Here is a 117,975-nt window from a genome sequence, read left to right as displayed (position 1 = left end):
TTCATTGTCGTAGCCTACTTAGTTTCGAAAACACTATTTTTAATCATATGAAATATCAATGGTCAAAATAGGAATCAACATTAAGATTCTTCTGCTATAAAAAAATTTGAAAGTACCTACTGACTTATTTTTTAATTTAATTTATAATACAGGGTGAGTCAATACTATACTTACTTATGTTTATGCGTTTTTATTCATATCTCGGGTTCGACAAAAGCTATTAACATGCGGTTTGCGCCATTTTGTTACGAATTTAATCCAGTTCCATTATAATTTACAATAAATAGGTGTTTCCATTAAACATTTTGAAGAAAAACAAATTTTAATTTTTTCTATTCGAAAGTACCCTCTACCTATGACAATTAAAACTATATGCAATTGTTTTATAGTAGATGTAAATTAATTCATCCACACTCTTTCTAATGACACTAATTTCGTTAAAATCGGTTGATCCAAACCAAAGTTATAGGTATTTATCCACAAATACTTTCCCACTCTCCCACACCTTTTATTTTAAAAAATAAAAAAAAGTAATTGAACAATTTGGTGCAGAATCTAGGCCTCTTTCTAGTTTACTTATTTAACACTTGGTATAATTGGGCATATTTCACAAAAAACTGGTTTTCAAAGTTTTCTTCACAGGTTACGCCCCCTAGCGGTTAACCCAGAAACTTAAAAGGTATTTCCAGCGATTTCTCTTGGCCACTTTTACTAAGGATTTTTTTCTCCTAAAGTTATAACATGAATAGTTTCTGATATACAGCCGAGAGATCGGCTTATTGGACCACTCGGTACATGTTCTTCACTTTCAAGAAAATTTTAAAATAACCAAATTTTCAGTAAAAGGAAATAAACAAAAAATTTGTCACATTGGCAGTGAAGATGGGTTTGTTCCAGAAGCGCTGTGTGTGTTCAAAAAAGCGGGTGCAAAATCAAAAAAGTACCATGAAGAGATGTACGGGAAATATTTTGAAAACTGGTTCACCAGTATAACTGCCCCGATTAGAAGAAACCCCCGTCATCGTATTGGACAAAGCGCCTTATCATTCCAGAAACATGAACAAATCCAACTACTGCTTCTAGAAAGGCTGATATCCAAGCGTGGCTGAAATTAAAAAACGGGTGTGGCAGTCCAGTGGGACTGCCGGTGGAAGTTACACTTCTATACACGCATTCGCCGTGACAAATTTATTTGGGAGTCAATCTGCACAATCATTACATATGTAATGCTATAGGTAAGACATAGCAGAAAGAGAAACAGAATTAATAACAACTTACTAACAATTAATAAACAACTTTTGACCTGTAATAGTAAATGAAGGATTGAATCAATATTTTGATGAAAATGTATATTTTTATTTTCATATATATATGAAAGGAGTTGAATGCAAAAATTTTTTTACACATACTCTGCAGTAAAATTCATTGTTTATTTTGTTATTAATATAATAATGCAATACAAATTAAAATGCAATTTTCATAAGTATTTAAAAATGACAATAATATACATAAAAAAATACACTACAATACAGTGCAACATAATTCAATATAATAATACAATACAAATTAAAACGCAATATTCATAAGTATTTAAAAATGACAATAATATACATAACTTTTCTACTTACGCATATATGTTTAATTTACCATGTAATAATATTAATAAAAAATCCTCCCCGACTGGGAATCGAACCCCGGTCTCCCGCGTGACAGGCGGGGATTCTGACTACTATACTACCGAGGACATGACACAAACGTATTTCAAAATTGACAGTTCTGGATCATACAGTGATTTATTGAGATTATTATTTTGAAATACAAAAGACTAATATAATTATGAACATTTAATAAATAATACAAAACATATCACATAAATAATAATATTAATAAATATTTTATTATATAATAATATATGTATATATATATATATATATATATATATATATATATATATGTATATATATATATATATATATATATATATATATATTATATGTATATATATCTTTATATAATATATATAATATTAAATTATATATACAAAAGGAACATTTTTATATTCGAGAGAGGAAGAGAGAGAAAATATATCTTCTGTCTCTCTCTTACTCATTATCTTACATATGTAATGATTACACAGATTCACTCCCATACAAATTTCCAACGTGGAGCGCGAGTATAGAAGTATAACTTCAAAAGTAAGAACTAAAATACCAAATGGGAGAAAAACAACTTAAAATAATCTGCTATGCAGACGACGCAATACTTCTCTCAAAGTGAAGACGATTTACAACGTATGCTGCACCAATTTAATATAACTGTCAGAAAATGTATCATGTTAATTTCCCCACAAAAGACAAAATGCACAGCAAATTTACTAAGCTGTAAATTGGAGCTGGAAGGTCAGATAATAGAACAAATGATGGAGTAAAAATCTAGGCATCACATTATCTAGCTACGGAAAGCTCGAAACCGAAGGGGAAGATCAAGTGTATAAAGCAAAAAGAGCCGCAGTCTGCCCGAATGAAACAATATGGAGAAATAAAAATATCGGGAAAATAAAAATTATATATGAAAATAAAAATATACATTTTCATCAAAATATTGATTCAATCCTTCATTTACTATACTCCTATTACAGGTCAAAAGTTGTTTATTAATTATTAGTAAGTTGTTATTAATTCTGTTTCTCTTTCTGCTATGTCTTACCTATAGCATTACATATGTAATGATTGTGCAGGTTGACTCCCAAATAAATTTCTAACGGCGAATGCGTGTATAGAAGTGTAACTTCCACCGGCAGTCCCACTGGACTGCCACACCCGTTTTTTATTATTTCATCCATAATCAGGTTGAACAATAGAGAAACTCAGTGAATCTCCCTATTTTATCCCATTGCCAGCTTCAATAGGGTCGGTTAATTCTTCTTCCACTTTTACTTTTATTGTGTTGTTTTGGTAAATATTTTCGATCTTTTTTATTATTCCTAGAGGTATCTTTCTTGCGTACAATAAGTGGATAAAATCCTTTAATTTGACCCGGTCAAATGCCTTCTTAACGTCCACGAAACGTAGATATGCCGGTCTGTTGTATGATTTCTCTTGTACTTGCCTCATTATAAATATAGCGTAGGTGCATGATCTTTCCAACCTGAAACCTTGTTCTTCTGCTAGTGTTATAATTTCATTCAGTGTATTTGTTATCACTTCGGTTGTTTATTTTAGTGTTGTGTTTAATAAATTAATTCCTCTGTAATTTTCCGGGTCCGATTGGTTTCCCTTTTTGAAGAGAAGTATTAGGTGCTTGATCTCCATTCTTGAGGAATTCTATTCTATTCTAATATAATAGCTAACTTGTAACTAATAATAAAAGTATACTAACCTTCATCGACAAATACATCAAATCTGGAGTATTATGGATTGAATTTTTCAGACAAAAGTTTACTGGAGGCAATTTTACTACTCACCAATATACCAGTAAGAAAAAAGATATTGATGACGATTATTGAAAAAAAGTTTCTACGAAATTTATATTTTATTTTGCAAAATTTTACACTAACAAAATTGACTATGACACTTTTTTACAAAAATATTTTGTATTAATTGCATCAAAATATACACTATATCAACAAAAATAATTTATGCCGATAAATAATAGTTTATACTGATAAAATTCATATATATATATATATATATATATATATATATATATATATATATATATATATATATATATATATATATATATATATATATATATATATCGTCTATTTGCTTATTACAAACCAAATCTCGAAGGTGTTCGTCTTGGGGTAGCCCCAGCAGTAACAATTTCTTGGCCTTTGTTCATCGCCGCCACCTTCTTCTCCGCCGCTTCTTTTCGTGCTTTCATTTCTTCTTGTGCCACTTGCATCTGATTTTCCATTTCTAATAAGTGTTCTGCTGCTTGTTTTTTCTTGGCTCGCCCCGATTTTCCAGTCTCTTTTAGAGAAAAGAACATTGGACCAAGCTCAGCCAACCAGTGTCCATCAACCGCTGTCACGCACTGCATGTATTCTCGGGCAGTCATCACCAACTCGTGGTAAACTACATAGTCGGGAGTATTACCTAAACCGAATAATGCTGAGGTAGGATGTAAGTGACAGGGCATTCCTGTCCTGCAGTTAACGTATTCACCAATACCTGAAAAAAAAAAACCTTTACTTTAGTTCAGTTTCTTTTTCTTGTCGTTTTTATTTTTTTTAAGTTAATGAGTGACTGTAGATGACAATTGATTCAATCTTCCGTGAATGCGTGCATGCGACGGGCAAAATCACTAGTAATATATAAAAAGGAATATAAAACGTAACTTAAAAACATCACAAACAAGAACACAGATTAACAGAAAATGATTTATGGCAAAGTCACGGTAATCAGTTCAATGGATGTTCTGCAATGAAATGTTCTCCAATAGAAAATTGGAGAGACGATCTTTAGACACTACCGCCTAGTGTGTGCCACATAGGTAAGAAGTTATAGACTTAAGAGGAATACCTCTGATTTCATAATAATTTAATTTGTGGAGAAAAATGCCGTGTGAAACGCAGTCAAAAGCCTTCGAGAAGTCGCAAAGAGAAATTACTATGCGATTGCCGTGTTCAAGCCCCTCAATCACCTCGCTCACAACATATACCGCGTTGGTGGTAGAAGAGCACTTCTAAATCCATATTGTGAGTTGCTAAAATAATTATTGGACTCAAATAGGAATAAAATTGTTGTTTGATAACCTTTTCAATCACTTTCTCGAAAGTATAAATACTGCTTAGGGGTTTGTAATTGTCAGTTTTTGAGGAATCACCTTTTTATAGATAGGTAATACTTCAGTTGATAGAATTCAATTAATAAGATGAGTGAAAGATGTTTAAACTATTTGATCAGTTTCTTTTAAAATCCAGCTATTTATTAATTTCGTAAACGTTCCTACAATTGCAATTATTAAGAGACTTAATTATTTGAGAGATCTCTTCCACAAAGGGACGAAAAAAAGGACTTGCTCGGAAAAAGATAATTACTGTAACTGAAGATTACGATATTAATAGTGGGAAGGGATGTATATTGTAATAAAAATTGATTTATTTCGTCTGGAGGTAGATTAGGTTGTACCGAATTGGATATTGTACTGTTTCTTTCGAAATTTAATATATTCCAGCAGTCTCTTGGTTTATTACTGGAATTAGTAATAAAATCACAGTAAGCTATTGCTTTTAGCAATTTGTAATTGCCGAATATATTCAAATTTTTGTTCTTTATATACTTTGAACATATCGAGATCCATAGTAGCATATGCAATGTGTTTACTAAGGGAACTAGACTAGATCTGTAAGACTTTAATTCGTTATTCAACCATTACACGGGTGTTTTTTCAACAGTTTGTCGTACTTTTTTTGGTGGAAAATGCTTTAATATTACGTTGTTTGAGGTGTGGTTAGAAAAAACCAAACCCAACCACCTTCGTACTAGCTAGTGCACGTTTAGGCATCTGTAAACCAGAAGAAGTAATAAACCGTTGAAATTTTTGATTAGTGTCAACAATTTTACATGCTCAGAGCCAATACATATAAATTAAGCTCGATGGTCAGAAAAACAAGGTCCAAATAAGCCCACTCTGTAAATATTTTTAGAAAAAATTGTCATACTGTCGATGCAACTGCTGGACTGAGATGTGATTCTGGTATAATCGTTTATAGTTACTCTTAGACCAAGACCTAGACCAAGAGATATTAATAGATTTTAAATATCAAAAGAAGAGACAGATTCCATTGAAAATTTATATTGAAATCACCAAGTACGATCAGTTTGTCTGCTTTACTAAGCAAGGACCATGTCATCATCATCATCAACCTGTATGCGTCCACTGCTGGACATAGGTCTCCCCCAGCTTCTTGCCTTGGTCTCCACTCTAAAATACGTTTTGTCCATCGGTTGTCTGATAATCTGGCAACGTGTCCTGCCCAATTCAACAGACATCCAACATCTGGCGCTCCATAGCCATCTGAGTCACGCGAATCTTATTAACTACCTTTTTTGTGAGTGTTAATGTTTCCGCTCCATAAGTGAGTACAGGTAACACACATTGGTCAAAGATTTTCCTTTTGAGGCATATGGGTAGATCCGATTTAAATACATAGTTTAATTTACCAAACGCTGCCCAGGCTAATCCTATGCGACGTGGGAGCTGGTTATCTCTGCCCAACCGAACTTCTTGTCCCAGGTACTTATACGATGTAGTCCACACAATATCCCTTCCATCAACAGCAATATTTCGATTTAGCACCAGATTAGTCATTATTTGCGTCTTGTTCATATTAATCTTTAGTCCGACCTCCAAGGAAGCGTGATATAATTTTTTAAACATTATTATTTCATCATCCATACGATCGGCTATAAGGACGATGTCATCTGCAAATTTCAAATGACTGAGCTTCTCTCCATTTATGTTGATACCATGCTCGTTCAGATGTGCCTTCTTACAAGTATGTTCTAAAAGCGTCATGAATAGCTTTGGAGAGACTGTGTCTCCTTACCGTACTCCTCGCTGTATACAGAATTTACTTGTTTCTTGTTCAGATAGTCTTACGCTAGCTGTGGCATTTTGGTAGATATATTTGATTATGTTAGTGTAGCGATGGTCTATTCGGCATTCTGTCAATGCTTTTAACATTTTCTGACGGCTTATGGTATCGAACTTAGTCGACAAATATCAGTGCCAATGGTTTTTTGTATTCTGCAGACTTCTTTATCAGGTTGTATCCCGACCTAAATCCAGCCTGTTCTCTAGACTGATAGAAGTCTTATTTAGCATCCAGTCTTTTTTTGATATTTTTTGTGAAAAGTTTATATATGTGTGAAAGCAAACTGATAGAACGGTAGTTTTTTAATCTCTTATGTCTCCTTGCTTGTGTAATAAAGTAATGAAATTGAGAAAGAGTTTTTCCTTGGTAGATGCATTTGGTGAAAAGCTTGGCCAAAGTATGGATAATTTTATTTCCACCTAGTTTGATCGCTTCGATCACTATCTCTACCTCGTCATCGCCGGAAATTTGTTATTTTTCATTTCTATAAGGACCATGTAACATTCTCAAAATCAATCGAAAACAGGTCAATGTTACCCTTATCAGATCTGAACACAGTTAAAATATTGCTTGTTGTTGAAGGTACATAAATTGCACAAAACTCTTGCTCTACATTATATTTATTTAGATTAAGAAAAGAATACATAAGAATTGCAACTCCACCTTGTTTCTTTTTTACCCTACAAAAGAAATTAGCTAATGCAAAGCCGAAGATGTCAATTAATTTTAGGTTTTACTCAGTTTGTCAGTGCTCGGAAAAACATATGACGTCATAGAGATTTTGATCCGCAAGAAAAGCATTGATCATATATCGACTTTATTTGAAATACACTGTAAATTTACATGAAACCTGTCTACCGTGGCTTGTCAAATTAGTTTATTTTGATAAGAATTTGTAAAAGTTTCTAGGTTTTTTCTCTGACTTCTTTATGCACTGAAAATTTATTTTGAAGTTAAATCTCCTAACTGCAGCTTCTTTTGGACAAATATTAGGTCTGTAGACTTCAATTTTATCGAAAGAGAAAGATACCTTATATATAGAGTATGTCAGTTCTATGCCATTCAACGCAGTTAAAAGTAATATCGGCGTTAAAAGTATACTGCTGTGAGATAATTATAATGTATTCTAGCGGCGTGGATAAAGTTCCGGAGCGAGTGAAGCGCCTATATATAAATATAAATTAAATTGTAGAAGTTAGTCGAGCAAATAAATTTGTACGATTACGTAATTAAATCTTATAAATTAATTGTGTTTTTAGTTTTAGAAGACTGTAAATAAAATAAACATTACAGTGTTTAACAATATAACTTACCTTTTAATCTAGCAGCTTGGTGGAAATACGCTGAGCAGATACATTTCCTAACAACATCCCAATCAGATCCACAAGACCTCATCTCTAGCTTTTGCTGAATTACTATATCTTTTAACTGTTGTCTCACTTCTCTGACTTTTCGCATCGCTTTTACGTGAATGAAATGTTCATTGCACCAATGCGAGGAATAATTATTTTGCTTCCACTGATTGTAAACGTTGAGGAAAGTTAAGTGATCGCTTTCAGGTACTTGAAATTTTTCTCTAACACTATCTGCTTCTTCTTCTCTCCCTTTAGGACGGTAAAATATCGAAGGTACTGATAACATGGAAACTACAATAAGTATTTCGGCTGTACAACCCATTTGTGACGAAACAATTAACATCTGACATTGCGGGGGGTCCAGAGGAAATTCTGCCATTTGCCTCCCTAGAAATGAATAGAACGTTACTATTTTTGATATAAACTCAGGGTTTAGCTCATATTTATTTAAATTTAAAACAATTCTAATTTCTATTAGTTTGTGCAATCATTTGCTTTAGATTTTATGCTTTTTCCACAGTACTCTAAATTCTTCTTCGATACGATTAGATTCATTGTATTTTATTTTATTTTATAAAATATATAAAAATAAACTAATTTTACACTTAAATTGTAGTAGGTATATTCCCAACAAAAATAGTAACTTTTATTTTATTTTATTAATAAACAAGCACGGCACTGCGTTTACTGTTCCATGTAGTGCGTGGTCGCGCAATGTGTCGTTACAGTTTTTCGTGTCGGATTTATTTTTTACACACGCGCGATCCACCACTCTGTCGGTAGCCCGCAATAAGAAGGCTATGCTTCCAAAAACCCAAGTGACTACTTCACTAAAAGTAAAAAAAAATTTAAATAAAATTAACTAACCCATAAATCCAGAACACAGTTTGTTGCGAATAAAATAAGCTAACATCAAACGAAAATACAATTTGACTGTACTAATACCAGGTTCACCAATTATATTCCCTGAGGATCCGTTTCGAAAATCTACTACACTTCCGCGGTCCGGACACTCAGCACTAAACCATGCAGTGGCGTAACCGGGGGGGGGGTCGTTACCCAGAAACACTCCAGTAGTTGTAACTCCTCAGATTATCCTGGTTACGTAATTGAAACCAGGTAACTAGGCCACCTCATTTAGAGAGGGGTATGAAATAAACTCAAGAAAAAAGATGATTACAAAGCTATTATATTGTCTTTTCTCCCGTCTTTGTTTAATAAATTTTTGCGGCGTAATTTGTATCCGAAACTTCTAATATCCGGCAGAAGTTAACAAACAAGTTTTCCCTTGCATTGTAAGGGAAAATGAGATAATTGCAACGTTTTCTGTGTCCAAGAGGAAGCCCAAATGGAAATATGCAGCTTCATTATCAATAGTGGACAGAAATTGTTTTATGTTATCAAGTATTGCAAAGAATCTTAGAAGTACTAAACCTTTGCTCAGCCATCTTAAGTAGTTATGAAGAAGCAAATCGTCAAACTGAGCATTAGTGTCTTCTAGGAATGATTTGAATTGACGATACCTCAACGCTGCTAAATCGATGTTAAATGAAAATATCCAACATCAACCTCAGTAATCTTTAGTTTTATTAAATACAATAGAAATATTATAAAATTCCACAGAATGGTTACTATGTCAGAAATATGCAAATTGAAATAATGTTATTATGAAATACAAAAGAATTTCAAAATTTGACATACAAAAGAAATTCATTTTATTACGGTTCTATTACCTGAAAGTTTGGAAAAAACATTTTAGTTTTATTATAAACTGGTTTTATAGGTACGTCATAAATATGCAAATTAAAATAATTTTAGTGTTCGGTCAGCTTCCCTATTGTAGTTTGCTAAAAGATTATTTTTAGGTAGGTACTTCGTGTAATTTTGGAAATACGTTTAGTCGAAACATATTGTTTAGATTACGAGTATTTCTCTCTAGTTTTAGTACTGTGCATTTTAAAAATGTAAAGATATTTATATATTTAGATTTGATAATAATTTTACACTATGATTTTATTACTATATTTTGAATTTAACGGCGGTCCACAAAAAAAAAACAAGCTCACGGTCCAGATGCGAACCGCGTTCCATCATTTACATTTAGTGACCCTTGCTCTATACCACTTCCGTATGTACTCTTCTTCTTTGTCAACCATTTTCCATCCACTCCTGAATGTAGGTCTCTCCCAATTGCTTCCATCTTTCTCTATCTTGCGCCAATCTAATCCACTGTTTGCCTGCCACTGTTCTTATGTCATCTACCCATCTTTTTTGAGGTCTTCCCGTGCTTCTTGTTGTCGTCCTTGGTCTCCATTCTAGAATTTTCCGTGTCCACCTGTTGTCATTATATCGGGCTACGTGACCTACCCAGCGCCATTTCATTTTTGCAATTTCTTCCACAATATCCCTAATCTTCGTTCTACGTCTTATCTCGGTGTTTCTAATCTTGTCTCTTAGTGATATTCCAAGCATGATTCGTTCCATTGCTCTTTGCGTTGTTTCTAATTTTTTAGCAGATTTTTTGGTAAGGGCTACTGTCTCCAAGCCGTAAGTACAAACTGGTAGTATGCATGTGTTATACACCTTTTTCTTTAAGTTTACAGGAATGGAGGTGTTTTTCAAGATATATGCTAATTTGCCGAAAGCGCCCCATGCCAGTTGTGTTCTTCTTTTAATTTCAGCATCTTGATTTGGTTTTCCTAGTTTGATAACCTAGATATACATAATGTTCAACATTTTCTATGGTATGATTTTGTATTGTTATATTTGTCTGGTCTCGGCTCAGTATTTTTGTTTTGCTGTAGTTCATTTTTAAGCCTACCGCTCCTGAAACTGCATTTAATTGTTGTAACATATCATTTAGTTCTTGGATATTGTCGGCTATTAAAACTATGTCATCTGCGAATCGCAAGTGGTTTAAGTATGATCCGTCGACGTTGATACCCTTATTGTTCCATTCTAGTTTCTTAAAAATGTCTTCTAGAGCAAGGGTAAATAGTTTGGGAGAGATGGTGTCTCCTTGTCTTACTCCCCGTTGTAGTCTTATGGGATTAGTTTTTGTGCTTTCGTCCAGCTGTATCTGCATGGTGGCATTTTCATATATGTTTTTAATTATGTTAGTGTATGTACTCTAGTCTCTTTAAAAGAAAAGGCGACAGTTTTAAAACAGTTAGTATAAGACGGTCGAAGCGTAAATTTGTATTTTGCGCATGCATTAGTCATAGCCGTTTAGGTAATCCAATACCTACTTAATATTTTGTTCTATACTCCATTCGATTAGCTCGGGAATTTTTTGACAGATTCATTGTCGAAAACCTACAACACAACAATTCCTACTTCTCAGTATTAATAGCTCAAGTATTATACTATTGCAGACTTCTTTCGTTAAAAAAAGAAGAATTATTCTAAATAGTGGAAGTGTATACTAAACCCATCAAATTTTGGGTAGTATATATTTAAAAAATATATTTTAGTTGTTATAATTTAACATAACTATTTATTATGTGGTGCAGATAAATAAATATTGATTGTCAGTAATTCTTAAAGTTCTATTTTATTTACTATTTAGTTTGTTTACTATTAATATTGGCTATGAGTACGTGTGCTTGGTTGTATAGTAATTTCTAGCCACTTTTAGTCTATCAAAAAGTAACTAACTTCGCAAAAAAATAATTACTAAATTCACTAGACAGTTCGGACTGGGAATAGCGAACCGAGTATAAGAGAAATTTGAATTTGTTTATGTGTATAGTTTTTTCTCTATGAAATGCGTAAGTATGTATGCTGTATTTTGACAAACAATTGAATTGTAGACCTGTTGGATCTTTTAAGTATTAAATCTATTGAGACAATTAAAGAAGAGTGACATAACTGTAAAACCGATCTTTAAAATTATAATAAAATGACTTAACGTCCATTGTATATTACCTAATTTAGTCAAAACTCCAGTGTGATCAAGTGCTCCTAATATCCATAACTGATATAAAGAATTCAAAATATTGTCTTGTGGTGGTGGGTCCATAAAGTGAAACTGTAGGAGATCCTGAACGCCTAGAGATTTTAACAATAATACAGTATTGGCTAAGTTCGTCCGTTGAATTTCTGGAACTGTTGTAATTAACAGCTCGTCTTTATATTGCCTCTCTGTATATAACCGAAAGGCTTGTCCCGGTCCTGTACGGCCTGCTCTTCCCGAACGTTGGTTGGCGTTTGCCTGACTGATTGGATAAATCTAAAATAAATATATTATTAAATACAAATTGAGCCAATATATAATGTAAGTTATTTCAGGGTTGCCTTGTTTTCGTGAGTTGACTTCTCAAGTTTTCCCATTGGGCAAGACTTTTATATAGCGGATAAAGGAGGGAGTAACTGCAGTTAGTAGACTATAAATTAAAATAAAAACGATCTCAAAACGACTAAAATCTAGTGCAAACAAATATATAACAATTGTTTGAATGCGAATATTTTTTATTAAAAGCGTTATCAGAATGTTTTATTCTTAAATATGTTTTTAATTATGGAATGGGAATAATTTACTGATTGTTTCTTTATAAACAGGAGAACAACTCACATATATAAGGCAAAATAAAAAAAATAATCAACATAGTTGTCATTCAATAAGGGATTAATAAATGGACTCAAAATGTCTCATTTTATATTTTTAGTTTGCTTTTTGACTACAGCATTTTCGCCTGAATTAATACTTTCTACATACGATTTTTCACACTTAACATCTTTATATAAACGTACCTGTAAAGCATCCATACCAATACGAGGATTATACACCTTAAGTTTGCAATACCCAGAATCAATAACGAAAATAATTCCGTCAACGGTAAGAGACGTTTCTGCTATATTAGTGGCGACTACACACTTCCTATTTCCTTCTGCAGACTTTTGGAAAATTTTAGCCTGTAAATCAGATGGCAACTGAGAATAAATAGGTAAAATAGATAAATCCGGAGCATTGTCTATTTCTGCCAATCTTTCGGCAAGAACTTCACACGACACTTCGATATCCTCTTGACCTGGCATGAATATGAGAATATCTCCTGAGGGGGGTTGAAGGTGGATTTGTAAAGCTTGTTTCACAGCAGCGTCTACGTAGTCTTCTACAGGATTCTTGCTAAATAATGTTTCTACAGGAAAGGTACGACCTGTGAACACAAACGAACATTAAGGAATAAAGAAAAAATCCACTAAATTCGTTAATCTAAATTTTAACGTTAAATGCTTAATTCAATGATTATAATATTCTCCTTTAAGTGCCGTCTCTATCACAATGGAGGTTGGCGGATGTGGAGGGTTCGGTAAACTATCTGTGGTTAGCTATCATATAGATATTCCCGTGTTGTGCAATGCAATAATATAAGCTCTAATAAACGCTACATGTTTGTTATTTTTCTTTAAATAATTATTGTATTCCAATTTTTGATGATTTTATTCAAATATTAACTTTCTGTTTTGTTTTACGATTTTTTTTTCTAAAAATATTTGGCCCCAACTCTTCTATCAACTAAACATTCTGTCTAATCTCACTGTCTAATTTCACTTATTTCAGTTCTATTTTCCGTATTCCTCTCCGTTATATTCTACACCATAGCCATATATAAAGTGTATAAGATGTCTATGTTCTACTCCAAAGTACATACAAAATATTTGTCAGTTGGCAACTCTTGACTTCTGTCATGTAGAGACCGACCGATTAATCGGCTTCGGCATCGGCTTCGGCCACCTTCGGCCAATATTTAAACCTTCGGCCTAAATTCGGCTTCGGCCGAAACAAAGCCGAAGGTTTTGCCGAAGGTGGAATAATAAAATGCTCTGTCAGTATACTATACTACTATACTATAGAAATGAAATAATCTCTGAACAATATGCTTCGGCGAGTCTTTGATAATTTGAATAATATTTACACCCTATTTTATACCCTTAACTAAAACGTTTTACAAACTTTCAGGTCAGGTAGTAGGTAGGATATAAATTTTAACAATAGGCCAAGATGTCTCAAAGATCATCATTTGAATATTTCTCACGTAGTAAAATTCTGATAATAATAATTTTATTGTATTTGTTAAAACTCACGATTACTGGTGTTTTGACTAGATACCTAAATGGCAAAACATCGACCATTGACTATAAATGTTTCGACTTCAATGTTTTTTAATGTTATTTATTTTTATTATCGCTTCTATTACCAAATAATGTATAAGTGTTTGACTTTTTTATCTCATAATTTCATATTTTTGTTTACCACTTATCAAGTAATAAAAATATAATGCACATTATTTAAATTTTTAACATATAATAGGTATATTTTTAATCACCTTCGGCTTCGGCTTCGGCTTCGGCCGAAGGTATCCTACAGGCCGAACTTCGGCATCGGCTTCGGCTTCGGCCAAAAATATCACATTCGGTCGGTCTCTACTGTCATGTCAGTTTCGTTTCGGATATAGAAGTGAGAATACTTTTTTTAACATTTTTCATATATTTAAAGAGCAATTTCAGTCCCAAAATTCATTTATATTGTACCGCAGGAAACGAAGCCGAAAAAGCACTTAAAAAATTACTAGGCGCTATTTTTCAACAGGAATATCTGGGGGAAGTCAATAGAAAAGGCATAGCATCTTATTATTTATTAAAACTTAAGCAAAAAGCGACTTCTTTCATTCATTTCAATATTGTGAAAAAACTACACATTCTAGATGAAAATATTTACAAGACAATTTCTGGAAAATAGTTGCTATTTAAAATAAGATTTTCAAAATTAAAAAATGTTTATAAACAAAAAAGTTATAGCAAATTAAAACCGAAAGTAAGCAATTTTTTAAAATTGTTTATAATTATTAAAATAAACAATAAAAACATTTAAAACACATTTTACAACGTGCGTCTTTATGTAGTTACTATATTTGCGAATGATGTGCCCGATCGGTCGAGTAATTTTTAAATAATTCTATTAGTTTTAAGAGAAAAACGGTCATTTTAAAACGGCTGTAGTCTTTACAGGTGCTTTGTCAATACTTGAATGGTTTTTTTGATCTGATTTTCTTCATAAGATCTCAAATTTTCATGTTTTTATATTAAGTTTTAATTGTTGACTTACAAATAATTGATGCAGAATGAAGTGACTGATTTTTGGCCTTATAAACAATTTTATTATTTGCGTTGTTTTTACATTTACGAAAAAACAAAATAAACGATCTAAAAGATCAAAAAACACATCTTAAACACAGAAAAACTTTATACGTCCAATAAAACCGGAGATAATTGTATTTATTTTTATGTCACAACGCAATTATTTATAAATATTAAGAGCCGAAATTAGGACATTTTGTCAATGAAGTGGAAACTGGTTAAATTTCTTTAAGTTTCCTGGGGTATTGTTTAAATCTCTCTGTGGTACATGTTTGCAGTTGATAACATTTTATATATTTTTGGGAAATATCTGTGGTGAAATTTTGGGAAACATTCGTTGGACTTTCCGAGTTTGAATTTGTATCAGCCCAAGTATCTGATGAGGCTGGGATAGGCCGAAATGAATCATAACACTTTATTGATACCGATTCGAGCACGGGAAGTCCAACGAATTTGTCCTCCTAGGCCATACATTTGGCCATTTAAATCAACAAAGCGATAGCAGCTTTTGCTAGAAGATTTATTCTTTTACACATTTCGCATAGCCCAGAAGACAGAAAACGATATTATTATATCGTTTTCGTTCATGGCCGCCAAAGCAGGTGGCGCCTCTGCACGCTAACCACTGCTGTGGTGAAATTTTGGGAGACATTCGTTGGACTTTCCGAGTTTGAATTTGTATCAACCCAAGTGTCTGATGAGGCTGGGATAGGCCGAAATGAGTCATAACACTTTATTGATACCGATTCGAGTTCGAACACGGGAAGTTTAACGAATTTGTCCTCTTAGGCCATATATATATATATATATATATATATATATATATATATATATATATATATATATATATATGTATATATATATATGTATATATATATATGTATATATATATATGTATATATATATATATATATATATATATATATATATATATATATATATATATATGTATATATATATATGTATATATGTATATATGTATATATATATATATATATATATATATATATATATATATATATATATATATATATATATATAGTTTATCGACCACGTGACCTTCCCCTTGCTCATTTAGGTCACGTGGTCAAATCCGGCCCAATCCGGTCCCAAGAGATGCAGGGACTGCTTTGCGTCAGTTTTCTCTTTCGCACTGGGGGGACAACACGACGCTGTATTGCAACGCTCAGTCTATTTGTATTATATGTCTATGGTAGCTAGAATCTTTAATGTAATTTAACTAATTTTTTTAATAATAATTATATTCATTTAATCCTTGTGTCGATATCTTTAATTAATTTGAAATTATCATGTTTGAATTACTAATATATTGAAAACCATTTTTTTTTTAAATATTATTTTTTAATGGATTTATTAGAGGAACCAGCTGAAATAAAAAAAAAAAAACGAAAACTAGTCAATATTGTTAGTTACTCACCTGGTATCGTAAATGTTGGAACATTTCCAAAAAACATAGAAAATTTACTACTGTCCATTGTAGCCGAAGTAACAATTAATTTGAGATCATGGCGTCTGGCTACTATCTCCCTCAACAAACCAAAAAGTACGTCAGTACTCAATGATCGTTCGTGAGCTTCATCCATAATTATAGCACTGTAGTGGTCTAAATCTGATTCACGTAAACTTTCCCTTAAAAGTATACCGTCGGTCATGTATTTTATGACAGTCTTTTCAGAAGTGCAGTCTTCAAAACGAATGGCGTAGCCCACCTCGTCGCCTAAAACACAATTAAAATAATTCTCACTTATTATATTTGGTATTTGCAACATTTTTTCCAGATTGTAAATTGGTAATACATAAAAGGGTCAAACAAATATTGCATATGTTTAAATCTTAATTAAATATCTAATTAAAGATGGGATTTTGTGTTGCTGCTTATTATTCTGTCTAACGATGTGTATCGCCTCGGTCCCGTCAGCGCTTCGTACACACGCATTCCCACCACAAGTTCCTCTTTCATCTATGTGCGCTACAGAAGATGGAAGGCCTTCGACCGTATAAAAGAGCAGCCACCGCACGAGACAGAAGAATTCCGACGGAGTATTACACTGGCCCTAGGGTATTGACTGAAGGCCAACCGCTTCTGCTAGAGTATTGATCTGTGGCAGACCTATTATTTCCTGTATCCGAGTACTGATTGTTCACCGTCCGTTCCTCGCCGAGTGTTGATTGGCCCGTTCCATCTCTATTCCTTCAACCCATTCCTTCCCGTCTGTGTGTATATATATATATATATATATATATATATATATATATATATATATATATATATATATATATAAATATATATATATATATATATATATATATACATCCTACTATCATTTTCGCATCGATACATTATGCTTTTCCCATCAATTTAGCATCGTCTTGCAAAGTAGCATCTGTATATCGATGCTACTTTACAAGATCTCAATAACTGTTTTCCTGTACTTGTTACAAGAATTTTAACCATCTCATTGATTAGAGTTTTGATACCGTGTTGGTATTTTAAAATATCCGCTTTCTCTTTTTATCCCTTACTGAGTTATATAAGTTTATTCCAGAAAATGTTTGAGTCTAAAATGATGGTACAGTGAAAATATTATATATATTTAGTTCAGGGTTTTACCGTTTACTCGCTGCCATTATATACATGAAAATGTATATCCCACTTTTATTATCAATCATTTTAGCATCAGAAATTTGGCATCGCTGTTGAATATAATATTGCCCACAACGAAATAGTAAATTTAAGAATATATATATATTTTTTTCATCCACAAATCATTTTGGAATCATGTTTGGTTAAAAGGAACGGGTTATGATATATTGCAACTACCTATTGTATCTTCACTCCAATTCGTCCAGTCGCGACGTACAGCCCCTCAAATGATAGGATTTAACCAATAAAATACAATAAGACAGAAAAATAAAATAAAGCAGCATGTCAAAAAGGCCCTAATTATATATCTTCGTTTCTATAAGTCCAATCGTGACGTACAGTATCTCAAATGACAGGATTTAACCAATTGAAAACAATGAAATAAAAAAATGAAATACAGCAATATGTCCAAAGGGCCGTAGTCACGTATCTTCGGTCCTATTAGTCCAATCGTGACGTATAGTACCTCTAATGATAGGATTTAACATAAATAATACAATGGGATAGAAAAATCAAATGCAGAACAATGTCAAAAGGGCCTTAGTTGTGTATCTTTAGTTCTATTAGTCCAATCATGATGTGCAGTACCTCAAATGAAAGGATTTGACAAATAAAATACAATGAGGTATAAAAATTAAATGGAGTAGCATGTCAAAATGGCCTTAGTTATGTATCTTCGGTCCTATTAGTCCAATCGTGACGTACGATACCTCAAATGATAGCACTTAACCAATAGAATACAATGACATAGAAATCAAATACAGCATCACGTCAAAAGGGCCTTAGTTACGTATCTTCGTTTTTAGTGGCCCAATCGTGACGTACAGTACCTCAAATGATAGGATTTAACCAATCGATTACAATAACATAGAAAAATAAAATACATCAGCTTGTCAAAAGGGCCTTAGTTATGTATCTGCGGTCCTATTAGTCCAATCGTGACGTTTCGTACCTCAAATGATAGAATTTAACTAATAGAATACAATGAGATATAAAAATTAAATAGAGTAGCCTGGCAAAAGGGCCTTAGTTATGTATCTTTGATCCTATTAGTCCAATCGTGACGTACAGTATCTCAAATGACAGGATTTAACCAATTGAAAACAATGAAATAAAAAAATGAAATACAGCAATATGTCCAAAGGGCCGTAGTCACGTATCTTCGGTCCTATTAGTCCAATCGTGACGTATAGTACCTCTAATGATAGGATTTAACATAAATAATACAATGGGATAGAAAAATCAAATGCAGAACAATGTCAAAAGGGCCTTAGTTGTGTATCTTTAGTTCTATTAGTCCAATCATGATGTGCAGTACCTCAAATGAAAGGATTTGACAAATAAAATACAATGAGGTATAAAAATTAAATGGAGTAGCATGTCAAAATGGCCTTAGTTATGTATCTTCGGTCCTATTAGTCCAATCGTGACGTACGATACCTCAAATGATAGCACTTAACCAATAGAATACAATGACATAGAAATCAAATACAGCATCACGTCAAAAGGGCCTTAGTTACGTATCTTCGTTTTTAGTGGCCCAATCGTGACGTACAGTACCTCAAATGATAGGATTTAACCAATCGATTACAACAACATAGAAAAATAAAATACATCAGCTTGTCAAAAGGGCCTTAGTTATGTATCTGCGGTCCTATTAGTCCAATCGTGACGTTTCGTACCTCAAATGATAGAATTTAACTAATAGAATACAATGAGATATAAAAATTAAATAGAGTAGCCTGGCAAAAGGGCCTTAGTTATGTATCTTTGATCCTATTAGTCCAATCGTGACGTACAGTACCTCAAATGGTACAATTTAACCAATAGAATACTACGACGTAGAAATCAAATACATTAACACCAAAAGGACCTTAGGTATATATCTTTGCTCCTATATATGTTATGTCAAAAGAGCCTTAGTTGCGTATCTCCGGTCCTATAGGTCTAATCATGACATATCGAGCCTAAAATGATAGGATTTAACGGAGATAATACGATGGTGGAGAAAAATTAAACATGGCGGCATGTAATAACACCTTAAACTGGCAGCAATAAAACGAATTAACGCACAGAAGTGTGTGACATATTACGTGACAGGATTATTAGCGAATACCATACGATTACGTCATGCATATCTTTGCATACGTCCACTTTTAGTTAACTACTTAGTATGTATTCAGTACTTTGCTTTACGGTTGTTGAGGCATGGGCTCTTAAACAGAAGAATGTTAAAAATCTTGAAAGCTTTGAGATGTGGTGCTACCGCCGTATACTAAAAATAAGTTGGGTGAATAAAATTACAAATGAAGAGGTAATACGCAGAATAAATAACGATCCAAAAGTTATACTGAATATAAAAAAGAGAAAACTTGAATAGTTTGGCCACCTGATGAGAGGACAAAAGTACACATTCCTACAAAATATAATGCAAGGAAAAATCCAAGGACGCAGAAATCCAGGCCGTATAAGAATGTCCTGGATGAAAAATTTAAGAGAGTGGTTTGGCTGTACCACTAACGAATTATTCAAAACAGCAGTAAATAAAATTAGAATCGCCCTAATGATATCCAATCTCCGATAGGAGAGGCACTTAAAGAAGAAGATATGATAAACTCGAAAAATCTCCAACGTCCACTGTTAGACATATGCCTCCCGTTCAGTGCACACATTTACTGCTCCTTGACGCTGTGATGAGAGTGAGATAGGATTTAACAAATAGAATGACAGAAAACTAAACAAGACAGTGTGTCAAACGTGGAATGCGTCGCAGAACGTGAAATATTAGCGTAAAATATCAGTTGAATAATTCCTGCTGGTATTTAGTCTAAGCTTACTTCTTTTCCCCATTCAAGCTGTTTCATAGCTAATTCTACTTCCTCTTTATAGTGCTCTGTTCATCTGTTTTGGTAAAACATAAAACAGTTGTTTCAGATATCTTTATCGCGTTTCCTTTTTTTATCGATGAATATGCTGTCGTTTTCATCTTCTACTATTTCATATGGAGCTACACGATTAACAATTCCAAATCAAGAAAACACAAATAACACTCAGAATTATATTATACAACTAATAGTCGAAAAATGAAGAGCAAGAGATAGATAATCAGACAATTAAGATCAGCGCTACATGATGCACGCAATTCCACATTTGAACACTACATTAGTACATTGTCTAAAGAAAATCATTCACTATGGATAGCAACAAAAACACTTAAAGAGACCTGAACAATACAACCCACCAAATAAGAAAGATGACGTTAGTTGAGGAAGATCAGACCAGGAAAAAATGTCAACATTTTCAGAATACCAGATAATAATAATCAAGCAATAGAACACTGAAAACTTTAGTTTTTAACTGTACGCCCGTGAATGACTTATTATTTTTTAAATAACACTTAATATTGCACTTTTTTATTGTATTTTTTCATCTTTCAAGATAATTCTTATAGGAATATATTTATTTATAACATACGGTCTTATGGTCTTATTACGGCTTTAAGATTATACGACCTAAATGTATCTTGTACCGCACTGCTAATTGAGAATTATGTTTGTAATGCGATAAGAGGTCCGGATATACGAGACACCAGTGACTCATGCCGCACTGATAAAAATCCAACAGGAATCTGCATTTCTATAAAAAAAATTGATTAATTTGTTTTGTGTATTAATTTAGTTTAGTTTAGTCGAACAAGAGTTGCAGTAACAGATTTTTCTAAATATAGAATGTAAACCATATTTCCAATGCTTTGTGAAAGAGAACCAGTTTATAATATTCCGGACGACGTAATAACACCTTATTTTAGAATATTGGTCGTTGAATTGAAATCATTGTTCAAGAAACGAATTATTCATGTGCAGATGTTTTACTATAAAAACATGTAAAACCAAAATCTTGATTAAAGAAGTTGCAACCAGCTACTCACGATGAAACTTAACCCCATAATTGATTTTACAAGTGATAAAATGGGTCGGCAAAAGACCAGCTTTAATCCTTACAACATTTAAACATAATAGTTGTATCTTGGTTTAATCAAATGAAAAGAAAAATTATACACAAGTACTAAAACCACAAACTATTCTCGATTATAACTTGGTGAAAAAGAGTGTTGATTTTAGTGATCAAGTGGCTTCTTACCAAAGCCCAATACGCAAAATTCTGAAGTGGTACCGGAAAGTGGCAGTGGAATTAATATTTAATGCCGCATTTAATACCGTAGTAGTCTAATGCTAAGTTGCTAAATAATAGAAAACGTAAAAAAAGCGACAACCTATCCTTATGTTCAGACTGGAGTTCGCGAAAGCATTTGCAATTAAAGAAATGTTGTAACCCTCACGACCAGTTACACCCAAAAATACCATCTCAGGCAAAGCGATGTAGATAATACAAAGAGAAGAAAGTGTACAAGATGTTACAAACTTTTAAGAAGAAGCATGACTAGTAGAAAGTTAAAACATACTGTGAAGAATGTGATGCATATGATACTGCAATATGTCTAGTGTGCTTCATTGAAGCACATTAAAAAATAATTTTTCTTATACAGGAACTATTATTGAGTAAAAACGTATTGTGCCTCAAGTGGCCTATAGTATTGGAAGTCGTAAGTTGATAGTTTCTAGTAGAACGTTTTTATTGTTAATTACCTCCGTAAAAGTGAGTTATAGTATTTATAAAAAGATGATGTAAATAATATGCCTTCGACATCTAAAAAAGCTAGATGTGAACATAAACGTAGATTTACCACTGCTGAATTACAATCATTGTTAGAAGCATCTGTCGAGGACGATGTAGATTAAATGAATGATGGAAGTGACTCTGATTGACTCTGACGAAATATTTGCACAAAGTCGTTCAGAAAAATCGAGGATTGCGTTTTGGAAAGAGACAACACAAACAGAATTTAAGACTTTTCTCGGACTTATGTTCCATATGGGGACAATTAAGATGAACCGTCTGAATGAGTACTGGAAAAGTATGGGTAACTTCTATAATAGTGTTGACTTGACTAGATAATTGCTCATAGCCCATATTAAGAAATAAGTGAATAGACAATCCTCACTTGTCAAAGAAACTGAAAAAACGTGAAGTGGTCTAAAAACTAAAAAGTCCCCTATTCAAACTGTTTTTAATAAAAAATTTAATAATATGTTTAAGTTTTTTTAATATACCCTAAAACTAAAAGCGCAAAGAATCGATTGCAAGTTACAAAATACTTGTAGAGTCATACTGTTTAGACAAGTACGGTTGTTTAAATAATCGGTTTCTGTCATAAACAAATTGAATAAATTGTAAAATATTTTTTGATCTGCTTGATATTTAGCACACTTTAATAACTGATCAATTGCCATAATTTCAAGTAGCTATATTACCTGTCGTTAGGCAAAAAACAAAGTTATTAACATTTATAAATTACTACAAACATAATATCTTAAAGTTTACGGTTTTTTGAAATTATATCAATTATTTATGTATTTAAATTTGGTATTTCTCTACATAAAAAACTTTTTATGGTCTACAACTTTTATTTGAATTATTTTTCTTTAGAATGTATACAAAACGTTTTATAAGCAAAAAATTTTTTTTTGCCTTTTAAGATTGTTTAAAAAAACAAAGCAAAGTCAAGTGTACGTCTTTACGAATTTTTCGTCAGCTACCCCTCATACTATTTAGAATTTAAATTTCTGTATAAGATTTTTTTAAACTATTTAGCGAGGTTCCGTGAACTACTTTCTTATGGCATGGTCAAAGTCAAATATTATTTTTTTATGTGATTAAGCCACCCTTAATGGTCGTTATTGAGATGAAAATTACATTTTTAATTAACTAATATTTAACGTTTTGATTTCCACTATTAGTTTACAATAACTTTGTTTATTGTACAAATTATGTAAACATGTGTATACACATTTTGTACAAAAAAACGTTTTTTGAGAACGATTTCCGGAATGGAAATCAAAATTTCAAACATTAACAGGATCACAACCAATAATTAAGGCCTCAATACCATAAAACCATAATATTTATCTCAAACTATTCATCGATAGCTTCGACTAAACAGGTTGTAAATTAAAATTTATGTAAAAAATTCCCCTACACGATTCTCTGGGCAAAAATATCTAGGTTGAATAAATATAACATCTAAACGAAGAAAAAACCCGTTGAGACTGCAACTTGTGAGCAGGTAGTTACAATGTCGTTCTTTGAACTTGAACCCAAAGCGATCGATATTTAGGTATCTAAAATATTATTTTAAGGATTAATACCGGCAACATCTATTGGCTCTAAAATGATGCCAAATACAGTGATTTTACCGCTCGATGTTAAAACGTAGGTATGACGTAAAAAATTAAATATATAAAAAAAATCGGAATATTGGAAAACCGACAACAGTGCCAAGCCTACAAAGGTGCACTAAACGAACATACACAATTTATAAATAGAAAATGATAGCAATTCTTGGTGATGCTAAGTTACTGCAACGTGAAAAGAGTTTAAAAGGATAGCGGGATGTATATATATATATATATATATATATATATATATATATATATATATATATATATATATATATAAATATATATATATATATATATATATATATATATATATATATATATATATATATATATATATATATATATATATATATATATATATATCGGTTTCAAAACGTCTTGCGTCGTTGTCCGATGCCTAATTTCCACGAATTTCTATCATTCCATTGTTCTTCGGTCAAGTCTCGGGAGCTCATTGCCTTTGTTATTCCCTCCTTCCATGTTCTTTTTGGTCTTCCTCGTTTCTTACGATTTGGTGGTATCCATTTCATGGCGATTTTTGGTAGTCTTGTTTCTGGCATTCTTTGAACATGGCCATACCATATAAGTTGTTTCCTTTCTATGTCTGTTGCCAGTGATCCATCTACCCCCATCCGATTTCTTATTTCATCGTTTCTAATTCTGTCTGCTCTAGATATTCGAAGTGATCGTCTAAATACATCCATTTCTGTTGCTTCGAGTTTTCTTTTATTGCTTTCTGTTAGTCTCCATGTCTCTGTACCATAGGTTAAGCTGGTTTTTATGAGAGATTCATATATATTGTATTTTCGTCTTTTACCAATTTCTGAGCTCCAAAGAACTCCGTTAAGGCATCCAATTGTTCTACGGGCCTGGGTTATTCGTTTTCTAATTTCCCTATTGTCTGTGCCTGTGGTGTCGAAATCAATTCCTAGGTAGGTATATTCAGTGCAGAATGCAATTTCGGTTGTGTCCATCTGAATGTTGGATAGTTCTGCGCCTATTGGGAGATATTTTGTTTTTTGTGTATTGAGTTCTAAACCCCACTTCTTGTATTCTTCCTGTAGTTTTCTGGCCATATATGTCAGGTCTTCTTTATCGTTGGCTATAAGGACTTGATCGTCTGCAAACTGTAGGGTATATAGGCAAGTTTCTCCCAGGTCAATGCCAATTCCTCTGCACTTTCTTTTCCACTGATACAGTGCTTTCGCCACGTAGATTTTAAACAATGTGGGGGATATGCCACCGGGATATCCTGCCGGAGTCCCTTGTTTACAGGAAATTTTTTTGAAAGTCTATTTCCAATTTTTATTCCCGACGTTGATCCTTCATAAAGTTGTTTAAGGGCGTTAATTACTGTGTGGTTAATGTTTGTTTCCTGCAAAACTTTCCATAGCTTTTTAGCGGGTACAGTATCATAGGCCTTCTGAAGGTCTATAAACATAAGGTGGGTTTCTTGATTGGTACTTGATCTTTTTTCTATTATTTGTTTCAAAACAAACACATTATCGGTGCAGCTCCTTCCCGCTCTAAAGCCAGATTGTTCCTCTTCTTCTTGTTCCTTATATTCTTGTTCGATAATGTCTGGAAGTATCCTTCCATATAGGCGACTTAAGGTACTGGTTACTGATATACCTCGATAGTTTGAGCAGTCCAGTTTACTTCTCTTCTTATGTATAGATGATATGAAGGATACTTTCCACTCATGCGGGACTGGTGTACCGTTTAGATATTGGTTTATACACCAGGTTAATCGTTCAAACAGTTTGTTAGTACCGCATTTGATTAGTTCTGCTGAAATTCCCTCCGGACCTGCAGCTCGACCATTTTTTAGTAGTTGTATCGTTTTTATGACAGTCCTCTCATCGATGTATATCGTTTCTCCCTGTATGTGTATTTCAGTTGGAGACATTTCTCTATATTCCTCTCTGTTTTCTGTTAATAGATTTTTGTAATGTCGGATCCAGTGCTCTGTTGTTATTAATTGTATGTTTGTTTCTCTTTTTTCATTTGATTTAACTTTTGTCAGGAATTTCCACGTCTCTGAGCATTTTCTACCTCCCATATATGTGTCTATCTCTTTGCATTTTTTGTCCCACATTTCTCGTTTAGCTGTGTTTACTAGTTGTCGTGTTCTTTTTTTAATATCTTTGTATTCTTCTCTATCCAACTCCTGTTTTGTATTTAGCCATTTGTGGTATGCTTTTTTTTCCGAAGTACTAGTTCTTCAATTTCTTGATTCCACCAAAGTTTTTTACTAGCGGAATTAGTTTTTAGTCCAATGGCCTCCTCTGCTGCTTCTTTGATGCTACTCGTTATGTTTTCGTAAATTTGTTCTACTGACTGGTCTTCTATATTATGTAGCAACTTTTCGTCTAATCTGTGCTGGTATAGGTTTCTTGTGCTTTCGTTGATAAGGCTGCTTAAGTTATATCGTTTGCTCGTTATCACTTCTGTTTGTTGAGGTTCCTCATTAACGTTATTGTCCTTGTTAGATTTAAAAGGAAATACCATTTTTGTCCTAACTATATAGTGGTCGGAACCACACGTCGGTCCTATAAGTACTCTTACATCATTCACTTTTAAGGTAGTGCTTTGTTTGACTACTACATAGTCAATGATCGATTTTAGAATCCTTGTATGTTGTACCCATGTGTATTTGTGAATATCCTTGTGTTTATAGAAGCCGTTCATTATTCTCAGAGTATGACTCTGACACACTTGGATCAGCCTTTCTCCATTGTCATTCAGGTTTATTTCACCGTAGGGACCGATCACCTCACTGTTTATTCTTTGACCCACCCGGCTATTCAGATCTCCCAGTATTATCAGTTCTCGTGATTTTCCTATGTTGGTGATTATGTCGTTCAATTTTTCGAAAAACTCGTCCTTAGCAGCAATTGATTCGTCATCTGAGATGGCGTAGACTCCAAGAATTGTCACTGGCGTTTGATTTATGTTGATATTAACACGTATGATGTTTTCGTCGATTGTCTCGAAATCAGTTATTTTGTGTTTGAATTTTTTGTGTATCATTACAGAGACTCCTCTCTTTGCTCTTTGGTGTTTTGGGATGCCACTGAATATGTGTGTATAGTTATTTACAGTTTCTGTGCCAGTTCCTTTTTTCTTAGTCTCCGTCAAGACTACTATATCCATGTTGGCGTTTTTCAGTGTGTATTAACACACTGTAATTGCCCTTTAGATTTTATGTCATTGTATTTTATTTTTCGCAGATATTAAACAGTGGGTCATATCGCCGACGATGCCGTCGTCGCCAGGATTGACGATTTAATTTTTACTGTATTATTACCTAGGATCTAATTTTATTTTGTTATTTATTTATTTCGAATATATTTTTATTTAATTTAAACCTGTGTTTTACTGAGTCTGTTGTCTAAAACAGTTGACCGTCATATCTGTCATAAAGAAACTCAAAGATATAAACAGTTCCAATGAGTTTACTGTTAAACCATCACTAATAATACGTATTTTGAAATTCACACTATTTTGCGACTAGCCGTTTACTTTTACATCTATATCGATACCTTTTTGCCATAACATCGTAAGTCTCGTTTAGTAAATTTTACAGTACGGCAGTTTTTTCAATAAACGTGTTTAGAAATGTCCAATTGAAGTGAAAATTGGCATCCGGACGTATTATGATGAGTGTTTGAAGTAAAGTAATGATTTTTCTTCAAAATAGTTTCAGTTTTTTTGTAGTTGGACTTACGTTACTTTGGAAACATTAAAAATAATTTTGCTACTGTAGTTTTATACAAGTCCAACACTTACGATAATTTTGGTAAATTCAGAAATAATTTCACATTATGATTGTTATCGTAAGCTCAGCACTTACGATAAAAAGTATGTTTAGACACAGCCTCATAAAGTAACATAAATATATATAAAAAAATACCAAAAATCATTTATTTAAGGTAATTTATTTGTTAAACGTAAAAAGTACAATAGGCATTTAACTGAACAACAAATCGCTTTACTCATAAACTTACAAATAGTCATAATATCTAATGTTATTGCATGTGATATAATAAATGTGAATCATAGCTAGTCAGCAGAAATCTAATCTTGGGGCCCTTCATCGCTTTCGTCTTCCTCATCGGATTCTGCTAGCTTATCTGGCGTAGCTGACGTTTTCATTAGCCTATATTCTTTATTCTTTTGAAACCTGAGAGGAATTATATTGTCGTCGCAGAGATCAAGTCTTTTTTCTTTGCAACGGAAATAGACAATTTTTGAGACTAAAGCCGTTTTGGTTTTTTTTTTTCCTTTTAATTCCATCGTGAAATTGATGCAGTTCTGGCCATTATTTAAATATTGAACCTCTATAATAATATCTGGGTTACCTTTCTCAAATTTTACATTTTTATTTCACTGATTTTTATAGGTTTTCCGTTCTTACATTTGAATTTACTCGGTTTTAGTACATCATCAGATATTTTTTTTCCATTCTAAGAAGTCAATGAAATCAATTTTTATTGTTTCAAATGGTTTAGGTTTGGTACGAGAGTTGGATATCAATGTACACCATTCTGATGGAGCCCATACTACGCGTTATTTGATAAACCGCTCAATTGTTGCGGAACTGAGTCGACAGGCATATAAGTATGGCCTGGTAGTAAGTATCGCACACTGATTGATGTTATATTAACAGAATCCCTAAGAAAAGTCGGGATCATTAGATGCAATTTCTTGCAAATATTTGTAGATTATGGTAGATATTTCGTTACTGCCACGTCCTCCGTCACATTCTCCCCACAAATAACAAAACCCATTTTGGGTTCCACTTTCGTAAACTATAAGATTGTAATAAGCATACTTTCTGGTGTAGTACAAGAGCAAATTGTCTCCATGTGGTGTGTTTAACACCTTCTGTACGTCGAAATTAGCACATCAAAATTTTGAATCTAAGATAGTTTTTTTTTGATCAGCTAGAAATGAGTCTTTGCATTTTTCTTTGTTTTCCAAATGTTTTTCATACAATTGCTTTGTTTCTTCTGTTTCCTTAAAATCTTTGTCTTTTCTCACTTCACATACTTTGCACTTATCTTTTTTCGGCAAGTGAAATCCGATATTAAATTCTGCCTTAAAAATCTTTCAGAACATTTACAGGGAAACGATATCGTTCTTAGTTATGCCATTTTCTAACTGTTTCTTCTTAAAAAGTTCGTATAAGAATGATACATTACGAAATTCAGTGGGTAAGTGTCTTCTCGATGTTTTATTTCTGCAATAATGAGGTGGAACAGCGGGTAGCAACGTGATAAAATCTAAAACATTCTGCTTCTGCTCTTTCCCAGTCTTGTTATGTGGAACATGCTTATCTCTCGGATCTATTTTGGAAAATGAGGCTGACATAGAGTTTTCTTTCGTATATCTCAAAGTCATTTGTGAAATATCCGAGGTTTTCAATAAAAATTGTTGGCACACCTCGTGTTCCACATCATTCCACCTAATTATATACTTGTACGAACATTGTCTTCTGCTTCTTCCAGCCTCTTGTTTTCGACGTTTTATTATCTTTTATGCCTAAAGCAAAAGTAAAAACCATAAATAATTACCGAAAAAATTATTTTGTGGTACTTACGTTCTGATTCTGCTGCTATACACAGTGCACTAATAGATCGTAACGCACTTCGCTGCATCGTAAGTAGCAATTTTTGTACCACGTGACTTGCACCTTACGATGTTTTGGTGACCATGCGATGTTTTCACAACTACAAAATAGATTTGTTCACATTTTTATGTGACTTACGTTACTGCAAATTCGGTTTTTTCTCCAAGACTATGCTATTATACCTTACGATAATTTTGCTGGGAGGTGCCTGGCGGCTTGATAGATACGATTCTTCAATAAAACTGTTTTCCCTAATTTTGTCACTTACGATGTTATGGCAAAAAGGTATCGATATAGAAGTAATATTTGTTACTGCTGTGTTGAATACCATTTTAACTTTAATAACCCTGTCGAGGCCTGTTGGAGATTCAAAAGAACTGATATTTTTTGACATTTGGCCATTAAATATTTAATACGGTTATCAATTACAAAACCAATTACAAAATAATATCACTTCGAGAGCTTAATGTTTTGATACAATATTAATAAATATTAAACTCACCTAAATGAGTTCCCATTTCATCACTAACTCTCTTCGCGACAGACATAGCTGCCACTCTTCGCGGTTGCGTACACCCGATCATTCCATACTTGCTGTAGCCTTCTTCGTGTAAGTACTGAGTCAATTGTGTAGTCTTTCCACTACCAGTTTCACCGACTATTATCACAACTGAATTTTCTCGAATGATGTTAAGAAGTTCTTGTCTTACTGCAAAAGCAGGTAAATATCGTCTTTGCTCCAGTATAGTCTTCTTTCTGGCAAAATCACTGCTAGCGGCTCCTACAAAACAAAATGGTTTATAAAAGGAAAAAGACAGTTAAGATTTGATTTATGATTTGATGAACGTAAAAATAAATCTTTCCTGTCTTGAGAAGCAACTCTAACATGGCTTCGTATGGACGCAAATAGCGACATCTGATAATAAATCCGTAAACTAATTTTTCGAAGCCAAATTCAGATATTTACTTTAATCTGTGCCTTCTAAGAATTGCAGGGCAAAACAGACGTTGATAAATATGTTATTAGAGACATTGGGAATCTAAAATTGCATTCCACAACATATCTCCTCAACTAAGCAAAAATCCTTAGTGAATTGGTTTCTAGTACACATAAAGAGTATACCGGAATAAAAGGAAAAAGACAGTTAAGATTTGATTTCATGTATAGTGCGTCTGTATATCCGCTTATACGTATTTCACCCTAAAAGGGATCATCAAAACGGCTATTCACAGACGCTCTAAACGTGAATAGCCGTTCTGAATTTTCAACAGTAATTTATTTATGAGTTTATTTTATTGACTATTTTTTTCTGATTTATACAGGTAAGCATGTTAATATTAATAATTTGATTTTAGTAATGATTTGATATTATTTTATGACAAATTTGAGTCCTTTATAAATCTCTGCATGTATAAATATATTGCATAAATATTACCTGTATCTTTCATGTGCTCTGCAAACTTATGATCTGCCTTATAATCAGTACTATCATCATCCTTGTTATATTTCTTATCTTCTTCATCCTCTGTTTTTTTGATTCCCATAATATTACCAATTTTGGTTCCTCCTAACTCCCAATGTTTCTTTTGTGCTTTTCTTCTTTCTTTTTGTTCTCTGTAAACCCTAACAAGATGAGATCCTTTTCGCGCAACTAAGGCCATATCAGAAGTAGGATCTCTTACAGGAATGACTGGCTCTGGTTGTTTAGTGAATACTATCCTCCCATCAAGGAAAGGAGGTACTATGTTATGAACCAAGAGATGAACTCTATCAATTGATTCTTCATCGAAGTCTTCATTAAGGTCAACAGAATGAACAACTCCTAAAAAAGAAATAGATTATTCATAAATAGGTTTTTTATCTTTAAGGTACATATTACATTACAGAGAACACTCTTTTTTTTCCCAACACAGCCAACATCAAAAATTTCAACAATACAATTATGCAAAATTTGTTATTACGGGTGTAACGTAAAAAACATGTATATATAAATATAAAGTACTAATCTAAAATAATTTGGTACATCAAAATACAAAACATTCAATAATATATAACAGCCAAATACTGGTCACTTGGTACTAGGATACAAGGATCGCTTTAATTTGCTTTTTTAACCTTCGGCCGGGCGCGATGCAGTAATTTTCTGCGTAAACTCAATGTTTCCAGGTGAGGTGGCTCGTACACCAAGGCGATATCCAACATGCAACATTCAACATCCAACATACAATAAATATTTGTTTGTATAATATAAATATAAATATCTGTAAAACACAACATGAGATAATTTGAATTTGCCATAAACAATTGAAATCTAGCATAGCATGATCTTAACTGGTCGGACTGAGAACATTCTTGCCTTAACTGGCTATTTAATATTCAGAGTAATTATGATTCAGCATTTTTTTGAAAATCAATAATCAATTGCTGCTGTTCTTGCTGAGGTCAGGTGTGTATTCTGCATATGTGAAAGCGTGAGATGTCTTGTGCCACTCTTATTATATTGCGGAATTGTAGACTGCATACTATTGACATGACATTAAATCGTCTTCGTAATAATATCTTACCTAGACCATATATGCCTTAAATTTGTTGACCACATTTGCCACAAATTACTAGTTAGCCTAGTTCACATTTTGTATTTGTTATATGATTTTCAAAATAGTCCAACATTTATCTATTGTAAAACACATTGTATTACATATTTTTGAAACCAAAATGATGGATTGTAAAACATTGGGACAACTAACGCAACAGGAAGAATAAAAACTGATAAAGAAAGCGGTAACATAGAGCATTTTCTCTTCATCTGTTCAATTTAGGTTTAATACAAGTATATTCCTGTCTATTGTAAAACATTAGCCCACTTTCACAGTACCTCTCTGAATATCTTAACTCTATTGAGAACGAACTAAGAAATTTAAACCTTTTGTAGTGCAGTGGGATCCACTGGTCTGGTACTAATGTTTCAAATGACAGCTGGCAGTACATGCAGCAGCCAACCTGTTAAAGGAATAGAGATATTTTGGAATTTATTATATGATAAAATTGTGAAACTATTACATCAGTATCCATTGTATTTAATATCAACTACCCAATTTGAAAGTATCTTTCAATATAAACCATAAAAAATTATTTTTTTATACTCTGCACAAATAACGAGCTTCAAAAGAATGTTTATAGAATGTCTATAAAACAAGATAAGTGTGCATTTAACATTAAGTTTTTTTTGTAAACTTTAATTAGCTTTTCTTTTCTGACAAGAAGCAATTTTTATAAAAAATAAGGATTAATCCAGGAAATAACTTTACATTTTGTACTTATCAAATATAATAAACAAGTGATTACACTTTTTTTTATCAGTAATGAGAATGTGAAAGTTGTATGAACTATTATGAAAACATTTTTAGTTTGTTAACAATGGAATATTTTTTAAAACATACGAATAGCTCATTAGATTAACATGTAAATAATGTATTTATTTCCTATATAGAAAATGATATTTAGCAACAAACTTTAGGAAATTTAAGATTCTCTGAACAATAAGGAAAAAAATGTAGCAATTAATGTACCTAACAGTCCTTGTAAATTTTTGATGTCTACTATAAAGCTTGTAAGTTTAAGAATAATTGTAAGGAACATTATAATCTTACAAACACCTAGAAGCTATTTGTACTTTATGCATATAAATAATTAATATAATTTTCCATATTAGAATTAAAACTTTATACATAATAACGAAATGAAACAATAATCAGATATGGAAGACATAAGGTAGTAGCACCATATTAAAATATAATTCAACTTAAACTGTGACCAGAATTGAGTAAGGAAGTAAATTATTACTGTATAAAATAAAAAAAAACACATACCTGATGTTAGCATTCTATTCCTTTCCCAAAGTTCATTGTCCTTATTTATCTGTCTTTGTTGAGCTGACAATCTTTTCTTCTTTCTCTGTTCTAACTGTTCCTCCTTTTTCTTTGTATATTCATCACTTACATTAGCAAATGGATTATTCTCATCATCATATCCCTCATCCATATTATACCATTCACGATCCAACCTTTTCTGTTCTTCTTCCCAATTTTCCCTATCGACAGTGTTATCCCACTTTACTTTTTCTTTCTCATTTTCCCTAGGTGTTGCACCTGTTCTTTTTCTATCTTTGACCCAAGCATTATATCTGTGGGCAGGAGTAGGTCTAGGAGTTTCATTTTCAAGCTTAACAGCTTTTTCACCTCTGTAAGATTTAGATGATTTGTTACTTCTAGCAGACCACTCTTCACTTTTAGTTTTATGTAAGGAGGGAGTAGGGTAATCCCAATCAGACTTCCTTATGGGACCATAATCATCTTCATCCCAAGATGTTTTTGAGGTACTTTCCTTCAAATACAAATTTGGAGTCTTTGGTTCATCTTTAAATCGAGGAGACTTTCCCTTATCAGAATGTTCACTCCATTTCCCTCTTTCTGATTTTCCTTTATATTTATCTTCTTGTCTTGTTTTCTCATAATTATTTGAATCTTTTTTAGTTGTAGCATACACTCCTTTTGATAAGTTATGACTTATTCTTTCCCTTAGTCGTTCTCTAGCTTCTTTACTAATTCCCCCTGTATATGTTGGTGTTTCTTCTTGTGGTTCTCTAAACTTTCTTTTATTTCCACTTTTCTCAGACTTATGACTTTCTTCAATTTCATTTAATTCTGGTTCGTTGATATCAAAGGATATTTTATTTGCTGCTTCTCTTTCTCTTCTTTTTTGGGCTGCAAGTTTATCTAAACCAAAAAGAGATACTTGGGGTACCTTAAATACATGAGGTTTTTTCTTAACTATTAAACCACCTTTTGTTGAAGAACTACCTTCTAATCGATGTAAATTTTCTTCAGGATCCATAACATATTTTGCTAAAACCAGTTATAAGGATAATTACCTCCTCTTGATTATTTATTTATATTATTGACGACATTGAGGTTAATCTACCACAGACACAGCAGGACACAGAATAGAATAAGAAACAAACAACTTAGTTAGACAAGGAAAGAGAGAGAAACAATTGTTTTACATTTTCCCATATCACTGATCACCCAGAGATATAGTATTTTTCATATAAAATTGCATGCACGTCATTCAAGATTTACAACGTCAGAACCCCACAGCGTTGCCAAAACATCAGAATAGTTAGCAAGTGAGGAATTTTTAAAATGTCAACTATTTGTCAAACTATTATATAACAGTAAATACACATAGTTTTAAGATTACTGCAAAACACTAAAATACCTAAGAAAACATTTTAATACAAAATTATACATTCTAAATTATAAATTAACATTATAAATTTTAAACTTACCACTTTTAGAGCATTAATAGTAAAAATGTCCCGCCATTATTTCTTGTTCAAAATAATCTATCTAATACACACTTTACACTACATGATTTATCATGTGATTTGTCATATGATTTGATCATAAAGTAAAATTTACATGTTTACACTGTGTGATTTGTCATATGATTTTGTCATAAGCACTGTCATGCGGCTCGTCATAGCTTGTCACAGGAGAATAGGACGGTACCTATTCCGCATGATAAAATCATATGATTTTCGGTAATAATACGGGTAACACCAACATATTTAAATATCCCGCCTTATTCTTATGTCAATTCAGCGACATTCCCTTACCAAGAGACAACATTCTTTATTATTTATTTATTTTTTGTTTGTTGCATTGATATTGAACCTATTATCTAATGTGTGCTATTGTATCGTATTTTTCTTTTATTATTTATTTAGTTTATTTTATTCTTAGTTTAGTGTTTTATAGTCTTCTTAGTCATACTTTTAGTTTAGTTTCTTTATTAATTATTTTTAATTTGGTATAATATCAACACTAAATTTGATATACCCTGTCCACGATTTCTTCGTAAGGGCCACCTGCAAGCCCAAAGGCGTCTGATCTATTTCTTCTTACTGCTGTAATCTGTATGCAGTTGTTGCCGGCGTGTTATTATTAAAAGTTGGGAAGTCATTGCAATCAACGATTTATTTTCCATTATAATGGTTTAAAAATCTAATAGTTGATACCTATACTGTGTCTAATATCTCTATGACCATAAACAAAAAGAAAAATCAAGAAAATCTCACTCATTGTCACTCATATCATAAGTCATAACTTATCATGCAGTGTAAACACGATTTTTTAAAACATCATAGAAACGAGGAATCATAACAAATCTCATATGATATTGTCATATGATAAAATCATGTAATGTAAAGTCTACTTAAAGCTACGGTTTGTCAGAACAGTGCGCAGCGCACAACATATACGTACAGCAGATTTTCTACTGGACTTACGGCAGTTTTGGGTGAGTCGGTTTGTTAGCTTAATTCGCATAAATATTCTGTCGCTCTGAAAACAAGTTTAGAAATTAATTTCATATTTATTCTCTCAAAGGTTGTACGTTTAAAAAATGAATTCCTCGTAAACTTAACGCAATAATTTTATTACTCCAAGAAGAGGAGGAAGAAGAAAAGTTGATAACGTTAAATTTAAATAAAAGAAATAAAAATGTAAACGAAATTTTTTCATGTCTTAATACAGAAGGTGCTTTTAAATTAACAGTCGAAGAAAGATTGTTTCAAAACAAGGAAAAATTTCGAGAATATTGTTACGTAAAAATATGAGTCATAGTTTTAACCTGTAAACATGTTTTTATTCTAATATATTGTAGAGTTTACGAGAGGCTTCGATTTACCTGAGCGACCTTCCAGAACCGATGCGAGGGAAATCCAGTTTGCCTTTACCGTTTCGCCATCGAAGGTTTTAGATTTTTCGAGATAACGGCACTGGTATATAATAACGGAACTTTATTTGGAAGGGACAGTTAATTCTCAAGACCCGCGCTCGCGAATTTGTTACGTACGGATATAATAAATTATTGTCAGATAAGTTAATATAAATAAAGAAATAAATTAAATCCGTAAGTGTTATAAATATTGAACCTTTTAATAAATCCACAACAAATGGTGTCAGAGTGAGATCGAACATAAATTAGACTTATAATAATAATACAAGTGAATATTTGTAAATTGTGAAAATGACGACGATTTATGAGCTGACAGTGACTAATTTAAGAAGACATCTCGAAGACAGAGAATTAGCTTCTACCAGAAAAAAGGCTGAGTTAGTCCAACGACTAAAGAACGCTTTGCTAGAAGAAGGACTAGATCCAGAGACTTATATATTTGAAGATGCTGTTATCTCGTCGATTTCTAAATTAGAGAACAAAGTTTCTGACGATATTTCGAAAGTTTCTTCTGATGTAGCCAAAGTTTCTGGTGACATCGCATCATTAGAAAACAAAGTTTCTAACGAGATTTCTTCCCTGGAAAGCAAAGTTTCTGCTAACATCTCTTCAGAAATCTCTAAAGTCACTTCTGAGATGTCTGCCCTGGACGATAGAATATCTTCGTTAAAAAACCAAGTTGCTGCCGATAAGTTGGCCTTCGAAGAAAAGATTAAAGAGATGGAAAGGAAGATGGAAGAAACAGGGACAGCAGAGAGAGATAACAATCCGATTACAGTGGAGATAAAAGAAGACGACACGAAATTTAAGTTGGAGACACGGCCGAAATTTGAAGGAAGTGGAGGTTCTATTCATGTTAAAGTCCCAACTTTCGACGGAAAATCATCATGGAACAACTACATGAAACAGTTCGAATCAGCCGCAAGAGCAAATGGATGGTCTGAAAAAGAAAAGGCTGTGAACCTGACTATCGCTCTTCGAGGAGATGCCTTAGATGTGCTTCAGACCATAGCCGTAGAGGAGACCGATGATTTCGAACAACTGAAGAAGAGGTTAAATATGCGATATGGCCACGAATATTTGGAGCATGTATATCAGTCGCAGCTTAAAAATCGTAGACAGAAGAAAGATGAGGCTCTTCAAGAATATGAGGTAGATATTGCCAGATTAGTACGATATGCTTATCCAACAGCTCCCGAAGACATGATGGAAAAATTGGCCGTTCAAACGTTTATTGATGGTCTTCGTGATCATGAAATGCAGAGAACACTGCGATTAGCTCGTCACAAGACGCTGGTTGATGTCCTATCCGCCGTCCTCGAATACGAGTCAGCTACGCAGGCCTCTGGCGGGTACAGTAAAGTTAGGACTATAAAAGAGGAAGGAGATGAAGATAAACTTGACCAGCCCGTTAATATGATGAAAAGTATTACATGCAAGAAAACGAAGACCATAAAATCAAGAAACTCACCATCAGGAAAACCAGAACGAGTCGGCTTTAGGGGAGCAGCTTCGACCCGGAACTTTTCCAAAGACCCTCTTATACTAATAGCTTCTTTGAAATGTCGTGAAGATAGTGTATATGTAGATGGAGAAATAAATGGTAAAAGACATACGTTGTTGGTGGATACCGGAGCGACCAGAACCATTATACGCCCAACAGTTATAAACAGCCGCAAGAAACTATTACCAACGAGGTTGCGACTTCGGACCGCTACAGGTGAAAATGCCAACATTCATGGAGAAATCCAGGTACAATTGGGAATTGGAGCAGAAAAGTTTGTCCATACTGTTATAGTTGCTAACATCGAAGAGGATGTTATATTAGGAATGGACGTAATGAATATGCATGGATTCCAATTGGATTTTAAGAATAAGGTAATCAAAGTTGGCAACGAGGAAGTATTTCTCCATCCACATAATGACAACACTGTGCAAGCAGCCATTAAAGAAGATACAGTCGTGCCTGCGAGAAGTGAAACGATCATAGTAGCGCGGCTACAGGGAATTGTGGACGAAGGGAGACCTGTTATGATGGAGCCTTGGAACCACGACGATGAGGTTGGCCGTGGAATCATAATTGGAAAGGAATTGGTGACTTTGGCTAAGGAAATTCCTGTGAGGCTTATCAATGTCAATGACTACCCAGTGACCATAAAGAAAGAGACAAAAGTAGGAACTTGTGTACCTGTGACATCCATAATCCGTCAGGCGACAACATCTGATAATTCCAACGACAAATTCGACCAAATGGTTGCAGTTGCAGGACAGTCTCTAAATCAGATGGAGAAAACGAATTTAAGGGAATTTCTGCGGCAGTATCGTGATATTTTCGTACCGAAAGGAGGAAAGACGGGAAGAACTACCGTTGTTAAGCATAAAATTGATACTGGTAATGCTAAGCCAATTCGTCAAACAGCTCGACGATTACCACAGGCGAAGAGAGAGGAAGCTGAAACGATTGTTCAGGAAATGAAGAAAGACGGGGTGATAGAACCTTCTACGAGCCCATGGGTCTCTCCGGTGGTCCTGGTTAAGAAGAAAGACGGAACGACGAGGTTCTGTGTGGATTACCGTTTGCTGAACAACGTTACCAAGAAAGATAGTTATCCTCTGCCTCGGATCGATGACACATTGGACACATTGGCTGGAAGTAAATTGTTTTCTACTTTAGATTTGAAGTCTGGATACTGGCAGGTAGAAATGGACCCAGTCGATAAAGAAAAGACAGCCTTCACCACAGGATCTGGATTGTGGCAATTCAACGTTATGCCATTTGGACTTTGTAATGCTCCTGCGACATTTGAGAGGCTTATGGAAAATGTGTTGAGAGGGTTATCTTGGAAAACATGCCTGGTTTATTTAGATGACATAATCGTCTTGGGGGAGACATTCGAAGATCATTTGAGGAATTTAGAAAACGTTTTTAATCGACTTAAAGCTGCCCAATTGATGCTAAACCCCAAGAAGTGCCAGCTATTTCAAGGTAAAGTCAATTATCTGGGTCATATAGTCAGTAAAGAAGGAGTGGCCGTGGATAAGGGAAAAATCGATTCTATTAAGGAATGGCCAAAACCAACTGACAAACATCAAGTGAGAAGTTTTCTTGGACTATGTACTTACTACCGGAGGTTTATTAAGAAGTTTGCAGATATCGCTAAGCCATTAACGCGACTTACGGAGGAAGCAAGAGATTACCGCTGGGATACAGACTGCCAAAATGCCTTTGAGACCTTGAAAAAGCATTTAATAACAGCACCAATTTTAGGGTATTCACTGCCAGAAGGAGAGTTCATCTTAGATACAGATGCAAGTAATGTGGGAATTGGAGGAGTGCTGTCTCAGATTCAAGGAGGACAGGAACGAGTCCTCGGATATTTTAGTAAAGTTCTTTCAAAACCTGAGCGGAATTATTGCGTCACGAGAAGAGAACTTCTAGCAGTAGTTAAATCAGTAGAGCACTTCTATCAATACCTCTATGGCAGAAAGTTTCTAATCCGAACCGACCATGCCGCCCTTAAGTGGTTGATGCAGTTTAAGAATCCAGAGGGTCAGATAGCCAGGTGGATCGAACGACTCCAAGAATACGATTTTAAGATTGAGCACCGGGCCGGAGTTAGCCACATAAACGCTGATTCTCTTTCCAGAAGGCCATGCCCAGCAGAGTGTTCCCACTGCAACAAAACGGAATCCAAGGAAGCAGCAGTGCTAAGAACGACGATTGTCAACGACGACTGGACGCCTACTAAGATAAGGGAAGAACAAGAGAGAGATCCGGTCATACAGAAAATCCGAAAATGGAAAGAGGAAAGCCGTCGACCACCTTGGCAGGAAATATCAAACCTATGCTCAGTAGTTAAGACGTATTGGGCCCAGTGGGACTCATTTATCATCGAAGATGGTATTTTGGTGTAAGGAAAACCCTTCAGCGAATTCGGGAACGGTTTTATTGGATGAACAGTTCCGACGATGTAAAAGACTGGTGTAAGAAATGTACTATTTGTGCCACGAGTAACGGGCCTTACCGAAAAAGGAGAGCCCCTATGAGACAATATAATGTTGGAAGCCCGTTTGAAAGAATAGCTTTGGACATCGCTGGGCCATTTCCAGAAAGTGAAAATGGAGGCAAGTACATGCTGGTAGTAATGGATTACTTCACTAAGTGGGTCGAGATTTACGCACTTCCAGACCAGAAGGCCGCCACCGTTGCAGATAAGTTGATCCAAGAATATATCAGCCGATTTGGAGTGCCTTTGGAGATCCATAGTGACCAAGGCAGGAACTTCGAAAGCGATCTATTCCAAGGAATATGTGATAGACTAGGCATGAAGAAAACAAGAACTACCGCGTATCATCCGCAATCGGATGGTATGGTAGAACGAATGAATAGGACAGTTGGCAAGTATTTGACAAAGATGGTGTCCGATCATCAGCGAGACTGGGACCAATACCTTCCGTTCTTCACGATGGCCTACAGATCTGCTGTTAACGAATCAACAGGCCAGACACCAGCCAAAGTCCTATTCGGACGCGAAATGCGACTACCTTGTGATCTCGAGTTTGGATGTCGACCTGGAGAAGATGTAGCAGGTGAAGATTATGTGATCGAATTACGAAGAAGAATGGACGATGTACATGAATTGGTCCGTTCCCACCTTCAGATCGCTAGCGACCGAATGAAGAAACGGTACGATACACAAGCCGAAAAGGGTTGCTTTAAGAAGAACGACAAGGTCTGGCTCTATAACCCCAAGAAGCGAAAAGGTTGTTCTCCCAAATTGCAGCAGTTTTGGGAAGGCCCATACCTAATTATGGAGAAGATCAACAATGTCATCTACCGAATAAGCAAGATTCCGAGGAGAAAGCCGATGATAGTACACCATAACCGGCTGGCGTCTTTTGAAGGTGACCACGACGTAGATGAAGAAGTGGAGGTAAACCAAGTCCAAGACGTGTCTGACCTCACGTTTGAGGAATTCATGGGTGCCTATGGAGGTACCGGTAAAGCAAGACATGGTGTTACCACTGAAGAAAAGCAAGATCTACTCGCGCTCCCCGATGACTACTCGCTGGCCCTTACCATCCCGGCCAGTATCAAAGACGCACCAGGGTTGGCATCCGTCTTTCGAAGGAAGTTTGGTCGAGTTGCAGAACTTCAATGCCAGGTGCCAGCTCCCGGCAAAACCTTGAAACTCCAAGATGCATCACGTTACCTTTTCTACCTGGTAACAGTGACCAACCTACCTACCGAGATGTATGGGAAGCCTTACTTCAATTGAGAGAGCACGTACTAGAGTCCGACGTGCAAAAGTTAGCCATGTCAAAGTTGGAGTGCCGCCAATTAGATTGGAGGGTTATCCGAAATATGGTGGAGGAGATCTTTAAAGACACCGAAGTCCAGGTGTTAGTCTGTTGCAATCCGCATAGTTACTGGTGCGGAGAGAAAACCGTCCCTTGTCATTTTTATACAACTGGAAGTTGTAAAAGAGGGTCCAGTTGCCGATACCAGCATACCGTTCCAGTTCTAGCCCCGACAAGGTTCCAGGAGGAACCATCTTTTGAGAGGGGGGCAATGTTACGTAAAAATATGAGTCATAGTTTTAACCTGTAAACATGTTTTTATTCTAATATGTTGTAGAGTTTACGAGAGGCTTCGATTTACCTGAGCGACCTTCCAGAACCGATGCGAGGGAAATCCAGTTTGCCTTTACCGTTTCGCCATCGAAGGTTTTAGATTTTTCGAGATAACGGCACTGGTATATAATAACGGAACTTTATTTGGAAGGGACAGTTAATTCTCAAGACCCGCGCTCGCGAATTTGTTACGTACGGATATAATAAATTATTGTCAGATAAGTTAATATAAATAAAGAAATAAATTAAATCCGTAAGTGTTATAAATATTGAACCTTTTAATAAATCCACAACAATATTTTAGACTTTCCAGGGATTTGTACTAGATCCACTAGACTTTCATCTTCCTCAAAATACAATTATAATTTCGGTATAGATGTGTACGCTGTGAGCTCAGCTAAACGTTTGCATCTTGCGTCCAAATCAAATCGCAGTTGATTCCAGCGCACACCGTTGACGTACACGGCTATCGGTCTGCAGTGCGCGCAGCTCAGCAGAAATTAACAAACCGTTCACCATTTCTTTGATTTTGACGAACGTGCGGGCGTTGGACTGACTGTAAGTTATGCGTCGCTCACTGTTCTAACAAACCATAGCTTTATATGAAAGCTTATCAGCTTTCTACAGACTATTTAGTTGTTTTTTGCATAGCACAAACCACAATACACAACAATAATTAGTTTTTAAAGCTATTAATCTAAATTTAATATGTATTTATAAATACAATCTATTAATATATAATATATTTTAATATATTTTGATCAAATTGTGTAAGAAATCAAAACATAAACAAAATTCTTACTCTAAAAAAGCGGCAACCTTTTAAAACAATTTTGCCACACGCTGAACTGTCAAAAATTTTGAAGTATTCCTGTATCAGTTGCGTACAATTGTCTAATATATTTAATTCAAATTATTATTTTGTGGAATATTAGACTTAAAGAGTTATTTCATAAAATTTATATTATTAATAATAACAAATGTTTTTGGTTATTTAATCAATATAATTCTAAAATTCCCTATATATTGATGATTACATTTTTCTGATTATTATACCATGTTGACACCCATGTTTCGTATTATTAGCTGTGTTAGGAAAATTTGAACTCTAAGGTTGACGTTTAGGAAATTTTAAATAAAAGTGACGTCACTTTATATAAATTGTGACGTGCACGCATCATTATATGAAAAATACTATATACTATATATAGTATTTTATTTAAAGTGACGTCACTTATATTTAAAATTTCCAGAACGTCAACCTTAGAGTTCAAATTTTCATAACACAGCTAATAATACGTAACCCATACGGAATTGCTCTATCTTTCATAGGCGTCAACCTGGTATAATAATCAGAAAAATGTAATCATCATTATATTGAGAATTTTAGAATTATATTGATTAAATAACCAAAAACATTTGTTATTATAAATAATATAAAATTTATGAAATGACTTTGTGAGTTTAATAATCCACAAAATAATAATTTTAATTAAAAATATATTAGACAATTGTACACAACTGACATAGGAATACTTCAAATTTTTGACAGTTCAGCGTGTGGCAAAATTGTTTAAAGTGTTGCCGCTTTTTTAGAGTAAGAATTTTGTTTATGTTTTGATTTCTTACACAATTTGATCATAATATATTATATATTAATACATTGTATTTATAAATACATATAAAATTTAGATTAATAGCTTTAAAAACTAATTATTGTTGTGTATTGTGATTGTGCTATGCCAAAACAACTAAATAGTCTGTAGAAAGCTGATAAGCTTTCATATAAGATAGATTATTTTGAACAAGAAAGAATGGCGGGACGTTACTATTAATACTCTAAATAGAGGTAAGTTTAAAATTTAGAATATATAATTTTCCTCAGTTCTGAGGAAAAATCCCCAGATTCAGGTCTCATGAAGTCAAGTGTCAAACATATCAAACTGCTGGTCCCTTAGACAAGGAAAGAGAGGGGACAGGTAACGCTTATTTTATAAACCTTCGAAAAGTGAAGCCAGTTTCAATGAGACCGCATGTTTTGTCACTGTATTTTGCCCATTACTACCTCTCGCAGGGTTACCAGGTCTGCTGATTTTTCAGTAGATCTACTGATTTCAATTTACTGAAACACTATATCGCCGATACAAAAATAGCCGACCTTACAAACGATTTGTTGGTTTTATAATAAACTACAAACGATTTTATATCAATTAATCATAGTCATCATATTATACTGTCGACGAAGATAGCTTTCGATAAGTTGAAATATTCGTAAATTCAACAATGAGTAAAAAGTTACTACGGGTCACCGTCTGGTATTGCGAGAAACATCATATGCAACATCTATGATTTGTCGGTACAATGGGCGCTTTTATTTATTACATATTATTTGTTTTCCTATCACTTCGTAACAAACAGACTGCGTTCTAATAGTTGTCATCGTTTCTCTACGGGTGGTAACAACTAAAAACTGATTAATTTTTCTATCTCAACATATTCGGTATCACCACCCCTTTCATTTGCTATATCACATTCTAGGATTCGATTAGTTGTTTATTTTGTATTCAGTCATTGGCCTTCTTCAGGTAAATAAAGCAAATTTTTCTCATAGTGTCTATTATGATCCATACTGTTACGTGATATCTTGTATGTCACTATACTTTCATTATCGAAACGAAAGTAAGGTATAGTGCCATTTTGGTAGTCTCCTTGTTGGTTTTTTTCATCTGAGTATAATCCTTATCCCTTCCCCTTTCATTTAACGTATCAAAAGCTCCAATTAGACCAACAACAACGGCTCTGTGTATTGGACGTGATTGTTTTGTACAATTTCATACTAGTTAGATTATAATACAGGATATATTCAAGTATGTACCTATATTGTAAGGAAATAAAATATTTTCATTTTTGACTCCCGATCAGCCCATTGTACTCGTATGAGTACACCTACTTTTTGCTAAAAATTTAATTTTTTTATATCAAATAACAATGAATTGATACTATTTAACCCAGATCCGTGTACGCTCCGACCAAAAGCCACGACGATGAAGAAGTAGAAATATTTTATGATGAAATAAGAACAGCTATAGATACAAATAAAGCAAATTACGAACTATTAGGAGATTTTAATGCTAAATTGGGCAAAAAAGAGGAAGATTACGAACATTTAATTGGTAACTATGGCTACGGAAAAAGAAACGATAGAGGAGAAATGCTTCTCAATTTTATGAATGAACATAACATGTACTCAATGAACTCCTTTTTCAATAAAAAACCAAGCAGAAAATGGACATGGATGAGCCCCGATAAAAAGACAAAGAATGAAATAGATTATATCCTAACGAAGAATAGAAACCTAGTAGAAGACGTATCAGTATTAAATCAGTTTGACCTAGGAAGCGATCATAGACTAATAAGAACAAAACTAATAATTAACAAAAAACTAGAAAGAAAAAGAATACATGAAAAAAGATACAAATGGACATCTGAAGAAATCAAAAATAGTGAATTTAACAAAAAGATAGCGCATGCATTAAATCAAGTTAGCATGCAGCAGATAAACTCCAATGATATTGATGATTTAAATAACCTTATTACCGAAACAGTGAATAAAAGCCTTCTGCAACTGAAAAAACCAAAAACAACATACAATGAATTAGACAAAGAAATATTACAACAAATAAAAAGAAGGAAGATCTTAAATAAATCTAACAAAAGGGGAACCGACGAATATAGAGAACTTAATAGGCAGATTAGAAAAGGAATCAGACAACAAAAAAGAAAAGAAAACGAAAAATTAATAACAACAACTATTGAAAAAAATAAGAGTATGAAATGCCTCAGACCGACACTAGGACGACGTCAGATGATATCATTAATGGGAAAAGACGAAAATGAAATCACAACTAGAGAAAACATACTGACACGAATAGAAGAATTTTACACAGAACTTTACAGAACACATCAACAAGATGATGAGATGAGACCAGCACGGAAATTAATAAAAAATGTTGGATCAGAAATAATGCCAAAAGTAACAATTTCAGAGGTAACTACAGCATTGGAAAATATGAAGAGAAATAAAGCTGCAGGGGAAGATAATATTACCACAGATATGATATTAGAAGGAGGTAAGGAACTAATTGCAATTGTAACTAAGCTTGTGGACAGTTGTTTACATCAGGGCAAAGTCCCTAAGAGCTGGAACAACTCTAAAGTAATCTTATTACACAAGAAAGGTGATAGTCGAAAATTGGAAAACTACAGACCCATCAGCCTACTGTCACACCTGTTTAAAATACTCACCAAAGTCATAACTACTCGACTAACAAGGAAATTAGACGAATACCAACCATATGAACAGGCAGGTTTTAGAAAAGGCTATTCAACTTCCGATCACTTGTTAACCACAAAAATATTAATAGAAAAATGTAACGAATACAAGTTTCCAGTTTTCCTAGCATTTGTAGACTACGAAAAAGCTTTCGATACCATAGAACACACGGCCGTAATAAACGCAATGCAAAATTGTAGAATAGACAACAGATATATTAACTTAATAAAAGAAACTATGAACCAAGCTACAGCTACATACTACCTAAATGAAAACGAACACACGAACCTTGTACCATTAAACAGAGGAGTCAAACAGGGAGATACTTTATCACCCAAACTGTTCACCTTAGTTTTGGAGGATGTTTTTAAAAACCTAAATTGGAAATATAAGGGAATAAACATCAATGGCCGCTACCTCAGTAATCTACGATTTGCAGATGACATAATCCTGATAGCTACTGACCTACAAGAAATGCAAACCATGCTTTTAGAACTACATACCGAATCTTCTAAAATAGGGTTGAAAATGAATTTAAACAAAACATGCACTCCGAAGACACCGTGACAATAATAAACGATAAAGTTATAGAAAAAGTTGAAGAATATATATACTTAGGACAAAAAATAATACTAAATAGGGAAATTCAAACTGAAGAAATAAAAAGAAGAAGAAAGTTAGCTTGGGCAGCATTCGGTAAACTGAACTATATACTCAGAAATCAACAAATTCAATTACATCTTAGATCTAAAGTTTTTGATGCATGCATTATTCCGATATTAACTTATGCGGCACAAACATGGACAATCACAAAAAAGAATATGAATATACTTAGAGTCACTCAACACACGATGGAAAGAGCAATGCTAGGTATATCACTTAAGGACAAGAAAACAAACACATGGATAAGACAGAAAACCAAAGTCACCGATGTGGTGCAAAAATCATTAAAGTTGAAATGGGAATACGCTGGACATGTAGCTAGGAGCGATCTAAACAAATGGCACAGATCAATTTTAACCTGGAGACCATACCAACACAAAAGACCCAGAGGCAGACCTCCTATGAGATGGACAGATGATCTGAAAAGGACTGCCGGGAAAAATTGGCTACAAGTAGCGTACAATAAAAAACAATGGAAAGGAAGACTTGAAGAGGCTTATGTTCAGATGTGGACGTGAATGGCTAGACGACGAAGAAGAAGAAGAACCCAGATCCAACAAGGACATTCAAAAAATCTTGTATTATCGAAAAAAAAAAAAAAATGTGGGATCAAATGGGTTAATGACGTATAATATGTATTATTAAAATTAGTAGTAGTTTTGTGGATAGGTTTCGCTGGTGTTTTCATTACGGAAAGACAGACAGAATTATCAAGTTACAATATTGATGCCATTAAATGTAGGAGTAGGAATTTTAGGCATATTATTTTTTTCTAAATCAGAAATTTATCATCGAACTCAATTGGTTCCTGAATATCATCTATTCATTATTCTATATACTATATCATTATTCGTTTATTTTTTAAGAACACATCTACAAGTAAATAGTATTTGCTTACAAACTATTTCTAAATAAAAATACTACAATTACCTTAATCGTAGTACATATTTTTATTTAGAAATAGTTTGTTATTAAAAAATAGTAAATTATTAAAAAATACTATAACCAGTGTTATATAAAAACCGAATATAAAAGTAATCTTTGCTCCACAATCTTGGTACACAAATGCTCGCACGCGGGCCATCAGTACGCATAAACGAATACTTTTGATGTAAATACATGCGTTTGCTATCGTGTGTTGGGACGTACACATTTACCGAAGGCGTTTGGTCGAAAGGCTTCGGCCACATGCGTTCGCCAAATGTGTACGCGTCTTTATACTAACGCAAAAATCACCACAATTTAGGAGATTATTAGCACGCACTTAGTCATTCGACTGCATATTAGGGAGTTATGGGTCAAATATTTTATAAGTACGGAGCGAGAATTCGCACGCAAGTGTTGAAAGGTTCAGGAAAATTACATTTCCTTAATTCCCTATGTGATAGCTATTTTGCTGTAACAGTTATTTCGACCATACTCGGTCGTCAGAGCCTCGTCAGTTTTCTAATGAGAAAACAGATTATCTACATTAGAAAAAGTGGATATTTATTAAGTTATATGAGACGATAAAGTTCAATTACAACGTTAATATAATATAAAAATTTATAATAATAGCGTATGTCACAAATAAAGATATTACAATTTTTAGTGCCCAGTTTCCAGTCTATCTCCATACTAGACGAGGACAGACTTGCACCATAAGATTGAGTCACTTCTCGTTGAAACTTTGTTAAAACGCTGAAGCGGACTAGTACTATTTGACCAGCTTTAGTAAGCCACAACAAACAATTTTTACACTGGTAGGAGTTTTCTCAGTCACTCTCATCACCTCTTTTTGGCGAGAAAACAATTTAAAACAACAAAGATGGGGAAGTTTTCCCAGTGTGAATCATTACATGTCTTTTTAAATTACTTTGATGAGAAAAACCTTTAAAACAAATTTCACACTGGTAAGGCTTTTCTCCAGTGTGCACTCTCATATGTATTTTCAAATAACTTGGTTTACTAAACTGCTTAAAACAAATTTCACACTTGTAAAGGTTTTCTCTAGTATGAACTTTCGTATGTTTATCCAAAGAATTTTTATGAGCGAACTGCTTAAAACAAATTTCACACTTGTAAAGTTTTTCTTCAGTGTGAACTTTAGTATGTATATCCAAAGATTTTTTATGAGTGAACTGCTTAGAACAAGTATTACACTCGTAAGGTTTTTCTCCAGTATGCAATCTCAAATGTATTTTCATATTACTTTGCTGTGAAAACCGCTGAAAACAAATTTGGCACTTGTATGGCTTTTCTCCAGAATGCGTTCGCAAATGCTTTTTCAAATTTTGTGCATTACTTAACTGTTTTAAACAAGTATCACACTTGTAAGGTTTTTCGCCTGTGTGCACTCTCAAATGTGTTTTCAAATTTCTTGCTTTGGTAAACTGCTTAAAACAAATTTCACACTTGTAAGGTTTTTCTCCAGTGTGAACTCTCAAATGCCTTTTCAAACTTTCTGTTTCACTAAATTGCTTAAAACAAATTTCACACTTATAAGGTTTTTCTCCAGTGTGCACTCTCAAATGTCTATTCAAACTAACTGCTTGACTAAATTGCTTAAAACAAAAGTCACACTTATAAGGTTTTTCTCCAGTGTGCGTCATCAAATGTTTTTTTAAATTACTTAGCAGCGAAAACCGCTGAAAACAAATTTGGCATTTGTACGGCTGTTCTCCAGTGTGTGTTCGCAAATGATTTTTCAAAGTTCCTGTTTGAGTAAACTGCTTAAAACAAATGTGACACTTGTGAGGTCTTTCTCCAGTATGCGTTAGAAAATGCTTTTTCAACGTACTAGTTCCAGAAAATTGCTTCAAACAAATTTTACACTTATAAGGTTTTTCTCCAGTGTGCGCTAGCAAATGATCATTCAATGCTCGTGTGTGAAAAAACTGCTTACAACAAATGTGACACTTGTAGGGTCTGTCTTCAGTATGCGTTAGCAAATGATTTTTCAATGTCTCAGTTCTTGAAAATTGCTTAAAACAAATTGTGCACTTGTAAGGTTTTTCACCAGTGTGCGTTTTTATATGATCTTTCAAATGGTGTGCTACACTAAACTGCTTAGAACAAATTTCGCACTTGTAAGGTTTTTCTCCAGTGTGCAACCGCATATGTCGTTTCAAGCCAGATATTGTACTAAATTGCTTAAAACAAATTTCACACTTGTTCGATTTTTCTCCGGTGTGTGTAGTCAAATGATTTTTAATGTCTGTTGGACAGATCAGCTTGAAACAAATTTGACATTCTTCGGTCTGAACTTTGATATTTTTATTTAATGTTTTTCCCTCGCCGCATTCGCTCATATCGTAGTTTCCTTTTTGATATGAAGGTTTAGTTAATGTTTGCACAATTTGCATTTTGTACTCCTCTTGGAGGAAACCTAAAATATAAAATAACTATGTGAATATTTTACTGGAAGGAAAAAATAATACATAAAGAGTTTCACAAGCAAAGGGAAGAAAACAGTTTCTGGAACGCAGTTGTAAATTGATCTGCACTCTGACAATTTTTTGGGGAGGGTGATTCATTGCTACGAATTCTACTGATACTCCTCATTGAACTAATTTTAGAACTGTCAACTGTTAAGACATTCTACAATTCCAGCAGCTGCATATTTTTTTAGAATTTAATTATTTTATTAGAAAATAACTCTACCATTATATCTCTGAATGTGCCTTTGTCGTTCTGTGAATTTCGTAGTTATCCGATCTTGCGTACGTAAATTCCTACGATTAAAGCTTTTACCATAATCAATTTCTTAAATCAACACATATCATTTAAAAATATTCATGTTATCTAAAAACTGCTATTAACAAGGAAATTTTGTGCTGCGGCGGCGAAGATCGTATTACCATCGAATTCATACTGCATATTACATTTATGTTGATTATTGAAAATTAAATAATCTGGTAGTATTTAATATTTTAGTGGTAGTGGAAATTATACAGCCAGTAAATGATCAATCGGCAAAAATGATATTTTAAAACATGCGAACAGTTTTTGCAATCAGTGTTTAACTTACTAGTAACAGGATATATATATATATATATATATATATATATATATATATATATATATATATATATATATATATATATATGAAAATTACTAAGTTCTCGGGAAGAACTGCGTTGAGAATTTGTTACTCGACGTTTCGGCACCCATTTTTGAGCCATTATCAAGAGTGATACGGTTCCGTTCGAGTTCTGGGTCTCAATCTGCCTACTCCCCTCACTGGTGACGTACCAGTACCTTGTTCCGTATCAATACGAGAACCGTCAAACGGCACTGAGGTCTCAATCTGCCTACTCCTCAGTGTCGAGTGACAACCGGTCTTACCCTGTGTGGCAGCTTTTATATTCTATCAGTTTATATCAGAATATATATATATATATATATATATATATATATATATATATATATATATATATATATATATATATATATATATATGTATATATATATATATATATATATATATATATATATATATATATATATATATATGTATTAACTATAATAAAGCATTCGATAAAATATGACATAAACATTTAATGAATGTCCTGAAATCAAAGAAGATTGACTACAACGACCTCAGGATCATATCAAATTTATACTATAAACAGCGAGCAAAAGTACGTGTTAACGAACAGCTGTCAGAAGAAATTGAAATTAGATGTGGAGTAAGACAGGGATGCGTATTGTCGCCAATTCTTTTTCAATGCCTACTCCGAAGAGGTCCTGAAAAAAGCTCTTGAGGGTGAAACAGCTGGAATAAAGGTTAATGAAGTTCCCATTAACAACATTAGATATGCGGACGACACTGTGATCTTAGCCGAAAACATTGAAGATCTTCAGAGACTGGTGACCAGAATAGCAGAGTATGGAAAAGAGTATGGTCTAACAATGAATGTCAAGAAGACGAAATTTATGAGAATATCAAAAACTCAAATGAATAACGAGCATCTTCTAATAAACGAAACCAACGTCGAACAAGGACAAATATGCATACCTGGGAACAATGATTAACTCCACAAATGATTACAATCAGGAGATAAAAATAAGAATAGAAAAGGCTAGAGCAAATTTCAACAAAATGAGAAGAGTTCTATGTACCAGGGATTTAAAACTGGAACTAAGAGTTAGGTTGCGAGGTGCTATGTTTTTTCAACTTTATTTTATGGAATGGAATCTTGGACCTTGAATGCGACATCAATGAAAAAACTGGAATCATTTGAGCTGTGGGTGTACAGAAGAATTCTGAAAATATCATGGACAGAACACGTCACAAACAAAGAGGTTCTGGGAAGGATGAACAAAGAAATGGAAATTTTAAATTCGTATTACACGTGGAGAGAAATACACCTTGCTCCAACTGATTATGCAGGGAAAGATCCAAGGAAAGAGAAGCATAGGGAGGCATAGAATGTCATGGCTGCGCAACCTGAGAGAGTGGTACGGATGTACATCAAATGAACTTTTCAGAGCAGCCGTCTCAAAAGTCCGAATAACTATGATGATTGCCGACCTCCGCCGCGGAGATGGCACTTGAAGAAGAAGATATATATATATATATATATATATATATATATATATATATATATATATATACATATATATATATATATATATATATATATATATATACATATATATATATATATATATATATATATATATATATATATATATATATATATATATTCTATCAGTTTTTTGTATTATAAGAATGGATGTAACCATTGGTATAAGTACACAACATACATGTCACAGACCTCTCTCACAAGAGGAGTTTTTCTTATAATACAAAAAACTGATAGAATATATATATATATATATATATACATATATATATATATATATATATATATATATATATATACATATATATATATATATATATATATATATATATATATATATATATATATTCTATCAGTTTTTTGTATTATAAGAATGGATGTAACCATTGGTATAAGTACACAACATACATGTCACAGACCTCTCTCACAAGAGGAAAAATAAATTATCTGGAAGGTATATGCTTGGGGAAAAAGCACTACCTCCAACAGAAGCTGTCAGGAGCTGTTGCTAACAGATAACAAATGGTTTTTAACCTCCATCTACAAATCAGCGTGGACGAACGTCTATTAAGTTGGATGAATCCCAAAAAAATACCCTCCGCAGAACTGTAAGTACATTCATTTTTCTTTAAAAATAGGGCCCCAACTCTCAAATCTATATTAACTTAAATCTATGATACTTTCCTAAAACGAGCCTGAATTATTAAGAAAAACATAAGATCTTAACTTTCGACATATATAAAACGATGCCGGAATTCCATTTTAGCAGATAAGGAGGAAATAGGCAAATTTTGGCAAGATACAACAAATGCAAATGCACAGTAAGCCTTTGTTAAATGTTTGACGCTAGATGGAATAATGGAAAATGTTATTGAACCAGTAATAGTAAGGGTCGGTGCCAACGAGTCAGAAGACTCAATGGATTCCCAATATTCCGATGATTTATAAACCAAGCTATAAAAAAAAGTTTAATGTGGTAAATATAAATATTCTTATCGTTGTAATATACTTTTATCCAAAAAGGTTAAGAATGAATCTACTATATTTGTGCTAAATATGCTAGGTATGATACAACTGCTTATATTTGAACGAAGGATACTGAGAAGAATATTTGGTGGCATCTGTGAAAATCACTGTAAAGGACCACATATTACCCATTAAAATGTATGTAGAGCTATCAAAATGTGGACCGATATTACTTTGGATTTTCTTATTAGTAAATAGCATATATGATTTGCACCTCATACAATTAGTATATCATATCGCACTTATGAATCACCCTATTTAATTACTTGTCAGAGTATAGGCACCATATTGGTCATTTCACTATTTTTTTTAAAACAAGTTATGATATAAATAAATAAAATAAAAGTTCAACTTTGACACCCTTTATTTCGGTTATTATCAACTATCTTACTAAGGTAACTAAGCTTAAATCGACCTATTTTAATCTCGGGAATCTTACTACTTACTTTCTTCATTTGCTGGTTTTTCTTCAAATAGTGGAAATTTATGTTCATCTGGTTCAATTTCAGTTTTTACAGATAATTCTTTTAAATCTAAATAACCAAATGTATCCTGTGCACTTTCTGTCTTGGGTTCTTCCATAATTTCAATTTTAATGGTATCCAGAGGGCCATCAGCCAGATCATGATTTGGTGTTTCGATTTTACAAGATTTTTCACTAACTTGCGATATTTCCATACTGTTAAACTTGATTTTATATATCTTTTTCACTTTTATGTTTACACCAGAAACGATATACAATTAATTAATATTAATAATGTTAATTTTAATTGTAATTTGTAATTTTTATACTAAAACCAAAGAATATAGACGCTTAAAACCAAACTTCATGTGGTTAAGTGTCAAAACTGTCAGAGTATAAACAAAACAAGAAAGATCAGGGCCCAGTAGCGTTACGTTAAAAGAAAGTGGTAAGAAAGTCCTTTTTTACATGAACAAAGAAACATTATCTTTATTTTTAATATTAGTAATATTTATGAATATCATTCATTAATTATATTATATAATCATTAATACCATTTTTAATCAGATGAATATGGATGAATAGTAGAATTTCAAAGTTATTTTGTCAGCCTCAATGCAGGCAACTCCTTATTGTCGAAATGATTGAAATTTAACCTAAAACTCAAAACCAAAGAATATATTTATATTCTTTGCTAAAACCCTGCTAAAACACGATACACTCAACTAAAACATAGTACATGTACATCTGACATCTGCTGAACTAAAAAACCTAAAACTAACCTCAAACATAATTTCATAAATTTCGTAATAATTTTAATTTAAAAGTTCAGTAAATTAAATACAAAATGAATTTATTGTTAAAGCAAATAAAAAATATTCGACTAGATCTTAATTGTAACATAAAAAACTTTAGTGTATTTCCTGTCCTAAGATTAAAAGAAAGTAAGTTTTCAATGTTGAAAATGTTTGGATTTTTAATTATTTTTTTTAGTACAAGAAATTCAGAATGATAAAGAATTAATTATCTCTGCAAAACATGTACCTTCGGGAAGAGAACCTTATCTATTGAAAAATGATCACCCAACTGCATGCTCAGTTTGTGCCTCTGGTTTAGACATAAAGCATACAGATGTTTTAATTTTAAGTCAATTTGTAAGAACAGATGGATGCATGCTACCAAAAAGAATCACAGGATTATGTACAAGATCACAGAAACGCATTGCAACATTGGTAGCTATGGCTCAAAAATCAGGTAATCAATATCGGCCATAAATTAAAAAGTATTGTTGGTTCTGAATTTGTGTCACAAAGAGCCTAGCTTATTAACATTTTCTCAATTGTTTTTTCACTTTTTCCATTTATGTGATATTCCCACAAAATCTTGTAAATACATGGTTGGATTTTGTTTGTTAAAATATAACTTGATAAGGTAATTCTTTGACAATGCCATAAGTACCTAGAATAGGTCTTTTATTCTATGATCATGTAATAAATGTATCTCTGAAACAGGTAATAATCTTACTTAAGTCTAGATTTTTTTTGGAATGAAACACATATTTATAGCACACACAAAGGATCTTTCAGTTTGCAATGTGGAAAGGTCTATGAGACCAAACGACTCCTTTGAAATCTGCAATCATATATCTTACAAGCAGGCTTTGGGCCTCAGCTGAAATTTTGAGGATAAAAATATTCATTAGATAAATACAGCAACTGATTTAAACATTGTTCACAAACTATTAATTAATAAAAGTATTAAACTAAGTTTTAGTAATGGTTGTAACCTATTTGGCTCTAAGTTCATCAAGATTAGGTTCCAACAAGAAAAATGAATCACCTTGGAAATGTATGTATGTACAGAAGGAAGTATATGGACATTAAGTATTAGATAAAAAAATTTTGAAATTAAAAATTGTTAAAAATGAGATACGATCGGTAAATAATATTACTAGCTATAGCCAGATCCAGTTATTATGTGCTTAAATACCACATTGTCTTTTTATTTTAAACACCTTTTTTATCTTTCTGTACACCAAGCCAGGGCTTGAATGCACATCCACTTAACCATTCGACAGTGAAGTGAATTAGAGTCAGCCACCTGACCTGCTTGGCTATCTGACCATATGATACAAGTAAAGCATTGTCTAATATAATGAACTAACTGAACAATTGACTTAAGCAACTAACTACTAAATTGCAAAATTTTATGATTAAGTACTGTGAATTTTACAAATGTTCATTAATATAGAGTTATTGGTTTATAGTATGATTGCCTTTTGTTAATTTCTTTCTGTCTTTTAATTGTGAAATAAAGTATGTACTTGTTTTATGTATCATATAATAATTTTATTGTTGTTTTTTTCAGGATTAATGCCAAACTTAACACCAAGTTATAGCCATAAAGATCCCAAAAAAAGATACAGATGGAAAAGATATAATAAGTATTTTGATGAGAGTACCATTAAAATAAAATGAATGTTATGAATTAAGTTATTCATAAAACAAATAAATTTATATGTTAATGTTACTTTTATTATTGCACCTCAATAGTGAAAATTACAGTTAAAAAAATAAAAATTAAGGTGTATAAATAATACTCTACCACCTGTCCCCCACCACTGCTTTCCACTCTACTCTACTGCTACCACTACGCTACTTTAACTTCACTAATGAAACCAGTATTGAGGGAGTATTCTCTTTTTTTAATAAGGGTGTAAAACTCTAAAAAGATGTGTGTTGGATTCAGAGTAAAAGGATACGCCTGAATGCATTTCCCCTCTTGAAAGTCGTGCCCTCGGGTGCATCCATGATGCTCTGCCTACCAACTAAAACCACCGTCAGTTACACACGTGCGGTTAGTCTTGTTTACGCCACCCTAACATGTATGCGCGGCTTCCTTCTCATCTGTTTTTCCCTTAAGCCCTATTTGGTGATTTTCTTGACAGAAACAGACGGAACATCATAACTTGTTCAAGGGCTGTATTTGCCCTATTCATTTTGGGCCCATTCTCAAAGTGCCTCACTAGTATGACCAGGTCGTCTGTGTAAACAAATGGCTGTATTCCCTCTCCTAGGTTAATCTCCAATATGTCAATAAAGAGAACATTTTAGAGCAACGGACCTAGCACCGAGCCCTGTGGCACTCCCGCAAATGTCTTCATTATGTCATCTTTAGTTATATTAATGATCCTATCTGTAAAATAATCCCTCACCAAATTCTGCAGGTATGGGGCTATTTCCATTTCTTCTAATAGTCTTATGATTTTCCTCCAGCTCGCGTTGAATGCGTTCTTGATATCTAGGAAGAGTGCCACTATGCACCCACCATTGCATGCTTCTTTTTCCTTTGCTAACCTGTTTATTGCAGATCTGCCTTTTTTGAGCCCATACTGGCGTCCGACAGGCCTCTCTTTTCTTCTTCGAGCCTTAACTTTATGAGGATTTCGAATAGCTTGCCTAGTGTATTTAGCAAGCATATTGGCCTAAAAACACCCGGTTCTTCCATTTCTTTCCTTTCCTGCTTGCATTATCCCTTCCATTGTGAAGCCGTTTGTTGGTGCCTCCGTAATTATTATTTGGAAGGTTTCCTCCGCTATTTGCGGAAACGGTGCTTCCGCTTATTTCTCTGGTTAATTCTTTCTTTAAGGCTTTTAGTCTTTCAGCCTCCTCTTCTACTAGATTTTTTCTTTTTAATTCGTTATAATTTCTTCTTAAAACTTATGTGTTCAGAAGAAGTGTTGAGATAGTCTAGCCTAGAAAAATTCGTCTCGTTTAAGAATTTAACGTGTTTGTGTAAAAGTGAAGTAAGTGGTCTGAAACAGAAATTAATAAAGCAGTAGATTTTTACGTTGAATATGAATGGCTATGGAATATATATATCAAGCATTTAAAGAATAAGTACCTATTGCTGAATTAAAACAATAAGTTTATTTTGATTTTACGATTTCCACTTCTAAAATCCTTATCAAAATATAAAACATTTAAAAAAAGTTTTACTTTTTACATGTCTTTACATGCAGCTTATTAACAAAATAAAACTAGATCCATTAAAACAAACATTTAAACATATTTTTGAATTGTTTAGTCATACAGTTATAGATTAGTATTTACAAATCGAAAGCTTTTAAACGAAATTGATGAATGTATACTCCCGTTATTCACTATTATTCAGCTATTATTTTAATAGGGCCCTATTATAGGAATTTTTGTGTTGTATATTCCCAGCTTACATAATAAATATTATATTCTTTGATTATTATATTCCCGATATCCCGATAACGATTCTGTCAAAATTTTCTCAAGCTGAGTGAACCGACTATAGAAGACCGTTTTTCAATTTAGTGAGGTTAAAAGTATATCATCTCACCTCTCCCCCAACATGAATCAAAACAGTATTTTTGAATTTAGAAAATTATATAATAATTTTAGTAAAATTAAGAGAGGATATGCGAAACTAATTGATTTATACTTTGAAAAGCATCCTGAGTTGTCAAATATAAAACAATACATTCCAGAAAAATATTTATCCATTTCCTCCAAAGTAGCCAATGAACACCTTTACTTAATATGTGCTAATACTGCAAAGATTATTGCAGATAATGTTATTCCTTTTGTAAAAGAAGATCAAATTGTAGCTGAAAGTAATGTTGGCCTAGGTCTGATAACAACGGAGTTGTTAGAAAAGGGAGTTAAGAGAGTTAGGATGTATGAAACATGCCCTGAATTTAGGGTAGACCTGAAAGTAAGATTTCCTTAACATTTACTTCATTAATGCTTAAAATATAATTCCGTTTTGGATATTATAATAATGAATGCATTTATAAGTTATATGCAATATTCTACTAAGTATTATCATTTGTGTTAAAAAGTTATTTTGAGTGAACCCTATTTTTTTATTGAAGAAACATTACTTCTAAAAGCTAAAGTACTATTACATGAATCAGTGTCTGTGGATACATTTTTATATAATAAGATTTCATTTGTTTTTTAGAGTTTTGATTCTGCATTTCCTGGAAGAGTGGAGTTGTTTACTAAGAATTTATTTCATTTAGGAAGGTTTTCTTTTTTGGATAAGCAAGATGGTATCAATAGAGTGGATATTCTACTTAAAGGCGTACCAAAGAAAGCTTGGACAGATGGTAAATATTTTATTAAATGTTTTTGCTACAGAAAAAAATTTAAATTCAATTCATCTTATTGCATTACATTGCATCAGTTTCATAGCAAATACTGCATAGCTCTTATAAACTCTTCAGGTTTACTGTTTTTCCACAGTATTGATATATTACTTCAAACATTTTAATATTAAATATTCTAGCATTAAAAAACAATTTTAGAAGTATTAATAATAGTAGCTCACATATATTTGGCTAATGATTAAATATACAGTTAAGATCTCATTATGTGTTTTGTATAATTCTTTATTTTCTCCTTCAAGTCTGATACCTGTTTCTTAATAAATTTGTTAGTTATTTTGTATAAGTATTTCATCTCCTTTTTCATTTCTATAAATGTAAGCTACTAATCCTCTAAGCTTCTTACTATAAATTTTAAAAATGTTTTCTTTTGATGTTTTGTGCAGATTTTTTAATTTCCCTATCTTTGTCCCAATATTGTTTTACCTTTCATTATCATTTCCTTTGATTATAATATCAATTTTTATTTTTGGTCTTTATCATTTTTTTTTTCAAGTGGTTTGCCCATTGATATAATATAATAAGGATGGAACCTGTTGATAAAAACTTACAGCTAAATTAGTTAGTAACAACTGCTGATTTTGTTTCCAGAATGTCAGTGGTGAATGAAAAAAATTCTTTTGGCACATACATACAATAATTATTTATTTTCGTTGTTATTTACATCTGAATAAACAATATAATGATAAGTAACATTGTAAAATTAAAAAAATATTTTTATGACATGAAAACATATATATTTTATAGGCACATAGGTGCGTACGTATTAATTTACCAAAAAGAATACATTAAATTATTGCCATTGTAGCTAGTAGTGTGACATCAGTACCAACGTCTATCATCAGCTACATGTAAAAATATCAATAGGCTCAATCCTTAATATATTATAACAGTGGGTTTGTCTGTTATCCATGGTTTAGGTTGTTTATCTTATAACCAAATTTCTAAGCTTATTAACAGTTTGAAAACCAAATAATGTAAAAAGGACTATTAAAAACAAATCCAGATAATTTATTACATTAAATTTGTATGTTTTTAGATCCATCTATGACTGTGGTGGGAACAATGCCAAATTTAAATTTTTTGAAGTATTTAATTAAATCTATAGCCCTACAAACAGGTCCTTCAGTGCATGGAAGAATGCAAATATTTGGCATTATAAGAGAATTTGATTATAAAGTAAGTACTTAAGTAGCTTAAATTGATTTTCTAAATATTGATACAATTATTCTAAAATTTAATTTAAATCAGTTAAAAATGTCTAATATTTGTATTGTAAAGTTTATTAAAATTATTACGAACTATGTACCTAATTTTTGTACAGTAAAGGTTGTTGCTGCTTATAATATCTTTACTAAATTCTCTACAATGCTAATATCTCTCATCATTTTGGCTTTACAACGCTGCATGGGTCCTAGCCTCCTCAAGAATTTCTCTCCAGTCCTCCCTATCCATCGCCTTTCTCTGCCAAGCATGTATTCCCATATTTCTCATGTCTTCACTGATGTTATCAAAGAACCTTGTTCTGGGTATTACTCTTATTCTCTTTCCAATGGGTCTATCAAGGAGAGTTTTTTTTTTCAATTTTTATTTATAAGTAAGTAAGAGCTAATATCTCTCATTTACTTATAAATGAGTGTAGACTCTTAAAAGCACCTTGTTTAATATTGTAGTAAGTATTAAAAAAGATACTACTATTTTTTTTATAGAACTGTATTTTTAAATACAGTCCTTGCTGTGTTGAACTAGTTTCTCATTCATGTAATAGTATGTTAACCTTTTTTGGTTTGTTCATACCCATAAGTTCCCTTATTTTTTCTTATCGGGATTAAAATTATCATTTGTTATTACTAATTGCTCTAACTGTTCACACTTTTATGGTACTATTTTCCCTTCACCTTTATCTTATTTCAATGTGTACAGTGTGCTCTGCTTTTTTCCATGACTTACTTCTTTTACATTTCATGTCAATGCCATATTTTGGTTATCAGTTGATAAATATTTGTAGATCTTAACAGCAACTCCTCAGGACAATTTAAGAATTTACCAAGTCGCATCAATATTATATCAACTAATATTAGACGTTGAGAAATTGGAAACATTTTCTAGAAGAATATTTTTGCCTTGGGAAAGATGTCGTGGAAACAAAAAATTAAAGGTAAGTTAGTACTTTAGAGAACACAGCTTGCTTGCTTTGGGGGGCATATTATGTTTTGATATATATATATATATATATATATATATATATATATATATATATATATATATATATATATATCATCATCATCATCATCATCATCATCACTGGCTCGACAAAGTATCTCAGTTTCAGTCTTCCTCTTGTTCTTTTTCCTACTGGCATCTGTTTGAATATTTTGTTTGGTATTTCGCCTTCTTCCATTCTTTCTACATGTCCTATCCAACGCAGCCGTCCTATTTTGATGAATGTTATAATATCCGGATCCTGGTATATTTTGTATAGTTCAGAGTTGTATCGTCTTCGCCATATTCCGTTTTCTTTTGTGCCCTTGCAATGTGTCGCAAGATTTTTCTTTCGAACGTGGCTAACAACGTTTCCTCTCTTTTAGTAAGTGTCCAGGTTTCTGAGCCATATGTGAGTACCGGTCTTATTAGGGTTTTATATATTTGGCATTTTGTCTTTCTTGCGACGTTATCTGATCTTAGGTGTCTAATTAAGCCATGGTAACATTTATTTGCAATAAATATTCGCCTCTTCACTTCCTCCGTAACGTTATTATCAGACGTGACTAGGGATCCCAAGTATATAAAGTTTTTTACCTCCTCTATGTTGTATTCTCCTATTGTTATATTTTGTGGCTGCCTTATTTCTGCGTTTTTTCTTACCTGCATATATTTTGTTTTGGTCTGATTGATTTTAAGACCACTATTTTGTGCAGCTCGTTCTATTTGGTTGTATGCCTCTATCATTTCTCTTCTTGATCTTGCGATTATGTTAACATCATCTGCAAATGCTAGTATTTGCACGCTTTTATTAATGATTGTTCCTCGTGTATTGACTGTTGTGTCCCTCAGTATTTTCTCGAGCACGATGTTGAACAAGATAGAGCGTCTCCCTGGCGTAGTCCCTTTTTCACATCTATTGTTTCCGTTAATTCATTTTGTATCCGGATTCTACTTTCTACTTTTAGAGATTCTTTCATCAGTTCTATTAGTTGTGTTGGTATATTAAATTCTTTCATTGCTTTTATTAAGAATTCTCGGTTTATATTGTCATATGCGCTTTCAAAGTCTATGAAGAGATGATGGGTGTCGATGTTATATTCACTTGTTTTTTCGAGGATCTATCGAGGATATATATATATATATATATATATATATATATATATATATATATATATATATATATATATATATATATATATATAGGATATTAAATAACCATATAACAATTTATAATATATTTTAGAATGAAGATATGGTACTGGTAAGAATGAATTTTAAGAAAGATCTGCCTGTTCCAATGGATAAAATTTTATATTTGTTCTTTTTCTTAAAGCAATTTTATGGTACTGGAAATAACAGAGTAATACCGACTGTTGAGTAAGTTGTGACGATAATATATTTTATCGTCTAGAGTACGCCTATGTGTTAAACAAAACATGTTTTTGTTCTGTCTCGAATAGTATAAAAGTCGAAACTGAAAGACAGCTAACCATTCTCGACGCGTTGAGTTGAGAATATCTGACCTTGGGGACAGGTGCGTTGAACGTGTCCCAAATCCTTCCGAACCCAGTCGATCTGGCGCGTTGAGCGAGATTGACAATCCTTCCTCTGACTGCGTCAATCTGGTGCGTTGAACGATATTGGCGTATTCTTTCTATCTGGTGTGTTGAACTAGATAGACATCCTTATCCCTGTCGAAGTACTCGTACTGCGTTGAGGTACGAGTACGACTTCAATTCCTCTATCGCCGTATTTTGGTATCGTCACACCCATCTATCGAAATAAATAAACAGTACGTCTTTGTATTCGAATATTGTATTTAGTAGGTACTTTAGTAGGTACGGTTTGGGAACTCGAGAGGATCTATTCTCGCTCAACGTACTTACACAGAGAGCCCGGGACTTAAACGTGGAAATATAAGCATACTTAATAGACTATCGTAAAGCTTTTGACTGCGGAAACAGTGGAACCTAGTAGAAATACAACGGATGTAGATGAGAGTGACTTAAGAATGATTACGGAACTCTACTGGAATCAAAATCACCGGTGAAACAACAACGATAAAGTAGTTATTGCCAACAGTTTGAATTCCAACAACTGATAAACGAAATTTTAGATTGCAGCTAGCATTACGGCCTATATATGAACATAACTAGGACAAAATTAATGATTTTCTCGAAAATGCAAACACAAGTACCCTCCAAATACACAACAGTATCATTGAACAAGTGACATCCTTTAGATACCTGGGTGTTCTATTGAAAAGCAGTTCCAATCCGACGAAAGAAATTGTGTCAAGATTTGAAGTGACTAGAAAGATATAGAACTTCTTAATCAGACATGCCCTTAACCTAAACCTGAGGATCTGCTGTATTTCTACGGCTATGAAAACTGGACCATCAATATGTCGTTAGAGAAATGCATCGACGCTTTCGAAATGTGCCTTTCTAGAAGAATACCAGACATTTCCTGGATGAAAAAAATAGCGATATACTAACTAGCGAAAATAATATACTAGCGATAGCTGTAGCTTTGAATGAAGATGAAAGAAGGAAAAGGCGATGGGCAGTCCACCTAGAATGGGTAAAAAGGAAATCGGAGGGAGAGTTCGGCTATTTTTTTTCCCAATGAACTTCTGTTGTTGCTGTATAGGTATTTCGGATGAGCCATATCATAAATATCTGGGTACTTCCTCACACATTCAAATGTTCGTTATTCATTGTAGAATGTAAAACTATAATATACTATTATATAAACACACCGACAAGCCGGACTGGCCAAAAACAATTAAAATACAATAGTACAACGTAAATAGCACGTTGCGACCACTGACAAGTAGTTTATGTTAGGACGGAGTGGGGCGGGCACGGGACAGGTACGGGAAAGGAATCTTCACCCACATGGCGACTCCAGCCGGTAGACGGCGCCCGTCCTCGTTGCCTCCCTGTCCCGTTGTAGTATAAACTACCCAATGTCTTAAATATCACACTATTCTTCAAGGCGTCCCGGAGGACAGCCGTTTCGTACACGGCTCGTTCTAACATAAATCAGCCTTTATTACAAATGCCGAAGTTCTTAACAGAATTCAGAAGAACAAGGAGCTGATGCCAACGATCAAAAAGCGTAAGTTAATGTATATTGGACACCAACGCGAGGAGATAGATATGAAATACTTCTGTTAATCATTCGAGGCAAAATTCAGGGAGGAGATCAGTAGGTAGAAGACAGAATTCCTGGCTCAAAGATCTACGCCGATGGCTCGGCAAAACATCATCTGAAATCTACAGAGCCACTTTACTGTAAATTTACAAACAATTCTTATACAGAGCGCGTCTAATTCTTTCCGTCAATTATTTTCTGAACAATAAAATTGAACTAAGATATGTACTTGTTCATTGTTTTTATAATGTTCAACTATGAACAGTTGCCATTTTGAAACTGCGAAAAAGAAAAAAAAACTGTAGACGGTATAGTAGATTAGCGCGGAGCTTCATACTATGTATTCTGTATTTTTAAAATTCAAATATTTTTAAAATTGAATACTAACTATATCTGTTAATGCATTAACAAAGCATACGTTGTTTACTTCTGACAGACCTGTCAAATTCAGACGAAATATTAAATTAATAATAAAATAAGATGTTTAAAAATAATAATTATATTTATATGAAATTATTTTAAAATGCGAAGTGTCATAAAAATTTAAACAGATGATTCAATATTGTTATTAATTGGATGACATTTGTGACTTTTAATTTTTTACTTCATATTTAATGTTTGTATTTTACTTTACTTTTATTAGAATAAATATATGATGAGTAGAAATGCATTGATCGAGAGTAGTGAATCGATGTGAAGAACCGTTATTTTGTGACGCCTTCTCGTATCGCTAGTTCCGTGACGCTCGCCTCAGCATTTTCCATCCATCCAATGGCACTACAACCAAAGAAACTGAAAGAAAACTTAGATGTTTTGTGAGGAAAATCCTCAGAAGAATCTTTGGGCCTTATCACGACATTAATAGCAACCAATACCGAATGAGAACAAATGCTGAGGTCAAGCAGATGTATAGAGCGAGCGATATAGTTCAAGAAATTAAATCACAACGTCTTAGATGGGCTGGCCATGTCCATAGACTCCCTAATAACCGCCTTGCCAAATTAATATGGGAGGAAGCCCCAACAGGAAGAAGACCCTTAGGACGTCCACGAATGCGATGGAGAGACAATATATGGTCAGATCTAAGAACAATGGGGCTGCCCACTGACCTAACTATTATGGACGACCGTTCAAGATGGAAGCAAGTTGTGCAGTCAGCCAAAACCCACCCCGGTTTGTAGTGCTACGAGAAGAAGAAGAATGGCACTACAGCCCAAATCGGGCCTTGGCCCCCTTCAACAGGCTTCTCCAATCATTTCGATTTACCGCTGTTCTTTTCCATGAACGCGTTCCCAGGCAGTTCCTGGCATCCTCATCGACTTCGTCTTCCCATCTCTTTTTAGATCTTTCAACAGGTCGTTTTCCCTGTATTCTTGCATTTAGTAATTTTCTGGGGATTCTATTCTCATGCATGCGGACCACGTGTCCTGCCCACCGTAATCTCTGCAGTTTAGTGTTTTGTGCTAGAGTTGGTTCGCTATATTGCTCGTATATTTCTCTATTATACCTAATTCCCCAGTTGTTGTTTTCACTTATTGGGCTCAGTATCCTACGTAATATTTTTCTTTCAGCATTTTACTATACATAAAAAAGAAATATAACGCCAGTATAGAAGCTTCGCTTCAATAATGTATGATTTGCCATATGATCCCGTTTAAAATTATTTTATAAGAATGTAAAATAATTACATAACAATAATGTATCTAAAATAATGTAAAAATAATAAACAGGTACTTTAAATTTAGTAATTTAAATTTGATGGTTCAGAAAATAGTTGTTGGGAGATACCTTAGAAGTGAACTCTACATAAATTTCATAATTTGTACGTTTTAGAAAATGGGTTCCTAACAGTGGATTGAACGTTATACTTCCTAAATTGAAACATAATGAATATTATAAAGATATTAGTATTTTCACAAGATTTAGGGACTTAACTCCACTACAAATATTAGCAGTATTTAAGTAAGTAATATGATTTTGTTTTTTGTCTATCTCTAATTAGGCACGTAGTATCTGTATCAAATATGTCATAAACATTACATATATACAGCTCAACATGCCCTAGAGGGCCATGACTTGGAATTTTTCTACTGTTTTCCTCCATTTTCTTTTGCTCCTGAGTCCTTTGCCCACCTTCCATCTGTCATTCTCGCAAGATGGCTTAACCATCTAAGTCTCTTTGATTTGACGATCTGGCTAATTTCTGGTTTCCCATACAGCTCTCCGATCTCTGCATTTGTTCGTCTTCTCCAAATATCTTCAGTCTTTTACTCCTTCGAATATCTTTCATAAAACTCTCTGTTCCCAGATGTTCAGCATATTTTCTTGATTTTTGTTCATAACTCATGTTTCGCTTCCGTACAGGACCGTGGTTTGGATCACTGTTCGGCATAGTCTCAATTTTGCCTCTTTGGAGATGTTTTCTTTGCGCTAAGTAGTTTGTCACCTTTTTAAAGCAATACTATTTACTCTCATTGTTTGTGGTAGTCTTCAGATATGTGTCTTCATATGTGGCCTGCCCCATTTCCATATACTTTGTTTTTGCTCATTAATAATCAATCCATACAATCCCCAGCAGTTCCCCTTTAGTTCTTGCCATTAACACTTTATCGTCGGCAAAGGCCAGGATCTGGCTTCTGTTGTCATAAATCATACCTTTCGTTCGTATTACACTCTCTCTCATTATTCCTCCAGCAAGAAATTAAAGAGTATTGTGGACAGCGGATCTCCTGCTTTAGTCCCCTTCTTACTTCAAATTTTCCTGTTAGGCTTCCTTCTATCTTTACTCTATTGTATGTCTTCATTAAGGTCATTTTTACTAGTCTGATCATCACGGAATTCCAAGTACTCTTAGGGCATGGTACAGACCCCCTTTTATCACAGAATCGTAAGCTTGTTTGAAATCTATAAAGAGGAGGTTTAGCTTTAACTGTTGCTCGTAAGTACTGCTCTGAATCATTTTTAACACATATATTTGATCTATGGTGGATCTGCCCTGGTATTCAGGTCATACGTAAGAAGTACCTTTCCAGTCTACTTCTTATGACTCTGCCGAGTACTTTATATGTTATATTCAGAAAAGTAATACCCCTGTAGTTTTCGTACACTGCTTTATTTCCCTTCTTATGCATTATTCATTACAGCTGGGTGCCAGTTTGCCACATCGATTTTCGTGGCATCCTTTCATCCGTATGTCCCTACCTTGGTCTACTTCCTTCGGGTTTCGCTAATAGGGTACGTCTTACAGGATGGCTTTATTTGCTCTGGCCAGATGTCCTGCCCACTGAGAGGTTTCATTTATTGGGCTTAGTATTTTTCTCTCAAATATAGTCTATTTTCACCTGTATTAGTATTAACTAATTACACCTTTTGTTAGATTAAAGTGTGTTACTTAAAATTATAGTCAAGCTTAGTCTGTTACATTTCCGTGGTTTTTAATTATACAAACAAGTGCACATAACTTCAGAGGACAATGACATTAATGAAGTGACTCTCACTTCATTAATGTCAGTGTCCAGTTTTACGTTTTGAATCTTGATAAAGGCAAGGGTTTCCTGCCGAAACGTTGATTTCTATGGAAAATAAAATCTAGTTCCACATGTAATATAATTTATTGAACCTAAACCCAAGAAAAACTAATTTTATATTAAATATAGTACAGTTCAAGAAACTCAAAACTATTATATATATATATATATATATATATATATATATATATATATATATATATATATATATATATATAGATTTCCCCAATATTTAAGAGTTTACTATTTAACTAATCTGCAAAGATTAAATTTCTTTTCTATATATATATATATATATATATATATATATATATATATATATATATATATATATATATATAAAAAGGGGGGTTGAGGTTAATTGGGTATACAGCTGATCAAAAGCCAAGTGTACTCTGTTTAACAATTCATTATATTTCGCCAATTTTCATTGGCATCATCAGATGAGAGCTACAATTATTTAAAACATGGTAAAATACAATTTAATAATAGTTTGTTGTTTATATACTTACTTAATTGAGGTTAATGGCAGTGCGATTTATTTTAATACCATCAAGTAAAAATTTTTTTGTTGGAATAATGTTGATTGTAGTTGATGTTGATTACAAATTAAAATATAGGAAACAAATACAATTTAAATTAAAAATAAAACAGACACAACGTTTAGTTCGGTAAATGTCATTAAGGTTAAGTACTAGAATATCAAATATCGAATGTTATTCTAGTACTTAACCTTAATGACATTTACCGAACTAAACGTTGTGTCTGTTTTATTTTTAATTTACATTGTATTTGTTTCCTATATTTTAATTTGTAATCAACATCAACTACAATCAACATTATTCCAAAAAAAAAATTTTTACTTGATGGTATTAAAATAAATCGCACTGCCATTAACCTCAATTAAGTAAGTATATAAACAACAAACTATGATTAAATTGTATTTTACCATGTTTTAAATAATTGTAGCTCTCATCTGACGATGCCAATGAAAATTGGCGAAATATAATGAATTGTTAAACAGAGTACACTTGGCTTTTAATCAGCTGTATACCCAACTAACCTCAACCCCCCTTTTTCATCTACCAGTTCAGCTGTTATTTTAGAGGATATATATATATATATATATATATATATATATATATATATATATATATATATATATATATATTGGTTAAATATTGGTTAAAAATAGTTTACTATTTAACTTTTCTGCAAAGATTAAATTTCTTTTCTTTATATATATATATATATATATATATATATATATATATATATATATATATATATATATATATATATATATATATATATTAACAAATATGTTGTTTTTAGGGAAGTCATCAATATTCCTTCTTTTGAAGGTAGTCCTTTTACAGCAATGGTTGAGAACGAACTGATAAAGAGTGAAACTGTAGAGACTAGTTTAGCTGATGTTGCATTAGAGAAACAAATAGCTGGAGAGGTAGAGAAATTAAATCTGCAAGATGAATTTGATTGAACAAATTTTGGAAGAAAATTGATAAATGACGTTTCCAAACATGAAATGTTAGGTATAAAGGGACGTGTGACCAAAACAGAGTGATTCTGTATCAGACACAAATTTTGAGAATATTTTTAAATAAAAAGATAATTTTTATTTTTTTTTTCAATACACATGTATATTTCAGATTTCATTAAATATATATTTACATATATTAAAAGTTTGTTTAAATTGTATCGATATCTAAAGATGTTCTACGTGGTGGGTATGAACGAGGAAGTTCCTGCTCAGTTGCAAAATTTTATTTGGAAATATGACTGCATCAAGAAATAGTGTTATATTAGATTATTCATTGCTAATAAAATAAACAGTTCCCAGATATATAGATTCGGAAAAAAATTAAGGTAAGTACAGTATCTTGTGACAATGTGGAGCTTTCTGTACGTAGAGAGAGAAAGTATTCGACCAGAAGAGGAATGAATTTGCCCGAACATTAAAGCTTGATAATCAATCGCTAGATATTGAAATTTTTGCAATGTTGTCAATATGTGGATGATCACACTAATATTGGGTATTTTTAGTATGGTATCGGAAAGAAATGAGTTTCAAATAATTCACACAACGATTTAATGACTAAAAGGATAAGGGAATGATTTTGGGTTAGATATGATATACAGTGTGTCCCAAAAAATTTTAAACAAATGGCGAACAAGTTATTTCACTATTCTCTATCTCTTCTTATCACTATTCTTGATAAAAGGCTCTGCATCACGTGTAGATCCATAATCAGGACAAAAATTTTTGTATAGAAAAGAATGAAAAAACTAATGATAATTAAAATATAATATTTACCAATCATAGATAATTATGATGTTATTACAATACAATTAAGAGACTTTAATGATTCATTATTATATAGATGCCTTAGATGAAGAAAACTAATCCTTGTTAAATATATTTTTTTGGGAAAACCCTTTATCCGTTTAAATTAACAAACTTATGACTGATTCAAGGATTAAACGTAATTCCTATTGTTAAATGAGATTTATTGACATGGGATTAGAAAAAGGGTTGTCTAAATTTCATTGTTATCAAGGTTCCACATATTCTGCTCTTCTTTCATTACATGATCGATACATTTTATCCACAAATGTGAGGTCACATTGCTGACGGCACTATTAAGCAGACTTTTTAGAGCATTAAATTTGAAAGTAGCATTGTTCTTTGCTACTTTATTATTTGAGTCCACATAAGTTTTATCGGGTTTAATCACAATGGTATGGCGGCAATCGAACTACAATTACGTCTCTTTCTCACGCTTTTTCATCTACTACATATTCAATATATTTATCTTTATGTGTATCTAAGTTTAGTAACTCGATTTTTAAAATTGTTTCATTGAATTTAATATATTCTTTAGTAAGCCAATCCGCAATCTCGGCTTTTCTTCATTTAGTGGTTGGTAATTGTTCTACACGCCGGCAGTGATTATCCATAACAACATATCCGGTTCCATTTTTAACAGAATATCTGAAAACTATTTTTCATAATGATCTGCATATATTTCCTCATGGTAATCTCCAGTATTTTTAGATACAAATGCATTTAAACCTCCTTTAACAAATCCTGAGTCGCTACCAATATAGCTAATAATAGGGGAAACCGGGGGAATTCTGCGCACCTAAGGTAAAATACTTACAAAAAGTTTCCTATGTGCAAACAAACTTCCATAATTTAACTACTGAAACTTGTATCTATTGGGAACGTTATTCCCATAAAAAATAGGATTAAAGTTTAACGGATTTTGAAGAAAAAAATTTACTTTAAAAAACTGTCATTGCGCGGTATTCCCCCAAGTACGGGGTAATTCTGCGCAGAATTAAATAAATCTTTATTCGAAAAAAAAAATTATTGTAATAAAGCAAATATTGTAAACAAAACAGATTTCTTCTAATTAACTGCTGAGTCCCAACATTCTGAATGAGCCCAATTCGAACACATTGCACAACGGTACCAAATTTCTTTGTCTCGTCCGAATTCACCGCCCATCAAATACTCCTCATTTTCTAATGTTAGATCTACATAATCTGATTCATCATCATCACAAAGCTTACTCTCATCATAACTTTTAGACTCAGAATCATCAAAATGTAAGTTTTTAACTCCAGCTTTCTTGCGTACAGGTCGTTTTTTTGCTTTAGTAGCCAGTTTTCCTACGGTTCCTGTCGTTTTTTTGTTGGTTTCATTTTTTTTGGCCTCTTCAGTTTTTTTCTTAATATTTCTCTTTTCTTGTTTTATTTCTAATTTCGTTTTTAGTGGCGTGGAAGTGAAAATTTCTAAGTATTGTTTTGCACGTGATTTGGAACTTTTCTTTATAAATTTGGAAGGAAGAGGAGCTAGCTTTTCAATGGGTATACTAGACTGAGTTTTAATATTTCTTGACGTTCCAGGCTGGGGAGCAGCTTGCTGGTTTGATTTCAATTTGGCATTATAAGATGGAGCATAGTTTCATTACATCTCGATGGTCCCGGTTGGGGTTCGGTATTTCTCGGTGGAGTTCTCTGCAGTTTCGTCACATCTCGACTGATCAAGGGCCCTGTCATCATTGGTAACGTCGGTTTCTAAGTCCATTACAACGTGCATATCTGAAACTTCAGTGTGATCTATTAAGCTGAAATCATCTTCAGAGAATTTATTAGGATCTATGGGCCATATTACAGCAGCACGGAACCCGGATATTTTTTTGTCCATCGTGGCAACTCTCAGGTACGCTCTGTTAAAAATGGAAGCAAGTTCAAAATGTGTGATCATTTCATCAGTATGAGTTCTCAGATACAAGTCGCACTCACGATTGAAAGCATTCTTTAGGGGCCCAAAAAAAGTTAGGTCAAGAGGTTGAAGCCTGTGTGAGGTATGAGGGGGAAGTGAAACCATAACAATTTCGTGTGACCTGCAGTAAGTATAAATCTCCAAAGGAAAGTGACTCCCATGGTTATCCAATATGAGAAGCACTGGATGTTCTTTCGAGGTCTTTATATGCTGACAAAAATGTTTTATCCAGTCGAAAAATAGCTCTTCATTTATCCGACCATTTTTTGAATATCTGTAGTTTGCTCCAATTGGACCTCCTCTCATTAATTGTGGATTCACACGTATTCGAGGGAATGTGAACATAGGAGGGACAAACTGTCCTGAAACATTTATAGCGCATACTATGGTAACATTTTTCCCTCTTTCCCAAGATATTACGGATCCTACTTGCTTTTGACCTTTGGTGCCAAAATTTTTGATGGTTTCTGGACCGTAGAAATGCCCGTTTCATCTACATTAAAAATTCGACTCTCAGGAAATTTGAACTTTTCCATAACTGTGAGCAGATTGTTAAAAAATCGTTCACCCTCCATCTTCATTGAATGCAGAAATGCGGTTTTGACTGGTACCTTCGGGCTTTCTAACACTAATGTCTGGATGATGCTTTAAAAAAGAGTTCTAACCAATCTTCACCAGCGATCTATCTTTATCGAGTCGAAACGGTGTTTTATTTTATTCTCTTCAGCAAACTGGTATGCTAAACGCCTTACTTCTGATCCTGTGACTCCAAAAAACATATTCGCTAACTTTTTAACATGGTTGACTATGGTGGATTCCTGGTCATCATTAAAAATTGGTTTCCTGCCAAGTTTTATTTTTTTATGGCTATTGGACTTTAGTTTGTCACGTAGAGTGGATTCTGAAATATTGAATAATCGACCTACTTCTCGTATTTTTTGCTCAGATCGTATAGTAGTGATCGCAGCTTTTAGTTCATCTTCTGTACATTTTGATTTTTCAGTTTTCCGAACGTAAGCACGGCGCATTTTGGAATCTAAACTGCAATAAAAACACTATATCAGCAAAAATTCTTGCACGGGGTAATACCGCGCAGAACGAAATTACCCCGACACAGCTGCGCGGTATTCCCCCTAAGTGAGTAACCTAACTTAACTTATCACTGTTCGTTAATGACTAAATACAATGCATTATTTTTGTACGTGAAATTATCTATACCAATAAAGCAAAATAATCACTGTTTAGTTTTAATGAAAATTAATATCAAAAGCACTTACCGCTTGTTAAAGATTAGTCGAAAATTACATCAAAGTCTTGAAAAACAAACAATCTGTGACCTTGTCTAAACCAATACTACGAATGCAGTCATATTACAAACATGTGGTCGGCTAGCAAATACGAGACGGCGTACTGTGTTGAATGTTGCAATACTAACGCCGTGTTGCCAAGATACTGATGCGCGATATTCCCCCAGTTTCCCCTAAGGCGTTTTCCCATTCCAGATGGGGCTTTTAAACCTGTCGACAAACCATCTATGAAAGCTTATCGTTTATTTTTCATATTTACTTAAACCCTGCCAAATTTTTGTCACACTATGTCCTTCATTTAACTATGTTTCATCTGTATGTTTTTTTCTATCTCTTCGAAATTCTGCTATTTGTTTCAGATACTTTGTGCGCCATAAAATGATTTCTTCTTTTTCAATAAGGGTACTACTCCTCTTTAAATACCCAAAGTTCATTTCACGTAAAGTACGTAACAAAACACGTCTTGATATTTTTGGAATATTTTCATTAGATTGATGAGAAGTAATTTTTTTTATAGTTGGTATTTCCTTTTTGAAATAAAATTCACGTACTGCATGACGAATGGCCCGTTTGATTATATCATCCAATTTTTGCTTCCTCTTGTCTCAACATTCAAAGTAGTATTATCGTCTGTTTTAATTACTCTGTACACATTAGCTTCGGAAACTTTTGTCAAAATACTACATAATGTAACTACATCGTTTACATTAATATTTTGTTCTCTGGTCTGAAGTCCTTGAAACACATTTCCAATCATAGTTTTTTCATCGGGTGTTAAATTGTGACGTTTCTTTTTGATATATGTTCACTATTACTACTGTCAGTCATATTTATTATTTGTCACCAAATTGAATTAAACTAAATTACTTACAATTAACACAAAGTAAACAAAAACTCCTTTCACTAGTAATACTACAAACAATTCTTTTTTCTGCTTTATGAAACCCCTGTCAACACGCTATACACCCCTATACACGCTGACAACGATACATTTTCCCTAGAACCCAAATCTTTGCCAAAACATTTGAACAGTTTAAAACTAGACCAGTAAAATTATTGAAATTTATTTCATATAAAGATGTCTTCTATCTGAACGTATATTCTTTGAACAGTCAGTCAATGTTACTGGCCTATGAAAAATCATTAAAACATGAGGCACTTGCCACAATTGTGGTACTTTACTGCGCTCACTGCGAGGAAGATCTGCATCGCGATCGATGGTCATAGGAAATAAAGAATAAGACTGCTTATTCACTCTCGAAAGTAAAACAACATACACAAGGAAAATATTAATGGACAGCAATAGGACAGAAAAGGAACAAGTCACAAAATAAATCAAAATGCATCTGAAAATGAAATAAAATATATTTGAGATAAAAACTAAAGATAATACATTTATGTTTCACCTTGTAGACAATAAATATACTTTCATATATTAATAATACAAAATATTTTTGTTTTAAAAAACGATTGCGTTACAAATGTATTATATGTAAAAATGAAAATATGTATATATTTACAATGCACATTTATATCTACAAGGCCCAAAAATTGTTCATCCAGTAGAACATGCTATTTCACAATGAGGCAAACTAGTTTTTAAAGTTTGTACAGTATCCTCTAATGATTTAACAGAAGTAAGGTCACATATATTTAATTTGGCCAATTTTCTTAAAACCCCTAAACTCAAAATTCCTTTATCTGTTACATTTGGACAACAACTAACTTGTAATTTACATAAAGAATCTTTTAAATAATGCAACTGTTCTAAAGCTTTATCATCAACATAAGCACACTTGTGTAATTTTAACAAATCTATGTGTTTGCAACCATTAAAGTGTTCAAATCCAGAATGCATAATGCTTGTATTTGAAGCATCTACTTCTTTCACACGAAGAAGAGTACCTTCCAGAGGCAACTCATTATAGTCTGTTAAATAACCCTTAAAACTAACAAATTTCACAGAGCCACCATTTCTTAATATCCATTCCGCACATGTACGATCAGGTCCTAACTTTTTTTTACGTTCAATATCTAATGAGTTAAATTGTAAATTAATCCAGTAAAACAATGTTCTATTTTGATGTAAAGTTTTTGATGGTAAACACCCTAAAAATCGAGAAAAAGACAACATGATTATGAGAATGGATTAAACTAGCTGGTCTCATGTAAGTGTTTCTCCTTTTGTCACCTGAAAAAAAAATATACAGTTAAATAAATACAGAATAATACAAAGAAGGTGGTTTGATTTAAACCTAAAGCTACAATTAATACAAGAATTAATATTAAACATAACAGGCTGCCGGGTTGAACCGCGTCGATTATCAATGCGCCGAGCTTTCGATATTCTCTCTGATGTCTTATCCAGGGCTTCCGAGATCTCTGTGTCCCGAACCCCCAGACACCACTACACCGATCACTTATCAATGCATTACTGCTAATGGGAATAGCGTACGGTTCATTTATACTAGATGCCGTCATCTCTTTGGAAGAATCTAAAATAGGATTTATGGACATTTTATTTCTGTTCGCAATTCCGATTCAATTTCAGCTCTAGGTCAACACCATCTTCATACATAGCCGCCCCATCCGCTTCTATAAACCGGGAATTATCCTAGAATTCATAGAAATTAAAAAAAGCCAAATTGTCTCAATAAAAGAGATGATAGCTTCCGGTTACCTTCGACATGGAGACATCTCAATCCTACCGTCAGAAATGTTAGCGCCAACCTCCACCCAAACCATGTCACCATCGACGATATAAATGAAGCGTCCGCTGGTCCCAGTAGCAGTAATGCATTGATTAGTGATCAGTGTAGTAGTGTCTGGGAGCTCGGCAGTGATAATCGACGCGATTAATCCTAGAGCTAAGATTAATACTATTATAAGAATTAATATTAAACTCAACAATCTTCCGGGTTAAACCACGTCGGTTATCATTGCGCCGAGCTTTCTACATCCTCTTTGATGTCTTCTTCAGGGCTTCCGAGATCTCAGTCTCCCGAGCTACTACTACACTGATCAATAACCAATCATATAACCAATAACCAACTTCAGAATAATCATCCACTATATTTTTCAGATAAACCTTTTAAGAACTGCACCGATTTTAGGCGGTTGTGGAAAAAAAAATTACTGGAAAATTTTTTGAGAGTACACTCTTATTTGGTCCTGAAAGAGGGTTAAGTGTCTGTAAAGTGAGTCCCCCCTTTCTAATTTCTCTGTTTTATTTTCTTGATAACTTTAATTCACTGAGTACTGTGTCTTATTGGGACAAACATAACCTCCATTAGCTAGCTAACTGCTTCAGGAAGTGTATTTCTAAGATTTTTTTCATTTCTGTGGTTACAACTATATAGCAATCAAATCAATGTTCCGACTCCAGAAACACCTGTCATACTTCACAAATACCAGAAAGGATTGGTGCTGCACAAGGTAAACTTAAAAAAGAATACCTACTTTTGTTTTGTGATAAATTATTGTATTTGTTTTACTTCTAGTCATTATCAATTATGTTATTAAGAAGTGGAAGTTATCAAGAAATTTAGTACTTAATCCATTGCAAAAAAATAATTTTGGATTAAAAAAATTATGACAGCTATATTGAAATTACTTGCGATACATATTGCCAAACTAGGCAGTTAGGCAATATTTTAAACAGTTTATCTAAAGGTAACTGAACCATTATTTTATTTTACCAAAAAACACACTTGGAAAAATGCATCTACTTTGGCAGCCTTTAAAACAGTTTATCCAATAAGCAATTTAAGCTAGGAATACTCCACAATTTTTTCAAAGACTCTTTCTTGATCCAATTAGTCTGTTTTACAAATGAAGTGGTAATAGGCAAATTCTAATGTCCATATTTATTAAAAAGTAATACTGAAATGTTATAGTTATACCAACAAATAAACAATGCATACATATAAATGAAAATCAAAACCAGTTGTAACTGGTAAAAAGATAATATAATACTCTACTATACAAATCACAAATGAGTTGAGAAATGGGAAAAAATGAGAAACAAAAATGTAGTAGACAAGAGAGGGATAGAAAGAGAAAGAGCTATTTATTGACTGACCTCTTGAAAATTATTAAAATTTTAATTGAACTATTAGAATTTGATTTAAAATCAATTTCTACAATTGTTTATTTGGTTTTGCAGACACATTAATATATATGTGAAGTTATATTTAAATCAAAAGTTTGATTACTAACCCAAAGTTTCAGGTTGGTTCCCTTTTAATAAAATGTTTCTTATACCACTCGTGTGTTTTTCTACTATAGATTACTATACTCTAGTCCTACGCAATTTAATTATTAACTTTGTAAAAAGTAAATGGGTTTTACAAAAAAGTTTTGTAAAATAAAATGGCTCATTATAGTATAGAAACTTAGTGAGTAGGAGTAGAGTATAGAAATTTATAATTCATGCACATTTTACTTACACAAGCTTCCAAATAATCAATTTTTCGCTCGAGTATGGTTAGTTTCTCGTTCAAACCAGCAAGTTTTGAGCGACAGGACAAATCTGAAAAATTTGACAATAGAACACAGACTCTGTGATTTACAAATCGAAACTTACCAAACGAGTTTAAAAAGTCTGTAATTTTCTTGATACTAATAGTAATTATTTCTATGTATTCTCTATTTACCCAATCTTGCTGAATTTGTTTTTGGACTGCCTCTCCCCTATTTGAGGATGCCATTTTTAGAATTGAGTAATTGACACATTGACACTTGACAGATAGAAAATATTTTTATTCTTAGACATTTCACAGTTCGAGAAGATTAATCGATTATAAACTCGATTGTATCGAAATTACCGTCATTATTTTTCCGAAACTGTTACGAATGAATTTTTTTTTAGCAAATATTTCTTTGACATAAAACCTAATTTCTATTGAAAAATTATACTGTTATTTGAAAATGATATTGGCAATTATGTATCATACGTCTTGATAATGGAGATCTGTGTTAAACAGTGGATGTTCGGTAGTTTATTATTTACGAAAGGTTCTGTGGCGAAAGAATATATAGTCCAACAATTTACTGGAGAGGGCGACTCTCACAGGGTGTACAATTCCAAAGCGTCTCGTATAATTATTGTTTTGGCATAAAAAAAAATCGTTTAGCTTGCTTACAAGTTCAAGTTGATTAAGCAAGTCCCAAACTTCATTAGTCCACAATAAAAATCACAAATAAAGCTATTATAAGCGAGATCTTTCAAAATTTTCTAATATTCAGTCAGCTTTAATTTTCAAATTCTTGCCCACTTATTTTTATCATTCAAGTTCGACCTCTAGGTTATCTAATAAAACTCTGAGGGTACAGCAGATCCTGAAGTGGAAGAACTTATTAAGGAACATGTCAAATGTCTCTCCCAATCAAAAGTTTTATCAACGAATACATATAGATGCTTTCTATATTATAACGAATATGGCCTAGCAGGGAACAGAAAGCTTATACAAAGATCTCGTGAACAAGAGCCAAGTGCTAATTGGTTCAGACGAGCGGCTGTGTTAAAGAGTCGTCTTTGACTTTGAGTTTGTATGCAGAGTCGTTTTTGGAAATAAGGTTAATTTTTAAATAAAATTAAAGCGTCAAGAGCTGAGTTTGTCAATTAATTTTTCATAAATTAATATCTATAAAGTGGTCTTAAGTCGTCTTTGCAACTATGCTACTCAACTACAATAACTCTTTATTTGTATCAAATTTAACTATTTATAGTTTTGATATACTTATATTATAAAAATAGTCTTTGTTTTATGAACTGTATAAATAAAATAAGAAAAAAATTGAATACCTACACATATTATTTTAATAAATATATAAATAAATAAATAAATCAAATAAATAAATAGATAAAATAAAATTAAGCTAATAATTGTAAGACAATAAATAATAAATTACTAAATAAGTAATGTATATTTAAGTTTCTTCTTGATAATCATTTCCATCGTCGTCTTCATCACATGCTGCGTAAAGTCGGCTGCAATCTTCTATTGTAGATATAGTTTCGTTTGGTCGGTATGACTTATAAGCATCATCACTAAAAATATATTACATATTTATTGAAATAAAGGACTTCTAATATGTAGTTGATCAGCTTAGAAATTTGGAAATAGGTGAAGGTGTCCTAAAATGACATAGCATGTAAAATTACATGCCGTTACTTATTTCAAAAGTAGGTACTGGCACAATTTTAAAGTGTTAAAATTTTAATGTGTTCTGCTGCAAATTAGTTTTTACTGGAAAATACTATTAGTTTTAAAGTGAAACCAGCGCTAGGAAATAAGTGTAGATAAGTACATCTATACTACAGATGCATATCCCTAATAGCATACGTACGTCCAATGGACGTCCATAGTACGTCCCTCACGGACTTTAAGGACGTCCCTCGAACATCCGCTTTGGTCCCAAGTACGTCCATTTAACGTCCTATATTGGTCCGAATGTCGCTGCGCCGAACGTCCTATGGACGTCCATTTTACGTCCCGAGCGGACGTAACCAAAGCAAGCCCAAGCATCAAAAAAAGTTGCTAATTCACACCATTTGCACTTTTTACTGCTTAAATAGAATTATTTTATTTCTTTTAAGCATTATTAATATTATAGATAATTAAACTGTGCCATTTGTTTAAATAGATAAGACATGACAATTACAATTAATATAATCATCAATCATAATTACTTTGCCCAGCCAGAGTATATACGACCACTTGTTCATCTTTTCAAAGATGATTACAAGATTCATCTTGTTGATAAAAATCATATTTTTACTTATTAGAATTAGCAAACATATATCATCGTGATAACTAGAATAATAAAACAATTGTAACGAATTATCTAGAAATAAAAGATTTTTACAATTTACCTAAAAACAAAAACATGTTTTGGATAATATATTAAACTATACAATTTTTAATTAATCATGATTTAAGCTTTTCGCTTTTAATTACTTTATTTTATTTAATTGCTAAATGTCGGGCATCCAGAAAACGTCCGAGTTCGGACGTCCAGAAAACGTCCGAGTTCGGACGTCCAGGGAACGTCTGAGTACGGACGTCCAGAGGACGTCCATTTAGTCCACCCAAAGTACGTCCCAAGTACGTCCATTTTACGTCCAGGGACGTCCGGACCAAAACTGGACGTATATTGGACGTCCATAGGAAGTCGTGTGTTACTAGGGATACTCGGAATTGTCGTTGAATGTCAGATAAAATATTTCGGTAAGACTAAAGAACCACGCGTTGTTGCTGATAAAACGATATGGTTTATAGAGCTATGGTATTTAATAAGCCTCAAATACAAAATTTTTTAATACGTTGGAAATGACCATGGAAAAAGAGAAAACTGAAGTTCATCGCATTTTTAATAGGACCGAAAGTGGTTTGTCCATAGTACAGAGGCCTCCAAAAATGTTTGCAAAAACTGGAAGAAAGCAAGTTGGATCGTTGACCAACGCCGAAACAGGTAGCATGTAACATGTGCCTGTAGCATGAATAATATTGGTATTTTCGTATCGCCAGCTTTCATTTTCCCTTAGGAAAAATAGAAAAGAGGAAGTTTTATTGGTTCTGGGGACTGGTAAAAAAAAAGAAACATTATTTTATGCTTGCCTGCTCACTGCAACACATCGTATTGAACAGCTTGATGTTTGCTTCTTTGAATGTGCACTATGGTTAAAAACCATATGGAATCATTTTTCAGTTCTGCTTACAGAAAAGCAGCAACAATAAAAAAATGCTACAAGTGGCTTTTCGAAAACCAACATTTACCCACTCAATCCAAGGATTTTCCCAGACGAGTTTTTGAACCAGCTGAGACCACAGATAGAATATTAGATACTAGCAGAACAGAAGAAAATACGTCTAATCTACCAGAAAAATCGGTCAGAAAAGAAATAGAAGAAAGTAGTTTTATGGAAAAAACGGCGCAACGACTCACAATAAAGAAAATCAGACCAGATGTGATCAGAAAGATAACAATACGAATGAAAATATACCTTAAAAAAATTACACTGCACGAAATTTCTCCACTGCCCGTAGCAAGTAAAACTAGAAAAAGAAAGTCTAGACAAACAATCTCCGGAGTTTTAACGTAACAACTACTTATAATTTGAAAGAACTCAAGCAGAAGGAAGTAAAGAAAAGACATGAGAATGTTCATCGATTTAAAGAACATTTTAAGTAAGTCAAATTCCACTGCACAAACAGAAAGTGAAGAAGATCTGTTTGCAGCCAAATATGACGCGGATGATGTGGCTTGTCTTTACTGCAATGATTTATTTAGAAATTCTCGATCCAGGGACTGTTAGATTAGATGCATAAAATGCAATAATTGGGCACATTGTGAATGTACCGGGGTGTCTGCAAAAGAAAAAAAATATTTGTGAGCTTTGCAAAGATTGATTTCTTGTTTTGTTAATTTATCTATCTATATTTTCATGTTTTCATGTTGTTAACATTTTTACCATTTGTTGTGAGCATATATGTTATTTTACACCCCCCATTACTGTGCCCCATTACTGGGGCAATTTAGATGATAGATGTTTGTAAAATTAGATAAATATATAATAATGTAACGTTTTTTAACAAATACTTTGTCACAAGTTTTTTTTATAAAGATGAGATGTTTTCGACTAAGTATATGAATAAAACGTAACATTTTTTTCAGTTAAATATTTGGTATCTGCAAAAAAATGTCTCAAATGAAAAGTATGTCATTTTAGGGCATATTAACGTATTAAGAAAATATGTATAATAAGCAATCTGAAAACAAATAGAAATATTCACAACTGAAAAACAACAATCACGTCAAAGCGATTCTCTGAATATACATACAGTTATGTGTAAATTCTAAGAGATTGGAAAAACCTAAAAACTTACGCAGTTAAGTACCTTCACTACGAGCAGTGATAAAACACGATAACACTTCTTTTCGTGAATCCTAATGTTTCTTGCTTATGCATTTCCTCCAGTTCTCTAGTACGTATGTACTTTTCTTTTTAATTATTGCTTTTTTGCATAGTTTCATTTATTCTTTATATAAATAGCAGTTTAAAACGTCACATTTCGTCTTCCTATTCCGTCTCGATGTTTCCATCTTTCTTCTGTCGTCTCAGGAAAGTTTTTCTCAGTGGCTTTCCCGCGGAACCTCCAGAATGGCATTCCCCGAAACCAAACACAACGACTGGTTTGAACTGCGTTTGGAGGACATGGGTAATACTGAACTAAATGAGATCGGGCGTGGCCGCTGTAAAAACCAACAGAGCAAGATGGGGCTATGAAAATGGCACCTTATGTACGTGCGGCTAACAAAAGGATATGGATCACCTGCTCCAGTGAAATCAATGCCCGTTTCCATGGCATGATGCAAGGCATGATGAACGACCAGTGGAAAGCCAATACAGAGGAAATAAACGGTACCCGATTCTGGGCCGAAAACTTGAAATTATCACGCTTGGACAAGAAAAAGTAAAATAAGTAAGGGGTCAGTTTATCCAACGTAAAAAATCGCCAAAAAAGGTGGTACATAAACACAAAAAAAAAATCTTCAAAAACACAGTTAAATGGATATGACAAGGGTATATTACGGAGACACATTTATGATTTTCATAAAGAACTAAAATATTATATACAAAACACTGGGACCAGTCCTCAAATATGGGACAGAAACATGGACTCTAACACAGAAGGATGAAAGAATTTTGGGAATATAATAAAATCGCAAGCAAAATATTTGGAGCTATAAACAACCAAGGGTAGTGGCACAAAAGATATATCTTCAAATTATAGCAACTATTTAATGACCAGACGTCGTAAAATTCATTAAAACACAGCGACTTAGATGAGGTGGACATATAATAAAAATGCCAGACAAACGATTGCTATAAAGCTAACCATAGGAACACCTGTAGAAAGAAATAGAAGTCGACTTCGAAATTAGGTGGTTAGATGGAATTGAGACCGATTGAGGGATATTAAAACTTAGAAGATGTCAACAGGTCGCTAGAAATTGAACAGAATGCCGATGAATCTTGGAGTAGGCGAGGATCCATAAAGGATTGTCGAGCTAAAGATGATGCAGACGATGATGTAAATTATAAAATAAAAAAAAATATTTATATAAAGTTTATTACTTACACAAACATGTTGAATATATTTCCCAACAGCATACTTTGTTTTGTGTTGAAGTCGGCTTGACAAACGAATTTTCTTTTGCAAGCATCTGTCTTTAAGTCCATTTCTTTAAATACTACTTCGGTTAAATTTGATCTGAAATATATTAGGATACAAGTGCTTCATTATTATTGTATTTTGTATTTTTTTAGAGTAGAAATAAATTTTTTAATATACTCATCTATCAAAAATATATTTTTAGACATATGTCGTCACTTTGCTGTACCATTTTCTAAGTCCCTATATAAAAAAATAAAAGAAAATAGATGGCTGTATTGAACCTGACAACAAAGTCAATCTCGCACAGATCTCGAAAATCCCCCCCCCAAAAAAAAAGATCGCCAAAAAGAAAGCGAAAGTAATTGTAATAAAAGCTAAACTAGAAGATTATCAAAATCTATAAAATGATTTTGATACGAGAGGTGGAGAGCGAAATGAATATATAGAAAGTATCCAAACCTATATAACGTTTTCATTTTTATAGTAATAACCGGCCTTAAAATTTGATTGTTCTGCACCTATACTATTTCGTTGACTGTTTTTATTGCCTCTAACTACGCCGTATTTTCAGATCCCCTATAATTAATTTCATCTGTGTTTGGTCTAGTTAAAAAGTACTTAGTACCTACTTCTGCCTTGTAACCAATTTTATATTAAAAACAGACGCATTTTTTTCTCTAAATATCTATTAAAAATGTTTATATTAACAATTAGTTCTAAGTTCTCTGACAACAAAACAGAAATGAATGGACACACCTAAGGGAGGTTTACATCCGACGATGGATGAAATAGTTGTTGATGATGATGATGATGATTATGTCTGGCTATATTAAGGCATTAGTTTTGGTGTACGGTGGCGGCGGACGTTAAGTAATTAGTTTAGTTTCTTATTCATATCCAGTCCCGACGCTCCCAATAATGAGCAACTAGTTCTTCGTATTGTTCTTGTGTCACGACCGGATTATCACCACCAGAAATTTTTTTTGGGCGTTTCACATAGAGAAAATAAGGCAAACAATTGTAGTCAGATTAGATATAACCTGGACCAATAAAATACTAGTATATGAAACGCATGTCAATAGTTGACGGAAGTAATACTATTTATTAAACCAGGAATTTTACAGAAAACACGCAACACCAAAGGACAGAATAAAGCAACAATGGCCAAAATAACAGACGAGGAAGTCCTTAAGTATAAATGTAAAGCAGCTTGGCCAGATGCTATAAATGGAAGAGTGTTGGCAGCAATACTTCAGAACTTTTAAATCAAAACAAAAAAGAGATTGAACAATGTTCAAACTTCTTTATATAAAATGAGAGAAATTAAAAATAAAATGTAACCAAAACTAATAGGGAAATAAAGACTTCTTGTAACTGATGGTATATTTTATTGAAATATTTAAAATTTATCCCAAAAGATTACAAATCTTCAAAACTTTTTCGGTCAAAAGTGAAAACTACTATCATCGGTGAAACCAAAAAGAAACCTTACTTTAAAATGACACACACATAAGGTAAAATTTTAACTGTTATATTACAAAATATGTAGAAAATACTTACATTTTAAGGTAGTTGAAACTAGCTACCAAAAATTTTTTAAAAACCTTTGGATTACATGATAATAGTAAATTGTAAAATTATAATAGAACTAAATATAACTAATCAAAAATAAGTGGAAGAACATGGGAACCAATCAACGAGAGAATAATTAAAATGCATATAGACATAACGGTAAAGAGACAGTGATACTCGGAGTATATACATTAACAGACGATTCTCCGGGAGTAGAAAAAGAACATTTCACGGCACAACTTCAACATCAAATAGAGCTCATTAAGAAGAACGTGGGGGTAATTATAACAAATGATCTTAACGGCAGAACCGGAAGGAAAGAAAACGATAAAGTAGTGGGGAGATTAGGAGAGGATGAACAAAACGATAACGGAGAACGTCTGATTGAATTATGCGAACTAAACAACCTAAAAATCACCAATGAATTCTTCAGACATAAAACTATTCAATAAATATACATGGACGCAAGAAACACGAAAGCTAAAATCGATAATAGACTACATAATAATCAAACAAGACACCACAATAAGGATCAAAGATGTGCGAGTCAGAAGAGGAGCAGAATGTGGAACGGACCTTAAACTACTGCCAGAAAAAATGGGCATTAATTTGAAACATAACAAGACCCCCTCTACAGAAGAACCGCTGAACACTATAAGAGAAAAACAATAGAATATAGAACTACTCCAAGAACAATCAATAAGAGAACTATACCAACAACGTCTAGACCAAAAATTAATAGAATTTAGATACGGCAACATCGAAGAAATATACGAGTATATAAAGGTGAGTATAAAACAAGCAGCATTCGAAGCCCTTGGAGAAAAAGAACATATAACAAATAAATAGATAGCACTATTATGAAATAAATGAACCAACAAAAAGAATAATTGAAGAAAAAAAGCAACTATACAGAAAATAGCTGACTACACACAACGATGAAGTTTATAAAGAATATAGAGAAAAATATAGAGAAGTGAAAAAACAAATAACACAACAAAAGAATGAAGAATGGGAGAGAACCTGCTTAAATATTGAAACATACATAGGAGGTACAAGAACTTCGGAGTCACGGAAAGTACTGAGAGGATTGAAACAAAACTCAAAAGAAAAAATTAAATTGGGAAGTATACAGGACAAGGAATGGAAGGACTATTACAAGGAACTGTTAACAGAACAAAGATCACAATTCATTGAAAAAGAAAACAGGCGAAGACGAAGTAGATCCCCACAACAAGAAATAGAAATAACAGATAGGGAAATGAGAACGACCATAAAAGCAATAAAAAAAAATAAAGGCACCGGGACCTGGAGGCATCTCACCTAAGCTTATAAAATACGGATCAAAAAAATTACACCGGATGATACAATGGATATTTCAGAAAGATATAAATGGAGAACAGCTTCCAAAGGAATGGACGGAGGCATATATGACATCTATATTTAAGAAAGGAGAAAACGATGCAAAAACTACAGAGGAATAACCGTAATATCATCAATAGGAAGATTAAATCGGAAGATACTGCGAGAAAAGATAGAGCAAACGATAAAAGGCAAAATCGGTGAGGATTAGGCAGGCTTCACGGCAGGAAGATCATGCATAGACCACATCTACACACTGGAACAACTGGTCGAAAAGAAAAAAGCAAAAAATAGAAATATACATTTGGCATTTGTGGACCTGAGAAAGGCGTATGAATCTGTACCAAGGTCATAACTATGGGAGACAATGTACAAATTAGAAATACAGACGGAACTCATAGAAGCTACAAAAGCTCTGTATAAAGAAACTAAAGTGTCCATTAAAATGGGAACAAGAATCATAGGAGACTTCACCAAAACAAAAGGGTTCTTGCAGGTTTGCTCCACATCTCCCACCCTATTCAAAATATACTTAGAGAAAGCCTTGACTACATGGAAAAGAAAATGCGAAGGCATGGGAGTACCGGTACGGAACGAATACCTATACATGTTAAGCTTTGCAGACGATCAAGTAGTGATTGCACAAGACCAAGGCAACCTCAGATACATGATGAAAAAACTGCAAGAAGAATATACCAAGGCTGGCCTAGATATTAACCTCGTGAAAACAGAGTACCTATCTACAAGTGAAGAAGACATAGATCTACACATTCATGACAACGTAACAATCAAAGGAAAGGATGAATTCAAATACTTGGGGTTTATAATCACGAAAAAGGCAACAACAGAGGAAGAAATTACACGAAGATTAGAACAAACACGAACAGCAATCCGACAACTTAACTCAGTATGGTGGGATCTAAATATGAAGACAAAAACACAGATTTATAAATTCGCATTAGTGCGAAGTATTATGACATATGGGGCTAAAAATTGGATCATAAACAAGAAAAACCGCAGTAAGATGGATAGAGATGGATAGGAGAAGTAATGACAAAATAAAGCAAAGAACATCAATAGAAACAGACATACTAACATATATAGAACAAAAAAGACTAAAGTGGTATAGACATGTAAGAAGAACTAGCGACAGCAGATGGATAAAGAGAATAACCGAATGGAGCCCCATAGGAAGGAGGAAAAGAGGACGATTCCTAAAATCGTGGAGGAACGAAGTAGATGACGCCAAAAGAGGCCTAAAGAATGGGACAACAGAGAGAGATGGAAATGGTTGAGCGAGGGAAAGCAGTTAATACTGTAGAATCCCTGAATATATATATATATATATATATATATATATATATATATATATATATATATATATATATATATATATATATGTATAGGTATATAATTATAATGACACAAGGTCATGACTCACAAGGTCCCACAAGGTCAGGACTCACAAGGTCAACTGACTAGATAAGAAAGGAAGTGAAATTTATTAAAATTGACAAGACACAAGTATTGTGTGTAATAAAATTTATTTATGAATTATATAGTTGTATTAACTAAAAGTAATAAAGAGAGTACAAGACCCACATAATATATTGTCGAAGTCATTAATTAACTGGGTACAAAAAAGAGTAATAAACATATTAACAGAACGGGAGAAAGAAGAACGCTGAGGATCGCTCGAGATAAATCACTAGCTGAACATCACAGCGCGAGTACTTTCCAAAAGAAGTTGAGCGAGGAGCTAAGCACGAAGGTGGCAGGTGTATTACAATAGAGGTAATTTTCCTAAAATTAAGAAGTAAAAAAAAAAGAATAATTGTATTGAAATTTCCGGAAATTATGAACATTTTATTGGTGGACTTGGCTTAAATATGTGGCCGAAATAAAAATTTTCTTGTTTTTTTAAATATATTCCATTATTTCAGGGTTTGTTTCTTTTGTTAGTTTTGTTAGTTAAAAATTAAAATACAAATAACAATTTATTAACTAAAATTTTGTAGTAAAATGCTAAATCATACCTCCTAATAGCGTCATAGAAATTTTCGTGTTCTGAGTATCCTCTTCCGTACCCAGTAGGTGAGTTATTGATTGGATAGGTCTTTTCCGAGGGGTAAGATGTTCCTTTAGACGGATAATCGTAAACATAATCAGCGGACGATGGTGGTACTTGTAGATTTTTACTGTATGCATGGTCGTAATGATGAGGGGAAGAATATATTACGTCGTGATGATCTAATAGTCAAAAAATAGATGAATTACTATTTATTATATATCGATGGGTTAATGCATGAATGTAATGCAACGATATATACTAAGATATATACTATACAACGATACAACTATACAACGATATTATACTATATGTACAATATAATATACTAAGGATGGAACATGTTGATAGTGTTACACGTAGCTGATCAACGACGGAACTGACGTGAATTTGACAGGTGATTAATTTGAATATAGTTATCCCCAATATTTTATTGTTAAACAGGTAATAACATTATATGTTAAGTTAATAATTTAATGTACTTTCCGTTTTTCGATTTCGATAGCTTCACGAATGATTCTCGCTTTTAATGAGCGGATGGGAGCGATGGTTTTTGCTTTTTCAAAATCTATTTTGTGGCCTGTCTGAATATGATGTTGGGCTAGGGCTGAAGTGGTATCGGAATGTTTGACTGATAGAGAATGTTCGTAAATACGGGTATGGATTCGTCGGTTTGTCTGTCCTACGTATGTACGTGGGCAACTGGCACAAGGTATCTCGTAGACACCATGGTCTTCATTGGGGATTTGGTCTTTTACGGATCTGACGAGATTGGACAATTTGGAGTGAGTGGTGAAGATGGTTTTAATATTAAGAGGGGTAAGAGTTCTACTGATCTTGTCAGTGACACCTTTAATGAAAGGTAAAAAGATTTTGGGTTGATCCGGCGGCAAGGTTTCTTTTTTGGATGGAATGGGGTTTAGAAGTTTTTGAATGCTTCTATTGATTTGGGTTTTGTGGTAGCCGTTTTTGTAGGAGTGTTTGTCTTATTGAATTGATTTCGGATGACCTGTGATTGTTGTCGCTAAGTCTTATGGAACGGGAAATAAGAGTGTTGATGACTGAATTAAGTTGGGCGGGGTGATGATGTGACTGGGCATTGAGATAGCGGTTTGTATGAGTGGGTTTCCGGTACACGGAATAGGAAAAACTGTGAGGTGGATTTTTCTGAATAAGAACATCAAGGAATGGCAAAGACGCTTCAGACTCAACTTCCATCGTAAATTGAATGCTAGGATGTATTCGATTCAGGTGGGAGAGGAAGAGATCTAATGTGTCTTTACCATGGGGCCAAATGACAAAGGTGTCATCAACGTACCGTAACCAGCAGGTGGGTTTGAGATTTGACGAGGACAAGGCTACTGTTTCGAAATGTTCCATGTATATATCTGCTATTACGGGAGAGAGAGGCGATCCCATTGGGGCACCTTTGATTTGACGATAGAAATGATTTTGGAATGTGAAATATGTATTAGACATGCAGTGTTTTATAAGAGATAATGTGTCTTGGGGAATTTGATGTTTAGAGTCCAAGATGGAAATGGTTTCATCGATGGGAATGTTGGTGAATAAAGAAACAATGTCAAAACTGACTAGTATGTCTGAGGGTGAAATAGAAAAGTTTTTCAGAAGATCAATGAAATGAAAAGAGTTTTTGACAAAGGACGAGGCGTTTTCGGCTAATGGTTGTAAGGATGAAGCGAGATGTTTTGCCAATTTCTGAGTGGGACAGTTGTATGCACTGACGATGGGTCTTAGGGGAACATTGGGCTTATGGATTTTTGGAAGGCCGTATATCTTTGGAATTCGGGATGATTTTTCTCTTGGTATAAGAGATTTTTTGAGGTCTGGAGGTAGAGTAGACTTATTTATAATGGATTTGGTCGTTTTTTCTAGATATGTGGTTGGATCATTTGGGACATGTTTGTATTCTGTGGAATTCAGAAGTTCGGACATTTTGTAGAAATAGTTAGAAGAGTTGAGAATGACGGTGGCATTACCTTTGTCGGCCGGAAAGATGACGATGTCAGGGTTGTTGTAAAGTTCTTTGAGGGCACGTCTTTCTGAAAGACTGATATTTGAAGGTGGGGGTTTGGAAGTACGGAGAATTCTGGCGACATCTTGTCTGGCAACTTCGGCTTGGTCGGAAGGAAGATGGGAAATAGCTTCTTCAGTTTGACAAATAATTTTCTCAGTTGGAATGGAAAGAGGAGTGACAGAGAAATTGAAGCCTTTTGACAGAGCTTTGGTAGCTGAATCGGATATGTGAATATCTGAGAAATTGTGAACAACAGTAGAAGGTTGTTGATTTGAAATGGGCGGTGGATTTTGCTGAGAGATAAGTTGGTCCAGTTTGCGTTTCTGGGTTTGGGTTTTGTTGTCAGAAATGTGTTGGGCTTTTTGGTGAGAAAGACGATCGAAAGTGTCCCATAATAATGGATGGATATTGAAAGAGTGGATGTCATTGTAGGTTTTAAGAAGTTGGGAATTTGTTGTATCTAAGTTGCGTCGGGTGGAATGAATTAAATTACTAAGAAGCGAAAAACCAGTGGCTCTAAGGATTTTGGAAATTGATGAAGATTTGGTGTGATGTTTAACTTGTAAAGATTTTGGAATGACTTGATGGTCACGACATGATTTAAGAAAAGCAAGATCACAGAGAAGACGGTCAGATTTCCCTGGAAGGAGTAGGCAGATTGAGACCTCAGTGCCGAGAGACAGTTCTTGCAATATAGAACACGATACTGGTACGTCTCGAGTGAGGGGAGTAGGCAGATTGAGACCCCGAACTCGAACCGAACCGTATCACTCTTGATAATGGCTTCAAAATGGGTGCCGAAACGTCGAGTTTTAAATTCTTAACGCGGTTCTTCCCGAGAACACAGTAATTTTCATATATATATATATATATATATATATATATATATATATATATATATATATATATATATATGAAAATATATGATATATGATAATAAGTCACACCGTTTGTCCAGTAAGGTGGACGTTTTGAAAGACTGTTACAATTTTTTGACGTGACAACGTCTTAAATTAGGTTGTGGCTCGGAGTCATTTAAGAAAAAGTGTAACGCCCGCTCACGTCTGTTACAGTGAGTCGCCGAACGAGAGAGAGGCCCGCCGGACCGGCGAATGCCTTGCGTCTCTCTCCCACTCAAACATGATCGGTCCGCTGCGCGCGGCACTAGAGAATTAGGCGCGTTGAATCGCTAAAGTTGAAAATCGTTGAAAGTATCGTCAGCTGTGTCTGTAGTGAAAATGTGGAGTGTTTAGATTCGTCATTTACAACAACTACAACAATAAAGGTAAATAATTGTACACTAATATTTCATTATCGTAAACTATGATTGATTGATTAATTGTTAGATTGACACAAAAGTTGAGAAACTGAGTTTATAGGTTATGTCATACTATTGACAAATGTTGATAGTGTTAAGTAAATTATTAGTTTAAATCACTCTGCAATCAATCGTAATTCAGTCGATTGAGAAGAAACAGCGCGTATTGCTAGTCAAACATTTAAAATAACAAATTATAACTTCTAACCTGTCAAAACAGGGCGACCAAACAAACGAACTAAACCGACCAATCACCACGCGCGGAGTTAGAATTTAACTGTGTTTAGCAAGAATTTCAAATTCCAATTTTAGTAAATGTTTTAATTTTCAACTTTACCATTTACATTTACAAATTTTAATTAATTTCAAATTTATTTAGCAAAAATTTGAACCTTCGATCTGAATAAGTGTTTTGATTTTCAAATTGATTCTTTAAAATTAAAAATATTAAAATAAAATCAGAAGTGAACGTCACATAACATTATCTGTACTTATTATTATTTAATATGTAGGCAAATACATGTGACCATACTTGGTAGACACAATTGGAAATAGTAATTTTTTATAACTGAAAAAAATAAATATATAAAATACTGGTAGCAAACAATAACTTCAATGATCGATATCTCCGCAACTAATTGATATATCGAAAAAATTTTCAAATAAATTTTGTAGAAAATAATAAGATCAATAATATAATATAAAATAAATAATATATAAAATAATATACAAAAATATAATATATAAAATATAAATAATATATAAAATACCTAATAAATCGGTAATGCAATTCTTATTTTCATTCAATTCCTTGTTCCTATTGTGCAATTTAATAATATTCATATCAATAAATATTCTACCGAGAAAAAGACGTTGTCAGTAGTTGAAAAATCATGGTTTGACTGTCATAGTCAACTTTATTGTGTTTGATGCTATTTTGGTTATCTACGTAGTGGATAAGCATAGCGAAGCTTGCTTAAGCTGTTTTGTTGGCCATCCGCCTTTTTTGAGTTGGAAGTACCCCTCTTTTCGTTCCCAGAAACTTCAGCACTGGTCTGTTCCCCGTTTTTGGTTAGGCTAGAGCCATTTTTGTAGAAATCTGCCATTGGTCGTTGTGCTTAAGAGCCAACGAACTGTACCTGGTGCCGATTCATCAAGTCGAGCATCCAGTTTTATTTTGAATGTAAGTATGTTGATACCATAGACAGTTATGACAAGTAGTTTTTGGTTATGATTCTGTTTGTTTTTTTTGTTTTGTTTGATTCCCTGAAGTCGTGATGGGGGGTATTGTAACATTTTAAAATTCCTTGGTATATATTGAAATCCCCTCGTATATGTTAAAACACCAAAATATTGTTTCAATTTCTTTTTGCGTCACCGAGGTCAATAATAAACCATTTTACAGTTTGTTTATATATCACGGACGCGTATTTCTTTCCACAAGGAAACTAAGTTCCTGTAGTTGGCTGTATACCATATAATAAAAATTTTTCCAATATAATCCTTTATAAAAAGGTATATAAAAAACCCCGTCGGGCTATGTTAAAAAGACAAAACGTTTTCGGAATAAGTATTCCATCATCAGTGTCAATATATTACATGAATGTAGCCACTAAATATGAGGGTAAAAACCCTTTAAAAATTAATATGTGAAGTTTAGTTTACATTATGTCGTGTTTACAAATAGGATGGTAAAGTTACCGTTGGATTGGTAACATGGCGACATATGACTCTACATTAAGTTGCAAGTCCTGAGACGGTATGTCTACGAGGACTTTATTAAAGCAACGTTTTGTCTTTTTAACATAGCCCGACGGGGTTTTTTATATACCTTTTTATAAAGGATTTTATTGGAAAATTTTTTTTTTGCGTATTTTTTTGTTATTTTCTTTTGATCAAAGCCGCTTAATATTCTGCATTTTAAATAAATATTTCCGTTTATATATTTTGTTTATACCAAGTTAAGCAAATGAATTTGAAAGATAATTACCTCACGCTCGGTAAGGCCGGCCGCCGTTAGAGGTGAGTTTAGTTTTATTGGAGTCCGAATTTAGTATCACATTCGTAGTTTTTTCGTTTTCGCCTTTTTTATGGGAAAATGTGTAGTGTTGTGGCAGTTAATCGTGTAGTAGTTCTAGTTATAGAGCTTTGCATGGTTGCTCATTGAGAAGAACGTCGCGCGTCGGTGTGTAGTTTGAAGAAGCCAGCAAAATTTGTTAGAAAAAGTGATTTATACTCAAAGTAATGTGTCAGTTCAAATAAGGGTTATCACTGTTTTTTATTTGTAAGCCGTCTTTTATCTGAGATATTTGTAAAACGGCGTTTCCAACAAATTTTTAAGATACCAACCTGGTTCCAGGTTTTTAAGAAGCCGAGTCTAAGGTTCGTGTCCAATGTGCCAATTTGAACCTCAATTTTGTTTTGTCCTATCGAAGTTTGGAGATGAATTTGTTCGTGTGGTGGTGAATCTAACTCCAGTTCTAACCCCAGAAATTCTAAAGTCCAGTGCAGTCCAGAAATTTAAAGTAAACAAATTTTAGTGAAATGCAGGTACCTTTTTTTTGTTGATTTTTGAAGATAAACATTTTCTAATAATAATTGCTTTCATAACTGTAATAATTTAAATTATAAATGTAGGGTGTGACCATAGCTGTCATATTATTTGTTCTGTTTTAAAATTTAATATTGACATCTGACAGCTAGTACTATTTATGATATTTGGTAAATATCTAATCATATTTGAGATTTTGATTTGTTTTTAGAAGGTTAACCACTATGCATAGTTTCACTTAAATATAATTTTTATTTGTAATAGTTTATTTCTGGTGCAAATTATCGCCCAGTAACAACTATAAGTATTGTAGCATCTCCAATTTGAAGAGTTTGTAAAACTGATAGGATATAGTAAGTGTTTTTTCTTCGTTATTTTTAGTATTTATCTTTGTAACTAATTATATAGTATTTTTTGTATTACCATCATCTTTGTAATTGTTTTTGGTAAGACAACAATAAATGTTTAATTTTTTTGCCCTAAATCATTTTGTCTATTTATTTTAAAAAAGATTCTAACCCCTTTTCATGTGTTTTTTAGGAAGGAAGAACCTTTTTCTTTCATCCAGCAGGGAGTTTTCTCAAAGTGCCGTCCCATTTTAAATAGCTGGAGGTCCTTCTTGTGTTTTGTTTGTTCCAGGAGATTTATGTAAATACCCCTTTGTTTCATTTTTTTGTAGTTGCCCCAATCTAACCCCCTTGCCGTTCACTTATCCACGACCCAGTTCTCCAAATAAACCCTGAGAGCTGTTTGCAACAGTTTCGTTTATTTTGCTTGCCCTATCTCCACCTGCAGTAACTTCTGTCCCCAATTTTCAACACCCCATAGTAATACCCTATGTGGTAGGCAAAATATTCGTTACAACCATAATAAAACCTTGACAATTTGATTAGGAGCCTGCGCACGCGAATTAAAGCTTGCATAAGGCCTAGAGTTACTAACACCATCTATTAAAAAAATATAAATGAATAAAAACAATTTAAACATAATTTCTTGTACATTCAAATTTTGTTTCCCCTTGACTTCAGAACAAATAATTCCAATTTTATTATTTAAGAATTTATGGGTTTGTTTAGATTTTATGTATTGGTGATTAAATTGCTTTATAATAAATATTCTTTGACTTCGTAGGCTGTTTTTTTTTTAAATTCGATTAAAATCATAAGAAATATCAGATGGTTCCATATTCCAAGTTCGGTTGTGTGTATTAATTAACTTTATTACTCGTAACAAATATTTGTGAAGTACATTAAAGTGTAATTATATACTTACTACTTCCTTTCATGTATTCAGCCAGTTTAAAGGCTGCAAAAACTTTTCCGAATATGAATGTAATCGCCCAGATGGAACCAATCACCAAAATGGCTTTAAATTTGAAGGCCAGGAACGCCAAAAAGTAAAACTTCTGTACTGAAATATAATTTTTACAATTATAGTCTATTGTCGTTGGTTGCAATTGGAAGCTCATTATAAATGCAAATTTTCAAACAGATAAGTACGCCGAAATTCAGAGTTACCTATTAATTTGTTTTGTTAAATATTCTCTCAAAAAAAATACCTTATAAAATAAAAAACTCGTAACACTAATGTAATGTATATAGGCTGTAAATATATTTTTTATTTGAAACTTTTTGAAAGTCTTATCTAAGTCATTAATTATAAATTATAAACAATAATCAATTTCGCGTTTACAACCAATTAAAATCAAAAATAAGCTATTGTAGGATTTCTGACCCTATCTGTTTATAGATAATTACCCACCTTAAAAGGATTGTGATTAAGATAACTCCTTTTTAAATTAAAATAAATTACATAATAAATTTATGATAAATAGGATTAAATTCTTCTTTTTCATACAGTCGGTTGTAGTGAAGAATATCTATTCCTTTCCTGTCGTAGTACCTGCCTGCATTAAAAGGTCTAGTACACCTATGTAGTAAAAGCTAATATCTTGTGCTTAAACAAGCGAGTTGTTTTAGAAATGGCAAATTGACTGTAAAGATCAGGAAGAAATGTGACTACCGACAATTTTTGAACTGGATAAGCAAAACTTAACATTGCTTGGAATAAATCGAAAAAATAAACCAGAACTTCCTCAGGATTTGGTAAATGTACGTAATAGGGATGAATATTCAATAAAATTTGGTTACCAACATAAACGTCCTACTGCCTGAAAAAAGGAAAAATGGTTACTTTGCTATCAACTATACATAATAGTTGTGAACTATACAAAAGCCGAAAATAATTCTTGATTACAATAAAACAACGTAAGATCTAGACACCATGGACGAGCTTGTCCGATTGTACACAGTCAAAGGGCAAACAAGAATATGGCCTGTGACAGTTTTTTATATGATAGACATTTGAGTATTAAACCCTTATATTATATGGTGTCATCTAAACGAAGAGAGAAAAACAAAAAAAAGGTTACAAACGACGCAAATTTCTCAAGCAGTTAGGAAAAGAGTTGTTGCTACTGAAACAAGTGCAGATGAACCTTCTATTATTTGTCAAATGTAGGAAAAAGTTTCAAATTCTTCAAAAGGCGTCGACGCAGAGAAGAGACAGACAAGTATTCGGAGAAAGGAATACGAAATGGTTAATAGATCTGAGGTGATCAAGAACTACAAACAGTTCATGGGTGGAAGACCAACACTCAGTCTTCCGATTCTGAGACCTGTAGCGACTACGAAGACCTGGAGCCAAAACATAAAAAACGAAGAGTCGAAATTCAACTCATACCTGTCGAAGTTAAACGTCTTCATAAGGCTGAACATTTAGTGGACTATCATTATCATCATCAGTAGCTCGACAACAACCCTTTCTGGGTCCTGGCTTATTCTAGGATTTTCCGCCATTCTGTTCTGTTCCTTGCTTTATTTTCCAGTTGGTAATCTTAAGTGTTTTCAGATCTTGTTTCACTTGTTCCATGTATCTAAGTTTGGAGTTTCCCTTTGAATTTCTCCCTACTGGTGTTTGTCTCATTATACGTTTTGGTATTTCAGTTTCCAACATCCGTTCAACAGCCATATAACATCCGTTCAATAGCCCATCCAGCGCAGATGTCCGATCTTTATGGATTTTATGACCTTGGGTTCATTGTATGCTGTGTATAGTTCAAAATTATATCTTCTGCGCCATATGTCATTTTATTTCACTTCCTTATATATGTGTCTAAGGATTTTTCGTTCAAACGTGCCTAATAGGTTACCATTGCTTTTCGACAGTGTCTATGTCTCTGATCCATATACAAGGACTGGTTTTATCAGGGTCTTGTATATTTTGCATTTGGTTTTTCTTGTGATGTTATTAGATCATAGATGTTTAATTAGTCCATTATACGATTTATTAGCGATATGTATTCTTCTCTTAACTTCTTCACTGACATTGTTATCTGCGGTAACTAGTGAACCCAGATATGTAAAATTTTTCACGCTTTCGATGTTATAGTCTCCTATTGTCAGATTCTGTAGGTTTCTTTGGCCTGTAGATTTGATGGCCTTCACGTATTTGGTTTTTATTTCGTTAATGTTTAGACCACTGTTTTGTGCCGCTCTTTCTATCGCATTAAATGCTTCTATCATCTCTCTTTCGCTTCTAGCTATGATATCAACGTTATCTGCAAATACCAATATTTGTACACTTTTTGATATTATTCTTCCTCTGGTGTTGTCTTTTGACTCTCTAATTATTTTGTCTAATGTGATGTTAAATAGAATACAGGATAGGGCATCTCCCTGTCGTAGGCCCATTCTCACATGGATTGTATCTGTTAGTGCGTTTTGAATTTGAATTTTGCTTTGTACTTTAAATGTTTCTTTTACTATATCAATGAGTTGAGTTGGAATATTAAACTCTTTCAGTGCATGGATCAGAAATTCTCGATGGATGCTATCATAGGCACTCTCAACTACTTATTCCGCATATGGTCTCAATCGGTCATACACAACATTTGACAGTATTTTATATGCCACAGTTAGTAGCAAGTCTTGAGGCAGTTGTTTATTATTCCATATGTTCACTATTAGTTCGTGTATTGCATTCAATAGGGATTCTCCGGCTTCCTTTAATAATTCATCATCAATCAGTTCATGGGTGGAGTTGATCCTGTTGACAGAATGTTGTATTTGTATGTTGACAGTCTGTCCGGCACGAGCACGTACAGAAAAGTGGACAATTTGTTTTAGCAGTTTGCAACTCTTGATGTCAATATAGAGCAGTACAAAAGGATAAACATGCACCAGCCAAAAACATTCCTCAACTGAGATTATTCAAATTAGAAATGGGAGAACAAATGATTTCGGACAACACTCAATCTTCCGATGCTGAGACCTGTAGCGACTACGAAGACCTAACATAAAAAACGAAGAGTCGAAATTCAACTCTTACCTGCCGAAGTTAAACATCTTCATAAGGCTGAACATTCAGTGGACTATGCTGATAAACAAAATAGATGCAGAAAGATCAATTAAAAAAATACTACAACTGCATTTTGTATAAAATGTATGATATTTTTATGTAGTACACGGAACCGAAATTGATTTTTACAGTTTCATACCAAAGACTAAGTTTTAATACATTGTTCTGTGTATAAAAATAATGAATAATAAAAGATTGGTAAAATATGAGTATCTATTGTACTGTTTCTTTCTTACGTTTAAGTTTATTTTGAGAAAAACCAGATTTTCCGTTGCATATTTTTTTGTTATTTTTTGCTATAAGTAGCAATCAAATAAAAGGTAAAAACCCAAAATAGTTTGCAAATATTTAAAAAAATACTCTAGGTCTCAGGAGATTAGGAGGTCACTATAAGACTCAGAATTATCATCACTGAAATCACTACTATTGTCTTCCTGAAGATTAATTATTATTTGATCAAAAACGAAATTTAAAACAGGTTCCTTTTCCCTAAACAACTGTTTAGCGTGTTCACATCGGTTTTTCCACTCTTCATTTGAAAATGTTATCTCAAAAACGACGCACAGAACTAAACTTACAGTCAAGGTTTTTCTCGGCTTTGACCGGAAAAAAATTTTTCGATTCAATTTTGATTTAAATTCCATTTAAAGTCACTGTCATTGTTCTTTAAGAAAGCTGTGTCGCAGACTGTACCGACCGAAGATTAGACGTCCAGTTATTTACTTCTACTAATATATTCCCGATAATTTTAGTGCGCATCTGGTAGCCTTAGGGATTGTAAGATTTTCAAACTTGTTCCTAGGTTTGACAAACTGTACATCACAAGATCATCCGGAAAAACCTGGAGAATTAAAACGTGGTGGATGTTAGAAAAACCACAGAAATTTGGTCAAAAAGTATTCTCTGAGATGTCAAAAGTGTTAATCGATTTGTTTGTAAGGATCATCACATAACTACTTGCCTTGAATGTACAACAAACAATTTGTAAAACTATTAATTCTTTATTATAATTTTCGTAAGTATTTTAAAACTTTCAAATTTACTGTGTGTATTTTATATAAATAACTATTTTTTTGCAAATATGATGACACTGTTTAATGGACTTTAGGGGATGAAATTTAGGGTCACTATTGGCCCCATTGGTATTACGTGTCACAAAAAATCTGGTATTATGAGGGTTAAATAAGCGGCATATGGAGCTTTAACAATTAATATGAAGAAAAAAGTATTCTGATGGCCAATAATGACCTGTGATACAGAAACACTTTCACCCCTAAAAAAAAGTTTTGAAACTAATGGTACCACAAAGGAGAATGGAACGATCAATGAAGTGTGTCACACCAAAAGACAAAATGAAAAATGAAGATCTACGAAATACAACTAGAGTTACAGATGTGACAGAAAGTATACAAATAAGTGAAAATAAAAACCACCATGTGGCAAAGACGAAGGATGGCTGACGGATTCGCAAACTACTGGAATAAAAACCAAGGATAGATAAGCGAAACAGAAGAAGACTGCCTACACGATGGTAGAACGAACTAAAAAAATAAGTAAAAAATTTAATATCTCAACCATTAAATGCAATAGAAATTAGGAATAAAACTCTAAATATATATCTCAAAATTACTATACTAATATAATATATATCCACCATCATCCTACATTGTACTGAAGCAGCTACACTAATTCTATGATCAAAAAAAGTCTTCGAGGTGTGATTATATAAAAGGTTGTTATAAATATAATACGAGGATAGGGTTACCAAACAAGAAGTCTTGCGAAAATTATCAAAAAGAACAGAGCCAGTTGCAATAAAGATACAAAAATTTAAATATCTTGGTCACTTTATGGCAACTGATGTCTTCTATGTGCAATCTCAAAGAATAGTTTAACTACTCATCTGAAACCTGTATGCAAAGCCTTAGCAAAGTATGTGAATTTCTTTTTTCATGGTTCTTAGAGAATGGTCTCAATTTATCTATAGAAAAATCAGTAGTATCTATCTTCACAAGACATAACATTCCTACAAATGAAAATATCATTCTGAACGATTAATGTTTTAAGCTTCAAAATCATGTCAAACATCTAGGCTTTATTTTGGATAAGAAGTTAACTTGGAGACAATACATAGAGTACATGCTTGATAGATGTAACAAAGTCAGCAATCTCCTCAGAATGACAACTAAAACGTGGTGGGATTGCGATGTAGAAACATCTTTGTTGTTTTATTGCTCTTATATACGATCTATTCTAGATTACGGTGCTACTCTTTATGGTTCCGACTCCAAGAACGTTTTAAAAAAAATCGACACGTTTCAAAATTCTATCATGAGGGTATGTTTGGGTGCTATGAGATCAACCCCTATACAACCCTTATATGTTGAAGCCGCTGAGCTACCCCTGGAAAATAGAAGAAACTTTTTAAGTGAAAAAAGCCTTCTTAAAATTCTATTAACTAACTCCCAGTTATTTTCAAGCGTCCGTCAACTTAACGAGTTAGATCTTACAAACAAATATTGGGAGAAAAAGCCTTCCCCGCCTTTATGCATGGCATTACAGAATAAACCTATTTTTTTCAAGAAATTGCACACGGTTGACAGAAGCTTAGACTTCTTCTTCTTAAAGTGCCTATCCGTTCCGGATGTTGGCGATCATCACGGTTATCTTTACTTTAAGCTTGACTACTAAGCTTAGACTACTTCTCTTTATTCCACAGAACTGAGGTTATAATACCCACTTATAGTGAGAACACCATTATGAGTAGCAATCTTCTAAGATCTCTACTGCCTTGTTATAGGGAAGCCACAGTAATATACACGGACGCATCAAAAACAACAGAAGGGACTGGATGCGCATACTTTTTACTTGCTGCAAACGTAGAATTCAAGTATAAACTACCAAATGAATTTTTAATCTTTTCAGCGGAATTAATAGCTATACTTGAAGCTCTAAAATATGTTAAAAACACCTGCAATAGACATATTTTAATTCTGTCAGATTGCTTTTTAGTTTTGCAGAGCATAAAAAACATTGAATTGCCCTCAACATTTAGCAACCCCTACATATTTGAAATAAAAGCACATATTGGTCTCAAACATAATGAATATGTAGATCTACTACTACTATCGGTTTACAGCGTTCTCCGACGCCTTCCGACTCCTAACCGCCATTCTTCTCTATTCAGTCATAGGCCTGGAGGGATTTCTCTTTCCTCTAGTTCTTTTTCAATTCCCTCTCTCCAGCTTTTTCTCGGCCTTCCTCTTTTCCTTCTCCCTTGTGGTGTCCACGTCAAAATCTGTTTTGGAATCCTGTCATCTGGCATTCTCTGTACATGGCCGTACCATATTAACTGTTTTGGTTTTATGTCATCAACTATTGTATGCTTGACTCCCATCATTTCACGTATTCTCTCATTTGGTATCCGATCTCTTCTTGATTTTCCTGCTGCTCTTCTCCAGAAGTCCATTTCTGTTGCTAGTAACAGTTTCTCTGTTCTTTGTTTCATTTGCCAAACCTCGCTGCCATATGTGATTACACTTTTAAGTATGGTGTTGTATATGAGTTGTTTGTTCGCTTTAGATATTGTTTGGTCCCACAGAATTCCGTTCATCATGGATATGGCTTTTCTACCCTGTATGTTTCTGTCTTTTATAGCAGCATCGAGTGTTCCATCTTGAGTTATCTTCATACCCAGGTACTTGTATTCATCACAGTTTCTAATTTCTACCCCATCGTCTAATATAATAGACTGTTTTGTCCTTCCAATACACATGGCTTCAGTTTTCTTAATGTTGACTTCGAGACCCCATTTGTTATATTCTTCTATTAGCTTCCGAGTCATGTAACTCAAGTCGTCATGATCCTGAGCAATCAGTATTTGGTCATCAGCGAAACATAAGGTGTACAGTGTAGTCTCGTCATTGAGAGGAATTCCCATGCCATTACATTTTCTTTTCCACAGCTTGAGTGCTTGTTCCAGATAAATTTTGAAAAGGGTAGGCGAAATACAGCAACCCTGCTTTAGTCCTTTCATGACCTTAAATCCTTCAGATATCCTTGATCCAGTTTTAATTTTTGCAGTCGTTCCATTATACAGACTTTGGACTGCTTTGATAAGACCATGCTTAATGTTGGTTTGCTAATATGTAGATCATTTAGCTAAAATGAGTGTAACAACTGGCTCTACGTTGAAATATGTGCTTAATACATCAGATGTTACTACGATGTTCAAAAAATATCAGCAACTTAGATGGAAAGAGCAATGGAAACATTACTGTTCTACAAACCATAAAAGATATACCTCTTTACAACCAATTATACCTCAAACAACCTGGTTTCAGAATTTTAAAGCTCCTCGTAAATATATTACTACTATAAATCGAATACGCCTTGGACATGCATGCTACCAATGCCATTTATTTAAAATAAAAGTCATCGATGAGGATAGTTGCAAACATTGCGGTAAGCTAGGTGACCTCGATCACATTTTCCTTGAATGTCCTAAATTTATTCAGCATTCAAACTCCCTGTATACAAAATTAACTAAATGCAATACATACGCTCCATATAATATACAGTCCTTGTTAGCCATAGGTTCTGTAATAATATATAATTTAATTATAGAGTTTTTGTCAGACACATGCATAGCTTTATAAATCTGGTACTCGTTCATGAAAACTTTCATGAGCGTGTGTAGGGTTAGACTTGTACCCTTTGTTTATCCTATATGTAACAATACCTTATCCGTGGTCCAGTATTGTTTGTCTGTTAAAATAAATGTCTTGACGGACCCCTAGACGAGAAGCGAGTGTTCTTGTATTTTCCTTAGACGTGTTCTTCTATTAATTATTCGTCTATTTCGTTTTAGGGATATCGCTGTGCATTTGTCTGAGAGAAATAATCTGTACTTATGTGTATATACTTTCTTAAGGAATATATTATAACTTTTCGAGACTGGCTGAATTTCGAAAGTCTATGCCACAAAAAAAACTACCTACTCATGTAACCAGCTCTTTAGAGAAGCAGTAAACACGATCCAAGTAATGTAATTGCCAATCTTCAAAAGAAGTTGACACCCAATAAAGAAATTGTCTTTTATCATTTTCATTTGTGCTGCTAATCCATATTAGAACTTTTTTTTATATAATCCTATGTTTATTATATAATTCCTTAACACAATTTCTATCTTTTAAAGATATTAAAATTACACTATTACACATATGCTTAAAATTACTTACAAATTACAAAAATTATGTGAAATTACTTACAAATCAACCATTTGTGGCAATGTTTATGTTTTTTAACTACTTGATGAGTACCAGCACAACTACAAAGAGCAATGATAGTAAGAAACACACAAATAATAAACACACTACGCATTTTACTAAAACTTTCGGTTCAACTAAACATGTCGAAGAAAATATTTCTTTTATAAAGATCTTTAAAATTTCTATATTTATTTTTCATTAACACAATATCACTTTTGATTTTTATTTTTACACTTTTACTGTAACCATTATAACTAGATTTACGTGTTTAAAAAGCAATTATCATCATTGTTAAATATTACCGTCTATTATTATCTTTAGTTGTTTCTATTTGTTAGTGCACAAAATAAAAATTAATGGCAGATGATAAAACATAATTAATAACATTTTGCAATGAATAAATATACTTTAAGCACGATGCGGTAGGATTTTACAATAAAACCAATTTTATTAGTTTTCTGACCAGAAAATAATCATTGTTTACTGTTTTTTTATCACCACTTTTCCAATATATTAAACATTGACAGAAAGCGTGCATTTTTTAAACATTTTATTAGGATGACACGACAGTCATCCACTGACTGCAAAGAAATTGTTATTATCAGACACTTAGACCTAAGATTGATCTATTGTATCACCCCGATTATACAGATTAGGCCCATAGGACCTAGTCTTCAGCGTTTCTAGAGCACAGGCTGCTCCGGGCTAATATATATAGACTATAATCAGCAGGGGCTCAAAATCTGAGCTGTTCCTGCCATTCTGAGCGTCGGAGTAATCTTGTGGCCCCACAGAAAGCCACAAGTCTCTTTAAGGGCAACTCCCTCATTTGCCTCGGTTACATAAAGGCCGAATCCAGGATCTGCCACCCCTAATGGGCCAGTGCTGAGAACTCCCATAGGACGTGTGAGGAGGTTTCCTCCTTCTCATTATACATACATCATCATATGCCGCTAATCTAAGCAGATGAAGGTGCTATCTACTGTAAGCATACTGACCACCAGAGAGCATCTTCTACGATCTAGAAGAATAAGTTGGGCTTTAAGACATTTCTATGACCCCACTATGTGAAGCCTAGTCTGTGTCCTACCTCCACTTCTGGGCCAGGAGCCGAAGCAGCTCTTTGAGACTACCCAGACCAGTACTAAAGAGAACTCCAATCACACAGGTTCGGGATCCACAGAGTGGATGAGCCTTGTCTAGTCAGGGTGTCAGCCCGTTCGTTCCCTTTTACGCCTATGTATTCCGGTACCCATACTAAGTTAATTCTATTGGTCAGATCAGCAAGTGCTGGCTTACCAGGTTAGAGCTTACTTTGAGAGATTCTAAAGCTCTTAGCCCTTAGAGATAGCCCTTACTGAACAAGCCCAATCTCTTATTTTCTGAGCACATATCAAGATCGCAAAGATCTCGGTCTGAAAGTCTAATGCATCGAGAGCCGAGACCTTGGCCAGATTCAAATCCGATTTCACTACCATGTATTCCAGAATCTGCCGGCTCGTCTATTCTGAACCAATCCGTAAACCAGCTTAGCCCTCTTTGATGGATCAGTGCAGTCTCTCCTTCCATTTACTCATTCCAGTCAGTAAATTGAACCAAGAAGGATGATGAGAACTCTAATTGGGGAGGCATGTTGTCTTGTACCATACAGAGCACAAGACAACAATCGAGGGCTAAATGTCACAATGGCCCATCCGCCCACTCATTCTCAACCAGTATTCAGAGTAGTTGAGACGATAGGCTTCTATCATGGCTTCGTACTCTAAGTAAGATGATAACGTATGCCAACCGCTGGAGGTGAGTCAACTGGGCCTTAGTTAACACCAGTCTAGCTCGTGACCACCACACAATGGCAGCGTACGTCAGTGTACGCTTAATCATGGATTGGTACATCCAACTATAAATTTTTAGCTGCAGACCCTATTTGGCTCCAAAAGCTCCTCTATACGCGAGCACGAGCCCGAGGTTGTTAGAGGAATGATTGAAAAAAGTCCCTCAACGAGGTGTTCGGACAGTTTTTGAAAGCCGTCAACCACCAGGCACTACAGCAGGAGGGACAAAACGCCTCAAGGAGGGCAACCACGAGATGCCGCAACCCGAACGCAACAACCATTTAGGTACACAGCTATATACCTCACAGAAAACAGGACCCAGATGCACCTGACCAAGCCACAGCCAATCCCTTACCTTTCCGCAGCATCACACATGGAATCAAAAGAAGTGCAACTAAAGGCGCCCTCAATATCCATAAAGATACCCCGGCTGTATTACTTCCGATCTAGCACCCGCTTTACACTATAAACAAGGTGACGCAGTGCCGTTCTAGTAATAATTAAAAAAGAAGATTTCGAAAATTGAGATGAGGAGAAAGTCTGTAGCTCCACCAAAAGTGAAAGGATCTACTGAAAGTGCACCCTTCAATTTCTTCACATAATTATCATCATCGCAGTTTGGTTGTCTCTTGTGATCTTTATTTCGCGTTCAAGGTATATGTATTTTTCCACCAGCTCTACTTCGTTCTCTACAATATTGATATTTCGGCTGGTAATAGGTTTGTCATGAATGTTGTTTTGGAGATGTTTATTTTAAGACATCGTTGGAAAAGATTGATACCAAAAAATTAGAGGCATTTGAACTGTGGATGTATCGCAGAATCCTGAGAATATCATGGACCGAGAGAGTCACAAATGTCGAGGTCTTGAGAAGAATGAATAAAGAAAAGGAAGTCATATTTACGATCAAAAAACGAAAACTGCAATACTTGGGACACATTACAAGAGGCAAAAGATATGAACTGCTTCGAATAATTATGCAAGGGAAAATAGCAGGAAAAAGGTCCATAGGAAGAAGACGAAACTCCTGGCTAAAGAATCTACGGGAATGGTATAGCTGTAGCAGCAACGAATTGTTTCGGTCAGCAGTTTCGAAAATACGTATAGCCCTGATGATCGCCAACCTTCGGAACGAAGATGGCACTTGAAGAAGAAAAATTTTAAGACACATACTGGCACACACTAACTGAAGTTCATGTAACATTGTACGTATTTTCTTGAGGTTGTCCGAGAACAAAACTATGTCGTCTGAGAATTTCAAATTTGTTAATCTTCTAATTATAACTGGCTAAACAGTTTACGCGATCAAGCGTATCACCGTAGGTATCACGTCCGAAGGTATCACCCTGTCGGACTCCCCTGCCGATTGGGATATGATCCCCGTTTTTATATAGTTTCACCGACATAGTTGCGTTCATGTATGTATTGTAAATTAACCTTGTATATCGGTAGTCAATGCGGCATGCTTGTAGTGCTTCCAGGATTTTGTCAAATGTTACCGTGTCAAAGGCTTTATGGAAATCTACAAAAGCCAGAACGACCGGTTGATTGTATTCGATAGTCTTTTCTATTACCGTTTTAAAGCTCTAAGGGGATCATTTGTTCCAAATCCGGTACAAAATCCCGCTTGTTCTATAGTCTGGTAGAAATCAAGTTTTTTCTCAAGACGATTCGTTATTATTCTTGTAAGGAGTTTGTATAGGTGACTAAGAAGACTTATAGGTCTATAGTTTTCTAATTCATTAGGATTTCCTTTTATGTATAATAGAATTATCTTAGCATTGTGCCATTTGTCGGGTATATAACTGTCCAAAAGGTGCATGTTAAAAAGATTTTATATTTTCTTTTCTGAAAATAAAAAAAAAGAACTTTATCTGTACACAAATTTATATTATATTGTTATCATTCACCCGCTAATAATCCTTTATGGTTGATGCGGCTTTTTCTAAAAAAGTCAAGGATTGTAGCTGGGGATCGGTGTTTTTTTTATACTAAATAAATATTTCAAAGTTGACTGATCAGTACGAAATTAAAAATAAAATGTAGAAATAACACTTATGGTATTCTATCGGAGATACATTTGGAAGTTATAAAGAACAGGGAAGATCAACTACATAGGCGAAAGAAATATTCTAAGAAAGATCTAATTAGGTGTTCATGAACAAATAGCGTAGCGTATAAAAAGTAAAAACCAAGGGGCCATGATTTATGGAGAATCTGATATGGTAGCGAAGATTAATGCAACCTGACTGAGACGATATGGTCAGAAATGCATAGGTAGCTGGTAGGAACTCCTTTTCGGATAGTCCTAGCACGGAAACTGAATCGATCCCTGCGTTACGCAGATTCCAGGTGTTTCCTGACCCGAGAAACTAGTACTTGCTAAGAGTTCCTTGACCAGAGTAACGGTTGAAGACCACAACGGCTTGGGGATCTAAAGGTGTGGATGGCAACCCAACCTTTAGGAGATGAAAAAAAGGAAAAAAGGGAAGACCGATTGCCTTCTCTAAGGCTCTTTGAGCGGCATTCCTAAATTAAAAAGCTCAGGTCCTCCAAGATGGGGGTTGAGGCATCGGGTTAACCTCTCGATACCTGTTTAAAAATTTTAAAGGTTAAAACTTCCAGTAACCGGCCTCGAAAACGATTGAACAAACGAAGACGACTTAAGCTTAGAAAACGGACTATTAATATTAGTACTTGGAACGTTCAAGGGCTCTCCAATAACTTATTAAACTGTTTGTTCGGGCTGTTAGGCCGTTGTCTTCTGAAATTAGTTCTCGACGTTTCGCCAACACTAGGGGTTGGCATCTTCTGGAGATGTTACTGCTTCGCTTGTAACCTGAAACTGAGGTAATCTGTAACCTGTAATCTTCGGCCAGTTTCAGGTTACAAGCGAAGCAGTAACATCTCCAGAAGATGTCAACCCCTAGTGTTGGCGAAACGTCGAGAACTAATTTAGAAGACAACGGCCTAACAGCCCGAACAAACAGTTTAACAAGTTAGATGATGGCCGTGAAAGCCTAACGCAGTTTATCATGCTCTCCAATAAACTCAACGACATAATTTCGGAAGCCAATAAATCAAAAATGCCTATTTTAGTACTTACCGAGACTAAAAAGAAAGGGCGAGGCTCAGAAAACCTCAAGAATACGACCATTTTTTCTCAGGAATACAGAGGGATAGAAGAGCCCAGCAAGGAGTGGCCATACTTATAAGAAAAAGACTTAGCAGGTGAATAACATCCTGGGAACCAGTGAATCAGTGCATCATTACACTTAACCTGAACCTGCATGGTAGTAAAGTCACCATTTTTGGCATCTATGCAGTAAACGAAGGGCGCTTTATTAAAAGATTAAGAAGAGCTCTTGGAGCCAATATCTTACTAAATATCAAAAATAGGAACATCAAGAGAAATACTCCTATTAAGAGACCTAAATGCGAGAACGGGCAACAAAGTTAAGGATAAAATAGTTGGTCAATTCGGAAAAGATACTAGAAATAACAATGGAAGTCGGCTTATCAACATAATATGTGAACAAAATAACCTGAGAATACTGAACGGCTTTTCCAGCACCGAGAAATACATAAATTCACTTGGGTCCAACAATCAAGAAATTTGAAATCCATTATAGACTATGTGATCTCCCGAAAAAATACACAACTGAATATACAAGACGTAAGAGCGTTTAGAGGAAGCACATGTGAAAGCGACCGCGACCTAGTAAAGGCTAAAATAATGTCCATACGACTAGCCAAGAAAAAAGAACACAAGAGGAACAAGAGCAAAAAACAAGAAACCAAATACAACTTGGATAGTCTCAACCATGAAAGCACAAAGATACTGTACAAAAAGCGACTCGATGAAAAGCTCTTATAAGAAAACTTTGATAGTATTGAGCATCATTATAATTACATAAAACAATGTCTCAAAAATGAAGCAGAAGAAGCCCTGGGTAAATATGAAAAAACCGAACGAAGAAAGCCATATTGGTGGGATAAAGAAATCGAAGAATAAATAAAGATTAAACAAGATAAATACCACCAACACTTAAATGTAAATACTGATCAAAGTAAAAACGAATATAGAACAGCCCAAAGAAACGTACGAGGTGCGATAACTAAGAAGAAAAACGAAAGTTGTGAAAGAAACTGCTCCAGAATAAACATTTATTTGAGGGGTAGCAGAAGCAACGAAAGCTGGAAAATACTTCAATCTCTTCAATCAAGAGCAGAATATTTGCAAACACCTTAAACATAATCAGAGGTTTAAATACATACAATAGCTTCCCCAATTAGGATTGCCGATAAAGAAGTAGCACGAATATGCCGAGCATTAAAGAATAGAAAATAACCAAGCCCTGGCAATACCCCACCTGAGCTACTCAAGTAGCTGTACGGTACAAGCAAATTATATAAGCAGCTAGCCAGCCGTTACCAAAAATGTATTTACGGAGAGAATATACCAGACGAGTGGAGGACATCGTTTATCACGACAATACATAAGAAGGGAAGTAAAGATGTATGTAACAATTATCGAGGAATAGCAATCCTAAGCACCATTTCGAGAGTTTACAGGAAACTCATCATTAAGACAATGGAAAATGAATCCTGTGATATGGAGGCCGAAGAACAGGTCGGCTTTAGAGCAAGCAGATTGACTATTGACCACCTGTTTACTGTTACCCAGCTATTTAAAAAAAAGTAGCACGAAATCAACCAATACATCTCCTCTAAGTGGACCTTAAAAAAGCTTTTGATAGTGTGCCACAACAAAAGCTCTGGTCGAGAAAACAAATATTAGTGTACCCTTAATCAAGGCTGTTCAAAACCTCTACAAGAACACAAGTAAAATAAAGAAAGATCAGGAAGTATTCAAATTCCTCTAAACGACGCAATATTTTACACAGTGAGTTTTGCAGACGACCAGATAGTGATGACCCAAGACTATGAAGACCTCGAATATATGACCCGTAAACTTATCGAAGAATACGAACTGTAGGGGCTAGAAGTAAATATCAAAAAACTGAATACATGTCTATTGGGGGAATTCAACAAAATCTAATCTTGAAAGAAATACAGCGAGAAATAAATCACTGTGAAAAATACAAATATTTAGGCATGCAAATAACCAACGATAGCAAATTAGAAGAAGAAATTAAACATAGAAATAACTAGACAAGACAAGCCATTAGGCAATTAAACAGTGTACTGCGGAACAAAACAATCTCCAAAGAAAACAAACACAAAATCTATAACAGCATTATACAAAGCATTGTTACATATGGAAGTGAGGTATGGTTACTGAAAGGAAAAAAAGCATTAGAAGCAACAGAAATGGACTTCTGGATAAGAGCGGCTGGAAAATCAACATTAGACAGAGTGAGAAACGAAAGAATACGAGAAATTATGGGCGTTAAGCACAATATAACAGGGGCCATCAGAATAAATCAACTAAGATGGTATGGACACGTCCAAAGAATGGATGAACACAGAATAACAAAGAAAGTATTGAATTGGACAGCGCATGGAAGAAGAAAGCAAGGTAGACCAAGATTAAGTTGGAGAGAAGGAATCGATAAAGACTTAAAGGAGAGGGGAGTTGAAGAAAATCTTTGGAACTACCGAGATAAATGGAAACTGGAAATCAGATGACGGCGTAGAACTTTATAAACTGATTGATTGATCGATTTGTCAGATGAAAAAAATGACATAAGAGTGACCAGTCTTGACAAGATCGGTTAAGTTCTTTGTGTGCTTTTACTGTAATTTGAACTAATGAATAACTTTCCCATTACTTTTTGTAATTGGTTGTTTATCTTACTCAATATAGTAATCTAGGACTCATTTATTTTTATTTATTACTGGTAAATATTTTACCTAATCCTCGTATATCAACAATGCCTACAATGTACTTCGATAATTAGTCTAATTGAAAACTTTTAAATATTATAATAGTGTTTCTCTAGCTTACATTGTTATCACTATCGGATGGAACCGACGTAATACGTAGGCAGTTGACAGTATATGAACTTTACAATTAACATTAGTAATATAGCAATTTGTGTGAATTAACAATATCTAGTTAAACTCTATAACATGCAACCGATATTTGAAATTTAAAGTAAGCCTATATTTAGTCGAGCGTTAATAAAAAATATATTTAATCTTTATTTATGATTTTATAGCGTAATAAAATAGTGAGCAGTATTTTTTAAAATGAACAGTGTTTTGATATTTTTTACTATTTTACCTCTGATAGTATCACAAAGTTGTAGAGAATATGGTATGACGGTAAGTTTTTATTTTATTATTTATTTAATTAAATTTTTCGAATTACTAAATCATTTAATTCTATATATACAGGGTGTTTCTTAAGTAATTGTACAAATAGAAACCGTAGATTCTACATTATAAAATATTACGATTTAAGCCAACATGCTGTAATAAAATATTGATATTAAGAAAGATACAGGGTGTTAAAGTGGAAATTTAAAATTTTATTTTTCGCTATAACTTTTACGTTTGTAAATATTTTTAAACAAAAAATTATAATTGGATGCTTTTAAGTAGGATAAATTATAATGTTTGGCATAAATTTGCGTTTAACTTTTTTTTGCAGTTTAAGTTAGCTCTATTTGTGTTAAAAAATATTAAAGATACATTATTTTTACAAAGAAAAGGCATTCCTGTTAATAACCCCAACATTCAATCGTTTTCGAGATAATCGCATTTTATAAGTCAGCTGCATAATATTCTTAGTTATGATATTTGTGCGGTAAAGCACTGAATACCTGTAGATAAGCATAATTCATAGTTTATTCTTATTAAAACAACTCAAAGATGATAATGTAACATCACAAAATGCTTGGTTATGGCTGCTAAATGTCTTATTGGAGAAAAGATTCTTCATCTTCTTCTTTAGGTGCCGTGCCCGTATTCAGACGTTGGCCGTCATCATGTTTACAATTTCCCTTTTCTATCGCTTCTTAAGTTTCTATACTGGTGTTGTATTACTTTTTCTCTATTGTGGTTTATGCAAGGTGGTACACCAGTACATTCTAGAGAGAAGGTAGTGAGAACATACTTAAATACGACTTTTCTGAACGTTGAATCGGACGTGGTAGTCATGTTCTTTGGCAATTTGCTGAAATATTGATATAATTATTTAATTCATAAAAAACCCCAAAAGAATACTTATTATTCATTACGTCAATTGTTTATCCATTTTCATTAGGTCAATTAGAAACTAGACTACAGGTATTATATAACACATATGTGTCTTATTTCATAATACTTTTGCTACAAATCTAACTTACAAAAACATGCAAATATGTTCATACTAAATTGCTGTTACCAATTTTTTATTCAAGTTCTTTGTTTCAGTGTTCAGACGACAAATCATGCTGTGGAGGATGTTGCATATCTGGTATCTGCAAGGATAGTAAGTTCTTACTGCTAGAGGTTTAGAGTCATTCACACATTGAATAATACATTGAATACTATTAATAAGGTTCCATAATTTTCAAAACTCAAATAGAAAATATTAAGACAAAAATCAAATCACCGACCAACAGAAATCGCAAACACTCTGTATATTATACTGTTTAGCATTAGTTTTAGAAAGTGTTTTTTTTTCGGAAAGTGAATTTTATACGTTCAAAGACATTCCCAGAAAATAAGAAGACAATATATTGGTTTTTCTAACGGTTTAGTTTTAAATAGACATTTTTGTAAACAGTTCTACCTTAAACTTTCTATTGCATGGATTACCAAGAATAATACAATAGGGTAGGTTTGTAAATAGTTTGTGAGATATAATTATCCTTTTTTCTCTAGAAACTGAAAATGTTTATTAGATGATCGACGGATTATTGAATAGGAGAAAGTTAGCTTTTTTTCTTTGAAGAAAGTAAAATTTGTTTGGATGGAGATACATTCTGATTGGTTCAAGGAAAAAGAGGAGGGAGATGGAAGGATTTTGGATAGAGATTAGCAAGAGAGAGGAAGGCATGGCGAATTGAATATCGGGCGAGTATACTATAGTTTTTTTTGTCGAGATGACGTTACTAATTAGCCAAGTTTTAAAAAAAAAGTCTAGATTGTGAAAAATTGTATTTGTGTTTGGTGGAAAGAGTTCCAACTGTGATAGCAGACAGAAAAAATAATTGACATGCTGTAAGTAATAAACAGATGTATAGTTTTATACTGGACCAAGTCGATTAGTTGAGATATCCTTGTGTCTGGAGAGGAGGAGTTTATTCATGTAGTAAATATTTGGAGCAGAGAAGTTTAGCAGGAGTATTCTGGAGAAACTGAAAGGTGCGAGCAAGGTGCACAAGGCACAATCAAAGGAGAGAGAGCTGAAGTCATAAATTTTGGGAAAAAAAGGTTAATTTCGTCATTTTTAGAAACAGAGACTTTCAATCACGACCACCTATTTAAATTAGAGTTATTCGTTTTTTGTTGGTTTTATTGAGAATTATAATACATGATAATTTATCGGGAGTCACTAAAATTAAGAAATTTTAGATTTGCATATAAGCTTAATTAATTTGTATTGATAATTGTGGATGTATGATTTGATGGATGTTTGAGATTTTTATTCTAATTATTGTATATGGTATATTTATGTTTATTCAAAATTTTCACTTTTAATATTTGATTGTTTTTTTAATATAACGTGAGCATAAAACATTTAATTGAACATGTGATAAACATGGATTCTCTAAATCCAAACACGGACATTGTCTTGCCTTGAGATTTGTTAATGGTCGTCGCGAATGCTAATCCAATAGGGAATTAAAACGCTTTTAAATGATATTGTAAAGTATGATCCTTTTGATGACCAAACGTGTGCGTTGCAAATTTTGGGTGGGTTCAAATTGCGTAGCAGAATAATTGCTGAAATAATTTTCAACTGAAGATTATGTGGTGGTATTACTTATATTTTATAGCTTCTCTATAAAATTATTAGACCCTTAGAGATATAGAAAACTGATCACCGGCATCCTTTGGGGATCGATAAACTCATCATCACAGATAGGTAAACTTATCACCAGCATTTTTGCTCAAAGGCTCTGGTTTCTTAATAGTCAACTTTTTAATGAGAATATTTGTGAGCATGTTCTATTTCCGATATATTTGAAATAGTCTCCAACTTCGTTATTTTATCTGCCATGGGGTGCAGGTAGGCCAGTGATCAGTTTGCAAATATCTCTGGGTCTATTTTAAAATCCCTGGTTTTATTGCGGTGATGAGTTTGTACTATCTACGAGAGCATTTGTGATAATTGGTGATGAGTTTACGTGCATTCGTTTTAAACACTATCGATTTTATTATTTTTTATTGGGGCATATAATGTTCTTTAAATACGTTATGCGAGAACAGAGATATACAATTTTAAATAATTTTTGCGTTAAAATATATCATAAAAAATATTTTGTTTTAGCTTACTCAGATTGCCGTGTATTGTCGAATCAGTGTATAGATTTCTACTGTCCGCCGAATGAAGAATGTTATATTTATCAACCAGAAGACTGTAAGGGATGTGCTTCATTTCCAATTTGTATAAATTCACCACCAGCACCTCTGGAAATAATATTACCAAATTATGTTCCCACTACTGCCACTTCAGGTTATAAGCACTCGTATAAGAAAAGTATATCCATGTTGATTGTAGGTTTATCGTTGATGAGTAAAATATTTTAAATAAAATACATTTTTTAATTTCGTTTTTTTAGTTTCCTATAATGCAAGAAAATAGAAAAATATATAATTTCCTCTCCCATTTTTCCAATTTAGACGTCGATGGTAAGCAAACAATAAAGCTAATTAATTTCGGCTCCGAGATAAACTCCAAATTATTGGGGAATTACGAGCAGAAAAATGAATAAGTTTAATAGTTTACAAGGTGTCTATTAGGCTATTGATTATGTTCAAATAGGGCTAAAAGGTATGGATAATACGTATATGGATTGCTTTACAGAAAAAAGCTTTCACCCTTCCTCTTTAAAATGCCGTTTGATAAAAGTATTTAGGATTAAAAGTATCATAGATACCATTCTTTAAAGTCCACTCACACCGTTTTTTGGCTATTTTTCCTATTTTTTCGTAAACGTTGTTCTAAAATTTTTTTCTACGCAGTTTTAGGTATAGGCAGTGCTACATTTAATCGATCTATGGATGGATGGTAATAAAATCAATTACCTTCAAAATGATCTACAGTAGAAGTTTCTGGAACTAATTTTAAGCAAGATAGGTTTCCTCAACGTTTTCAACTTTTAGTCTGTTTTATGGCTATTTTTTAAATTTCTAACTTTTTTTCTTGTACATTTAGGTAAATGCATTACAAAATAAAAAAAGAAAGATTATTTTCTCTTTACTTTAAAATCGTCTATTTAAAAATATTCTAGAATTAATGGTAACCAAGATATGGCTTGGTTACCGTTCGATTAAATATTAAGAACTGTGCTAGTTTCACTTCCAGGAAAAATCTGAAAATCCTTGAAAAATCAATTGGTTAAATTTTTCCAAAAAAAAAAACGGTTAATTATACCAATATTTCGTTAGAAATATTTAAAATTTATTGATCATTGTATATTATTATATAAATATATATCATAATTATTAATTCTTCTTGTAAAGTACAAAAAGATTAGTTTCAAAATTTGTTTTAAAACCATTCATATTTTTACCAACCATATTCAGTTAGTGTAAAAACTGTTTAAAAATAGGTCGTTTCATATTATAATTAAATATAAATATAATCTAAATAAACACAGTTAGAGTATTAATAGTTATTTAACCAACAAGTGTGTTAATAAGGGCGATTAACAATTGAGATATTTTAACGCGTGAGCGGACCGAGCGCGTTAATGTTCGAGATTGTTAATCGCCATTTAAATTCACGAGTTCTTTACAAAACTTTTTAGAAATAAAGATGTCTTAGTTTAAATTTATATTTACTTAACGATAAACAACAATTTTTTCAACTTTCATTAAGTTTATTCAAAGTTTAATTTTCCTTAGTGGTAGTTTTATTATTGTAAACATTAATTTTCGAAATAGTACAATTACTGAAATTAAAGGAAGGTATTGATAAATGATTAGCTGGTGTATAGCATTTTGACAAATTTATATTTAAGTCTTCTTGGACCTCTATAAATTCTGTAATAGAAGAAGAAGCGGTGGTGCTGAAGGAAGTACTTTGACAAGGTTTAGTTTTATTTGGTCCCAAGAGTTTTTCAGCCGTCCCAAGTTTATTCTGCATAGAATTATCTATATAACCTTCTGCTACAGCAGTCGATTTCCAGCCACCTAGTCTTTTAATAGCTGAAAAGTCTACACCACTGTCACACAGTATTGAGGCAGAGGAACGTCTAAAACAATGCCCAGTGTAGAGATGCGGGTGCTCTAATTTTAAGGATTTAGCAATAACGGAAGAAATTTTGGAAAACGTATTT

The 117,975-nt window shown here is 33.5% G+C and overlaps 8 protein-coding genes across 9 annotated transcripts; 3 read left to right on the top strand and 5 right to left on the bottom strand.

The window, feature by feature from the left end:
* Positions 1-3,516: 3,516 nt before the first annotated feature.
* On the bottom strand, positions 3,517-34,759 carry Prp16 (ATP-dependent RNA helicase l(1)G0007). Its single transcript, XM_072532599.1, has 8 exons — positions 33,572-34,759; positions 31,138-31,524; positions 30,204-30,482; positions 16,541-16,840; positions 12,715-13,121; positions 11,890-12,193; positions 7,921-8,349; positions 3,517-4,178 (listed from the first exon to the last, which is right to left on the bottom strand). The coding sequence occupies exons 1-8, from the start codon at positions 34,593-34,595 to the stop codon at positions 3,775-3,777; spliced, it is 3,534 nt and encodes a 1,177-aa protein (XP_072388700.1). The 5' UTR covers positions 34,596-34,759; the 3' UTR covers positions 3,517-3,774.
* Positions 34,760-48,576: 13,817 nt separating this feature from the next.
* On the bottom strand, positions 48,577-54,577 carry LOC140441714 (uncharacterized). Its single transcript, XM_072532597.1, has 2 exons — positions 54,176-54,577; positions 48,577-50,500 (listed from the first exon to the last, which is right to left on the bottom strand). The coding sequence occupies exons 1-2, from the start codon at positions 54,405-54,407 to the stop codon at positions 48,927-48,929; spliced, it is 1,806 nt and encodes a 601-aa protein (XP_072388698.1). The 5' UTR covers positions 54,408-54,577; the 3' UTR covers positions 48,577-48,926.
* A 346-nt stretch (positions 54,578-54,923) lies between these two features.
* On the top strand, positions 54,924-56,717 carry mRpS18A (mitochondrial ribosomal protein S18A). The gene is made up of 3 exons (XM_072532598.1): positions 54,924-55,136; positions 55,186-55,446; positions 56,560-56,717. Exons 1-3 carry the CDS (start codon positions 55,040-55,042, stop codon positions 56,667-56,669), a joined length of 468 nt encoding a protein of 155 aa, XP_072388699.1. The 5' UTR covers positions 54,924-55,039; the 3' UTR covers positions 56,670-56,717.
* Positions 56,718-58,523: 1,806 nt separating this feature from the next.
* Positions 58,524-69,993, top strand: mtTFB2 (mitochondrial transcription factor B2). Its single transcript, XM_072531131.1, has 7 exons — positions 58,524-58,935; positions 59,185-59,332; positions 60,429-60,568; positions 61,398-61,547; positions 62,838-62,971; positions 66,587-66,715; positions 69,616-69,993. Exons 1-7 carry the CDS (start codon positions 58,573-58,575, stop codon positions 69,779-69,781), a joined length of 1,230 nt encoding a protein of 409 aa, XP_072387232.1. The 5' UTR covers positions 58,524-58,572; the 3' UTR covers positions 69,782-69,993.
* A 5,253-nt stretch (positions 69,994-75,246) lies between these two features.
* On the bottom strand, positions 75,247-76,033 carry LOC140441712 (ATP synthase subunit s, mitochondrial). Its single transcript, XM_072532595.1, has one exon. It carries the CDS (start codon positions 76,031-76,033, stop codon positions 75,455-75,457), a length of 579 nt encoding a protein of 192 aa, XP_072388696.1. The 3' UTR covers positions 75,247-75,454.
* On the bottom strand, positions 75,958-78,633 carry HSPC300 (haematopoietic stem/progenitor cell protein 300). The gene is made up of 3 exons (XM_072532596.1): positions 78,485-78,633; positions 78,348-78,430; positions 75,958-76,090 (listed from the first exon to the last, which is right to left on the bottom strand). Exons 1-3 carry the CDS (start codon positions 78,606-78,608, stop codon positions 76,064-76,066), a joined length of 234 nt encoding a protein of 77 aa, XP_072388697.1. The 5' UTR covers positions 78,609-78,633; the 3' UTR covers positions 75,958-76,063.
* Positions 78,634-79,697: 1,064 nt separating this feature from the next.
* On the bottom strand, positions 79,698-104,888 carry LOC140440761 (uncharacterized). The gene is made up of 5 exons (XM_072531130.1): positions 104,682-104,888; positions 96,265-96,402; positions 89,054-89,267; positions 84,048-84,179; positions 79,698-79,951 (listed from the first exon to the last, which is right to left on the bottom strand). Exons 1-5 carry the CDS (start codon positions 104,791-104,793, stop codon positions 79,831-79,833), a joined length of 717 nt encoding a protein of 238 aa, XP_072387231.1. The 5' UTR covers positions 104,794-104,888; the 3' UTR covers positions 79,698-79,830.
* A 7,545-nt stretch (positions 104,889-112,433) lies between these two features.
* Positions 112,434-117,022, top strand: LOC140440760 (uncharacterized). 2 transcript variants are annotated; one of them, XR_011950925.1, is made up of 6 exons: positions 112,434-112,634; positions 112,699-112,804; positions 113,897-113,954; positions 115,962-116,188; positions 116,254-116,465; positions 116,657-117,022. XR_011950925.1 is itself a non-coding variant. In XM_072531129.1 (5 exons), exons 1-5 carry the CDS (start codon positions 112,730-112,732, stop codon positions 116,704-116,706), a joined length of 480 nt encoding a protein of 159 aa, XP_072387230.1. In that variant the 5' UTR covers positions 112,435-112,729; the 3' UTR covers positions 116,707-117,016. The 2 variants fall into 2 exon arrangements, 1 of the variants encoding a protein (XP_072387230.1); XM_072531129.1 differs by having other exon boundaries at positions 112,435-112,804; positions 116,254-116,323; positions 116,657-117,016.
* Positions 117,023-117,975: the final 953 nt, after the last annotated feature.

The sequence above is a fragment of the Diabrotica undecimpunctata genome, chromosome 5, assembly GCF_040954645.1.
Source record: "Diabrotica undecimpunctata isolate CICGRU chromosome 5, icDiaUnde3, whole genome shotgun sequence".
Taxonomy (NCBI): Eukaryota; Metazoa; Arthropoda; class Insecta; order Coleoptera; family Chrysomelidae; genus Diabrotica; species Diabrotica undecimpunctata.
Note: the sequence above shows the minus strand (reverse complement) of the source record. Positions and strands in the feature narration are given on the sequence as shown.

Coding starts and splice junctions, on each gene's coding strand:
- Prp16 (XM_072532599.1), bottom strand. CDS start 34,595: ATGGATCCTGAAGAAAATTTACATCGATTAGAAGGTAGTTCTTCAACA. Junction 16,841..30,203: donor TGAAATGGGAACTCATTTAG/GTGAGTTTAATA, acceptor ATTGTGTTTTAG/GCGACGAGGTGGGCTACGCC. Junction 4,179..7,920: donor CCAAGCTGCTAGATTAAAAG/GTAAGTTATATT, acceptor TTTTTTTTTCAG/GTATTGGTGAATACGTTAAC.
- LOC140441714 (XM_072532597.1), bottom strand. CDS start 54,407: ATGGAAATATCGCAAGTTAGTGAAAAATCTTGTAAAATCGAAACACCA. Junction 50,501..54,175: donor AAAACCAGCAAATGAAGAAA/GTAAGTAGTAAG, acceptor TTTATATTTTAG/GTTTCCTCCAAGAGGAGTAC.
- mRpS18A (XM_072532598.1), top strand. CDS start 55,040: ATGAATTTATTGTTAAAGCAAATAAAAAATATTCGACTAGATCTTAAT. Junction 55,137..55,185: donor TGTCCTAAGATTAAAAGAAA/GTAAGTTTTCAA, acceptor TATTTTTTTTAG/TACAAGAAATTCAGAATGAT. Junction 55,447..56,559: donor AGCTATGGCTCAAAAATCAG/GTAATCAATATC, acceptor TGTTTTTTTCAG/GATTAATGCCAAACTTAACA.
- mtTFB2 (XM_072531131.1), top strand. CDS start 58,573: ATGAATCAAAACAGTATTTTTGAATTTAGAAAATTATATAATAATTTT. Junction 58,936..59,184: donor AATTTAGGGTAGACCTGAAA/GTAAGATTTCCT, acceptor TTTGTTTTTTAG/AGTTTTGATTCTGCATTTCC. Junction 66,716..69,615: donor CAAATATTAGCAGTATTTAA/GTAAGTAATATG, acceptor TGTTGTTTTTAG/GGAAGTCATCAATATTCCTT.
- LOC140441712 (XM_072532595.1), bottom strand. CDS start 76,033: ATGTTGTCTTTTTCTCGATTTTTAGGGTGTTTACCATCAAAAACTTTA.
- HSPC300 (XM_072532596.1), bottom strand. CDS start 78,608: ATGGCATCCTCAAATAGGGGAGAGGCAGTCCAAAAACAAATTCAGCAA. Junction 78,431..78,484: donor AGACTTTTTAAACTCGTTTG/GTAAGTTTCGAT, acceptor CAAATTTTTCAG/ATTTGTCCTGTCGCTCAAAA. Junction 76,091..78,347: donor TTGATTATTTGGAAGCTTGT/GTAAGTAAAATG, acceptor TTTTTTTTTCAG/GTGACAAAAGGAGAAACACT.
- LOC140440761 (XM_072531130.1), bottom strand. CDS start 104,793: ATGCGTAGTGTGTTTATTATTTGTGTGTTTCTTACTATCATTGCTCTT. Junction 89,268..96,264: donor TGAATACATGAAAGGAAGTA/GTAAGTATATAA, acceptor TTTGACTATTAG/ATCATCACGACGTAATATAT. Junction 79,952..84,047: donor AATATATTCAACATGTTTGT/GTAAGTAATAAA, acceptor ATATATTTTTAG/TGATGATGCTTATAAGTCAT.
- LOC140440760 (XM_072531129.1), top strand. CDS start 112,730: ATGAACAGTGTTTTGATATTTTTTACTATTTTACCTCTGATAGTATCA. Junction 112,805..113,896: donor GTAGAGAATATGGTATGACG/GTAAGTTTTTAT, acceptor TCTTTGTTTCAG/TGTTCAGACGACAAATCATG. Junction 116,189..116,253: donor AAAGTATATCCATGTTGATT/GTAGGTTTATCG, acceptor TCGTTTTTTTAG/TTTCCTATAATGCAAGAAAA.